The sequence below is a fragment of the Chenopodium album genome, chromosome 15, assembly GCF_948465745.1.
Source record: "Chenopodium album chromosome 15, dcCheAlbu1.1, whole genome shotgun sequence".
Lineage (NCBI taxonomy): Eukaryota > Viridiplantae > Streptophyta > Magnoliopsida > Caryophyllales > Amaranthaceae > Chenopodium > Chenopodium album.
The window spans coordinates 8,946,191-9,090,369 of NC_137848.1; the positions used below are offsets into that span (position 1 = coordinate 8,946,191).

At 33.5% G+C, this 144,179-nt stretch overlaps 9 protein-coding genes and 2 pseudogenes across 13 annotated transcripts; 5 read left to right on the plus strand and 6 right to left on the minus strand.

Annotated features, from left to right (window-relative positions):
• Positions 1-12,652: 12,652 nt before the first annotated feature.
• On the plus strand, positions 12,653-16,594 carry LOC145582892 (ornithine transcarbamylase, chloroplastic-like). The gene is made up of 5 exons (XM_081639936.1): positions 12,653-13,029; positions 14,256-14,590; positions 15,295-15,426; positions 15,617-15,892; positions 16,087-16,594. The coding sequence occupies exons 1-5, from the start codon at positions 12,834-12,836 to the stop codon at positions 16,267-16,269; spliced, it is 1,122 nt and encodes a 373-aa protein (XP_081496062.1). The 5' UTR covers positions 12,653-12,833; the 3' UTR covers positions 16,270-16,594.
• A 5,190-nt stretch (positions 16,595-21,784) lies between these two features.
• Positions 21,785-32,761, minus strand: LOC145582893 (ATPase family AAA domain-containing protein At1g05910-like). Of its 2 annotated transcripts, XM_081639937.1 has the most exons (10): positions 32,219-32,761; positions 29,842-29,940; positions 27,891-29,714; positions 27,616-27,804; positions 27,281-27,420; positions 26,709-26,954; positions 25,767-25,953; positions 24,093-24,158; positions 23,724-23,973; positions 21,785-22,677 (listed from the first exon to the last, which is right to left on the minus strand). In XM_081639937.1, exons 1-10 carry the CDS (start codon positions 32,507-32,509, stop codon positions 22,277-22,279), a joined length of 3,693 nt encoding a protein of 1,230 aa, XP_081496063.1. In that variant the 5' UTR covers positions 32,510-32,761; the 3' UTR covers positions 21,785-22,276. The 2 variants fall into 2 exon arrangements, with proteins under 2 accessions (XP_081496063.1, XP_081496064.1); XM_081639938.1 differs by lacking the exons at positions 21,785-22,677; positions 23,724-23,973; positions 24,093-24,158 and adding an exon at positions 24,564-24,782.
• Positions 32,762-36,619: 3,858 nt separating this feature from the next.
• On the minus strand, positions 36,620-48,733 carry LOC145581819 (protein SEMI-ROLLED LEAF 2-like). Its single transcript, XM_081638847.1, has 21 exons — positions 48,573-48,733; positions 48,366-48,427; positions 47,945-48,110; positions 47,271-47,345; positions 45,353-45,468; positions 44,776-44,890; positions 44,053-44,181; positions 43,788-43,835; positions 43,479-43,687; positions 43,180-43,376; positions 42,771-43,066; positions 42,201-42,350; positions 41,759-42,112; positions 41,518-41,667; positions 41,316-41,391; positions 40,336-40,463; positions 40,020-40,220; positions 38,619-38,759; positions 38,403-38,528; positions 37,487-37,693; positions 36,620-37,078 (listed from the first exon to the last, which is right to left on the minus strand). The coding sequence occupies exons 3-21, from the start codon at positions 48,077-48,079 to the stop codon at positions 36,923-36,925; spliced, it is 3,009 nt and encodes a 1,002-aa protein (XP_081494973.1). The 5' UTR covers positions 48,080-48,110; positions 48,366-48,427; positions 48,573-48,733; the 3' UTR covers positions 36,620-36,922.
• A 1,843-nt stretch (positions 48,734-50,576) lies between these two features.
• LOC145582894 (mediator of RNA polymerase II transcription subunit 25-like) lies at positions 50,577-69,844 on the minus strand. Of its 3 annotated transcripts, none has more exons than XM_081639940.1 (15): positions 69,641-69,844; positions 67,826-67,856; positions 66,720-66,795; positions 63,146-63,276; positions 61,812-62,021; positions 61,655-61,720; positions 60,027-60,207; positions 57,934-58,001; positions 57,008-57,823; positions 56,165-56,218; positions 56,003-56,031; positions 54,654-54,722; positions 54,390-54,474; positions 53,812-53,898; positions 50,577-51,369 (listed from the first exon to the last, which is right to left on the minus strand). In XM_081639940.1, exons 1-15 carry the CDS (start codon positions 69,736-69,738, stop codon positions 50,779-50,781), a joined length of 2,592 nt encoding a protein of 863 aa, XP_081496066.1. In that variant the 5' UTR covers positions 69,739-69,844; the 3' UTR covers positions 50,577-50,778. The 3 variants fall into 3 exon arrangements, with proteins under 3 accessions (XP_081496066.1, XP_081496065.1, XP_081496067.1); XM_081639939.1 differs by having other exon boundaries at positions 66,720-66,801; XM_081639941.1 differs by lacking the exon at positions 66,720-66,795 and having other exon boundaries at positions 69,641-69,699.
• A 3,720-nt stretch (positions 69,845-73,564) lies between these two features.
• Positions 73,565-79,108, plus strand: LOC145580745 (uncharacterized; annotated as a pseudogene).
• Positions 79,109-79,602: 494 nt separating this feature from the next.
• LOC145581820 (uncharacterized) lies at positions 79,603-86,655 on the plus strand. 2 transcript variants are annotated; one of them, XM_081638849.1, is made up of 12 exons: positions 79,603-79,790; positions 81,551-81,624; positions 82,527-82,602; positions 82,697-82,769; positions 82,853-82,904; positions 83,192-83,253; positions 83,662-83,725; positions 84,094-84,151; positions 84,249-84,335; positions 85,048-85,141; positions 86,085-86,204; positions 86,322-86,655. In XM_081638849.1, the coding sequence occupies exons 1-11, from the start codon at positions 79,711-79,713 to the stop codon at positions 86,175-86,177; spliced, it is 813 nt and encodes a 270-aa protein (XP_081494975.1). In that variant the 5' UTR covers positions 79,603-79,710; the 3' UTR covers positions 86,178-86,204; positions 86,322-86,655. The 2 variants fall into 2 exon arrangements, with proteins under 2 accessions (XP_081494975.1, XP_081494974.1); XM_081638848.1 differs by having other exon boundaries at positions 86,085-86,655.
• Positions 86,656-88,252: 1,597 nt separating this feature from the next.
• LOC145582895 (tetrapyrrole-binding protein, chloroplastic pseudogene) lies at positions 88,253-89,460 on the plus strand (annotated as a pseudogene).
• Positions 89,461-92,122: 2,662 nt separating this feature from the next.
• On the minus strand, positions 92,123-95,214 carry LOC145580746 (receptor-like protein EIX2). The gene is made up of 2 exons (XM_081637860.1): positions 92,904-95,214; positions 92,123-92,873 (listed from the first exon to the last, which is right to left on the minus strand). Exons 1-2 carry the CDS (start codon positions 95,212-95,214, stop codon positions 92,212-92,214), a joined length of 2,973 nt encoding a protein of 990 aa, XP_081493986.1. The 3' UTR covers positions 92,123-92,211.
• Positions 95,215-97,744: 2,530 nt separating this feature from the next.
• On the plus strand, positions 97,745-101,762 carry LOC145581821 (GDSL esterase/lipase At4g16230-like). The gene is made up of 5 exons (XM_081638850.1): positions 97,745-98,000; positions 98,419-98,549; positions 98,704-98,946; positions 101,092-101,347; positions 101,533-101,762. The coding sequence occupies exons 1-5, from the start codon at positions 97,745-97,747 to the stop codon at positions 101,760-101,762; spliced, it is 1,116 nt and encodes a 371-aa protein (XP_081494976.1).
• A 24,230-nt stretch (positions 101,763-125,992) lies between these two features.
• LOC145582896 (receptor-like protein EIX2) lies at positions 125,993-128,591 on the minus strand. Its single transcript, XM_081639942.1, has 2 exons — positions 126,542-128,591; positions 125,993-126,420 (listed from the first exon to the last, which is right to left on the minus strand). The coding sequence occupies exon 1, from the start codon at positions 128,221-128,223 to the stop codon at positions 126,547-126,549; it is 1,677 nt and encodes a 558-aa protein (XP_081496068.1). The 5' UTR covers positions 128,224-128,591; the 3' UTR covers positions 125,993-126,420; positions 126,542-126,546.
• A 12,570-nt stretch (positions 128,592-141,161) lies between these two features.
• LOC145580747 (uncharacterized) lies at positions 141,162-142,442 on the minus strand. The gene is made up of 2 exons (XM_081637861.1): positions 142,363-142,442; positions 141,162-142,170 (listed from the first exon to the last, which is right to left on the minus strand). The coding sequence occupies exons 1-2, from the start codon at positions 142,440-142,442 to the stop codon at positions 141,162-141,164; spliced, it is 1,089 nt and encodes a 362-aa protein (XP_081493987.1).
• Positions 142,443-144,179: the final 1,737 nt, after the last annotated feature.

The window sequence follows — 144,179 nt, forward strand, 5'->3', positions numbered from 1 at the left end:
TAAACAATCCTTTGTGCCACTTTTAATCAATTAAAAGTCTCATAGGGAATAATCACCTCCTAGAAAACAACCAATAATCATAAATTAATACCCAAACAAATTTTCAGCAATATAACTTTAATTAAAACTCCTTAAAACTTCATTTAAAACATGTTTTTATGCTTAATTAATCATTAGAAATTGAATAGGAACAAAACCCCCAAATTAATTGATTATTAGAACCCTAAAATCCCAATTTCAATAAATTAAAACCCTAGGTTTTAAAACTCATAAAATCTGAAAATTTAAAACCATTATGTAATCTGAAATTATAACTTTTAATCATCAAAACTTAGTTTTTCATACTAATTAAATTTATTTTAAACAATAAAACCAAAACCCAAAACAATTAAACAATTAAACAATTTTAGACAAAAATAAAAAGAAAACAAAGGAGGAGGAAGAAGGGGTAAGCTTTGTGGGCTGCTGGTGGGCCGGCGGTCTGGCGGCGGCGGCAGGTGGGTGCGCCGGAGGTGGTAGCGGGCAGCAGCAAGGAGGAATAAGGAGGAAGGAAAAAAAAAAGGAAAAGAAAGGAAAATAAAGAAAAATAAAAGAGAAAAGGAAAATAAAAATAATACTAACCTTTTGTGTGGGGAAATTTTGGGGATGTATGGGGTATTTATAGGAGAGAGAGTTGTAGGGTAAGTAGGAATATTGGGCCTCATAAAATAATGGGCCAATTAGATAAATGAAATAGACTAGACTTTGTTTGTATGACATAAATTGTAGAATGAAGTCTCATAAAATAATTTATACTAAAATAATTTTCAGCCCAAATTAATAATTTGAAACTTTTGAAATTAAATTCCGAAAAAAAAATACAAATACATATTATAAATAAAATAAAATTTCATTTATAAATTATTTAAAAATACGGGGGATTACAGTATTGCATACCTGTTTCGTGTCCGTACACAATCCCGTACCCGTTCTAGTGTAATCTAGTATTTCATTACCCATTGGTACTTTTAATGATTATCGTACCTGTATAGAACATGCAATACGCACCCATGTTCTAATGGGTATTAAGTACATTGATATATATATATATTTTTTTTTGGTGCACACGAGGGGTTAAGCCCCGGGAAATAAAAAACAAGAAATAAAAACTAAGCAGGAATTAAACGCGGCAAAGCCACACCAACAATATCATCGTGTAGAATGTGTCCTAGCTCGATAGGTGGGAATTGAATCAACTCGATATTGTTGTTCTGGGTGACCCCTTGATTAGCTAACCAGTCTCAGCTCGATTTGCTTCTCGGTAAATATGTACTATTTGCACTTGCCAATTGGTCTCTTCAATTAGTTGCTTACAATGGCGTATGATGTGATAACCTTGGCCTCGATGAGTCTCTTCATTGGTCATTGCTGCCACAACAAGTTGGCTATCCAGAACATGTTCTTATGGGTATTAAGTACATTGATATATAGTTTTATTATATTTTAAAATTATTTTTTTTAAGACTTTGCTTTAAATTTAATAAATTTGATGAATTTTTGAATGAATTTTTTGTCTTCTTAAAATGTACATTGTATAAAGAAAAATTCAAATTCTATTGAAGATTTTATAAAATATGTTTTTACATAATATATTATATCATCCTTAATTAGTCGTACCCGTATCCTTTATTTTCTAAGCGACCGTATTGTGTATCCGTTTTGTGTTCATACTCGATTCTGTACCCGTTCTGGTACAACCTATTATTTCATTTTTCATTTACATGCGTAATGAAAATACTGATCCAATTCTTGGTAAGGTAAGTATTTTCTCTTTGAAATTTCTTAGTATTGAAATGAGATTTAAAAATAAATATGTTATTGTTTTTTTCTTGTTTTTTTTTTCCCCTCAATCTATAATTATTATTAATAAATTTAAAATTAAATAATAAAGACATATTGTAGTACCACATATGTACTATATGTTATAGACTATTGATAGATTTTTGATTTTGGAATTATTAAAATTATACTGTCATATTCATATATATGACTATTTCATATAATAAATAATTCGCCTAGATGCAAAAAAAATTTAATATCCAATATATGACTTAATTTTCTATATTTTCTTCAAAAAATCATATTGACGTTATTGTGGAATTATTCTCCTAGATGCAAAATATTTAATATGCAATATATAGATGAGTTAGAAACTCATAATTTAATGGGTCAAAAATTTATGCTTGTGCTATAAGGAGTACTTTTAGTCAAACATCCTATGGTAAAATAATATCTTTCACATCTTGATTTTTTGTCAGGGATGTAGATCAACAGATGTTAGCATTAATAGTAAATTGTAGATATTGTGTGTACAAAAACTCCTATACTACTTTTTTTTTTGAATAGAAAAATCCTATACTACTTTGTATTGTTATAAATCGAAATATTGCATTTTGTAAGAAATATTGCTATCATATACCAAAGTATTTTCTTTACTCAGATATAATAGATTAATCATACTTACCGAAATAAGTCAAAACATGTGAAAGATATTATTTTAAGATAAAAAACAATAATAAAATGGAATAAATGGTGTCAAATATATTGCAATATATAGTTAAAAGATACAATAAAAATTTTCTTTATAAGGAGTTTGTAAATGAGCGGGAAAATATTAAATGACATAGTGCCACGTGTTAGTTTTGCATCTAGGCGCCCTTTGTTTTAGTATAGATATTAGATTAGCACTCGTGCGATGCACAAATTAGAAAAAAAAAACTTCAATACAATATAAAATATTTAATTCACAAAATGTGGGTTTTTGGAAAGAGAAATATCACTAATACGCTTTTATTGATGTTCACACTTTAATTTATTTATTAAAAATTATTTTCCTAATATTGAATTTGGAAGGAAAAAAATATGATAAAAATGATGTCATAAGCAATTTTGGAGGGAAAAATTTTCATGAGAAATTGGCATGTGTACAGTGGTGATATAAGCGGTTTTTATTTTAGTTATATAGTTATAGATAGATTTATAGCCATTATAGGTAACAGTAGAAAAAAAAAATCACTACTTTTTGTCTTATAGTTGCTATTTACTCGCCATGTAAATAACAACTATGTGCCAATTAGGGGTGTGCATAAACCGATCGGGACCGGACCGGGGGATTCCGGGTCGGTCTTCGGTCCTCACAAATTGGCGATTCCGGGTTTCCGATTCGGTCCGGGTAAAAACCGGAATGGACCAAAAAGTGTATTTTTGTAATATTTTGGGTAAAAATATTAAATTTAATGTTGATTTTTCTAAAAAATTTAGGTACAAAACTTGTAATTTATAAAATTTAGGTGCAAAATAGGAAAGAACGCAAACAAAAACAAGACATTAAAAATGTATGTATATATTAAGATACTAAAATGCAAAAAAAAAAAAAAGAATATAACCGGTCCAAAACAGAACCGGACCGGAATAAACAGGTCCGGACCGGAACCTGGACCGGTTGATTACGGTTCGATCCCGGTCCCAAAAAAAGTCGATTTCGAGTTCCGATCCCGGTCCGTCTCGGTTTTGGACCGGTGCACAGCTCTAGCGCCAATACTTAACCTGAATATAATGATATGCTAACTATATCCCTTAAAATGTCTATTTACATAAATACCCTCATTTATTTACTTTTGTTTTCTTCTTTTCAATTTATTTCCTTTTGTTTTTACCGGTGTAAATTTTTTTTTTTCAGTTTTTTTCTACCTTTTAAAAAGTTTAAAATAACTCTTGAAATTTGAGTGGTATTAAAGGCAGAGGAGGGATGGAGGAGTGGAGGGAGAGGAATTATGACAATTCCCACCCTACAGCAGCAGAAGATAATACCACGGGTTCCGACCCAAATACACTTTTTTTTGTGTTATCATTTACGATTAAACAAGAGAAACTACCGTTCAAAAAAAAAAAATAGAAACTACTGAATTTTCACGTATCCAGTTGTCCAAATCTTTCCATGCATTGTATAAAATCAAGAATGAAATCTGTAAAGGACTATGTAATCTGGAGAAGTTTATAATTACTATCTACACTTGATGAATGAAAAAATTGAATTTGCTATATCATGTTGTGCTGCTGCGCCTAAATTTGCTATAAATTTTTTTTTATATAATTTGTTAATATATAAATAATATAATTTGTTGCATGTTGAATTGTTGATTAAACCCATTAATAAAAAATGCTAGATCTGCCACTTATAATTTGTATAAAAAAATGCGCAGTTAGTTGCTTGTCGAAGAACCCAATTAAGTGAATCCTTTGATGCCACTTTTTCCCAATTTAAAACAAATCGGTGTATTTTTCAACAGAAGTAGCCTGTGCTATATGTAAGTATCACACACATTATGGTCGAACAATTTTTTTTGCATAATGACACCTTGGAAAAATTGATCTTGGTCATCAAATATGGTTTGTCGATTTCCATATCGATTGAAACGTTGTCCAATGAACTTTTACATGTTTTTCTCTTTGTCTTTTTCTTTGTCCGCGCTAATGTAAATCCATTCCTTCACAAGTTCTTGATATAACTCCTTGGGTAGTTTAGAAGCCTGTAGAATAACATATAAATGTGTTAGAAGAATTTAATGTAGTCAATTCATATTTTCAATCGAATTTGATGTAAATATGGTTACCGAAGAATAAAATATGAATTTTGAATACTATTTTGATTTGAAATTGCTTTTAGTTTGGTGACAGAGTCATATTTTTTTTTGCAAGCTGATTTCAGCTTTTCTTATTACAATGTAGACATTTGAGATTTTGTTAAGCATTGAAACACTTGTCGCCTGGATTTCAGAACTTGAAGAAGAGATGATTTTTCTCCATTAAAATTTTAGTCAAGAAAGGATGGAAAGGAAATGTTTTTATACTTTCCTGTGAAATGAAATCTACTGGTATATAATGAAATAGCTTAATTAAACTACAAATCTGATTTCAATAAATAAAATCCCAAGCTTAATTAATTTCACCCTCATTCCCGTTAATTTTCTCTTTCCTCCTTCATCCCCATTCTCATGGTGGCTTCGTGTTAAGAGCTGTGAGTCCGACGGTGGTAGGTTTCAGATCGTGGGTTCGTCGGTGGTTTCAGAACATGGGTTCGTTGGTGGTTTGATCGTGGGTTGTAGATTCACATCGTGGGGGTTGTTGGTGGTAGGTTGACGGGCTCACATCAATGGGTTCAGATCGGTGGGTTCGTGGTTGGTGGCTTGTGGATGGTTTATTCCAAAGCTGTGGGTTAGCTAGGGTCGGTGGTTTTGGTGGGTTGTTGCGACTCGTGGGTTCGTGGGTTGCTGCGACTCGTGGGTTCGGTGGATTGCTGTAGCTTGTGGGTTCGTGGGTGCGGTGGGTCAACACCTGTTTCGGTGATGCTGGGTGGTGATAGTTTCGGTGCTGCTGGGTGGTGTTAGTGGTGGTGAGTTATTTAGTTTAATTTTGGTTGAAATTGTTTTTTTTTTTTTTTTTTTTTATTTTGAGTTGGTGTTATAAAATTAGAGAGAAAGAGGAGAAAATAAGGAAGTGAATAAAATATATATTTTCATCCTGAATGATGTGGGAGTACATGTATATATACATGTGACGCAATTAGGGTTTTCTTGTAGAATAATAAACCTATGTATATCTAGAACATCCTAGAATTATCAGAAGGGTATAATGGGCATCCACCAAATACATATATTATATAACACTCCCCCTTGGATGACCATTATCGAATAGTGTGCCTCATTAAAACCTTACTAAGAAAAACCCGATGGGATAAAAACATAGTTAAGGAAAAAGAGTACAACACTTTTGTTATACGCCTTGATATGCTGCCTCGTTAAAAACCTTACCAGGAAAACCCAATGTGGGACAAAACCATGGTTAAGGGAAAAAGAGTGCAGCGCGTATTTTCTCCCCCTGATGAATATATAACTTGAGATCTTCCAATGTGATAATGAATTCAATGCTTTAGTAACTTCACACTTGTAGCTGAATAACATTCCTTGATAGTTGATCCTCCCAAATCAAACTTGAAACTTCAAATCTTCATTGTAAGACATCTTCATTTATCCATACTTGTGAGAACAATACCTATGTTGCGTTTACCACTATCTTGTATAACATTTTTGTTTTAAGTTGCCTTACCATCAAAATTATACCTACTTCTGGAGGTCGTAAAAGTAGCTATTGGTAATCAAATATTGATAATAATTTATGGCAACTCGTGATATCTTGATATCATTATCTAAGCTTATATGAATTAGTAATAACATAAGTAATTACTATTTTTTACTCATGGTTCTTCTGGACCATAAGAAGACTATTCTTACTGTTATATATCTCATCATTATTCTTGTTTAGACATTTTGCATTTTATACGAGAGTTCTCCAATGTGTACAATATCGATTAACTCTCACATGGTTAAACTTCAGGTTGGTATCTCAATAGCTTAGTCATCAAATTAAAACTCTTCATGAGTTTGATAACAATATCATCAACATTGTCATTTTTCAGAATATAGAATTTGAAGGGCTAGATATTTGAGTACATTGTATGTAAGTTCTTCAGGAACTTTTCATGCATGATTTATAACATGCTATTGGATCATCATCATCACATATATAAACTTTTATCACAATTATAAGCCCATCGAAGTATAAATTCCTTCTTGTAAGCCTTCATCATAATTATAAACTCGTCATACCACAAACATTTACATGTAACATAATTGTTGTATAGAACTAATGCATGCAATATGAGATATAAAAATATGATAACATAATTAACAAATTATACAGTGAGTAATGCATTTACCACTTCGAACATATGTAATGAATAATCCAATAACCTAAGACTCACACATGCATATGAATATAAATAAGACTCGAAATAATGCAAGACACTGTACAGTGTGGATTTTAAAAATCCATATTTCTTTGGACTTCTGGTCCATGATAAACTTTTATTATTATCATTATGTCGACATTAAAATGGACATATATTCTAGATCCCTTATTCACTTAGTCCATTATATCATGCACATGCATTATTTATCGGTTCCATCATATACCGGTATCATCATATTATTGCTCAAGGTACAATTTAATTTGCATGCTATTTTGATAATGATATCTGAATACATTTCTCATTGGTACCATCATAATTTTTTCTTACATCATAGGTCATCTATTATAATAATTCAGATATCTATACCACTTTTAGGGTATTTCATTCACTATGGTATTTATATACTATTACACCATTAGTGTTAACTGCACTATCTTGCCAAATATTATATCTATTAAGCATATCTTTATTTTGGAACCGATCATATACAACCTACACTTCAGGTGTAGTGATTCAAGTACAATTAGCAAGATTTTATCTCAATGTATACACATAATATGACCAAAATGTATTTTCAACGCTATGCAACATGAGTCATAACTGAATACAAATCAAATCATAAATGTGCAACATATCTTGATAATATATAGACAAAAGTTGGCACATAACTTTTCAAACTACCATTATAGGGATCATAAATATTCTTTATTTATTTAATTTTTCCAACTTTTGCTAATTCGTTCTTCTCCCCCTAAGTTGGTAAAATATCTCATTTATAGGGGCGTCTTATTATATACCAACTTAGTAGATAAATTTGCATTAATAAAATTCACTTGATTAAGAAAATCACAATCAAAATTTATTTATCAGAAGATTTGTATTAATTAAACAAGTTCTATCTCTTTTGAAGAACAATTTCAATAAAGAATCATATCTTCATTAACTTTACATTGCATATGTATCTATTATTACCCTTTTCATTATATCTTCTGGAAGAACAATGTCAATGGGGAGACATGTGTTTGTGCAGTTGTACGTTTTTCTTTTTCTTCTTTTCCAATTTCTTATGTGCTGACATATAATAGCCCCAATCAAAAGAATTGTTATACAAGCATAAATCACTTGCTTGTAATTCTACTAGGTGGTGATCTTCTGGATCTTTAAAGACTTAAATAGTGTATTTGATGAGTTTCTGGTCACCTAATATATAGTTGACAATAATATATATAAGTTATTTTGGTGAACTTCTGGTCACCCATTACTCTTTTATATAAGAAATCAAAACTTATTAACCCTTGAAATTTTCATATATACAAATTATTATGAATCATAATCCAAATGTAGCTCAATCTCAATGTTATGTCTTGCCATTCAATTCATTTCATATATTTAACATTGAGAGAGCGTCAGCACATTATCAAATGAAACTTCAGGTTTCCATGACGGGTAATTATTAAACTCGGATGGCCTAATTTAATTATCACATCCAATCACTTTTCCTTTAGTATTTAAATAATGGTCAGTTTTATAATATTGGTGATCACCTTATTAGAGATACTTTATGCAGGCCATGAATGCGATGTGATATAAGTACGCCAATGTGTTTCTTTCTACAATTGGCAAGACAATTAACTAATACTCATACTCTATTTGAGCGTTGATTGTAATCTTGATACATGCTAATCTTATTGGACAACATTTTATATACTTCTAGAGTACTTTATATAATCATATCACATTTAATGTATTAGGAAAGATCTCTTCAGGAGATACATAAAATGTGTCACTTTCTCAAATTTGTCATTGTCAATAATTGCTTCTTTCCTCTTCCAAGGATTCTTATCGTTGTAACTTTTTGCATTACCACACTTCAAGTGCGCTAGTTCAATAGCAACAGATCTTGTCCAACTAGGACATCAACTTAATATGTACCTTTATAGCTAGTATATAGGTAATGACATTTATTCATATCCATCTTCATGATGGTATCTTTCTAAATATTTGATTATCATGTGGCCACTTCTATTAAATAAATTATTGATATTTAGGCTAGTGTATGTACCAAACTGACCATAAGCATATTTAATTATTCATGTGCAAGGATTACATATATAATGGAATAAACACTATCTCCCCCTAATCCTTGCATATGGGTGTATAAAACTAGTCCAACAATCTTTAAAATCATTCTCTTCTCAAGCCATAATTTCTTTTAGCAATGCATGTATCAAACATAATAAAATTATTCTTATAAACTCTTACTCGTAACTCTTGCCCAATATTATTAATTTCTTGTATGTATGGGCATAATAATATATATATATTTTTTTTTTAAGTTAGTTGCTCACAATATCATGTCTAATTTCTTAGACTCATAAACATCATTTCTCAGCTAAATATATGGTATATAATCACGTTTGCAATCCTTATAAACTTTTTACACAAATTATAATAGTCATGTTAACAATTACCCTTTTAATCATACAGATTCCCATTCAGTACTGGGAATAATTAAATCGATATACCATATTAACACTCATATAGAGTTTAGTATCTTAAATATGCATCCAAAACATAATATATTAACTATTGAAAACTTTAAAATATTATTCATATGACGTACGGTTTATGGATTTCAGGTTCATATGTACAAATTCGGTTTACTATACATTCCAATAATCTAATTTCATACATTTAATGAAACAATAAGTATTCATGTAATAGTCATTGTCATTACATATATACTATAATTTATATATCAATCAACTTCATTCACATATAATATAAAATAAATAAATAAGAGTATCCTTAAAATCATCTTCATACAAAAACTAGCTAGCATAATTTGAGGTAAGTAATAGACATTTATGGTCATTAAAATAACTACATCATACATTTATAAGTAATCTCATTAATCTCTTAAGCAATGATATTATCAATTTTCATCATCAAAAAGTTAAGATGAAACACGAGTCTCCATGACACTGCCTAGGGTACTCTCTGGACCGAATCCCAGCTAGAACACTAATTAGTTACATATTATGATTAGTTCACAATATAACAACATCGTGTCAAAGTTCGTTAGACGACTTCTTGAATAACTCGACTCGTAACACATAGATATAAAGTATAATAGATATATCCATTGGAATAGAGTACTCCCACTAAGATCATGTATATACCAGCTTCAAAGGATTAGGTGCAATTACTAGGGTCATTAATGATTTTGATGATATTATTCAAATGAAATAGATATACTCATATACTGTAAGCACACATATGATGATCCAATTATCATCCAATATTCAAAAACTTATGTGAACCAAAGAAAGAAGTTATCCTTGACTGTTTGTCTTTTTAGCCTATAATTTCAATGAACCTAGTGGCTGGTACACTTTATAGACGAGTTATTTGGCTCACCCAACAAACTTATTGAAATATGCAAAATTAAAACATTAATTAGCAAACCTTTGCCAAGCGATAAAAATATAGTGTGTAATTTGTTTTCATTCTCAATGGAGGTCAAACCCCATCTTACATGGTATATTCTTATTAAAGATAAATTACATCATAATAGTCTGACAGTATGTATTACTATATAAGAAGTTATTATGGCAAAAATCTAGGAACGGTTACAATCACATTTAAAATATCATCTTAATATATAGTAAACAATAATAATAATTAAGAACCATTATCAATAATTTAATCAAGTAGGAAGCCGGCGATCATACATACTAAACTGATAAAATACGACTCTACAAGCATACTAGGCATCTTAGCAATCTATGTAATACTATAGACATGTTGATTTATAGACATAATATTGATAGTATAATGTTAAATAAATCACAAAGTATAAGTTTTTGTATTTTTTCATCATGAAAATCACGGCCACAATTTAAAGTTATATAGGCATAGAATACTTGGGGAGGTCAAGCCCTATTATTCTCTAATGATCCTAATTAACCACTTAAAAATACACCACAATCTTTCATAATAATATCTTTATAATATTTATTAATTTGATATTATCCTAATATATAACAACAAAGTCATATAATCCTAAACGTTTAGGGTCAAGGGAAAAAAAAATAATCAAGAATAATGAGACATAGTGGACGAAAATGGTTCAATGAGGATATAAAATATAACAGATGCCTAACTTTGGTATATAATAAGCAAATCAATCTGGTACATACTCATATCCAAGATAAATTATGGCAACAACAAAAGCGTAGTAGGCTCACTATTGGAATGAAAAGCAAATCAAAACAAACAATCACAACATACAAAACTTAAACTACTATACTATATTAAAGAATCTCCATAAGCCAACAGCAAATTCAAAGTTGATAGAAGTTTCATACTTTTTGCCTAGAAAATTGACAGATCTATAATTTTATTGTATGCGTACCTCTTGATCTTATGAATCGATAATACTACGTACCTTTTGATGATTTAGATCAAGTCTCCAAGAGACCAAGAGCAATGGTGCTGATAACGTGTTATAAAATTAGAGAGAAAGAGGAGAAAATAAGGAAGTGAATAAAATATATATTTTCATCCTGAATGATGTGGGAGTACATGTATATATACATGTGACGCAATTAGGGTTTTCTTGTAGAATAATAAACCTATGTATATCTAGAACATCCTAGAATTATCAGAAGGGTATAATGGGCATCCACCAAATACATATATTTAGGGCTGTACACCGGTCCAAAACCGGACCGGACCTGGACCGGACCTGTTAGGACCGGGACCTGAATTAGCCAATTTTGAGGACCGGGGACCGGACCTGATTCTACAGGTCTGGGTCAGGTCCAGACCTGAACAATCAGGTCCGGGTCAGGTCCAGACCTGAACAGACCTGTTTTGTGTTTTTTTTTTTTTTTTTTTTTTTTTTTTTTTTAGAAAATAAATAACGTGTTGGACGGCTTGGACTTGTTTACATAAAATCTGAAAATATCTCCGGTCCCGGTTTTAGACCTGATTTTTATTTTTTATTTTTTTTACTCTAAAAAAATCAAATTGAAAATTAAAAAAAGTACCTACTAACAAAATTCAACTAATAGTTACACAATTACATTGAATTAATTTCAGACTTCAGATTTCACATTGAAAAAAAAAAACCAACAGGAAGCACTAAAGCAGGCACCACAACGTCCCCACACCGTGAGCCCAGATCTGGTGGTTGCTGGGTCGCGGAATCACGCGATTTGGTGGGTTCTGGGTCGCGCGATCTGGGGGTCCCGATCTAGTGGTTGCGATCATTGGAGCCGCGGGACCTAGTGGTTGCGATTGCTGGATCGGAGCCACGCGAGAATGGTGGATAGCCGCAGCCCGTAGGTGTCTTCGTGGTGGACTGGTGGTTACCGATGACTTAGTGAGGCCGTGAGGACTTGAGGGAGATTGAGAATTTGAGGAGAGAAGGTCAGAAGGAGACCATGAGAGAGAAAGGAGAAGATTGAGAGTGAGATATATAATTGAAAGTTACTGCTAGGGTCTGCTACTATTGATAATTTACAAGAAAAAAAAAGCATCTTTTCGGTTTTCAGGTCCAGACCTGAAAACCACGGTTTTGGACCTGATCCGGACCGGGACCGGAAACCTTGAATTTTAAGGACCGGGACCGGACCTGAATCTACAGGTCCGGGTCAGGTCCGGTCCCAACAGGTCCGGATCAGGTCGGTTTTCAGGTCCGGTCCTGTTTATGTACACCCCTACATATATTATATAACAGTTGGATTAATATTAATACTTCATTATATGCCCTTATTTTTCACTCTGCTTAAAATCCTTTGCCTATAAGTCCGCAAAACTACTCAGTCCGCAAAACTACTCTTTAGAGGTAGTATACCCAAAAACTACTTTGTAGAATTCGTCATCAATCACCATAACAGAGAATCACTCTCTCATTTTCTCTGTTCTTTCTCTCTCCTCTCATTTCTGGGTTTTTCACAGCAAAACACAAATTCCTGAAATGGCAGCGATTTCTTCTCACTCTTCTTCACTCTGCTTCGACTCTTCTTCTCTCTCCTCCAAAACTTCCTCTTTCTCCGGCAACCCTCTTCGCCGTTTCTCTGCCACCTTCGCCTCGTCATCTCCGATTAGTCGCCGGAAAATCAGTTGCCAGACTTCTTCTCTTGCTGCATCCCCTGCATCTGTTGATGCTCAAGGTGATTTTTTTGTGCTTTTGCTGTGATTATTTTGTAATTTGTGAAATGGGATTGAAACCCTTTTTTTGTCTGTCTTTTTGGTGAAGCACATTTGTGGGGTTCTTTAGTTTTTTGCCCTGTTTAGGGATTCGTAAAGGGTAGTGAAGTAGACGGGATTTAATCGTTGTTTGGTTTTGGATATTGGGTATACGGCTAAGATTTTGATCAACTAAGCTATTTGTCATCCACATTTTGTGTCCATTTATCTTGGTTGAAGAAATTGTATTATACTATCTCCATTTTGAAATAGTTGCATCATTTTGTATTAATTATATACTTTGTATTGACTTTGAACCTTCTTTTCACTAATGAATTAAATAATAAATCTTATTATATTATAGAGTTTTAGTTTTTTCTCAATGTTTATTTTGTAAATTTCATAGTAATGTAATGTTAAATATATCAATGTACAAAGTTCTGTGTTGACAAACATGATAGTTAAAATGGCGCAACTATTTCCATACCAAGGAAGTGATGATTATAAGTGGAAATCATTTTGTTATTAGGTCTTTGAGCTAATCTGAGGATTTACTTAGCTACATTGATAAGTTTTTGACTATTTGTTTGTTAAGTGAAATTGTAAGTGATGATTGCTGAGTTATATTGCTAAAATTAAATGATGACTAGGATATTGTTGTTAAATGCAATTAGAAATGCTGGTTCGTGTCGCTAAACTGATTGAGTACCTGTTATGTAGTTGAGCTTAATGGTCTCTGTGTCCTTTGAAAATTTGCATTGAGTTTTTGTCTTGTTTATCTATAATTTATGATCCAAATGCAATTATGTTTTTTCTTCCTTTCTTTTCCTCAGGGGCATTTGTACCCTGTTTTGTGTTTGTACTTGGATACCATTTCTAACTATTGACGTTGAACTTCTTTCATCTCTATAACTTATCCGCTTTCTTGTGGTTTGGTAAGTCCTTAGTTGACTCAAAAGCTGTTATTTCTTGATGCAAGTCAAGGTGTTTCATTGAATATATACAAATTGTATGCACATCTGTAATATCTTTCAAATATATTATTTTGCTCGTTTCTGGGTTGTCAATTTATGACTTTCTATTGATTGTCCATCTCTTGCAAGTTACTTTTGTTACTATATTTGATTGGTTGTCTACTTCATTTTGAATTCTGTGGGTTTGACACCAACTGCTTTCGAGCCATAACTTATTCATTCTGTTTCATTTACAGCGAAAACAGCCAAAAAGGATTTTCTGCACATAACTGATTATGACAAGGCTACAATTTTGAAGATCTTAGACCGTGCAATTGAGGTTAAGGCTCTACTTAAATCAGGTGATAGGTCATATCAGCCATTCAAAGGGAAGAGTATGGCTATGATATTTGCAAAGCCATCCATGAGAACAAGAGTATCGTTTGAGACAGGTTTTTTCTTGTTGGGAGGTCATGCAATATACTTGGGACCAGATGACATTCAAATGGGGAAGCGAGAAGAAACTCGAGATGTTGCTCGTGTACTCTCCCGCTATAACGACATCATTATGGCCCGTGTTTTTGCACATCAGGTACGCTGGTGAGTTTCCGTGATGGTCTCATCAAGGTTGCTAAAATTAGCAAAATCTCCTTTCGTACCTTTTACCTGATGTTCAGTGTGCTCTGTGAATACATTTAATAATCTAAAATATTTTCGGGCAATTAATAATGCTGTAAAGATATTTGCATGGAAAGAACACTATTACAACAGTCAACAGCTACTTGTTCAAATAAGCTGTGTCAATTGTTTTAATCTTGTAAGAAAAGTTTGATTCATATTTTGCTATCATTGGAGAGTATTGTTCTTCTGCGACAATTGACTAACCTATCTTTGTATGTTAACTCTATGTTCCTAGAAAGAGAGTATTTTGATCTAGTTTTGATTCAGTGGTTGTGTTTGTTTATAAACCTGGAAAATTTAAAAGAAGATAAAGTTTGGTCTAAAAGCTAGAAACAAATAAGCACTATTACAGGTACAAGCCCCAGTGTAAAATAACTCTATTAGTGACAGAGGTTTGCATTTCTCATAACATATATATAATTTAACTCTTTCAAGTGCTGTTATGAGAAAAAGAAATTTAGAGTGTCCACATACAGCAGATTGAAACAATTTAAGTTGAACTTATCAGAAAGAAGAGTTGTCTTCCCTCCCTTTTTCTGTTTGATTGCTCTTTCCATCTAGACTTGCATTAAAGCTGCTATGTGATTGAAGTAATGATTATTTTTTTGGTCACAGGATATCATTGACCTAGCTAAGTATGCAACCGTACCTGTGGTCAATGGCTTGACAGATTACAACCACCCTTGTCAAATAATGGCCGATGCTCTGACTATGATTGAACACATTGGTAGCATAGAAGGAACAAAGGTGAGACTTCTGTTTGTGGCATCAAGAGTGCTATATCTGCCTTCTCACATTTCTAGATGGGTCCTACCTAGGCAGGCTGTTATATCTGTGTTATACACTAGTGACTAGCCTTATATTTCATATCTCGCAGCAATATTTTCTCCATATATTCTGATCAGCTGAGTTGTGGATAATTACTGTGTTTGACCAGGTCGTTTATGTTGGAGATGGGAACAATATTGTGCATTCTTGGTTGCTATTGGCAGAAATTATCCCTTTCCATTTTGTCTGTGCCTGCCCAAAGGGATTTGAACCTGATCAGAAGACGGTGCAAAAGGCTCAACAGGCTGGCATCAGCAAAATTGAAATAACAAATGATCCCAAAGAAGCTGTTATTGGAGCAGACGTAGTTTACTCGGATGTTTGGGCAAGTATGGGACAGAAGGAAGAAGCCGAACATCGTAGAAAAGTTTTCCAAGGATTTCAGGTGAATGCAGATGATATATTGTTGTCTATCTTTTTTATTGCTTGGTTGATTATGTTATATTGCATTGATTTACACATCTTGCCTTGCTACTTGCTTTTGGCATTGCTCTGTTCTTGTTCGGTTAATTCGATTCGATCTTGTAAAGTGGTAAAAAGACAATAAAATTTACATGATGCTTTTGTTATTTCCGCTAGGTGGACGAGGCTCTTATGAAATTAGCTGGACCAAAGGCTTACTTCATGCACTGTTTGCCAGCTGAGAGAGGAGTAGAAGTTACTGATGGGGTCATTGAGGCTCCCAACTCAATTGTTTTCCCTCAAGCTGAGAACCGCATGCATGCTCAAAATGCTATAATGCTACATGTGCTTGATGCCTGAAGTCTTTTAATATTTTTAGAGCTTTTGCTGCATTGGTAGTCTGATCATCTGATGTCTTTTAGCGGTGTAAGGTAGAACTTGTAGATTCAGATGTGTTCAGCATGTTACATATTTGCGAAGGAGGGATTAAAGATTTGCATAAAATAGCCGTACTCCCATCTTTCAGTTGTGAGAGACTTTTCAGGTGGAATTACATGAGAAGAGCAGAAACCATTTATTTCTTAAAACTGACATCTTTTCTCCACTATTTTTGATCATTTGTCTCATATACAAGTAGTCACTGTCTTGCTGGTCTACTGATCAGTAAGATTGCGTTCGGAGCTTCCCTATGTGCTCTTTTTTGGGTTAGCAGTATGGTGCTCCTGAGTGTTGTGTGACCGAAATTGATACGAATAGGAACTGCTTGTGTAAGACTTTTCTGCGAATGTGTTAGTTTATGCATTTTCTAAATAAACAATTCTGCAGATATTCAAACCTAATTGCAGCTAAAATTTAATGCACATACATCACACTCGAAATTCTATATGTGATAAATTACGACATAAAGAGGATGAAAGTCTCCCTAACTACTAAGATGCCTACTAGGAAGACTCAAGGTCCATATTCATCTCATTAGAGGCAATTTGAAGGAGCTTCCTTGGTTAGTTGATGTTTATACTTTCCATCTCCGGGCGCCATCAGTACATTGCAATCCTTTTCTGACTTTAACAATATAACTAGAAGTATAAATCTTGTGCGACTTTGCTTTAATTCCTACTCATCAGGAATACAGACACAACTTAGGAAAATGGACACAAGAATACTGTCAAAAACAAAACATATTTCTGTACTTATTTACATTAATGTTTTTTCCTTCTGAGTTTTCAATACAGGTACTTAAATTATTGCACCGAGTTGCTTTGCTTTGTTGATGCAAGAGCTCATCTGCAAGGAAGAATCCCATTCTTATCAATCATCATCGATACCTTTGAATGTTCTCTACAAGAAAAGGGAACAAAATGCTGTAGTAAAAGGGAGCTGCTTCAGTATTTTCTGGTGCAGGTGCTAACAACTAACAAGACAAAAATATTGCATCTCTTATTACTCCAAACAAAACTTAGCTTTTCTGTAAAGGAATAGAATATATGACAGTGATCACTGATGGAGACCATGTAATTCTAAAGAGAATGTATGCCAGTATAGTCGATTAGTCGGTTGCAATCTTTAATTTGATTCACTGTTCTTCGATTGGGAAACTTCAGTATCTTTAAGGAGAAGCTTAGTGGTTAGATTCCTCGAGTTATATTGGTTCTGCTTAAAGATGAAGGTATTAGCTTTCGTCACTCATCTACATCTTAAGGCTATGTTGTCACACTTACACACAATACATGAAGAATTAGCATCGTCGAAGAAATGCTAAAGAATATCCTAGTCTAGCTCTTGAGATTAGTCATCAGCATCTACAGTTGTGTGCATATGTTACTTCTTCCATAATCCATAATGCTATCATTGGTTTGGGCAGAACTACGTCGACATTGATAAGTGACAGAAAGGGCACCTTGTCTTGGAATTATGCTATGAAAGCACCTTTAATATGAATCTTCGCACAGACTGTACTAGTATATATAACAACAGATCTCCTTTCCAGCACCAAATATCACAGTACATGGCTTAAGAGTTAGGATTTGTTTCGGCATGCATGCTTCTTCCTCCACAGTTTTCTTCTGCACAACAAATTAGTATGGTTAGAAATGGATAATCTGCATCCTGAGGCTCAACTTTGTACGCGAAACTCGTATGTTGAGCCTAAAGATGCAGATGATCTGTTGCTAGCCCACAAAATCAGTAAAAGTAGTAATACCATCAGTCCATCACAATCTGTGGACGCTGGCTATTCTGATCTATAAGCAAGGTATTGTATCGACGTGTATGATTTATACTCCCTCTGTCACTATTTTTTGACTCATGATAAACATTATGTATACATCTTTGGCCAATATTGCATGTATGCATCTATTTTATTAAAGTTTAAAGTTTGTAGCTCATGCACTTTTCAAGCATATATATACAGCCATACAGGTAGTAAATTTTGGATCATGACAGTAAGTTGCTCCTTAAATTATGTTAACAATAAAATTATCTTACCATTATAATTCTCTGCATTTACACCGGACAAAACTCGTTATTATAATCTGAATGGAATTGGAACAAATAATATATTTATGTAAAGTGGAAATTAATAGAGAGTATGTTTTAGTTAACAAAATCATAAGTTGATATAAGAATTTTACAAGAAGTGGAGTAATATTATATGAAAATATTAGATTTTCCTTACAAATCAAAATGGTGTTACTAAACTACTACCCTACCTTAATTAATTAAGTAAAATTAGCTTCTCCCATTAATACAGTTGTCCAAGTATATATATAATAATAATGCTGAATTCAATATCGAAAATTGCTTGCTCAAATTAACAAACTCAAGAAGATACATGGGAAGTTTAATGATAATTAGGAAAAAAAGTATGTATGAGACATGGAGGCACTTGAAGCGCCATGCTAATACACTCCTTGTGCAATTTCCATCCATGGGAGACAACGACACGAGTAATGGGAGGCTAACTTAATATACCAGTAAAATCGATCAAGATGGAGAGGAATTATGTAAGTATGAATATCGATGCAAGTATTGTTATTTGGATAAAGAATTGGAGTTGAACTCTAGAGGTGTAACCATAAAAAATGCTTGGCTTTGGTTTTACTATTATGACAAATTCGGCAGAGATTTATTACATACTGATGATATAATCATGTTTTCCCTTGATGGAAGGTATTGGCCTTGTTTGGTAATTGGCTTTTAGTTGGCTTTTTGGTTGGCTTTTGGCTTTTGGCTTTTTCTTTTGGTCAAACAGCCAAAATACTTGTTTGGTAAATGGCTTTTCAGCTAGGTGAAAAAGCCGGCTTTTCCGCCAAAAACAAAAAGCTAGTGTTACTAGCTTTTTGGTTTTGGCTTTTGGCTTTTCATTAAACAAATTACTTTTTATCCTTAATTAATAATTAATAATTAATAATTAATAATTAATAATTAATAATTAATAATTAATAATTAATAATTAATAATTAATAATTAATAATTAATAATTAATAATTAATAATTAATAATTAATAATTAATAATTAATAATTAATAATTAATAATTAATAATTAATAATTAATAATTAATAATTAATAATTAATAATTAATAATTAATAATTAATAATTAATAATTAATAATTAATAATTAATAATTAATAATTAATAATTAATAATTAATAATTAATAATTAATAATTAATAATTAATAATTAATAATTAATAATTAATAATTAATAATTAATAATTAATAATTAATAATTAATAATTAATAATTAATAATTAATAATTAATAATTAATAATTAATAATTAATAATTAATAATTAATAATTAATAATTAATAATTAATAATTAATAATTAATAATTAATAATTAATAATTAATAATTAATAATTAATAATTAATAATTAGTAATTAATAATTAGTAATTAATAATTAGTAATTAATAATTAATAATTAGTAATTAATAATTAGTAATTAATAATTAATAATTAGTAATTAGTAATTAGTAATTAGTAATTAGTAATTAGTAATTAGTAATTAATAATTAGTAATTAATAATTAATAATTAATAATTAGTAATTAATAATTATCAACCAATAATTAGTAATTAATAATTGGTAATTAATTAATAATTTGTAATTAGTAATTGATAATTGATAATTAATAATCAGTAATTAATAATTAATAATTAATAATCTATAAGTAATAATTAATAATCAGTAATTAATAATTAATTATTAATAATTAATAATTAGTAATTAGTAATTAATAATAAGTAATCAGTAATTAATAATTAGTAATTAATAATTTATAAATAGTAATTAATAATCAATAATCAATAGTTAATAATTTATAATTAGTAATTCATAATCAATACTTATTAATTAATAATTTATAATTAGTAATTAGTAATAAAAAATTAGTAATTAATAATTTATAATTAGTAATTAATAATCTATTATTAGTAATTAATAATTAATAATTATTATTTAATAATTAGTAAATTAGTAGTTATAAGTACTTAAAAATTAATAGTTAGTACTCCGTAATTAGTAATTATTAGTACTTAATTATTAATAACTAGTAATTAACAATTGTTAGTAATATGTAATTAATATTAAGTGCTTAATAATTAGTAATTAGTACTTAATAACTAGTAGTTTATAATTAATAATAAGTAATTATAAATTAGTAGTTAATATTTTGTATTAGTAATTAATAATTAATAATACTGATAATAAATGTATAAGAATACATAATAATGCCCTTTAAGGTTGTTTTGCATAGTTACAGTCAATATCTAACAGCTGATTTTACCAAACATGTTTACATACAATAAATAGTCAAACAGCCACTACAAATAGCCAATACTAACAGCCAGTCAAACAAGCCAAGTTAAACAGCCAACAGCCAATTGCCAAACAAGGCCATTATCCAAGAAAAGAGCTTAAGGAAGATGTTACTAAAATACTGCAACATCCTAACACGCTTCACAAGTCGTGCCCTTTGGGGATCTTCCAATCAAACAAGACCAAAAAGAAGTTGTCACGAGTCTACTGAGTATTAATGTTTTTTTTTTTTTCAATTTTAATGTGTTTTTACCCATTCGAATATGTGAATAAAATATTAAAATATGGATTTTTTAATTTTTTAGAAGACGAAGTATTATTATTATTACTTACCTCTTTTTTTAGTTGACATACAATCCTTTTTAGTTTATTTTTAGTTAATATGTTTTCTTTTTGGATAACTTTATACCGTCTTTTTTTAGTGTACCCAACTTACTTTATCATTCTTTCTCATTCTCTCTCTTCTCCTTAATATGTGTGCCTAAATTGAACCTGTCAACTAAATAGAAACGAATGAAGTATTATTTTTCTGTACTAAAATTGATAAATATATAATAACCTCTATCAAATATCAATACATATGAAACTAGTGATAAGACGTGTTTTCTATACGATTGGTCATATCGTTTAACGTTTGTAAAACAACAAAATAACCCTCTAAAACTCTAGCTGAGTAACCCCTATAACATCATGATGGCTGACTACATGCTAGCCACATATAAAGAATTAAGTAATTAACACTAGCAAATAACAAACACGGCAACATCAAAAATCTAAACCACAAAACAAAGAACCAAAGCAACGAATGAGAATTGATGTATGATTGAATATCACATTGATCCAACAACCCAACAAGATAAAACTAGATTCATAACAATATTACATTTTGATACGATCATAAACTCTAACATGCAAGGTACACAACCCAAATAAAGCATTAAATGGGTACATGAAAGTTTACCCCTCTAAAAGCCTTAGTTGCAAAGGTTGCAGCGAGAAGAGGGATTTTCTGTACAAAATTCAAATTTGAAGGGAAGAAAAGAGGGAAAATATCAGAACTTGACACAAATATAATGGTTTTATGTTTTAAAGTACAAGTGAAAATTGGCACAAACAGTAAGAATAGTCCAACGTGAAGATAGACTCTATCCAGACAAGTTTGCCTCCTTGGAAGCTCATCCTCGACGGTCTCAGAAAAGGGAGGCTCAAAAATACATATATTCACTGTCCAGTGCCTTCTTTCGTAGTCATCAATTTTCAGTGATCATTTTACATCCAAACTTAATGTCTAATGCTCCATCAGGGCGTCAGAACCAGTAGTTCAAAAGAAAGGGTAATAGAGCCTGCATAGAGAGAGAGAGAGAGAGAGAGAGAGAGACCAATGGCCTGTAAGCTGGATTGTGCATTGAACGCTCTACCTGTGTAACTCTTATATTTTCCATGCAGAAAAAATTAAGATCCCGACTTTGTACAATATCTAGTTTAAATAACCTACCAATAGAACCAGAAAAAAGGGGGAGGGGAGGTAAAAAAAAAAGCCGAGATCAAAAGTTGGTCTCATCCTGAGAGAACTTTGACAAAAATTGGAGAACCTTGGCTTTGGGATTCTCAGAACCTGCAGTGGATTTTGTCTCAAAAACACCCTTTATAATACGGGTATACAGCCTTTCAAGCTGTGGAATACCATATGCTTCAGTGTGCTTCAAAAATTGTTGCTTGATCACTTCCACTTGGCTGCTGGAAGTATCTTCGTCTTCCATATTCACATCATCTTCAGGACATCTTCCACATCTAAGTTCCTCTAGTTCCATGGGAGTCTCAGATTCATTACAATTTGCAGTTGAGGTCTCTGGTCCTGTGCGGGTGGTAAACTTAGCTTGAGCCTCTTCGGATGATGGTGAAGGCAATGATTCTAGGTGTTCGGCTTTGTCTTCATCAGCTGCAACTGAAATTTTCCAAACACAAACCAAGATTTAGGGAAGGATTCTACAAATATCAGAGCTTTTCATGCTCAAACCTTGAGTGCATCACAAAGATAAACTAAAAGATATAGGAGTTTCAAGAACTCGGGAAAGAAAAGTCTAGCAAAAAATCCTTAACTGAAAGAAATTTGCTTTGATTTCTTTAGCTAAAAAGTATTAACACTACTGATGAAAATTCATCTTGCCCAGTGAATGCTATCCACATTTACAAAATCATCCAATTAATTTTTCATAACTTTATCATATCTTTAAACTAAAAATTCAAGCATAACCAGACAGGTCCAGAAGCAGTCGCTGGCACGAGGTCCGTAGAAGCATTTGAAATGGTTTTTTTTTTTTTTTTTTTTTTTTTTTTTGGTTTGTGCAATTGGTGCGTATGTTTGCAACAACACATGTATGGGCAGGGAACTCTTATATCATCACAACTTTCAAACATTTTAAGCACAATCCAAAATGTCCCTGGAAGTGTGTCCAGAATCACAGACCACCAGCAAACATATATACTAGCCAAATTTACAATATCATCAAAGTATTACTACTTCGTAATATATTTAAAAGATTTTAGAAGCATAGTATTGCCTTTCAAAGAGATTAAATAACAAGTAGACTCCAAAATTAAAAATCAGCTACAAGATGACAAATTTTTTTCAATACTGCAGTATATTTAGATGTCCACCAATAGCCCAAATTTAGTTGATACTATGACCTTTTCAAAAAGCAGGAATGAAGGATCATACCACAACATTGCCTTTCACAAAAGTAGACTCCAAACTAATAAATAGGCTACAAGATGACAAGTTGACAACGCCTAAAACGTACTTGCCAAGATCACATTTATTATTTTCAATATAAAAAGTCTGAATGGATTTGAGACTGCAGTTCTGCTTAAGTTTCATTTAGATATCCACCAATAGCCCAGATTCAGTTCATACTAAAACCTTATCAGAAAGCAGGGGTGAAGGATCATACCACAACATAAAACCCAAGCAAAGGGAATTAAGGCTTGTACCTGTAGAGATAGTGTCAACATTCTTCTTTGGTCTTTTTAATGCTTCGTAACTTTGATCTAAGTTAACCTCTGGCTGGACATGACGGAGCCGAGCACTCGCTCTAGTCACAGTTAATGTTTGAACAACGGGATTTTGCTGGAGAGCAGAGCCTCCATAACCATCAGGCATTTGACTAGGGCCTCCTTGAGCAGCAATCTTGTCACAGAATGCCACAAGTGCAGGGTCTATCTGAGAGAGCATTCCTTGCACCTAAAGAGCATACCAACAACAAACAACATATAATTAATCAACAAAATCCCAAATCAAAATTCAGGTACAAGGTAACCACATCAGAGAATCTAGTGACACAGATAAAAAAGTGAACATACAGCATCTCGAAGCTCATGTGCTCTGCTAACAATCCTAGCTCCATTATAATCGTCTCCGTTGTATGCCTGATGATAAGCATAATAAAAAATACAATCAATTAAAAAAAAAAAAAAAAAAAGCATAAAAGTTCCTTTTAAACCAAGAAATTAAGTGGTTAGCACAAACATGACATATGTAAATCAAAATTAATGAGTCAGTTGGAACTTGGAAGTACCAAAAAAAAAAACACTAATAACTAAACCTTCGATCCCCCCCTCCCTCCCCACCCAGGTCAAAGGGAAAAAAGGAAGGAAATGAAGATGAAAAAGACTTAACAATGCAGTGAGGATACATAAGTAAGAGATGTATCATTTGATATGAAGCCAGCTCACAACCTTACAATAATAGCAAGATTTATCAAGTTTAAAATTTTATAGAGATTTGAGGTTGAAATTAATTGGCGAGTACCTGAAATTACTAAATATATCATGGGCAAGGAGCAAAAATTTCCCTTATTTTGGTCTGCTTCCTAGTAATGTGACCCATTTCAAAACTGCATCCTTTTCTACTGTTAATAAAATAACTCTCACTATCCTTTTTTTCTTCTTTCCCATTCCCAATAACAGTACAAGTTGTCATGAACTCACTCACTGAAAGGTCTCACAACTGCCATCGCTGTGAATTTCACCACCATTACAACCTGCATAGATCTGAGAGAACAGATATAACAGCAATCATGGTTTCTGAAGAAAGAACGACAGTGAGAGAGATATGAGAGGAAGTTGGGGAAGGAAACTGTACACTACCACCAATAACAAATAAGATGGAGTGATGATAATGCTGGTTAATGCCACTCATCCTATGACAGTGGTCACAGTGCAGAACAACTCTAGTGGTAGTTGGCCAATGGATTGAGGTATGACCGTATGATAATGATGATGATGACTAAGAGAATGGCGGAGATGCGATGAACCAAGGAAATACAGTACCCACCGAGGAAACACAGTACCCTCCTATGCCCCAATCATCATTATCCTCAACGAGTCAATGGCCTCAATCCACCCTCTCAATTCCACCAGATATTTACTCCTATTATCCTCTCATTTACCCCCAATCCAGGTGTCCCTTCTTAACAAAAATTACACTTTCTGGCTGTTATCTCCATCTTGCTTCTCATTCAATAAATTCACCTAAAAATTGTGAAACGTCTTCTACAATTGCAATTTATGAAGAAGATAATAATCGATACCAAGTTATTGCTATGACTGTCTGGTAATCTGGTTGGCGGCTAGATAATGAGCTTTTAAATTATTAGTGGAAGAGAGTCCTCTTTTCAGACTAATAGCAGCCCTCAGCCCCAAAAGTTTCTTACTTCTAATGCCCAGACCATTTATAAAAGATATACAATTCAGTTCCAAAAGCAATCAATTTCAAGTATTATTCCGGATTAAGGTATTTCACTAGTAGGAAATATAAGATGGCTATGTCTCATTAGAATATCTCAAGTGAAATTAAGGAATGTAAAGATAATATTGCAATCAGCTCAGTATTATGAAGGCAATGTCCCATTGGCATATTTCAAACAATAATAGTAAGAGTTGAGAAACTTGTAATAGGCAATGACAATGGGTGGATCAGCATAGTATGCAAAATTAGGGGAAAAATATAGGATTTTAGCTGAATAAGCTACACACCTTTGCATTGTGTAATATCAGTTCAATATCCTGTAGAAAATCAAAACTTTTTATGTATCGACCAGAATCTACACGTTGAAGCAATGTAGCCATGTCCATAGGATTTTGGATGATGGAGCGATAATTTGGAGCATCCTCATCTGTAACTGGATAATGGAAGGCACTAAAACGTTTATCATATAAGATCCTGCACAAAATTGTAATCAATAACAATTTATCAGTGCCAGATTTAATACATTTAAATCCAAAACACAGACATAACAAGGTCTCCCTACTGTCTTTATCAAGACATACAAGATTTCTGGAAACAGAACATGCAGCATGGGCCAGCATGAGAACATTATACTGGAAATAAAAACATTTGTGTACATCGAATAGTTTGGAGAAAGAGGTTGAAGGTATAAACCAAAGAAATTGAGTTGTACATGAAATGGTACATAAATATATGCCCATGAAGGAGACAAGTCAAACCACTAGCCTAAGTACAGTTCCTTCAACCAATTGGCAACAGAAAAAATTATTCTTTAACTCATAAGGTGATTTCTTTATCTATTTACCTCCAACGTGGAACAACACACTTGAACAAATATATATATGGCGGTCACTAATTATCCTGACATATGAATCCTTCCGTTACTTCAGCATAATGGCAAAGTAAAACCCCTAGCATGATTAAAGAACCAAAACTAACAAAACAAGACAATCTAGATTTTGATACCACACATCAAAATCATGAAGATATAGTTCTATGCCATGCCCGTGATAGAGGAGAATTAGAGCCACTTACAAGACGAAATGATTTTCTACCTAAAACCTATGCCGATGAGTAGATTTACTCCCTAAGGATATAAGATGGGATTTTTACCCCTCTACTCCAATGAGGACAATTCACATCAGTAGTCATAGGCTTGCAAAGTTGGACTTGAGAAAAGGAAAACTCACCTATTGCACACATCTCTAAGACACATCCTCAGTCTACGAAGTGCATGCTGTTCTGCTTCTACCTTAGCTTTCAACTCAGAGATCTTTGGGCCACTAGCAACCTTAGGAGCTTTAGGGAGCTCAGGAAGTGACGTTGATGTCTTGGGTGTTTTTGTATTAGCTTCAGATGGTACCGACAAAGATGCTTCAATTAGTCGATCAAAGAACAAAGACAGATCTTCATTTGATGGTCCATCCACTTTGTAGCTGGAAAGAAAACCAAAGGAATTCAAAATCATTTGAATCTACAAATTTTGACAAACATACCAGGCTAAATACTATATTAGCAAAAAAAATACAAGAATCACATTATGACACTATTAAGGTTTTTGCAATTAGAGGTTCTGAAGTGATCATATTAATGATTGCCTTTTGAGAAACATCCAATTTCAAGCAAGTTCACAGCATGAGTATTGTAGCTCAAAAAAAAAAAAAAAAAAAAAAAAGCAGTTCAATTTGTCCAACAATTTTTTTAAAAAACCTTAGCATACTATCAAAGCTGAACTAGAAGGAGCACATAGTAGGAAGTATACATGCTACGTTCAGAAAATATTCGATGCCGTTCGTCCACATCAGGGGGTAGATCTGAGGTTGTTCCGAATAACAATATAGGTAGCTCAGATGGCAATTCTTCTAGCAGAGTGAGTAGGACCGCTCTTAGCTGATCATGTGCCTGAAAAACAATATGACTGAGTCAAAACTATGAATTTCAAACACCTATAATTAATGACCCATAAAACGAAGTAAATTAAGCATGCAGAGCTATAATATAATCTGCTTGCACGTGTGTGCAGCGCGTAACGGCGTAAAGGTACAAGATTATCTACACATGCAAACTGATAGAAAGACCTATAGATTGTGAATTTACATTTTCCCACCAAAGATCATAATGAGGCAAATATAGAATAGATGGTGTAGTCCTTCGTGCTTCACTAATTATATGTACCAAAGCCTCTTCAGGTGTCTTTGCACTAGGGTCTGACAGCAGAGATGGAAGCCCAAGAGAGTGAACAGGAAACTTCTCCATCTCATGTAATATAGCAGGTCCTAGATGATCCTGTACAACTAAAGAAGTGAGTGAACTCAGCTTTAATTCATACATTACTGATTATTAGATATTTCAAAATTGCTAAAGAGAATTACCATCCCAACACCCTCGTTTCCACATAGCAGAAACCGAGGCCTGTAAACCAGTGGAATAGCAGAACCGTAGGAGAGCATTGATAATTTTGTCAATTCAGATGAAATAGCGGAAGCAGGGAATATATCTGATATGTGTACCATGGCCTTTTGGAGGTGTCTTTGCAGGCATGGAGCGACAACAACTGATAAAGGCCTCGAATGAACTATGGAGCCTCTATGAGCAGCAGGGGTAATTGTTGACATAGCATCAAAAAAATGATATTTTTCTACCCTAACTGATTCAACATCTATCAGAAATTTGTCATCACTGGTGTACACCTGAGGATATTTTTCACGAAATGCACGAATGGCTGCTTCAGTGCAGAGTGCTTTTAAATCAGCCCCACAATAACCCACACAACTTGCTGCAAGTTCTGTCCTTAGTTCCCTGGTTGGAGGGTGCATCCACTTGCGTGTGTGAATATCTAAGATTTCAGCCCGGGCATCACAACCAGGCAAGGGAAAGTTAAACTCGCGATCAAATCGACCAGGTCGACGCAAGGCCCCATCAATAGCGTCAATTCTGTTTGTAGCTCCAATCAAGACAACTTGTCCACGAGAATCAAGGCCATCCATTAGAGCAAGCAAAGTTGAAACTATAGAATTGTGGATTTGCTCCTGTTTGCTTGACCTCACTGGAGCAAGCCCATCTATCTCATCAAAGAAAATGATAGATGGTTGATTCCTTTGGGCTTCTTCGAAAAGAAGTTTCAACTGTCGTTCGGCTTCTCCAACCCATTTGCTGAGAACATCAGCTCCCTTACGCATGTAAAAGCTCACTTTCTGGCCAGCTTTTGAAGCAGCACAAGCTAATGCTCGTGCAATTAGAGTTTTCCCAGTTCCTGGGGGTCCACACAATAGGACACCTCTAGGTGGGGTAATACTATAGCTTGCAAAGAAATCCGGGTAAAGCAAGGGAAAGAAGACCATTTCCTTTAACGCATCAATGTATTCTGAAAGCCCACCTATCTCATCAAAACTCACACTATCATCAACTTGCAAAGGCTGAATATCTGCTCCTCCCTTTGAACTCGGACCGGCAGTCTGAACTCCAGGTGTCAAAGAAGTAAAGGAATCAGCTTGGTGACCCCAACCAGATGCAGCAACATTCAACCCCCATGCAGTTGCCCCATGCATATCTAGCCCTCCCATGAGCCAAGGAGGTCCAGCTCTACTTCCACTCCGAGCCCAAGGAATTGCTGGTCCTTGGTCCAACTCATCCACAAGAAGAGAGTCATCAGAGTCATCAATCCTACTAAAACGATGACGCTTATGGACTCTAGTGCCACCCCTTCCCACAACCCTATTGACCTTGTTTCCCATCCCATGATGCAACACTCTCCGAGGAGATCTTGGTCTATGTTTACCCTCCTCCAAAGACATCCTGCAGACCTCTGCACGATTTCGAAGATCATAGCGCCTTCGCCCATCCTGCTCTTCTTCACCTTCATCATCATCACCATCTTCCTCTCTTTCATCCTCCTCTTCACCCTCCCCACCCTCTTCAGCTTCACCTTCACCTTCATCATCACCCTCAACTTCATCATCATTATCATCACCATCATTCCCATTCTCTATTTCATCTTGATCATCTTTTTCACCTGAGCTACCTTCTACATCATCAAATGCAATTCGCCTCCCATTTGATTTGGAATTACGAGGACGCAGACCTTCCCGTCGCGGTGTGGATTTAGTTTCAATAACTTTTCTGCGTTTAGGAGTTGATAATACATCCTGAGCAGCACTGTTATCAATCCGGCTTCTAGTACTGTATTTTCTAGGTTCCTGTAAAGAACGAACGGAAAAGATCATTAATTTGCGAGATAAATCATGTCCAATTGAGCATGAAAATGGAGCTGAAGCTCAAATTTTAAACTTAAAAATACGCTTACTAGTTAACTATAAGCTTTACCATTAAGTCTTCATCTGAACCAGAGCTATCTGTATAATCTCCCAAATTAACAGATACTCTCCTCTGTCTGGTTGAGCGCCGAAGGTTGGTTGCATCCAGCTGAAAAGAAAGGACCAGCATTAGGTCAAATTGACAAAAGGCATAATACATCATCAAGCTTCTTGATTATACATACATAGTCAGGTCACCTGATGGGGAAAAAAAATGTCTCAAATGCACCTCAAAAAAGCATTCATCATACATAACTCAGCATAACTTAATCACTTAAAATTACCACAATATTAAGTAGCATATCAAAGCACACAATAACAGTTAATAAAGATCACGGAGGGATGATATTCAGAGAGCACAAAGGCTGAAGCTACAGCAGCTGTACCTCTTATACTTCTATAATCAAGACTGAAAAATAACCAAGACTGATAAACATTATAAGCCCCCTCCCACAACAGCCATACATGTGATACATATACTTCTATTTTTACTCCTGCGAATATGAGACAGATGAAGAATGATATCAGCCCATTACTATATATAAAGTTAATCTCATAGCATACACCAGGGCTTAGGCTGTAATGAACCATTTCAGGAAGTTCCTTAACCCTTGCCTCTGTGGTAAAATTCCAGAATCATGTCATGACAGCACCCCCAACATACAAGAAACTTTGCAGGTTAACAAATTTTAGAGCACCAACACGGAAATTTCCCGATGCGTGTCAGGTAATACAGTAAGAGGCAGATTTATGTATTGTAAAGTGCTTCCTGTGTGTGTAACAGGCATCTAATCATTCTTCAACTCATTAATTTAGCCAATAAGACCTTGACTGTAAAGGCTAAACACACACGCATGATGCTTGGACAGTTCCCAAAGTCCCAGCTCATCATAAACTAACTACATCTCAACAATTTATATAGGTATTACTTCTAAATGTGCTTGAATAAGGAGTGGGAAGTGGCTCAGCTACACTAAAGAGATCAGCAGTAAGTATGATGATGGTGGGAAGTGTGAAAAGAAACATCTAGTTCAGAGGATACTGTTTTGAGTACTCTTTGATGTTTGGTGTCCTAAAAATGCTACAATTATTACCAGGTAGTTGGAGATTTTCTCATCTTCAATTTTGTGTTGCAATGTTTTCAATTGATATCTATAATGGATTTTCAATACAAAGGTATGATTAAGCACACTAATTGTTGCCCTTAGCATTAAAGAAATAGTTTCACTTTTCTTCCCTTTATCACTACAATCATATTATTAACTTTTTTTTTTCCCCAATTCTTTTGTCCTGTAAGATGAATTAGGGCCCAAACAGAGGAAGATTTAGATTAGAGTCCCAGATTTCACTAATGAGGGAGGAAATATTTATGATGTGTATGCGCCTACTTTAAGCTTAATATAATGCGCCTACTTGCATATTTTCAAACTCGAGCTAACAAAGAACTCTTAGAAAAAATTGAAAAGCCAGCTTAAAGTAGAAATACAGCCATTAGCTGAAAACCTGCTAGCTGATGAACAAGTGGATTGTTTGTATTAGATGTTGTCGGGTATTATTTGAAAGCCTAGCTGAAAAATGAGCACACTTTAAAGGAAATTGGATGTAATAAAATATCAAATTATCCCTCCATTAGTTATTGCTTACACCATTTTCCATCCCCAAAAGATTGTCCCATATCATAAAAATACTTTAGGTCCCACCAATTTCTCTCTCATCATTTCCACTCAATAAAGTAAGATATGGCTTTGGGGAGAAACAATAAGGGACGAAGGGAGTATATTCTCTCTGCATAAACTAAACAATTCTCTTATGCCTCATAGTTTGGTGTTTCTCCACTCTTACCTCTATCCCCTCTTCTCCTTAGTCTCGACGTTACTCCTATTCTCTACACCTGTTCTTACTTGAGAAAGTTCCTTACCTCAAACCTACACACTAACTACAATCAAAGATACTAAACTCATATTTACAAGAAAACATTCATTAGTAAGCTAAACCCAAATGATACCGATAAAAGAGCCTCCAAACCAAACCAACGATAACTGAAAACATTCCTCGAACCGCAACAGCCAATAAAAACACAAAATGTACCCTTTCCAAACAAAAACATCCAAATATCCACCCTCATCATAGTTCAACCTAACAACATAGGTCACTTCAGCAACGGAGATTCCACAATAACGAACCAATACCCGAACAACAAACATACATTAACCAAAAATCCAAACCTCCCCATTCCCTAACCCCAACTAATCACACCCACAAACAATTAACTGTATCTCATTCAACCTAAACATAACATACTAAGTTCCAAAACATCAAAACACATAAAAATCAAATATTAACCAAGAAAATCAAAATAACAGGGATAAAGTTAGATAAAGGCATACATTAGAGATAGACTTGGAAGAGTTATGAATTGGACGGCGACCGCCCGGCTTCAAATACTTGGCAATGTGAGCAGCAGCAGTCCTAGTTTTCACCTTCTTCCTGTTCTTCCGACGATACCCCGGCGAGTTCTTGAAGTAAAATGTATTTCTCATCACCGGCCTTCGAATCCGACTACTGGTTCGTTTCTCCATTCCATTGCTGTTATTGTTATCATTGTTATTGTTATTGTCATTGCTAACAGAAGCGACGACTCCATTTTCATCTCCATTGTTGGATCGCTTCGAATGCATAACTCAAAAAATGCAGCAATTTCAGAGTGTTCTGCTCGCCGGAATTCGGAGCGGAACGTTTTGGAAAGGATTAATCGACATGCATGTTTGAGATTGGGGAAGAAATTGGAAACCCTAGATCGAATTAGGGGAGATAGTTGGATTGTTGGTTGGAGATTTTGGGTTTGAAAATTGGGGGTTTTTGAAGAGAGAGAAAGTGGAGGAGAGAGAAAGAAGGGAGAGTGACAAATGTGAAGAAGAAAGTGGGGAAAAGAAATTAGTTTGGGTTTTTGAAGGCTTCTTCCGATGTTCTTATATTATAGGGAGGGAAGAGAAAGGGGGGAAACAGGGTGAGAGTTTTTTTTTTTCTCTTTTTTCTTTGTCTTTTGTCAGTTACGTACTTACGTTTCGTTCTCTTTACTTTATTTTTGTCGAATTAAAATTATTTTGACTGAAAATTAATTATTTTTACAGACTAAAATGTAATTACTTAACTTAAATAAATTTACTGATTTGTAAATTTTTTTTGGAGGAAGTTCACAAACTTTTTTTTTCTTAACTTAATTGAATTTATGGTAAACTTATTTATGATGAATTGAAGTGTGAACAAATTTTAAATTAATATTATTTGAATAAGGTGAAATGAACAGTGCCTTGATTGACTTATCTCATACTCTCACGTAAGACGGTTTGCTTTGATTACCTACAGTATTGTATGTTACAGAAAAAATCGAAGTGCATGAGCATAGTTTATTTTCAATGGTTATTTGTTACAAAATTTAGAATTCAAAATCAAGTTGGGGTCAGCAACATGGGAATTCCGATCGTATTTGTGTTTAGTTTTGTGTTAATTGTGAGTTGCTCTCTTAATACATCAAAATATACTTTTAAAGTGCAATGATTGCATTATATGCTTTAAGTACATAGAATTTGTTATATACATTCGGGTGTATCATATACCCGGGTTATTTGCTCATTAATTTTTTGCTCATTTAAGGGTGTACGGTCACCCGGGTATATAGAACAAGCTCTCATAAATATATATATATACAGGTTTATTCGAGCTTTTGTTTTTTTTTTAAAAAAAGGACTTATTTGTGTAATTAACAGACATGTCGGTATTAGGATGAATATTAGATTATTAGCGTAGAGCATGTGCACAATAACTACTCCATTATCTATACAAGCTAAGAGCAATGCGTGCATCTGCAATATAAGTAATTTATCAAGCTCGATTTTCTCTTTTTTTCCACAATATTATTTTCTTAATTCTAAATAAAACAATATTAATGGATTTAAAAATTGTTGATAAAATATAATTAAAAAATATGTTATTAAAAAAATATGTTGATGATATCACATAGGCTAAATAATAAAATTTGACTACCTTAAAAAAAATTAAAAAAGAAAAAGATGGAAGTTTTTTTTTTTTGAACCAAGATGGTAGTTTTTTTTTTTTTTAAAGGATGGTAGTTTTTTTTATTTAAAAAAAACACGAGAGGGATATTTTAGGAAAGTAAAATTTATCACCCAAAACCTCTTTCACTTTATATATCTTTTACCTAATTTAAAATTTTTATACTTATCTTTATATAATTTAAGAGTTGTTTTTTCAACGTTCAACCAAAACTCTCCAAAACATCAATGCTTCAATTTGGTGCAATCCTCTTTTTTTTTTGGAAAATAACTACCCTATCTCTAAATCAAAGAATCCATAACTTCTTTTTGTTTCAAAAAAAAAAAAAAAAAAAAAAAAAAAAAAAAACTTCTTTTTTTGAAAGAAACAATTATAACTTTCACTTATAATATGAGTAGTACGTATTTTCCCAAAACATACATACCAGTATATCCCATGCATTAGTACGAATATATTCTAGTAGGATTATAATTTAACAGTGCTTTTTTTTTTTTTTTTTTTTTTTACAACACTTCACCACCATCGTCCAAAACCCCAATACTCAAATCCTATGCATTTCAAATTAATTTTTAAAAAAGTTACAAATAACTACCTTGCCCACTAATAACCACCAACACTTCACTTTAATAACTACCAACATATATACCGTGCATTAACACAAATACACTCTAATACTATATAAATAAATATTGGCAAAAAGGATGAATTCTAAACTAATTTTGAGACTTAATTATTTTTTAGCTAATCTAATGTTGGGTATGTTATTTATGAACCTATCATACTAAATTTCACATGAGTTCTATTTGAAGCAGTTTTAATATCTATTCTATTTATCTATTTACTATTAATAAAACAAAACATTGCTGACATCATCAACCCTTAAATTATCTATTCCACCCATCCATCCTCAAATTATCTTACATGGCATATTTACATTAAAAAAATTCCCTCCAATTTTATGTGTGATGTTATCAATTATTATTAATAATTGTTTTATTTTATTTATAATCTACATTTTTTACATCAATGCATAAGTGTCTATATAAAATTCAATGAATCAAGTTTCTTTCCTAAATTACAATTTCACATAGCTAATTTGCTTAATGTTTGATCATGGTTTCAATTTTTTTTTCCTTTCCTTAATTGTAAATTTTTTTTATATTTAATTTTAATCTTCATATACAATATAGTGTAATACAACAAAATATAAATTACAAGAAAGGTAAATTCTAACCGTAATCATGCATCGCAAGGGGATAACCTAGTTTTCCTAATAAGCAAGTTATTTTTGTAGAATAAAAAATAAAGAAGATGTTGATTGAAGTATTCTTTACTTTTACCTCAAATTAAAACTAAATTAGGTTTCAAAACAATTAAAATTAAATCATTTATCATAAAAATTTCCAAACTTTATATTCAAATTCTTGCAACACAAGGTCGATCATTGAGGGACGTAAATATATCAACAATAATGTTTATTCAGAAGAATATCATTTCGAGTGGTAGGTTTTTACCTTTTAAATAGATAAAGTTGATGAGATTGTTTATAATTAGATTACAAAATTTATTTTTCCAACGAATATTGTCCTTAATTTTGGTCTTAAGAATGTCTTAAACTTCTCCATTCAAAATTAAGCCGATTTCTCTAAAACTTCTTTAGTTTAACATGGTATTAGAGGCCTCTAAAAATAAGAGATTTTTTTTCGATCCTTAGTTTATTTATCAAATTAATTTCAATTTTTCACAAAGTGTGATATTAGGGCTTTAATAATTTTTTATTCTCTGTTTTCGTGTGTCAACGGACTAGTTTAATATGAGAATCTTCTACCTTCTAATAATTATAATTGTGTCCTACGAGTAATTTGCAATCACTAATATTATGATTGGGTATAAGGTATTCATTCAACATAGACAGTCATAATATTTAGTTTTATGAACCTCCTATCATAGTTTAATGAACCTATAGGGTCGCACTCGAATACGAGTCATATTTAACATCCCTACAAGGATTTAAAAATCTTTATGCGATTAGGGCTGATTTCTTAAAGTTCTTGCTTATACATTGAAAGCTAGTCATGTTTGCTTTTCTCACACAATTGATCAGCTATTCTCAAATAATACATTCCGAGAGTAAGAGAGAGGCCCTAAGGTGAACAATATTAGGTGCTAGACTAGAACACGACCCATAATGTGGAAACAAGTAGATCTAGACACGAGTAACCAAGGAGCAATTTTCTTGTTAATGAAACTTCTAGATTCATGCTACAAGGTTATAATTCACCCAATTATAACTAGTTCAAGTTATTCTTCAAAAAAAAAAAAAAAGAAAAAAAGAAAAAAAACTAGTTCAAGTTAAATATAACATGGAATGTAGTTTTCCCTCAAAAAAAAAATAACATGGAATGTAGTTTGGTTTAAGTTAAGAAACAATTTGATTCTGAATGTTTGATGTTGCGTTAATATGTTTGATGTCGCGTTAATTTCCTAGACCGCCATCCTAGATTTTCACCCGAAACACAGCCCACCTCCCATTTGCACCCAATTTGAGTCTTCAACACCTTTCGACTAATTACTAAAACCTATTGCACATTTGCACCAACCCGGTGATGCACAACTCCTCAACCGCGGAGGTGGTTATTAGCATTTCCTCCTCTGATCCATGAACAACCAAGTCTGAAAAAAAAAAAAAAAAAAAAAAAAACCCAGCAAAGCAAACTATATACAAATCCTGAATTATTACATCAATATTTTTTTTTATAAATGATACATTCTGCTGATTACGGTTGCAAGTTGAAACACCAATTTAGGTGTCTCAACATGTTTCTATCACAACTCAACCAACAAAATTTTTTTATATTTCAACTTGTATACTATATAACATAACTTTCTATTACAAAGAATGAAAAAATTAACCACTTATGGAAAACTTACAAAGAAATGGAGATTATAAAAAGGGAAAAAAAAAATGGAATTATTATACTATTACATACATGAAATACAGAGTTAACCTGTTCAATTTAGCATCCAGCAGCTTTCAAAAACTTGTCATAGGGGCTTGCAGGTGGTAACCGAAAAGATTGATAACCATACTCCAATGAGCAAGGATACAACTGATCATGGCGTTGGATCATTTCTTTGCCTATCGAATCTGGAATAGGTTCCTCCTCCATAGGCTGATCAACAATAAAAGGAATAAGTCAAGTCCAAATGAAACGAGCTTGTCTGATGAATCATGGTAGTAGAATACTAGATAACTACAATGTATTAAGGTTCCAAATAATTATATGGTAGACTAAACCTGTCATGTCTTTTTTTTTTTTTTTTTTTCTTACCTTATTTTTTATTTTTATTTATTTGTTTATAATCTAAGGGGTGGAGCCGTGGAGGGGGGAAGACAACAATGGCATGGAACCCTACTCGGCTACCAGCAAAACCCGGATTTAAGACCCATGATCTCCCTTGACAAAGGGGTTTCCTTCCCAAGTTCCCAAATACTATTAAAGAGGGTTCTGACCCAATCAAAGGAAGGATGATCGATACTTGGCATTGTCAGAAAGAGAAAACACTACATGTTATCTTACCCTGACCATGATTGTGGGCCTCTTCATCTCAGTGTCATCAGCAAGAACAATAGCTTTGGTTTCCTGTTGCTGCTTGAAACTTTGGAGCACTGACATCTTCTGTTGCTTACCAGTCACAAGGGCCTCACATTGGTTTCTCACTTGGTCATACGATATGAGGGTGGTGGAGGAAGGCAAGTTAGCCACTTGTTGAGCTGTTTCCAACACCTGTTTTAGATACAGAAAGATGAGACCATGAAGGACTAAAGGTATCAAGAAACTGATAGCAAGTTGCTTTCTGGTAGCATTGCATAGGCGGAATTGAAATTTACTTTAAGATGAATCATTACATTCACCAGATTTATCAATGTTTTGCCTACCAGGAGCAGCAAATATTTGAAACGTACTCCCTCCGTTTTATTTTTATTTGCATCACTTTCCTTTTTGGGGTGTTTTTTTTTTTTTTAAATGCACCACTTCTATATTTGGTAACTTTATACTATATTTTATCATTTCTCTCTCTTACTTTAGACCTCACTCAACTTATTTTATCATTTCTCTCTCTTCTATGGTCCCCACTAAAATAATTAAAATATCTATCCTCTCTCACATACTTTCTCTTTCATGGTCCCCATCTTACTTTTACTATAATAATTTATTCAACCACTCACAATATTATATTACTCTCCTAAATCTTTGTGCCATCCAAAGTGATGCAAATAAAAAAAAATGGAGGGAGTAACAAATAAAGGAAAACTTTTCTCGATATATAAAATAACTTATGTTTAAAAAACCAAACACCAACAAAAAACAAAAGACTGTAAGGTTTCTTTAACCCCCTCCATCAGACTACGACCATATAGTTCTAGCACAAAACCTAGACATTTCTAAAATGAATCAACAGGTATAACATAGCATAGATGGAAACTGAACTCACCGACTCGAGAAGCTGATTCACATTTAGAATATCAAGTGCATTGGAGGAGCTGGATGTCTTACGACCAGATTGGCTTTGGCTTCCACTAGCATCAGGTAAGGCTTCGTCAAACAATGAAGTGCCCACCTGAGTACAAATTCAACATGGTTGAAAAAAGTTCTGATCTTCAGCCTAACAAAGAGAAGGTACACAAGACATAACACACAGAAATCTAACCTCGTCAAAAGATTGAAAGTCTAGCTGTGCAAGTGGGGAGCTTTGTTGTGGTGTCTCCATGAATAATGGAGCACCCAAAGGATATGACTCATCAGGTGAAAATCCCTGCAAAAGTTGTTTCTTTATGCTAGATAATTCATCCTGCATAAAACAAGCACGCAAAAGTAAGAAGAGTTGATTTAAATATTGTATGTAGAATTTGTCACATTCTCTCAACTTCATAATGTATCAAATATTTGGGAGCCTATACAATAAATTACTTGATTACACGGCCAAATATAGACTATATACAACATATATTTTCAAGCTCACCCAGCCAAACATAAAACCATTGTCGTATAAAGACTCCTCAAGAATAAAAGTTGGTCCTGATTCATTTAGATCAAGAAAATGGGAATTCTTAAATCTAAGAAGGGTCAAGGCCCTTCCTAAATAAACTTCCATGTGTACTCTTACCGGCCAATCAATCTGGTTAGCTAAATCGTTTTTGATAAATTCCAGTTCATCCATGCAACATTTTCCCAAACTACCTTTGATCATTTTTCTCATTATTACCTTCTACAGACCTTTATTCAACACAAAAATTTCCACATTAATAGATATATACAATTTAACTCATTCATCTCAACCTGTCAGACTAAAACATTTCAGTACATGAAGTTGCTAAAGGCATGTCACTTTCAAGTACTGGATATAATATTGTCACACATTCAAACAAAAACAATTAGCTGCTAAAACAATGTACCAGGCACCAAATGTGCAAGCTACGGAAGGCTTTGTAATAACCAGTAAAATGGAATATAGTAATTACTGATGAAGAGATGAGTGCAGGTAAATGATGCTGAAGTGAACGAAGGAATAGATCTAGTAAAGGTAGAAAGCTCTATCCTGGATGAAAAATTGAGGAAAATGAGTGTTGAAGAGTGTGGATTACTCATCAAACGAACATGGAAAGAAGATGCAGAAATCTCATGTTTCTTAAGCTCATGTTTTTGATTTGAAATGTACTGGGATCTGCCAATAGGATGAATGGAGCATTCCCCCCACCCACCACCCCCTCACTAAGTTATATATGTTGTTTTTTAGTTGACAGAGGAAAGAGATTGGGAAGGAAAGGTAGGCCATAAGGTTCACACTAGGGCAAGTTAAACATTTAGCTTGTTTCTTCTAGGCTTACACAGATGAGAGAAGTAAACATATATGCTAAGAGTCAAAACTATCTTAATTCATGTTGTTTAATTCTTCACTTTAAGAATCGAATCTTAAACGAGAAACATTCTTAAAATCTCTGTTACATGAATAGGGGCTCAAGTCTTTAAATACCATATAACTACAGGGTAACAGATCATTAGTGTGAAAAGCTAGGTTTCACTAGAAACTGATTGGATGCAGGCCAATTACCTCTGATAACTCCTTAAATTTGGACATCAAGTGAGATAAAACAGTTTCTTTCAACTGTTGTTCATCTGATTCTACAGCTGACAGAGATTTTAATGCAGCAAATTCATCTTCATCTGATCCATAGGTCCTTCCACCATCAACTAGTTTCTGGATGACTGCTTCGAGTCTGATATTGTCAACCAACTCCAGATAAGGATCAACCTGCCATGAAAAAAAAATTAGCCAACAATATTACCATTGGGACATATTATGAAGGCTAACATGTAACAGAGAATAAACAATCCTCTGCAGAGCAATCTTGAGTGGGGCATATTACAGTTATATCTGTCAAAGATGATTTAACAATAGGGATCAGCTCCGGAAGATTGCCTGCTCTGGCTGAAAATATAAGCATGCTCGATGCCATGGTGAAGAGAGATCTTCTTCGAGATGGTTGTAAACCTCCTTCAATAAGCAAACATACAATTAAAAGGGATGCACATATAATATCTCTAACATATAAGCAGAAAATCAGCAAAGCTCCAGAATTTGAAGACTTGAACTCTAAAAGACTCAACAGAACTGGACAACTATTCCTCTTGGACACTGATGTTCAGTATTATTCACCAATTACATCAATTCTCTAAAGATCCTGGTGAAGCAAAGATTAGTAATAATGAAAAAATAAACACCTATTATGAATTGACTTCCAAAAGTCAACTTTGTTGAATATCATCCCTATATCACTAATTGTATAAACAAACAAGTGCTTTATATAGTGGTCATATAAGTTTCAAAAGAGAAGTCATGGGATCCAAAAAGGCATTTATAGTAGTTATTAGAACCCACACGCTGAGGTAATATTTCTGTCATTTGACCATGTTTCCTTTTAAAAAGTGCAAGGCTGCCCATTAGGAAAGTCCAAAGGGCTCAGATATTCCGTTTTGTATGTTCATGGGATGCAGCATATGAGCAGAAGTAGTAGTGCTGGACACTGCAATATCCAACAACATTAAGCTTGATTATAATATGAGTTTTGAGCAGTGGTTTCTGCCTGATATAAAACTAATAAAGAACAAATGCAGCCCTATTTTTTTCTTCTGGGAGAGAAAGACCAAAGGTCCAATTATTTTTGTCAGGTTGGGGGCACCCTGATAGGCAAGAAGAAACTGCTTATAATAATCTCTGAACAAATTCTAAAAAGAAGGAAAAAGAGACAATCTTCAGACGTCAAGCGAATGTTTTTAAATGATTTCACACTGAAATATTTCTGTCAATAGCTGAGGAACAAAAGTGAAAGCAGATGAGAAAGAGTACCTTCTTGATCAAGGGATATGCTCCTCAGAGAAAATGCTAACTGGAAACACCTAACCAGAGCAACATGACTGGAAGTCTGTCATATTAAGTCAAGTTATGCAAGTGAAGAAGATAAACTCGGGTATGCGCGAGGCTTATGGAACATTTATGAAGCACAACGAAATAGTCAGTACTCAGTAGCAAAGCAGAAGAAAATTCAAACCTTGGTCCGGGTCAGTAGCAAAGCAATACTGTAAGTGTGAGCCATTGCTTCAAAATTGAAAGGAGTATTTTCTCTACAAGTTGCCTGAACCCAGATAGAGGAAAGCAAGAGACTGACTTGATGACTACTCAGTCTAAGTGAAGCAAGCTCCTGGAAACCACAAAAAATGGTTAAAATAAATTACATGCATTTAAGCAAGAGCGAAAACAGAAGAAAACTATGCATGACCTTTTATCCTCACCATATTTCCATTGGTCATAGCACTCTTAAAACTGTATGAGTTACTATGTGATCGACAAACTCGAGACTGATTTACATCATTCCATCTCTGGCTGTCTTCCAATGTGTCCATAGATTGTATTTTCTCTTCACTTTCCTCAGGAATGGAGTTACTTCCACCTTTTGCTTCCAATTTTGGAAGAATGAATGAAGGCCCAAAACCGTTTAGCAAAGCCAACTCTTTTAGGTCTGACCAAGGGCAAATCAAAGAGGGCATAAGCACAGAGGCCAATATGCGGTGTGCCCCGATTCGAGTTTCATTATCTGTATGGCCCATGGCTAAAAGCAGTTGGTGAAATAAAGCATCAGGAAAGGTCTGAAAATTAAGCAAATAGGCCAGATGTTAAATATGGTTCGAAATTATAGCCTGCCGTAAGTATTCAAAATAAAAAAACACATTTTACCTTTTTGTGATAAGATATATTGGGTAGGGAAGATACTATCCGAGCAGTGCGATAAACAGAGAAGATTGTTGTTCTGGCAACAATGTTGCTATTTGGAACATTCTCAACCACTACGGCCATCATATCAAGAATTGGCCCAACATCTCCAACCTGTTAATACCATTTCATACATTTCGAAGTTAGAACCTAAAAGAAAAAAAAAAAAAAAAAAAAAAAAAAAAAAGAAGAAGACATAGAACAGTAGTTATCTGAAAAATAAAATCCATTAAGTTCATGCTTAATCTCCCTACCTGTCCCCCTCGTTCTCCACCCCAGCCCATACGAAAAAATAGTAACAATAAAATAAAGAAAATATAACAAAGGGTATGGGGGAGAAAAGGAATATTAACATACTAAATTTTTTAATAGATTAGGCATGCTCTGAATAAAAAAATGCAAATCAACAAGTACACATTTCTTTATGTGATTTTTAGAGAAATTCACAGTGTAACAATTGTAGGATCCAAACTTAGTCAAATATTGCACCTTGCATGTTAAAGAAAAATGAGAAGGGAAGATTATATAACAAACCTTACTTGACAGCTGCGAGATACATTTTTCTAATGCTGACTGAAGATCTGCATTTAACTTCTCTGCGCCACTTCCAGAGCTAGATACGTCTACTGAATATTGCATGCATTTGCGTAGATGCTTTATTAGGTCAGTCAATGCACCTGTTAGTGAAACTGAAGCTTGTTGCTTAACATACTGTGCAAGTTGCCTGATGACATGAATGATACTGATCTGTTTAAGAGGCTGCTTGGCAACATTTTTGTGATCCAAGTGCTTCACCAAGATGGATAATAATAAATGAGAGTTTTCCGCAGCTGCAGAAAATTATTTAATAAAAATAAGAAAGACTAGCCAAATCCAGGATGGTAACACATCACTGGACTATGATAGTATTATGTATAATCAAGTGACAAGCATTAAAGTTAACCTGAATCTTCCAACACCACTTGCATATACATCAAGACAGAAAAGGCAAGCCCCCTCTCGGGACACCAGCAGTCTTCTGAATCAAAAATGTGGAAAAAGGGTTCAAGTACACGCCTGACAGTTGTAGCTTCCTTGGCTAAGCCAGCCATATTATACAGGCAGACCTTAGCCCAATAAGTAGGACTTTTTGAAGCATTCCTACAAAAAGAGACAAAACAGAATTTTTCTAAAAATCAAGACAAGCTCAATAAAATATACAAGAATGAGCTGAATGACACAAGCGTCGACGTGTCATCATACATTGGTAGTTTTAATTGTTGTTTAATGTTGTGAAGGTCCACTGAAGAAGTGGCATCTTTGCAAATGTTTACAGTTGACAGCCTATCATCATCTGTGTTTGTTGATACTCGGCTACATTGATCTGGGCTTTCACAAATTACTCCATCCAGCTTGCCATTCAAAAGCATAATTTGGGTATCCGCAAAATTATCTAAAGTTGCTGATATGATCTAACCATTTATCAAAATAAGATAAAGGAATCAGACTAAACAGAAAATTAAGCCCAAAGATTATTTATAATATATAATTATATCACAGATTCCTCCTTACTTTGTCAAATTCCATTGGAATGTGGGACTGTTCACCCATGAATTGCACCTATATACAGAACAGTTTCAGGAAATTAACAAAAAAAAAAAAGTCAGCAGATTATTGCACAAGTATATTTGCAATGACACCTAAGAATAGATTAGTTAATAAGAGAGCATCTTTAAGCTATTGCAACATCTCTGGACTGAATTATTCAGTAGAAGATGAGGCAGGAATAGATGAAGAAGATCAGATATGCTCTTGGAAAAGTCAAGGGAGACATTACCATTGAGGAAAGCGCTTGCAATCCAGCTGCCCGCAGGCAAAAAGATCTATCATCATTCCCTACTTCTTGAGCTAGTTGACAAAGTTTGGGAACAAGACCTTCTATGTTGAACATATATGTGCTCTCCACCTACGGAAACTTAAGAATGTCAACATCCTCATCCTGGGTAAGTCTTATCGAAAAAGATGATTACATTAAAAAAACATAATCAATATTAGGACTGTAGGTATCATTCCTTCATATTGCGTAGGATATAAACTCTTAAAACTTTACATCATTTGTCACTGATCACATCTATAACCATTCATCTGACTCTTCACTAGTGCATAAATGTCAATGTACACGTGTTAATGTTGATGCAGATATCACAAGAGGAATTATCGAGCACAACTACTAACATGATTATCACAAATTCAAAATACCATTGCTTTCTGGAAGCTGGATGAATTTATTAAAAAAAAAAAAAAAAAACTAAAAATTCTCAATATTGGACAGCTATGAACAAGATGAGAATTGAGAAGTGTCTTGCTGTCCTAATTAGTTGTGAAGTAGGTCAGTCAACTATCTTCTTGTTAGGGGCAAAATGCCACCTTGTGTTTACAGGATCAATGAATCAAATATGTACCCCATCCATCTGACTATCTTCCTCCACAAACGCAATCAGAAGGGTTGGTTTAATCACATGGTATGGTATGGTTTGGATAGTAAAAACTAGTTCCTTACCTGGACATTTAAGAAGTCGGCAAGGGCATTGCAAGCCAATATTTGCATTGCCTCTTGGCTCGTTTGATCTAGAAGAGTTCGAATAATTCCTAATAAACTGCTCGCAAACAATGGCCTGCAAGAAAATGAGGTGCCAACATAAGACGTATGTTCAAAAGGACTAACAATAGTGGATTTAAACATACTGATGACCTTGTGAACTTCATACTCAAGAAACAAAGCAGGCACAAGCAATAAAATTGTATTGAATGGAATCATCTCAAGACAACCAAAAAGTACTGAGATACTTTTTCGAACATATAGCAAGATAAAGTTGACAGCAACCATATATTATGAGGGATTACTATGAGAATTTTTTGACCGCCCTGAAAAACAATACAGGAATCACAACCCCCCCCCCCCCCCCCCTCCTTATCCTTGGAGGGTTTTTTTTTTTTTTAAGGCTCCTTTCTGGATCTATATATGACTTCAAACGGGCAGAGTAAATAATAAAATGAAAGGCCAAACTGTATCAGTTAAAAACTTATATTAATGTAAAATAAAATAAAATAAACAAACAAAGATAAGTCATACTCACATCTGCTCCTTACATGAAGATATAAATTTCCTGTACACGCACAGAACAACCTTTGCTGATCCAACAATCCCATTCCGTAAATCCTTGTAAAATCGTTGTTCTAGGTATTCAGTTATCTACAGATTAAAAAAAAGTGTATAGGATGAGATGAAAAGTTTCAGTAAGCCCGTAGGTCTAATTGTTCAATATTTCATCGAAGTCAAACGACAAATAGAATAAAGAGCATAATACAATTCCAACCCTTCGTGATCAGCAATTTGAAGACATTAGAAATTCATGTATAGATGACCATCATCATCATTATCATTATCATCATCATAAACAAGTAACATTTTTCAGATTAAAGTAAGAGATATTTTTATGAAGACAAAGAGGGACAGAAAACAAAGCCCCTGCCACCCAAGGTCAGAATGTAACTCAAATGTGCTTCTTTTATGAGCCTTATGTCATAATCATTGAACACTTGCTAACAAATATTGCAGTAAACTGAAGAGCAGATAAATGCTAAATCCAAGTAATTCTCATAAACATCTAAAGATTTTCATACCATTTCAAGAACATTTCAATCATATAAGTCATATCTCAATATACAGCTAGATGAAAAGGAGCAAAAATCATGAATCTTCATTAAAGCATTTGGTTTCCTACTTTTTATGTGTGTTCTATTAAACTTAATTTGATTTATCCGAACTTATATGAAATTTTCTAAGCTTGCATGTAAAAACTTATTGGAACTTCTTTTGTCTATTACATATTTTGCGGGGACTTATTACTCCCTCTGTGTTTTAGTAAGTGTTACAGTTTGACCGGCACATAGTTTTAGGCAATTTAATTGACTTAAATAAAATAAGAGATAAGTGGTGTAGTTGGAGTATTAAAAATTATAAAAGAAAGATAGCGGGGTTAATAGTTTATTGAAAAGTAATGAATGTGAGAGAAAAAATATAATAAAAAAAAAAAGTAGTAGTGGATTTAGAAGGGGACCATGAGAGGAGATAGAGATAATATTTAAATGTAGTTTTTTGCCAAAAAAGAAAGTGTAACACTTATTAAAATACGGCCGGTTTTAGTAAGTGTAACACTTATAAAAGCATGGAGGGAGTATGTCCAAATAAGTAAGTATAAGTTGATGAGACCACGCTGATCACTTACTCTTAAGCACCCTCTTCATTCTCCACTCTCTTTTCATCTCTTCTTCTATGTTATATTTACAAGCTAAGATAATATATTTTGGCTTCCCGGAGCAAAATATGACAATTCATTTTGGACAAATTTTAGGCACAATGCCCATGTCAACACTTGGACACAATCCCGTAACAACAACAACATCTCATAATAACAACAAGGGTTCGCTAACACGAATCATCATAAGGAACCGTCCGAAAAGTAAAAAGAGCATAGCAAGATAATCGATTGAATAAAAGTTGGAAAAAAAAAAGGCGAGTAAGCCACAATGTCCAATAAAGGGAAAAAAAATTGCCGAAGCCACAATGTGTTGAGGACCCCATTTTCTATAAAAGAAATTATTTATCACATCAATTTTGTTTCCTCACAATTCCTACACTTTCTCTTACCTATTTTCTCTAATGACTAATTAAACTAACTTACATTTCATAACTTTTGGCTCACCCCAATAACAGTTTCCTGAATGTATGTGCCAAATATTGTGTAAAAGATAAAACTAGAACATAGGGAGTATGTCATAAATGAACAACACACAAAGTAAGATTCATCTATTGGTAACCCATGTGGTGGAAACTTATTGCCTTATTGGTAAAGGTAGAACTGTGATATAGGGACTACAAGATATAATGCAAGTCAAAACGTATACTGTGTGTCCGAGATGATAAAAATATTCAATTAGCTGAGATACCTTGTCCCAAAAAAAGAAAAGAAAAGAAAAAAAAAGAAGATTCACCTTAGGAACTCTTAGCGGATTCTTTGATACATATTCACAAAGCTTCCCAATCTTTCTGTCATTTGGCTCAATATCCTGTGGAATGAAGCAATATGAAACTCATGATGTTTCAAGGCAACCAACAAAATCCACACAGGAAAAGTAGTCTATAGCTTTTCCCCTCATTTTCTAGCAAACCAGCTCTACTTTTATACACTGTTTAATTAAGCAAAAGATAACAAATTAAAAAACTGATAATTAAAATTGTGTGGATCTTAGCATGAAATTTTGCACCTGAAATTATAAAATTCATATCAATTGCCCAAAGCAATGTATCTCCAATTGCAAACATTGTCATGTTTCTTCAAAGTATCAATTGTACCCACATCTCTACATAGGCTTTTGCTTAGAGAGCGTGATTATCAAATTCATACATCACCTTATGGCTTATGCTACTTATGTTGATAGGACTCTCCAGCTAAAATGTCCATCAGCTTTCGCAGTATCCCATATTCCCATTGGCATATAAAAGCAAAAACATGAATTTATTTTTTATGATCATGGTAAAGTAGGAATTGCAGCTATGTCACTAATTAACACAACCAGCCAAACAGAAACTTAACAATATCCACTGAATCAATCACACAAACAACAGTGCTGAAGTCAGATGCTAAGAAAAAGCTGCAAACTTTCACCTGATTTTTAGGAAATATTTCTGCAAGGAGCTTCTTATATCTTTTCACTGGCTGTCTTGACCTTGCTCGCAGCGACGGACAGAAAATGCAGATGCTACCACAAACAGGAAGAACCCGTCTGGACATAACCCCCATTTTCAACTACCAGATTCAAACCCTCCTAGTTCTTCATAATTCAACATCAAAAAAATATTCATTTAGAGCATAATCAAGCAAAGACCCGCTTGATCAAATACTACAATTAACGACAAAAGCTACGCAATTCAGCATAATGCTGCAAGTTCATCAATTGGGTTCAATAAATAATCAACATCCCAGATAAAATTCATCAATTTGACCAATTGAGTACTCTCAAATTCTGCTAAAAACAAACAAAGTATACAAAATTCAGCAAAAACAACACGAATTAAACAAACCCCACCTAAAAATTTGCCTGAAATTTGACAAAGTTTCAACCTTTGATCGCCTCTGAACAGATTAAACCTATAGCAGAGTGAACAAATTAAAACAATTCCAACATTTTACCATATAATATAATCATTTAAACCATTAATTCATTCAAAATCAAAATCATTCAAAATAAAATACATCCAAATAAAATAAAAATTCGTAAAACTTTCAAAATTACCTGAAGTTGTAGCCAGTGGGGGAGGGAGGCTACAGATCCCCCAGGCACCTCTTTCTGTCTTATTCCGCTGTCTCTCTCTCTCTTACATGTAGAAATTAATTAAAAAATAATTAATATTTAACAGTTTGGCAAATTTTATTTAATTTATAAAAATGAAATAATTTGTCAAAATTAACAAAAATATTAATAATAATAATTCTAAAATGACGTGCTGTTGACGGAAACGGTCACAGCTCCAAATCAAATTAAATGCAAGATCTTTGAAGAAGAGTGGGACCCATTAAGAGTCATTTAATGTGGTTGGTTGATAATGTGGTGGGGTGACAAGATTAGAAAGGTGACAGACAGTGGAATTAGCAAAAGAACGTTATTAATTTTTTTGAACTTAATATTTTTTTTTTTTTTTTTTGGCTGAGTGAAGTTTGCATGGCGAAAAGGGAGATAAAATGATGGGAAAGTGGCCCAACTAACCCGGGAATTAAGGGGACTGAAATTTTTTTTGTAATTGGCGGAAAGACGAAATTGCCCCTTTTGTATAACTGTCTATTTTATTGACCTTTTTAATTAAAGTGATTAAGAAAAGTCAAAGTAAAAGACAATTGGATTAAGACACCCTCGATTGAGGGGAGTGTGGTGGGTAGTGCGGTGTATAATCCCTATATATATGCTATCATACTATAAGGAGTATGTATAATGATTTGTATCCCATGTGAATTAATTTGTTAGGTTGCTTGTTCCAACTTGATTATCGGTTTGTTTAACGAGTGCTCATCCATGACACACATGAAGATTTAATATTAAGATATTTTAGTAGTCGAATATGCAAGTTTGATTTTAGAAGATGTGTAATTTTGAATCGAAAATTCAAATAAAAGTGAATATATTAGGAGATTGTTGATAATTTAAATAGTTAGAAGCTGAGTATATATCAACTATATATCAGCTATTTACAGAATAAGTAACATTTACAACAAGGGACAATAAACCTAGAGGAAATGTCTAATACTTCCTTCATTTTTTTTTATTGCAATGTAAGAATTTTCACACTTTTCAATACATATTTTACATAAGAATTTACTTAGGGTCTATTAACATTTACTGAACTGAGCTGGACTGATTGGAACTAAACTGAACTGAACTGAACTAAACTGAAATGAATATTTTATGAGATAAGGAAATTAGGAACTAACTGAACTGATTGGAGCTGAACTGAACTGAAATGAATTGAAATGAAATTAAGCTGAAGTGAACAGACCTCGTAGTATGCAATTATAAAATATTGATATTTATTAACGTTCTTCTAAATTTGCTCCATACCATAAAAGAAATATGAGAGATCACTATTTTACTCTCACAAACTTTGATCTGGACCTTTTAGTCACATCAATTTTCTCTTATACGAGTACTAACTTACATTCTTCAACATTGCCTTAGCCTCCTCTAAATAAAGCGAGCTTGTGGTTGTGGGACAATATTATTACAACGTGTACAATCACAAACTTCCCAATTCATAATGTAATCACCTATATTATTACGAAAATATAAGATGAAACACTCACTAAGTCACCACAACTTTAATAAGACGGGTCACCCAACATAAAGACATACACAATCATTGAAGAACAACAATTTTTAAAACCAACTGCCATTATTAAAGAGTAACAGAGCTTGACGGATAGAGCAACTGATTATGTCTTAATACTATTTTTTATTAATTTACAATCTTCTATACAGTATTATAAAAGTTTCTAATCATAATTGACAAGGTTTGAAAAAAAAAAAAACTGTAGTAGCTAGAAAAAAAATTGCCGAACTTCATGAGAAGTTTAGGCATAGAAAACAATGATGTATAAACGAATAAAAGGAATTTGATGCTAAGTTTATGATCAAGTACCTGTGTCTGTGTACCACTATATTTGAGGAAACAAAAAGGTACTCAATATAGTATTCACAGGACAACAGTCATTTTCATAACGGAAATAACATTAGTTAACACTGAAAGACTTGCAACAAAATTCCTTCTTACCTCTGGCATTTCATAAGAATAGTTTAATAGGTTAGAATATAATTAAGATGTCATAAATTCATATCATAATCCCATTAATTAGACTATTCACTATATATTAATTAGCAGCGCCAACCCAAGTGACAAAGACAAGGGGACACTTAAAAATATTTTGGTTCAATTATAGAACACCTAAACAAACTAACCCATAAATCCACCTCCGGACATATTTGGCTGGGTCCCCTGCGACGGTACTTGTCCCTGGGGAACCAACTGAGGTCGACCGGGACCTTGCATATAACCTTGACCCATTCCAGCACCAACCATTTGCTGCGGTTGAGATTGTTGTTGTAGCTGCTGAAGTTGTTGCTGCTGTTGTAACTGAGGTATTTGTTGCTGTTGCTGAAGCTGTGGAATTTGTTGTTGTTGCTGAAGCTGTGGAATTTGCTGTTGTTGAAGTTGCGGGATTTGCTGTTGTTGCTGCAGATGTTGCATGTTTTGTTGCTGTGGTAAATGTTGAAGCTGTGATTGCTGCATCTGGGGAAGCTGCTGCTGTTGTTGTAGCTGTTGCATAGTTTGTTGCTGTTGCATATGTTGAAGTTGTTGAGGCTGCAGCTGAGAGTGTGGTTGCTGCTGCTGTTGTTGTTGAGATTGCTGCTGCTGCATCTGCTGATTTTGCTGTTGCATCTGCTGATTTTGCTGCTGCTGGTGCTGCAACTGCTGATTTTGTTGCTGCTGATGCTGCAACTGCTGCTGCTGACTTGGTATTTGAGGTTTAAAAATCACCATATCCTAATTTACACAGTGGTTTAAAAAAAAGAAAAAGAAAAAAGGCACAAAGCTTGTTAGGAAAATAATTTGAGGACTATTCAGTTCTGTTGCAAAGCTAACAACCAACCATACAAGGCAAAATTAAAAATAACCATGCAAGTTGCATAAGAAAACTCAGTATAATTGTCCCAAAACATTCAAATGTTTGTTTTTTTTTTTTTTTTTTTTTTTTTTTTTTGAAAGCCATATAAAAATGGGGTTATATTATTAGATCATTAGAAGCAACATTCATACTATTTTCCAGAATATCATTCACCCAAATTTGTTGACTGATTTTCTACGGTTACCCGTACATTTAACAAAGACCACTTTACATTAATACTTTGACCGGCACATGGTTTTGGGCAATTTAATTGACTTAAATAAAATAAGAGATAAGTGGGATAGTTGGAGTATTAAAAAATTGTAAAAGAAGATAGTGGGGTTAATAGTATATTGAAAAGCAATGAATGTGAGGAAAGAAATAATAACAATAAAAAAATAGTAGTGGGTTTGGGTGAAGGCCATGAAAGGATAACGATATAATATTAAAATAGCTTTTCGCCAAAAAAAAAAAAAAAAAAGAAAAAAGAAGTGTTAACACTAATTAAAACAAAGCCGCATTTGGTAAGTGTAACACTTATTAAAACATGGAGGGACCGAGGGAGTATAACATTAGAAAACCTGTTATAGTAAGCTGCTAAATCTAGAGACACTGAAGTTGGGCGCAAATTTTGCCTTTGATCGGATTGTGTTGAATGTGGAGTGTGGACGATTGAATGGATTGATACATATAGTGGAATCACAATTGGGGGTTCTAATCTCTAATTTTAAGCGAGAGAAGCAAAGTCACACAGGTATATCAACTTTTTTATAGATTAATATCTATTATGTACATGAGATCCTAAAAGTGTGTTTTGTAATTCCACTAAAAATAGAATTCATACAAAACCCAACACTAATCAAATAAGGGTTAGTTGAATTTCCTGAATTCTATGACATGAGAATCATCATCTACTGCCTTGTCATATATACTATTCAACAAGTTGTCGGTCAATATCCTCATGAGGCTGCCAGTTAATCTTCGTGATAAACAAGTTTAAGTTTTGTTTATCACGGAGTAAAACCGCCACCTCAGATAGTGTTATTAAGCAAAACTGCTGCTTCAAGTAGCGGTTTTAAGCAAAACCACCACCTCAAGTAGCAGTTTACCCATTTCACCGCAAAAATTACACTTTTGTCCCCATGAAACAAGTTTGTTTCACAGCGATAAACTTATATTTTCTCATATCCCTCATTTTGTATCTGAAGGCAACCAACCATGTCTCTCCATTCTGTGGTAAATTGGTAGCACTAAGAGGTTGAAACGCTAAATCAATTACTAGTTCTTCATCAATTCCCTAAAATTTTGAAGGTGCCAGAATTTTTTGGCTTTTTATGATAGATCACCAATTCACCCAGTTCGCTTCCCTGGGCAGCAAAGGGATTTTCCAACTACCTTACACCACTTATGAAGGACGTTGGGAAGCCTGGAATGATAAGTCTCTTTTCTATATTAGTTCTAATAAATGACGAATGTCTTAGATGAAAACATTTTTTTTTTTTTTTTTGTGTAAGCTGGAAAATACAAGATCATTTAATGTTGCTAATTTACAATTATGCCATTAGTGACATGAATTAATTACCTTTAGATGATTATCATCCAACAATCAAGATGTATTGTGAGATAAATATTTGCTCATATATAAGTGTGTGCACCTACACTTATGACATGACTTCACTAACACAAAAATCCTTATAAATTATAATAGTTGATCATCGTCACATTCACCTTATTTCCCAATTAAGAACATTTTGGTTAACACGACTACACAAGAATAAAACATAAGTATGGTAATAAAAGTTTCCTGGGACCCTTGTTTACATGATACCTTCTCCATCCTCTAATAGTAAACCTCATTTCTTTAGGGCACAATTAGGAAGGGTAATCTTATTGTAAAGAGAGGGAAAACAAGTGAATGCAGATAGTGGCTAATTTGATGTTGAGGAGGAAAAAAAAGAGGATGATAAATTAATGGGTAAATTTTTTTAGAGGGAAAAGGTAAATGGTATTAAAGATAATGGGTGAAGTTGAACTGAGAAGATTTGTGACTAAAAGTAGTGGAACCAGCCCCAAAAAAGAGATTAACTACGCTATTTGAGGGAATCCCCAATTCCCACTACACAAATTTTAAAAATGGGTACACTATTAAAGAATGGAGGGAGTATTTTGCAGATAGACGGAACAAAAAGGAACTAATGAAGCCAATCAATCTCTGCCGAACACACTTTGAATGATCATTCAAGCAAATTGCTGATATTAAACTTTTGAAATGAACTTATAAATAAGCAAATAAAGTACAGAGCAAAAATAAAATATCTTACCCCAGGAAAAAGCATTCCTATTAAGCGGCAGGCTTTATCAGAAACGGACAGCAGCAGCGTCTGTGTAGGCAGCTGGATAACTGCACACTGAAAGTTCATACACGAGCAAAAAAAATAAAAAAAGTAATCTTCAATCTAACTGTAGCAGCATAAACAAAAGCATCTAAAACATCAGAAGTTTATTGCTTCCCTTAGACGTACAGGAAGAGAACAACATGTGACTCACAAGAAGCATCCACATTCAAAAAGTTCAATAATAAACACATCAGTAAATTATGCACTTGCCTCAATGTTCACAAAATCACATCAATAAATAACACCTTCAGGAATGAAACTTCAACAAATCTAAAGACTCAATTTACTTCCAGATCAGCAGGCATCAATTATACAGTAAATTCAATTCCCCTTTATTCAACAGCATATTAAATCTTTTTTTTTCCATCTCCCCCCCCCCCCCCCCCTCCTCCTTTCTTCCCATCTTTTTCCTAATCAAGCTACAAATGTGCCAGAAACAAGAACTAAGATTAGGATACACAGGTATGACATCAGAAGTCACAAAGAACTATCCCACAACTCACAAGCTTCTTTTCTTGTAGCTGAGCAAGAAATCCATGCTGATTCATCGCCCTGAAAACAAGAAAATCTGCTTTGCCAACATATTGCCTGGAAGTGAAAAAGGACAAAACACAAGATATCAGATGACTAACATGAACATTCGTGCTGAACAGTTGAGCTCTCTAGTCCCTCAAAGAAACACATATGTGCATGTCAAGAGCATCAAAGATACAAGAAAAACAAACACCAATGTCAATATGGCAGTAAACCCGGAAGGAATGCGTTACTTGTTATTCATGTGATCTTGAGAAATAAGACGGACTATTTGCATAGTTGGCGGCCAGTTTGCTGCAAGTCTGTGCAAGAGTAACAAAAAGTTAGTAAGGCCAATAAATGGTATATTACCCACTTCCCATTTTTTTTTTGTGGATTTTGGTAGGAAGGAGACAAGGTGAGGTGTGAACAAAATGGATCCAACTAAGGTTTATTTGTGGGGAATGCAGATAGTGTCATTCATATTCCCCGCCAACTAGCGATAAAGACAAACAATACAAATAGAAATACATAAAATCTTAACAGAAAGTCAATAGCAACAGAACCTATAGTACTAAAGACAATGCCACCAGAGAGAAAAAAATAAAATAAAAAATAAAAAATAAAAAATAAAAATAAAAAAGGTACAGAAGAGGGCTTAAATATACAGCACCATATCTGCTCACTCATCCTCTTTCTCTTCCTCCACGTCTTTAACACATTACTCCTTTCCTGTTCTCTCATACATTTCTGGTTCTCAATTTCACTGATTCATTTATTTCACTCATTCTTTTTTCTGCTCTTTTATTCCTCCTATGTAATCCTGATTCTCTCTGCTCAATCTTCTTCCTGCCAAGATTTTCACTCACTTGTATGATATCTGTTCTTATAAATTCTGAACCAGTATTATAAGAATCCTTACATTTCAAACTTTCTCAGACAAGAATACAGTGCGGCTTCAATGTTTCCTAGTGACAGTAAAAAAAAAAATTATGTTCTCTGCGACTCTGCTGAAAATAATCAAACAATATACTCAGTAATTAAGAATACAGTAGTGCATTAAAGTAACTTTTAAGGTTCCTCATTACAATTCTCGCTGCTCATTGATTATTTGTTCCTATTAGGAGTCTAATTTAATGTTTTCCGCTATCATGATTAGCGTTTCCTGGCGTATTATTGCAACTTTAAGAGACTCCTCACTAAATTTTAGTTCAGAGACAAATCACTAATTAGATTGTGAGTAGTTGTTGAAGGTGTATGCCTCTATCCACATGCCACAACCTTACTGCTCCCTGCACTTTTGAGCAACAATCCACAAGCTTGTCAAGCATACATTCTAAATTTCTAGTGCACCACTTTTGCACAAAAAGAATCACCGTCAAAAAGAATAAAAACCCATCATAAAGCAGAGTGGCATAACTCAGCTAAGCATCAACATCTACTTACTAAATATCCAAGAATTTGAACTCAGAATAGCTGCAAAACACAGCTAAGCAGCTACATAAACTTTAATAATGTAGCAATATTCAAGGGAGCTTCAAGCACATAAATGAGCAGCCAAGACAAACAAAGATTATTAACACAAGGAAACAGATATACTTACGTCTCTGAGGCTGATGCATTCCTGTACCCCTGCATAAAGAATAACAATTATATTAAAAAAACTTCCAGGTGTTATTTATACTTTATCTAATAAATAAAGTAAACAACATTATTGATCTTAATTAAGAACTAATAAACTTAAAATACATATTTTAAAAAGTACCTCTAATCTAGTAATAAATACAGGTTGTCCCTGTCTCTGTCCGGACAAGTTTCCCTGTAATTGTCAGTAACAAAATTCAGAAATAATACTACCATGCACAGAGAGAGAGACAGAGAGGGCTCATCTCCTCAAAGACAGCAAGACACTGATTGAAATTTACACACAAATAATATTAAGAAATTGAACAAAGAAGCCTCTCAGTATGAATTCCACTGAGCTGCTGAGGTATCAAGGGGTTCATATGTACAAATATTTACACTTAACTACCCAGTGCCTATTGGATATTATCAAGCTTATGCTTAACTGGCCTAAAACTCTAAAAGAATATTTCAAGCACAAATGTCCAAGAATAAACTTGACCATAAGGCATAAGCCACTACAAATTCTTCTGTTTCCCTAAAGCAATACTAAACATGTTCTCATGGTCTTAAAAAACATTGACCTAAAAAGAAAAAAAAATAAAAAAATCAACTTTTAAAAGTGCTTCTGGCTTTCATATGGCTAAAAAGTAAAATTTTGAGAACCTCATTTCTCCATTGACACTGTGAATATGTTCAAACACCCCAGATATGTAATAATATGAAGATTTACGATAAATGAGAGGCCACCAAGAGATAATTCGTACAACAAACTAGAACCAATAAATCCATATATAGGTGCAACGTAGCATTGTAAGCTATAGTCTGAAGCCCTTCCTGCTAGAGCCCCCCTCACACACACACACACACACACACACACAAACACACACACACACACACACACAAATAAAAGAATATATAAAAAATAAATAAAAAACCAGCACTCATCTATATTCACAAAGAAAGTAAGCACACTGATATTTACCTCCCAAACTTTAACATATTTGGATTGTGAAGACTGTAAAGAAGCCGTAGCTTGTTGAGACATCGGCATATTAGCTGCTGAATTGTTAACTCCAATAGATTGCATTCCTGGCTGTACCTGCTGAGGCATTCCTGGAGTTGGCATCATAGAGCCAGTACCGGATGGTGCACCAGTTGAACCAAGATTCGACATCATATTTGGATTCATATTAGTCCCACTCTGTGTCATAGCTGAAACATTTCCCTGACCAATCCCAGATACAGGTTGACCCATCGTATTAGTTACATTCCCTTGGAGATTAGTCAATGGCTGAGAAATGCCTAGGTTAGAATTTCCTGAGACATTTGAAGTTGCAGTAGAAAATGAACCGAGGGCTGAGTTCTGTAAAGGCTGAGAAGCTCCTGCAATGCTTCCCGACCCAGTTACAGTAGAGATGCCGGACTGTCCAGAAGACAATACAGTTTGAGAAGGCGGCACATTCGATGTCATACCATTAGATATCATGTTTGACATGTGCATACCAATAGTATTCCCACCCATTGAAGGCAACCCTAGAGAAGTTCCTCCAGCAAGGGCTACTCGTGCTTGAGAGATATTGTTTAGTATGGCACCCACAGGACGCACGGGCTGAGAAATGCTACTGCTAATAATTGGCTTCAGATCTGGAACATTTTCATTGGTTGTAGTCGGCTCCTGTGACACAGAAGGAGGTGAAGATGCCTGTAAGCTAGGAACACTTTGTGCAGCAGCACGAGGAATGGAAGGCATATGAGGTATAGCACGTCCTGATGCCATGGATGTCACTGTACTTGGCTCCTGAAATAGCATTAATGATAACAAGTTCAGTAACAAAATTAAAAACAAATAAATAAATAAATAAAACAGTTGACAAGTCAGACACATAAGGCAGAATACAGAAGGCTTACGATTTTGACAGTTGCTTGCGGAACGTTTCCCGCAGACACGGATGGTCTATTCATGATATATCCATTCACTGAAATAAAATTAAATTTAATGTTTTAGTAAATGGATAACAGAAATGTAACAGCACAAGATCTATGATAACATTAGCATATCAAGTTATCAGCCATCAAGTCCCCACAATCACAATATTTCCCTAAATTTGCAATAATAAGATGAGTGACAAATTCCCCAAAATTTGCAATAGGAGGCATCCCAAGATCCTAATATTCCATTCGGTAAACAAATGCAGGATCTCGTTGATAACCTACTAGAATTGGTCAAGCAAGAAATGATGCATCACGTAGCTTGCAGTTGAAAAGAGAGGGCCTGCAAATTTTGAATATTATTTCTTATCTTCTTAATCAAAATCTTTTTCTCCAAGTGAAAGCAAATTGATAAAATTAGCCTCCAGTTATGTAATTAATGACTAAGTTTTACTTGGCGTGTAAAAACATAGCACGGCAGATATTGATTATAACATAAAAGCAAATCTGCCAAATCAATATTTGTAGATGCACAATTTCAATTTTCAAACAGAAACTTCATGTCAAGGACAATTAAGAAAACCCATATCAGATTATCAGCATCCGAGTTTGAATCATTACATCATCCTCAATCCCTCATGAGAGGATGGCTGTATCACCGTCAAACACTCAACCAGACTTAAAAGTATCCATAATTGCAACATCTACAAAGCACAATGGAACCATCCTCCAACCCTTAACTACCCAACAGTTCTTCATCCTGCTTTCCTCCTCTTCTTGGCATAAGCTAGAACAGCTTGCAAAATCGTACTTCCTTTCCTAAACGCATCCTTTGCTAGAATCTTCGCCTTATCTGATGCCTAACCCTCTAAAAATATTCCTTGCGAGGACTTTGTATTCTAATTTCTAAATCCAATCAGCTAGGAAAGCTAATGAAAATTCTATTAAAAAAGGCTAACAAAATATATAAATAAATAAATTCTAGGTATGGAGAAAAATCATTTCTTTTTTATGTCATCATCTAAAACTTTCTAGGTATTACATTGAAAAAAAAAAAACAAGTGAGTTCTAGGTAGCGCCTATTCATGTCATCATGTACCTAGAGCTTTAAATGAGTACCAAGAACAAAATTTAAGCGAGTTAAAGGAGTTGTGAAAACGCTTAGTTGACTGGAAAAAAAAAAAAAAAAAAAAAAACAAACAAACAAACAAATAATCTCCGAAAACCTCCTCTATCATTCATACATATCATAGAAATATACAGAAAAAAAATGGTGAGAAACAGAAGCAGTAAAAGTGGTTGGTGATGCCATGTGAAGGAACATTGGAAGTCTGAAGGGATGCTTTTCAGCGAAAGAGTGGTGATTATGCTTTTGGAAAGGAAGTGAAAAGTAATGAATTTCATGAAAAAATATTCTTTCCTTCCCAATATCAATATAAGCAAATAAGATGAACTTACATCAAAGATAAAATTGTAACTACATCTGCTTTCAATTTTTTTTCTACCATTTTCCATTTAAGGCTGCTTTTTTTTTCCTTCTACGCACTTAACTTTATTCCATTTTCGGTAAACTATCTTTACCATCATACCCCTCTTGCCCCAAATTAATTACACCTTTCCACACATTCTCTCTCTTACTCTTATCTTATACCCACCACCTTTCCACACACACAAACACACTCTTGGCTTATCTTATATTCACACTCATTTTTGCACCCTCAGTCTAACTTTTTCTTACACTCACTTGTTTTTTTTTTTTTTTTAAATATTTTCTTAAACTTCGTATATAAAGTAAAGTGAGGCAAACAAAAAAAAAACACAAAAGTAATACATTTAATCAAACACCAAGTTATTTTTCTAGAAAGAATTTTAGGGATTACGTTCAGGTTTCATTGCAAAAATCATACAAGTTTCGGGTGCCAATCTTTTCCAACTAAAAGTTAAAGGGCTCAATCGCACACTTGGTGAAAGTCTGGGGGGATCACCACTTTGTTGGATGCTATATCAATTAGTAATGGTTAGCAACTTAACAATTCAAGGACCTAGCCTGCCAACAAATTTCATTTAACCACCTGGTGGCACAGAAGGAGGGGCTGAGCCAGGAGGTGAGGTTGTGGCAGGATTTTGACTTTGAGCCAATCCCGACCGACTTAAAGCAGCAAGAGCCTCCATGAAGCTATCTGAAATCTGAACAGAGTAGTGAGGTTGTTTAACATCAACAGCTGGATCAGCTGCCATCTGGTTACGCTTACCCTACGACAACACATCAATTTTCATGTTAATTGAAAATGCAATTGTAAAGTTTTATTTTAACTGCACATTCAGCAGAAAAACTTAAATAAGAATAGGAAAACTACATTTAGGAGTTTAGGACCAAGCGGGAGAATTTAAACAATCTGATCAAAAAATGAGAAGCTACTGGTCTTTCTTATTCACACAAATTTATATAAATACCAATTTGCATACAAACAAAATAGGGGCTAATAGCCTAATACTAACAAAAACAAAATCTAGTATCTTGTTACTTTTCTCAAACGTTTCTGTTGTATCATGATTAGACAAAAGGCATGCCAAGCTGCAGCAATCTGCTTAGTTTGTGGAGCTTGACAGTGGTTCAGCTAAAAACATACTCACTTTCTTGTTTTTTTCAGTGGGCACGAGCGACATCAAAAGGATGAACAAGTTCAGTCCTGTGACAGATACACAGTGATGTTTGGCACAATTCCCCAGTTAGCCAGAATTTCTAGCAGCTAGATGGGAAAAATTAGTACGAAGGTACAAGAAGTCAGGGCGTGAAGGGAAAAAGTTGGTTTCCCAGCACCAAATTTAGATAGATGTGAAGCAATTTAAAAGAAAGCAAGGTGGTATTGAAGGGAAAGGCTTCTTTATAAAGTTCCATTTTGCTTTCATCAAACTGATGACATTTCTGAAGGCCCCTTTCCAGTCATGCTTGTTAGGCACTAAGGCATGTCAGTCAACAAAACCTAGAAATGGTTGCTTCCTTTCCAATCCTTTTCCCCAAAACCGAACTTTTAGAAGTTCTCTTTCTCCTTTAACCATCTCAGATCAACAAAACCTGACATGTCTTGCAGTCCTACGAAATAGTATCCTGTTTGTCAACATCACATGTTACCATTAGCTCTAAAAATTAAACCAAAGTCCCTGACATACTCAACCACTTTGAAATTTCAGGGTTTCTAATTTTCTGACGCAGTTGCAATCAACACCAATTTTGCAGGCAATGAGGATGGTTTGCAGCTGTCATAACCTAATACCATAATCTGATAAGCTCAAAAACCTTTACAAGTCTCAATACAATGAGTCAATGATACAATTGAGGTTTGATACACCGCTTCAACCTTTTGACAAGTTCTTACTTTCTGGACAAATTTAAAAAGTATCCCCCCCCCCCGGCGGCAATGCGGATGGTTAAGCCCTCCTTACAAATAATAGAAATGGCAAACATTAGTCAAGAAAAGTATAACAACGCAAGGCAGATTTTAAACAAAGGAAAAGTATCCACCCCCCCCCCCCCAACACACACACACACAAATATCTACGCACTAGAGCCCTCCTTACAAGTAAGAAAGTAACTGAAATGGCAAACATAAGTCATGAAAAGAATTATGCAAATGCAAAATCTAGACAAAGACAAAAGTATCCTTCACTGTAATTGAGCTACAGAAAAAGTGTTGCTTACTGCGTTATATAATGCTTTAAGCTTAGGTAGCGGTTTTGGACAAATCACAGACAACGAGACAGAACACTGCATGCAGAAACCAAGGTCAGGCTGCTACATGTAAAAAGAAAAACAAAAGTTTAAATTCATATAAAGAAATGCAGCTAAATCCCAGTACCAGACCAAACCATTTAGACACAGTCTCAGCATCATATAAAAGATTCTCGGCTTGAGCTTCACCACTTTCACCCTGCTCAGGATTTTCAATTGCTGGTCGATATACTGGTGTTGGCAAGGAATAAGGGTTACTAGCAGAAACAAGAACACAATGTCTTTTTCCATCCAAATTCTGTTCAGCCCGATATCCATTTTGAGGGATAGCAAACATCTAACAAGCAAACAAACAAGTCAGCATCTAGCAGGCCTCTCTCTAGAGATAAATGCCAATCAACAGAACATATCTTTGTATAAGACATAATTTGGCATTACTTTAATGAAAGGTACAAGGAAATGCAACAAATAAAGAAGGTTGTTTATGATTTCAATAGATAGAATAACAATTCCTCCATCAATCTCATAATTTAACAAGGTTAGTAAGGAAGAAGATTGACCTGTACATAAAGGGTAGGTTAGGGAGAAAGGGGAGGGGGGTAAACAGCTCAAGAAGGTAACCAGGTAATCTTTATGTAATTTATGCTAAGTATACAGACAAGGAAGAAAAAAAGCCTCAATAGTCAATAGGAGCACGTTCCAGCAAAAATCAACCTTTTGGATAATATTTCCTTCGTTTTCTTTTAAATTACTCACTTTCCTATTTTGGATTTTTTTTAATTTACTCACAACATACTATTTTATAATTGTCACTTTCATACCTTAATTTTTTCTCTCCTAAATTTAAATACAATCCTTGGTTTCCGTGAAAGGAGAAGTGTGTACATTTAAAAAAATAACAAATTAAAAAAAAAAAAAAAGGAGAGAGAGAGAGAGGGGGGGGGGGGTGCCAAAAAAAAAAAACATAGCAGGAGCCAGATCTTTATAAATTTAAATATGAATCTTAGATTTTAAGTAAGGCCACAAAATAGGCAAGGGACATTTACACAATACAAAATAGAAGCCAATGACTCCCAAACATAAGCAGGATCAGTACAAAATACTGTTTTCATTAGCTAGCTAACAAGTCACAGTATCTTACATAATTATTCTTTACAAGTTGCTTATCCACCTAAATTTTCCACAATGATATCAGCAAAGTATATTTCAGCAATTTTCAACCAAAGAAAGGTTGGGATGAATCAAATTATGGTAAGCAACATGCATCAGGCCTCCTTTATAACCCAAGAGCAGAAGAAAAAACTACCGAGGCAAAACATTGACTTGGATGTAGCAGCAAATAAAACAAAACCAGAACAAGAAGCATAAATACTAACTTAAGAGAAAGTAAAGATATAGCAATAGCAACAACTAAAATGCATGAAATTGAACCATGAGCACTTAGAAAATCAAAATCCAGACCATTAAAGCCTCGGCAAGGCCTTCAGCAGTTGCAACGTCGTTCCATCCGCCGCCACAAAATGTTATGGAAGACAACCAGCTTAAAAAATTAACCATGTCTCTTGTCCAACCACTTCTTTGGACCAAGGCACCTGTTGAAAATTTTCAAATACCAATTTCATCTTTGAATGAAAAAATCTAATTTAATTGAGACATCAAAATCAATCTGAAATATGTGACCACAAATAACTTTATACACTGCACCACAAGAGAGAAAATAAGGCCTGCATAGATTACAGGAGTTAATAACTAACACATCAACACCTTAAAAGCAACAAGATAATAGTAACCCTGGCCCCGTGAAGTAAAGTCATGTGAAACCTACATATTCAAGCATCAAATTTTTTTTAAGAGTGTCTTTAACTCTCTAAGTGTTTTTTCTTACTGTTTCTTTTTCTCTCTGCTCTCCTTTTTACACAATTGGTTTAAAATTATTTTATGTCACATAAATTGAGTTTTGTTGTGGGAAAGGGTGATTGAACAAAGGTTGAGGGCATGCACAAGCATTTCAGATAACCAATTTGGTTTTATGCCTGGGAGATCTACTATGGAGGCAATCCATTTGATAAGACAAATGATGGAGTTTTATAGGGTAAAGAAGAAAGATCTTCATATGGTCTTTATTGATTTAGAGAAGGCATATGACAAGGTGCCAAGAGAGATACTTTGGTGGGCAATGTTGAAGAAAGGTATCCCACGAAGGTATGTAGACCTAGTTAAGGATATGTATCGGGATGTGTCAACAAATGTGAGGACATGCGGAGGGTTGACAAAAGATTTCCCTATTACAATCGGATTGCATCAAGGGTCTGCATTAAGCCCTTTTCTTTTTGCAACGGTTCTAGATGAAGTAACTAGACCAATTCAAGATGAGGTTCCATGGTGTATGTTGTTCGCAGATGATATCGTTTTGGTGGATGAGACTAAGGATGGGGTTAATGTCAAGTTGGAGCAATGGAGGCAAAGGTTGGAATCTAGAGGGTTTAAGCTAAGTCGGAGTAAGACTGAATATTTGGTATGTCGTTTTGGCACTCAGAGGGGGACAAGCAATGAAGTGGTGAGTTTGGATGGAAAGGATTTGACCATGAGTGAATGTTTTAAGTACCTAGGGTCGATCATCCAGAAGAATGGTGACATTGATCAAGACGTGACCCACAGGATTAAGTCAGGGTGGCTTAAATGGAGAGCGGCCACGGGAGTGTTATGCGACCGCAGCATTCCCTTAAAGTTGAAGGGAAAATTCTACAGGACTGCCATAAGACCAGTGTTGCTCTATGGTACAGAATGTTGGGCTTCTAAGAAAGAGCATATTAAAAAGATGGAGGTTACGGAAATGCGCATGTTAAGGTGGATGTGTGGAAACACTTTAAGAGATAGAATCAGAAATGAGGTTATTCGCAAGAAAGTAGGTGTGGCGGGCATTGTAGATAAATTAAGGGAAAATCGTCTGCGTTGGTTTGGACATGTAAGACGGAGACCCGAGGGTGCACCGGTGCGAAGAGTGGAAGAGTGGGACCATGGAGGGATTAAACGAGGAAGAGGGAGACCAAAGATGACTTGGTTGGAAGGAGTGAGGAAGGATATGAAGTGCATGGATTTACGTGAGGATGAAGTTTTGGATCGTAAGGGATGGAGGAGAAAGATTTATGTTGATGACTACACGGAATAATCAAATTTGGTTCATGTTAGCCGACCCCACTTTTGGGATTAAGGCTTTGATTGATTGATTGATTGAAATTGAGTTTTGTTGGAGGATAATTATGAAGCAACTAACAGAAGACTCAAAAAGTCAAAAACGTAACAAGTGTCTTATGGGCTATACATTTTATTAGAAATACAGAATAATGATCCTCTTCCTAGCAAACAGAAGGCAGTGAGAAAAAGAAAAGACTAATATGACCAAAAAATAGCCCAAATGAAACAAAGCCAGACACTCAATTACCCATTACTGTAAGGCAACAGCAAGTGCACAATAAACTGACTACTCTTTAGAAATTGTGAACAAGTAATTAGTACAACATTGTCTGCCAAGATTTTTGTATGATTTGACCTGCTGTATAGCAATAGAGATATATATAAACATCAAAAAATTACAGCATACACCTATCTTGAAAAATAAAAGAATGATGGAGAAAATAACTTTCAACATCAATTATTTAACAATTTCATAAAATGCAAAAGACGGCAGGATTTTAGTGATAAGTGTGAAGATTTCTTTCTTAGCAAATGGGTCACAATACATCAAAAAGATATAAAATGAAGTTTGACATCGATTTATCTACCTTATGCTAGTGCATAGAAAAAGCTATTACTCCCAATGTCGCTGATTATCTATTACACTTTCCTTTTTCAACTATCTCAGATGAATTTTACACTTCGTATATCGGGAAAGGCCAAACTATTATTTTAATACATCTCTCTTTTCACCAGCAAGGTTAGGACCTTACTCTCTCTCACATTTAATGAGGAATACCAGCACATCTACTTTTTCAAGAAAATAATACCCACTATCTTCTTCAATCTATTTTCTAACACAAAAAGCGACTGATAGTCAAACAACAGCGTGCCAATACTAATTTGGCATGACCGCATGAGTATCAAAACTATTAAAGCAAATTTCAAAACTACAACCTAGCGGATACAGTAAATTCTCCTTAAGATTAAGATACTAATTTATTTAAAATTTGTTTCCTAAATGGTTAAATTTACCCTCTTCCTCTTTTCAATCACCAAACTCCCTAAGAATACTCCAAAATTGCTTTTGAGAAGTAAAGATTCACTTTGCATTAGCCAACAAAATTCTTGTATTTCTATACTTTCATTTGTGCATGTCACTTCCAAATTACATCAATAATTCAATCCCATTAATTTTGTGATTGATCTCTTTGAAAAAAAAAAAGTTGCACTCTCTTTGGTAGTTTGGTGTTACAACAACAATACTAAAGCCTTAATCCCAAAAAGATAAGAGTTACTAATTTACTACTGTAAGTCAGTAATACTTCCTTTTTTTTTCTTTTAGTTCTATGATTTATCTTTGGCGGTTTCGCCTCTTTATTTAAGGTAGTTCTAAAATTACAAATAAACCATGTGATTAGCCAAATAGTATGGGAGAGAAAATAGCTTATAACAAACCAATAAGGTGTTACAGCAATCAAAAAGGGTGCTGTTCTCATATACAACATTTTAACATAAACACTATACAAAAAATTTGGTATTACTTAATGTTGATGTTATACCGATATAACTGGATGGGATGGATGTACAGAGAAAAAAGGATTTTAATGAGGATTGGAAAATGCAAAATGATCCTTTCTTCACAAAGGCAAATATGGCGCAATTATAGAGAGAAGAAAAATAAAATAATAAGAAACGAGAGAGAATATACAGAATAGTAAAAAAAATAAATAAAAAAAACTCAAAATTTTAGGTAGGTTGTAGAAGTTAACATTTGTTATGGAGAAGCAAAAACATGAAGGCATAATCCAAGCATATGATTTATAGATAATGGACTTAAGTAAGATTCTTGAACACCTACTGGAATAAGGTCCGTGCGTATTAAACACAACCAGGGCAAGCTCAAAAGTCGAACCAGAGACAATTGAAGTAGGCTTCTGTATCTTGCAAAGAAACAAAAACATAGACCCTAAAATTAGGAAGATAAGATAATGGTACAAAAGTTGAACCTGATACAAATTTGAAAAAGTAGAATGTATCATAATCAAAACTCCCAAAAAAAAAGTCGAAAAGGCACTATAACAGACTAGTTAGGTTAGTAAAAGAAGAGGCACAACAAATGTCAAATTTATTTCGTCGGTTTCGTCAACACAAAAAGTAAATGTACTACATCTCATTATATAATTTCATCAAAAAAAAGCTTAACCATCACTTCTAACTCCAACAGTCTGTCTACTACTGTCAGTCTTGAAAGTCAATATTATCTTTGTTTCTTTGAGAGAATGAATCAAAGATTTAATTATTACCCAAAAAAATAATAAATAAATAGAATAAGTTGAAAGGTAACTTTCAATGTATATTTGGAAATTTACAGTATCTACAATCTTCAAAAAAACACTTTCCTTGTTTCCTTAAGAATTTTAAGTACCTTAATAATAATAATAATAATAATAACAGCGCATCTTAGAATATTTAATCATCAATGGGAAAGCAAATTCAGGTTCAATTTTAGAATAAAACTGTTTTCTAGATCTCCAAGATATTGTTTTAGTCCACAAATTACACCCTGTACACTAAGCTGTGATTATCAATGAATTTCCTAAAAGAAGAAATTCTCCGTCATCAATAATCACTGGTGTAACAACACATCCAGCAAGCCGGACGAGGCCAACTATCAAAAACTAAAGCCCATTTGACATCAAAATACTTTAAAGAAACCAACTTCCCAAACCTTTTTATTCCACCAGACCTCAAGGAAACAAAAGGGAAGCATGCAACTCAGAAGTCAGCTAAAATTACAAAGTGCAATCAGAAAACCCCTCCTAAATGATTGACAAAATAAAAATTTGGCACATGCTTGAATGAAGAAGATAACAAAGGCCAAAATTAGAGTAATTTAAAAAAAATAATAATAAGTGTGAGAATGAGACAAATAATCAGAAAGCATAAGAAGGAAAAATAACAAACCTGAGTTGTCATATCATTTGAACAAAAAGACCTGCATATGAACCAAAATATATTACATTTTTTTCTAGCAATAACACACGCGAAATAATATAAGAAGAAAGAAGCTGGTTCACTGCAGTATTAGTGGGACAGTGAAGCTACACAATAACTCATGATTTCAAGCATAGCAAGGCAGCAAGCTACGCATTATCAATGCATGGTTTGTTGATTTAAGTCCGGCTACTTTCCAGATATAGGCTATAAAAACCCACAATACATATACATTCAATAGAGCACAAGCAAACAAAACCAGCTCAAGTTGAGAAGAGCAAAAGCTTGCACTAAATTAAAGAGTAGTTTCATCTCAGATAAAGCAACAGAATATACAGCCCAATATTGTAAGGGAGTAAATCTAATAACCCTCATCAACCTATCTACATCAAGCAGGGTGAAAACTGCAAATAGGTTGTTCAGGGGTGAGTAAAGTGGCCATTGTTTTGTTCTGTTATAGTAAAATTCAGCAGAGTTCTCTACTGCGATCATGTTCGTACTTAGATATCATGAGGGACCAAACCATGCTAATTATTGTATACAATCAGCAATTCAATTCACAAACTTTTCAAACACCAAAAATTAGATATTTCAAAATCAAGCACAAAACACCCATTCCTCATACAAGCTAAACAACATTATTTCATTCAATTAGGCTAAAAATACCATCAAAAATAGCCTTACTGCATAATCTAGTCTTCTTAATATCACTCAGTATCCACACAATTAACAATTTAGTAAAAATAACACAAAGTCACAAATCAAACCGTCCCAAAATCGCAATTCATCCAATTAGACATCATTAAATCAACCAATAATTACCATAAAATATCATCAAGATCATATTCAACAAATCGAAACCCAAATTACACAAAACAAAAAACGAATAAGAAAAATTCATTCATTCACAACAAAATTGCATTCAATTTGACCAGAAAATTAATCAAAAACAGCATTACTGCATAACTAACAAGAAAGGCAAGCCCTCTTCCCTCTTGTGAAAAACCCTTACCTTAGAGATGTATAAAATAACACAAATCAAACCGTTTCAAAAATTGCAACTCCTCCAATTCCATCATTTACTCAACCAATAATCACCATAGATATCAACATGATCATTTTTCAAAAAACCAAAAACCTAAATTACACTCAAACAGAAATAAAAATGATTTTAAAAAAAATTAATAAAAACAAGAAATTCCATTCAATTTGACCAAAAATAAAAAATCATCAAAAATAGCATAACTGCATGAACTAGTCTTCATAATTTCACTCGAAATCCAAACACAGTAAATAATTTAGTAAAACAACACAAATCAAACAGTTTAAAAATCCCGATACATCCAATTAATCATCATTTAATCAACTAATAATTACCACAAACGTCATCATGATCATTTTTTAAAAAATCAAAAACCTAATTTACACTCAAACAAAACTAAAAACGAATTTTTTTTTTTTTAAAAAAAAAAATCAATTAAACACAACAAAATTCCATTCAATTTGACAAAAAAATGATCAATAACAGCATAATCTGATTTCACTCAAAATCCAAACACAGTCAACAATTTAGTAAAACAACAAAAATCAAACAGTTTCAAAATCGCAATTCATCCAATTAACATAATTTAATCAACCAACAATTACCACAAACATCATCACGATCATTTTCAACAAAACAAAAACCTAATTACACTCAAACAAAACAAAAAAAAAAAAAAAAAACAGAAAAATTCAATCGAGCAACAACAAAGTGAAATAAAAAGCCCTAATTTAGCTAAAAACCTGATGATCTTATCAAGGTAATCGGAAACAATGGTTTTCCAATAAGGACCCATAGCCGCAGTCCCTTCAACAACGAGTATAAGCTGCTTGTCCGCCATTGAAATTCAGCTTAGAGCATGAAGATTTTGGCGGGGTTGAATTGAGGAGAGAGAAAATGATTCAATTGTTTTTTGGTTTGTTTAATTTGAGATGTTTCGTACAAGACCCAGGTTGGTTTCGCTTTATAACTTGCAACTTCAGTGGGATGTAGCTTAATACGAAGTTTCTAGTACTCGTAGACTCGTAGTATCTTGTTTTCATCATTGTGAAAGGTTGCGTGCGTTATGTCTGGGTGAGGCAGACTCAACCCAACACACCATGGACATGGTCCGTGCTCGGGGTATATTTGTCAATTAACCGGACTTATTCCCTCAAAAAAAAAAAAAAAAAAAAAAAATTAACCGGACTTAAACAATACATAGTATATTGGTAAACTATTACTAGAGAAGTCTCGGAAGCCTTATCAGATGTTATATTATCTTGTTTTGTTATCGAACCTAATCAGATGTTATTTTGTGTTAGACAGAATTCTTAGTTTCTTACTATATTTTTTTTTAACCCAATTTAGTCAAGTTTCAAGACTTATCAATCCTTATTTTATTTTATTTAAATTCATTAAACTAAGTGAATATAAGTTAAGGACAAAATGTTTATATAAATGCAATTTGATCCGACATCTTATGTACCGCACCTCCACTTTATTTGAATGTACAAATTTTTTTCCAAAATAAAATTTTAGTGTTTTTAGAATGTACAAATTTCTTTTCAAAATAAAATTTGAGTATTAGGGTGCGTTCTATTAACATGGGTAACCTTGATTAACCCTTATCACAATTTATCTGAACTTATTTTTCCTGAACTTATTTTATCAAAACTTATTAACCCTTATCTGAACTTATTAACCCTGAAATAAGTGGAAATAAGGTGAACATAATAGAGCCTTAGTTGAGTCGTGAGTGTATACACAATTAAGTTTTTATCACACTAAAAATTATTTGTTGAATACAAAAATCAAAATACCAACAATGAGCATATAAATTGTCTCGAACGTAAAAAGAAAAGTATGCTTAAAAAAAAAAAAAAAAGAATTCTCCTAAGAATCGAACCTTGAACCACTAGCAACAATGACAAGCACGTAACCATTGAGCTAAACAACAATGGAAGTATTGTAATGCACTGCAAAGTATATAACCATTTATACTAATTTGGGCCTCATTAGATTTTGGGCCTTATTAGATTTTGGTCCATGTGCAGCCGCTCGAGCTGCACTGCTTGTACATGATAAGGAGCGCCCCTGCTGACTGTGGATAGTATTGTGATTTGTGAGAAATAGTTTTTGAACCAATGTATACTCCGCATAAAGAGATAGTTTATGTTAATCCATGTTTATGTTGGGGAATTTGTGGTTAACAAGGGTGACAAAGAAAGCAAACAAAGTACAACGGAAAAATCTTCGAGGCGTGAACGGAATTACTTTCCCAAAAGTATAATTCCGACCCTATACTACAACCGAGTATCACGGAAATTTACTCAGGAGATACAATGAAGAACAATTGCAATCACAAGTAGGATGATTACAATACAATGCAAATAAGTGTATGTGATTTGTGATAATGCTAATTAGAGAACCTTTGCAAAACTAAGAAAATGGAGTCATATAAAAGTCACGAAGAAACTGACTTCTCCATTCTCTGCTCCTTTTATCATATGCTAACATTACATATATATAGAAGCAATTTAATCAAGCCAAAAGTCACAAAGTGACTGGCCAAAAGTTACAAAGTAACTGACCAAACACCCAAAACCCAGCAAATAGCTTATTAAGAAAATACGAAGTAACTGCCGCAAAACTGGCAGCAAGCCTTCGCAATTCTTCTCCGTTCTCGCGCCCGGTCGGGCGGTGGTGGCCCTGACCGGGCGGCAGACCTTTGTCCCAGATCTACCCTCGCGCCCGGTCGGGCGAGCACCACCCAGACCGGGCGGCAAATCGGGCAGCAGTACAGAGTACCGAGTTTTGTTTTCTCTTCACCGAGAGTACTTGCTTCTAATTACTTTGCTATACTTAATCAAAACACCTCACCTATATTAGCACCTTCACCTATTTTAACATTGATTAAGCAAAGCAAACATGAATAATTGTCTCATACTCTAAATTACTCAACAATTTATTATTTGGATGATTTACATAAACGTGGCTTTTAAAAACTTTTTTTTTTTTTACAATTTTGCATTGGAATAAAACTTATTTGCAAAAATGCAGTCCACGTAGGGTTGGAATTACGTTTGGTATAATTTACCACCTGTAAAAAACGAAAATTTTGCTTTTACTACCTCCATAGAAAAAGTTTTATTTTACCACCACATAAAAAATTAAAAGTTGGCTTTTACCACAAATCACCGCCAACTAACGGATTCAGTCCATGAATCCGTTAGTGGGGCCTAGCTTCCATGTCCACGTGTCACTGTATTATTGGGTATTTTTTTTAAAAAAAAAAACCAAAACAAAACCCAATAATATGGTGACACGTGGATATGATAGGCCCCACTAACGGATTCATGGAAGGAATCCGTTAGTTGGCGGTAATTGGTGGTAAAAGCCAACTTTCATGTTTTTATGTGGTGGTAAAATACAACTTTTTTTATGGAGGTGGTAAAAGCAAATTTTTCGTTTTTTGCAGGTGGTAAAAGTCAAAATTTCCTTAATTTTTTTTAAAAGCAAATTGCTGACTTATTTATGAAAAAAATAAACTTATTCGAGCCTACATGGACAATACTTCCGTATATACTGTAAGTTTTATTTAGGGCGTATTCGGCACTAGCGTTTAGGTAGCTTTTAGCTTTTTGACTTGGTCAAAACGCTACTTGATAAAAATTAGGCATGTTCGGCAAGGTAGTGGTGAAAGTAGCTTTTAGTGTTTTAAGTAGCTTTTGCCAAAAGTTTAAAGTTTTAACGTTGGATTAGCTGTGAGAATTTTTTTTATTTTTTTATTTTTATTTTTTTTAAAAAATAGGTATAGAATTTTTATCCAAAATTTTAGAAAATAAAATCCAATTTGTTTTTTTTATCCTTCAAATTTGAAATACTGTTTTAATACTTATCAAAATTTTAACGTTGAAATTTGTTTTCAAATATTATATAGCTCTATATATGACTTGGTCTGACATTCTATTTTGCATTCTTCATTTCAAATCATATTAAAAAAAATTGTTATTCCTTTACAAAAGACGTAGCTCTGCATTGCTTTGTCCGGGTAAATTTTGTCTTCCTATATGTCTTCTTAAATTATTGGTTTCTAATATTATGAATTAAGCTTTATTGTATATTTTTCCTATTATAGATATTAACATCGGGTCGAATTGTGGTTCTCATCCTCCCAGTGCTTTTCTTGGATTAAGGTATGAATTCTTATTCTATTTTTTCTACAAAAAAACTCTTGTGGTTCTATTTAGGTTTTTTTTTAATTATTAATATTATGGGGATTAATGGTATACTGTGTTTATATAACAAGATAAAATTATATTTATGTCAATAGATAATGTAAGTTAGCAAATGTCACGTGTAAACTCTTAAAATTAGCATATTGTGATTTTGAGATAATTTTGGCAATGTATATAAAATTGTGATGATGTCATGATTAATTTCTCATATGTAACAACTAATTTGTTTAGGTATCAAATAATAAATTAATTTTAATCGGATTAACGAATTGGAATTTCGAAATCCTAAATGATACAATTCAAGCAAAAACAACAAATAAATAAAAACTTTATATAATGGTAAAAACAATGTTGCGACCGTCAGAAAATGGTACTCTCTGATAACATGTATATCTTCATATACTATACAAATTTAATATACATTAATTAATTTGGGTTTCATACTAGATGGCTTCATCTAATAAACAGGAGGCAACTAAAGAGATTTTCAAATGGAATGATGAAAACATGATGATATTGTGTGATGTATGCCTTCAATTTATTAAAGACAATGGTCGTTCACAATTTTTTAAGTGGAAGGAAATTCAAACGGATTTGAAAATAGAATTGGATGGGTGTTTATAAATACAAATAGCTGCAAGCATAAGTATGATACAATGAGAAAAGATTGACGTCATTGGAAGGCTTTGAAATCAAAAGAAACTGGTTTAGGATGGAATTCGGAATCTGGTAGAATTGATGCCACGAATGAATGGTGGGCTCAAAAAATTAAGGTGTGTACACATTAAATTTTAAATAGGATTCTCTTATTCATTAAAATAGAATTATATGACATTTAAATTTGATTTTTTTAATGAATTTGTAGGAGAATTCAGATTTCAAAAAATTTAGTCATAAGAGTATTAGTGCAAAGCTTGAAAACAAATGGGATAGTTTATTTGGAGATTCATACGCTACGGGGGTTAATGTGTATGCACCTTCAACAGACCCTGGTATTAATATTGAAGAGCAAAACATAGAATATGAGAATTATGATAAAGCGTATGAAGAAAATCCGGAAAATGGGAGTGACTTTTTTCAAAGTGACCAATTTACATCTGATTTAATGAATGATAATTTTTTCCAAAAGTTTATGGAACAAGCTAAAAATTCAGTGTTACCAAATCCGGGTGGTGCTTTACAAGTGACTAATGAAGGTGCAAATGCTAGTACACATGCTTCTAAGAAGGCCCAAAAGCAACCTATAACAAAGAATAATGTTGTCCAAATGAAGCATAAGAGAAGACAATCAGCAGGATCAACAATGTTGTCTCATAAAATTGGTGAAATGACAGAGTGTGTTAAGCTTATGACTCAAAGTAGCACACCTAATGCAAATACCCAACCATCCTCATCCACAATTACTACAGCCATGCAAGTTCTCAATCTTATGGTACAAAACCATATTTTAGAGAAATATTGTGATGTTTGGTTTTATGCTATTTTTGTGATTGAAGATCAAACTAAGAGAGAAGTGTTTTTGGATATGGATGATGATGAGAGTAGGCTTAGATGGTTGCAACACTTGTGTTTGAATAAAGATAATTAGATAAGATCTTTTAGGTAGTTTTGATTTTTATCATTCAATATGTTTTAAATAAGCAGCTTAATTAGTTATTTGTTACTAAATTTTATTTCGAGTTATTTGCTCCTAAAATAGTAGTGTTGGTACATGTAATTCGTTTAATTTTTTAATATTAATAAATTTAGTTTAACATAATTTATTTTATTTTATTTTATTTTTATTTATATATATATATATGTGTGTGTGTGTGTTTTGTTTCATCACTTGTTATTGAAATGTAAATTACAGATATGGACATTGATGACGATAGAAAGCGCAAATTTTGGATTGCTATAGCATATGCTATATCTTTAATATATACTTAATATTGTAAGTATATATATAAGGAACCGTGTATGACTTCAAATTTTACGGGAGAAAAGTGGATAAGGGAAGTGCTAAATGGTCATCCTATTCGACGTGTCAATGCATTTAGAATGGAGCCAAGATTATTATTGAGACTATGTAACGACTTCTTCAAAATATGGATTGAAAGCTAGTGGTAACATGTCTATTGTAGAGAAAGTTTGCATTTTATTATATGCACTGGCTCAAGGGGTATCAAACAGAGTTTTGTGTGAGCGTTTTCAACGATCCGACAATATAATAAGTAGAGTTATTCATGAAGTTCTCTACTCAATCTCTAGTAGAAAGGTAAAGGGCTTGCGCATGATATTATAAGACCCTATAATCCTAGTTTTAAAGGCGTGCCAGTGAAAATTACCACGGATAATAGATATATGCCTTTTTTTAAGGTAATGATTTATCAAATTATATATATGTATATATATATATATTATTTTTATATTTATTTATTTATTTATAATTATGCATATATTTATGAATTTTTAAATGATATATATCATCATTATACATTTTTAATAGGATGCTATTGGATGTATTGATGGCACACATATAGAGGCATGTATACCTGAGGCCCAACAAATGCCTTATAGAGGGCAAAAAGGAATTCCTACATTTAATGTTTTGGTTGCATATGATTTTGATACGTGCTTTACATTTGTATCGGCGGGGTGGGAAAGTTCAGCACATGATACTCGTGTTTTTCTTCGTGCAATTGAAACCCCAGAGATGAAATTTCCTAGTCCTCCTCAAGGTGTGCTTATAGTTTATATATTCTTTTAAGAAGTAATTAGAATAAAGTTTATGTAACACCCCAATAATTCTCCCTTTTTCCAAACCACTTAATTTAAATAAAATAGTGGAGAACCATTGGCATGTTACCGCCACGTGTTAAAACGTTAAGGCTTTATCAAAGTATTGCAGCGGAAATCCAACTTAAATCTTAAAATAATATAATTTAGAAAACCAATAAGTCAAAGCTTACAAATTGGAACCATAAAGGCCCTTATTAAACCAAACTAATATTTAAATTCCCAAAACATAATTGAAATAGTAAAACATAGATAAGTTCAACACAAAGAACGAATACTCTCAATCACACCAATCCCTTGACAATGCATATGTCAAATCCCCGAACCTCACATCATCAAGCTAACCTGTGCAATACTGCTCCCCAGTAATACAAGTGTAATAATTGGATCATCACAGGGTCATTGAAAGGCGAAGGTCATGACCAAAAGAAAACACACACAAAAGCACACAATCAGCAAAGCTGAGTACATACAAGCTACAACGTACAAAACCTAACATGATCAATTAATTAAAGTAAATAAACATACAAAACAAATTCATTAATCAAGACTCCACACTTAAACAATTCAATTGACTCAACATACTTAGTAACCAGTTCCAAACACTTGACTCTTAATTTTTAGTTTGATTAATTTAATTTGGAGTAAGCAATAGACGAGGTTGTCCAACCCACCAAATCATTTTGGTCCCAAATGACCATTTAAAATAAAAGTTTAGCGCAATGCAAGAATGGGCGCGACTCCATTCTCACAAAGTTAGTCTAGGATCCCATCTAACTTTCATTATAAAATAAAAATGTAAATACCAAAAGAGAAGAGGACATGTTGATCAAACAAGCCTCGAAAATCCACGGGCTACCACCGTGTACCCCAACCCATAATTGTCAATACTCTAGAAGTGCACACTTTCCAGAGTTTTATTGCTCATCCTTGTTTCACTTTCCGTGATTACAATTTTAATTAATAGCCGACTCATTCAAGTAGACCATACATAACAATCATATATCAATTCACTTTTAATCTTATTTAGGACAATAGTGATCACATCACAAATTGACCTTTAATTCCTTTAAACTTCCAAATTATCCAAAATTGTTGAACATAGTCAACCCACCTAGCCATTTCGGCTTAATCCACTTTTACTCAACATACTAACAAGTCATGCTTGAGTAATAAATAAAATAATAATAACCTTGTGGAATAATTAATAAATTTATTCCACTTAAACCATTCAACTCCAATCCTTCAATAATCCAAATGTAGTTAATAAACCAATCCGATAAAAATATGCTTGTATCAATATTCCATACAAACAATTAATCCAATATAATTCAACGTGCTTGCGTCCATAATTCCATACAAACATAATCAATTCACCAAAACATGTCTCATAAACATAAGCACATGAATTAATTAAATGTATAACTAAACAATTTCCATCCAAGTGTTCTCTAAACATGAAACTAAGTTCTTTCTTTTTGGTACCTAAACATGATACTACTTACAACGAAGTAGACATGTACATACCTCGTATAAACAATCCTTTGTGCCACTTTTAATCACTTAAAAGTCTCCTAGGGAATAATCACTTCCTAGAAAACAACCAATAACAATAAATTAATACTCAACCAAATTTCCAGCAACTTAAATTTACTTTAGACTACTTAAAAAAAATCTGAAAATTATTTAAAAACCCCTAATTAAACTCCTTTTTAATGGGTTATCACACCCTTTCATTAAAATCACAATTATACTACTTTAAATAAAATTCCAGCATTTTAAACTAATCAAAAACCCTTTAAAACTCAAGGATGAAAGTTAAAGCATAAAAAAAACTTCGTTAAGAATCAAAAACTGCCCCAAAATCATATTTAGAGGCTGAATTTGGCCACGAGAGGGTGTTGCTCATTACCTTTGGTAGTGAGCGCTTTCTTAAAACATTGTTTCCACATGGAAAACACTACTTTTTTTTATCAAAATCGGATGAGTTCAAAACCTAATCGGGATTAATATTAACGAATGGAAATCTAAGAATTAAAACACGAATTTACGTGTTCAAAATGTTCTTGGATTAAGTTAAACTAATCAGTATTTATAATCACCAAAATTTCAAACATCATTACTATAAAATCCCTAAATCAATTGTTCGTAAAAACCCTAAAATCGTGATTTTCAATAATTAAAAACCCTAGGTTATAAAATTTACAAAATCTGAAAATTATGACATTTATAAAATCTGAAATTATAAAGTTTAATCATAAAAATACAATTTGATACTAATTAAATTAATTTCAAACAATAAAATCAAAACCCATTAATTAATAATTATAATTACACAAATTAGTAAAACAAAGGAGAAAATAAGACTAACCTTTTGTGTGGGAAAAATTTTGGGGATGTATGGGGTATTTATAGGGGAGAGAGTTGTAGGATAAGTAGGAGTATTGAGCCTCATAAAATTAATGGGCCAATTAGGTAAATGAAATGGACTAGGCTTTGTTTGTATGACATAAATTGTCGAATGAAAGCTCATAAAATAATTTGTACTAAAATAATTTTCGACCCAAATTAATAATTTGAAACTTTTTAAAATAAAATCCGGAAAAATACAAATAAATATTATAAATAAAATAAATTTTCATTTATAAAATATTTAAAAATACGGGGGATTACAGTTTATTTTAAAAAATTCTTATAATATATATAGATATATATTTAACATTGTTTGATTTGATGCAATTAGGTAAGTATTACTTGGCTGATAAAGGATATCCAGATCATAGAGGATATTTAGTACCGTATCCTAAGTTGAAGTATCATAAGTCACAATTTGAGAATGTACCTCCGCAAAATAAACAAGAAACTTTTAATCGTTGGCACTCATCCCTTCGAAGTTGTATCGAAAGATCTTTTGGAGTTTTGAAGCAGAGATGGAAGATACTTATCAAAATGTCAAAATACAGTGTTGAGACACAAATACAAATCGTGGTTGCTACATTTGCCAACTATATTAGAATTAATTCACCAACTGATCCCCTTTTTCGAGTGTTGGAGGATTACCCAAATTTTATTCCATCATTCGAGCTGCCAGATATTAATCAAGCTGGATCAAATTGTGACAATAGAGAAGGTGATGGTACTGAAATGAAGGCTATTCGTGACCATATAGCTGATAGTTTATGGAAAGCTAGACGCCGTAATTATTTATTGTAATAAAACGATTTGCGTATTTTTTCATTAGAATAACTTTTAGCTTATTAAGCAAATAAATATTCTTACTAAAAGGTTTGAATACACTTTTTTATTTTTATTTATTTATTATTTTGATAGATTGCACACTGTCCTTTCAAATGTATTTGATCAAGAAAATGTGTACTTTATTTTATAAACCACACCTTAATTTTTGTTATAAAAATTTGACTAATAATATAATTATAATTTATGCAATAATAAAATAATAATTTTTTATTATTATTTAAAATTATATAGACTCAACAGCTAGTTTACCGAACACTACTATTAAAAAATTTAAACATTCACAACTAACAGCTAGTTGACAGCTAACAACTAGGTATACAGCTGACAACTACTATTACTAACAGCTACCCACACAGCTACTTTTGCCGAACACGCCCTTAGTTTAGACGTAAAAGTGTAAATAAGTTTTCAAACAACCACACTTTTGTAAACGACATTATTTAGGAAAATCGCTGAAAAAAAAAATCACCTAATCGCGTGGGACAACTTGCTAAAAGAAAAAAAATGCAAGCGTGGATGCAATAAAAACCTGGAGAAAGATCTCCGGCGACGGGAGGATGCCGGAGTTGAATATTTTGAAGTGGTTCTTCTTTAACTTTTTCTTGCTTCATATATCACCCACTGCATCAGCAATCAGGTTTACTTTTTACCCTTAATTTACAATTTTGCAAATTTATGGTTTTTAAATTGTTGGGTTTTTTTCGAAACCCATTTCATCAATTGGGTTTTGCTTTGAATGTTAAATTTGTAGTTTTTGGAATTTGAGGCTAAGAATTGGTTGGTTGTTACAATAATTAGAGTAAATAAATTGATCATATCTTATCGAATAACGATGATATGATAATTTGTTTAGTATTTTGAGTATTAGATGAGAGTTATTTATGTAGTTGAATTTGTATGTGTAAAGATCATGTCTTGAAGCTTATGCTTCTCCCAAGCTTCATTACAGGGATACAAAGGGTTGTGATGTTGACGGGATTTGATCTGATGCCTTGGCCACCACCCCCAAAATTTTAAGTTAGCATAAACAATCTTCACTACTCTTTAGGTTAATGTAATGCATTTATCATGTGACTCTAAAAATGAGTTCTTTTTCTGCTGATTATAGTGTAAATTTAGGAAACTTAATTATTTTTGTGATTAAGGCTTTAATTGTTGTTGTAAGGAAGACTTCTCTTCAAAAACAGAAAATTAAAAGAATATCATTTTTTCAAAATGTTAACTATTATTATGCTCTCTGATATTTTATTTTGTGTGGGAGAATTGTGACTGGGGTTCATCAATTAAGCAAATTACCTAACACTCATCTGTCATTATGAAAATGAGTAGCTTAATTGAAACCAAAGAGGTTTCTTTCGCAGTGGGATTCATTAGCTATTGTTTTTGTGAGAAATTTGGTGGCTTGAGAAATGAGAACTTGTGTAATACCAGGAGAGATGTTCTGTCTTTGCGTGTATAGTAAGTGTTGTCTCCTCATGACATAGTAGTATGATAGAGTGTAGAGCCATTCATAATTGACAGATGTAGAATGCAGATTAAAGATACATGCAGGAAGAGGCAATTCTGCAAGGGAACAGTGTGGTAAAGTATAGAGCCACTCAGTGCCCATATGTTCCTGTCCATGAACTAATTGATGGTTGCTTTAAGGTAGGCTTCAGGGTTGTGAGGAACTGGAAAACTTAATAGAAGTTTGGCTGTACATATTATTCTCGTAGTTTGTAAATGGCTGGAATGCTATGTTTAGTTGAAACTAACTAAGAGTTGAAGAGGCGTAGTTGGTTGATTTGATTGTCTTGATTTGGGAATTTAGACTCTTTAGAGGCAGTAAAATGTCAGAAGCTATCTGCTGCCCATGTTTTGGGGCTATCAAACAAGGATGCAGTAGCCCTTTCTTTTCTTTATTCTAAATGAGGGATTTCAAGCATGCCAATAGTTTCATAATTTCATGCAGTGTCAGAACTCCAATTATCCCTTCCTAAAGCTCTAGAAATTAAGATATGATCAAGGTTTGGGTTAGATGAGGCATTTGCTGTCTTTATCTGTTAGTTTTGAAGTACATCACTTGATTAATGCTTAATTAGACGTAAGAGCTAGGACATTTAGTCTAATGATGTAACATCTTTTGACTATATTATATACATATTATTAGGGCTTGTGTAGTAACGACTAACGAGCATTAATTCTGATGAAATATGCTTGACTAAAAGGTCAGAGTCAAAATTTAGGAATAACTTAATATTCCTTTTGGTACTCATGGTATTGGTCTTGTTGTTGACTGGTCATATACATATTTGTGGATGTACCTGTAGACAAGGATAAGATGATTTAATATACTTATTCTGTTAGCCTACGTTGATGTATAACTTACTCAATTTTTGTGGTATACTTTCCCTGTAGGAGGGATGTAGGTCTTCAACTTCATGCATGCAGAAATACAGTTCAAGGAAGATATTTATTAGCGGATGACAATGGTATGTGACTGTCCCCCAAAAGTAATGAAATTAAACATACTTCTACTTGTAATCATTAATATGCAAGTTTATTGGACTAGACTAAGAAGGAAACTATGTAAGCACACCTGTTCTGCTGAACATAAAATATATGCTAGATGTAGGAAGATTGATGTAAAATGGGATGGGCTATATTGCTCTATTGACCTTGGTGCCATTTGAAAATTATAATGTTCTGATGTCCAGCCATATTCTATCAAATTCTTCATCTAAAAAGAAGTTATGCTTACATATGAGAGGCATTGGTTGAGGAAAGGATGCTGATATGAGATATGAGTCAGACTGCTAGTAGTGATTCGAAAGGCGCAATCTATGTTTCTAGGTTTATGTGGTGATGGCATTTATGTTAGTGGGAGTAATTAGGACCTGTGTCTTTGACCTAATTTGCTGGAGCCTTTTAGTACTTCGCTGCAGATTGATTATGCGAAATTGATTTTCTCTGTCAGAACTATTGTATGTTATTAACAGAAGTGATATGTTTAATTATCTTATACGAAGTCATTTTTGTTAATTGTTGCTCTTTGGAGGTTATCTGGCTTGTCACTGTTTTTTTAGGGGATAGCAAGTTCCTTTTTCTATATTTGATTTTTTAAATTTAAGCTTGTAGTCTAACTTAAGGAGATTTCATATGAGATTAGGTGACTAACCCATAAGGAAATTTTTACCACTCACCTAGAAAAGAATAATAATATTTCTTTAGGAAATCTCTTATTCTCACATATGACTTAAAGTAATTTTATCAGTTTTCTTTGTTTTTTGTTTCTTGTACACCTTCAATATTGTGTTTCTCTCCTGTTATAAAAAACTAAAATATCGTGTTTATCTTTTCTGGAAACCTGCTAATTATTTTTACTGCATTATAGGCTATGTCTGTGATGCTCTATCAGTGGATCCCGAGTCACGCTGTTGCCCCCAGAAAACAGGACAATACTCTTGTCAGTGAGTTATATTCTTACCGATTTATGAATTTATGACAAGTGGTGATTGGTGTTTATTTGAAAAAAATAGCTTGCTCTTGACCTTTTTTGTACAGAGGATGCAACCTGATTTCACAATGCTGCAACTCGTATGAATTTTGTGTTTCATGCTGCCTGAATCCGTTGCAGGTATTATCTTTTCCCCTTTTTATCTTTAGTGGAACCTTGGACAATTTACTGGTAATGCTCATCTGTTCTTTTTGTATCATCAGACTCAAAAAGAGCTGGCAGTAAAGGTGAAAATAGCCAAGGCAGCAAATGCAGGTAGACAATCTAAAATTTAAAGCTCCCCTGTTACTTCTTAGCCATCAAATCCTGTAGTGCTTGCTGTAAGCATGTTTATACATGGGTGTTGCCTCCATCTTGTGGTATCTTATTAATATAGAAGTAAAGTCTGTTACATATGAACCCAAGAAAATAGACAAAACAATTGCTCTATGCCTCTATGAGGCCAAGATTATTTTGTACTTTCAACTTGCCAAATTGCATCTTTGTGCTACCTGTTAGGATGATAATTGTATGTTACGTGCGGCAATGTGCCACTTCTGCAGGTACTTACAATTCCGTTTTTGATTTCTGTGCTGGGAGGTGCCGTCACAATTCTGAGAGTGTGGTATGTATTGTTTCCCTTTTTAATTCCCTATTTATCAATTGGAACATTAACCGGGTTCCGTGCTAATCTTAAACTTGCTTTTTGTGGAGTATGTTTGTGTTGATTCAGTTGTTCATGTAGGTAGCTGCATTGCCATGATTCTTTCTCCTTGTCATAGGGGAAATTACTATAATAAAAATTACTGTATCATACCATAAATTACTATTATATGCGCTGTCAAGGTTTGACTTAGGTTTTTTCTCCCCAATAGAATCCAGCAAAAAAACGGTTCTAGACTCTAGAGATCTTAGGAAAAATGCAAGCTGAAGCTAAATTCAGTGTCGTTTTATGTTTGATAGTTGGAACTTATATTGAGTTTGATTTCATGCCTTGATTAATTATATAACTTGACTGGTCACTGATTTTCAGGTACACGAAAATGCTTACCTGAGTGATTTCCACCACTGCTTTTCTTTGCCATCAAATACCTCAGGTCAGCTGCAGCATTTTGACAAACACTCTTTCACATTGGCTTAAATTTATTGGAAAGGCTTGTTGAATTCTTCATTGGCTTCTGACCTGTAATTAACTGTACTTTTTGCTAATTTATCCAACGTATTAACTTCACATTATCACTTACCTATGTGTCTGTGTTGAACTGTTGATACTTTAAGTGCTATTTTGGAGGATGAGAAACCTTTAGTTGCCTCTGAAGTTCTTTTACATTATTTGAATCCTGTAAAGAACTCTGCGGATTATTTGCCTTCTTATTCAATTTTGTGTCCTTTCCACATGATCCTCTGCAATTAAGTATTTGTCCATAGTTTTCTGACTATATCACCACATTTTTCTGTGAAACAGGATCCTTTGATACACAGATGGAATCAAGACTAGCTGGCATTAACATTGTTGTTGGAAGGTGTGAAACTTATGATCTGATTATACATTTTTTTTTTAAATTTACTTCTATTGGTTTATCAATGGAAGTTGATTTTGTGTAATTTGCGGTGGGACAGGCAGGGTGAATCATGTAACTCTGTTTGCAAGTCGAGTGGGAAGTCGTGTGTTCCTAGCAGGCTTTTGGTGCTCAACCAATGTGAAATGTAAGCTATAACATTAAATTTTTGCTTCTTAATGCAAGACTGCAACATTTGCAAGACACTTATTGTTTCTCTGTCTACCAAATGCTTTGTTTCACTGATCAAGTAGCTCATTGTTTCCTTTTAGTCTTTTACCTTTGCTAAATAGGAGAATCCTGCCTTTTTTTCTTAAAAAATTATTAATTTACTGTATTTATTTATTTATGTTTGCATTTCTTTCACTCACCAGCAAACATGCCTAGTACTCCATATAACATGCCATTTAAAGGGAAAATAAACTTTAATGGGGAAAACCTCCTTTTGCTTATTAAAGATAGTTTATTTCTGAGTGCTGGACACTGGTAGTAGGAAAGCTCAAAATTCTTTTTTTTTTTTAAAATTTTTTTTTTCAATTTTTTTTTTATTTTTATTTTTTTTTAAAATTTTTAAATTTTTTTTTATTTTTAAATTTTTTTTTTATTTTTTATAATAAGTTCAAATAAGGTGTTTATAAGTTCTATTAAGGCCTACCTAAATTCAATTAACAACCAAAATAAGTTAAGATAATTTCCAGTAAGCACAGATAAACTCCAAAATGTTCAGAGCAGTACAGTTTAGTTTAATTAAATTTAGTTAATGTGAATATGTGATGGTCATCATGTGCTGCACAGCTTATATTTAATGCTTTATACCTCTTTCAATAATTGTATATATATATTGTGCTGTCTGATGGTAGTATGCAGAAATACATGAACTGCAAAGGAGGGTGTTTAGCAAGCATGGGGCCAGATCAGCCAGCAGAAGTTAGCGACGGTGCACCTAAGCAACTGGTATATACTATATACACCCTATTCTCTCTTTATTGAATTGCTGATCAGGGGTAAAAAAAATTGACTTTTTTCTGGATTTTGGAATTAAGTGTGGCATTTTGTTTTCTTGTCATTTCTCTGTAGTAATTGAGTATAATAATTTTCAATTGGAGTGAAATAATCCTTCAGCATTGGTAGATACATACAGCTCAGCAACCAGTTCAATTGGTCCTCTATCCACTGTCAACCTCAAATGCATGAGTAAATGATTTTTTTTTTTTTTTGAAGGAGAGTAGAGTAATTACACTGAAATGGAAATAGAAAAGTAAAAATAAGAAAAAATGCAATGATAGGAAGAAACATAATAATCGACAGAATTGCCTGTTGGTTAATGTTTTTGGTAAACACACTAAACAGGGCTGCCATATTGCTGATACACATGTCCACTTGAGAAATTGAATATTAGGCAAAATTTAGAAACACTATTGTAGACTGAAAGCCTGGACTTATGTAGGTTTTGCTCTAAAGATAAATAGATAATTGAAAGATGGATATAAGAGGATTGAATATAGTTGGGCTCTTTGATTGTGTGTGTTCATGTGCTTTAGTCTTTAAACATCTATATCGTAGAGAAATCCTGATGTGTGCTTCATTCTAATCCTTCCCGTCCTTGCTGGCATACATGATGTATCGATGTTATTTTCTCAATTAATAATTAGTGGATTTTTCACGAGTCATTGTTCTATTAGAAGCAAGCATGCTATGGTTGATTTTTTAGACTGCAATTTGGGTTATAATGGTAGTAGCATGAAGATGATTGCATTTCCATAGTGACATATTGAAACTGGATGATTTATTTCTGAAGTTCAGGGTTGCGAATTTTCCCTTTTAATGGACCTGTAGTGAAAGATTACCTGAAACTAAAGCAAGGTTATGAATATGATTACTTTTTTCCTTTACCCAGTACCCGGGAGCATGCTTATACACAAAATCACAGACGATGTTCACTTGTGATGGTTTGCATCAGCATACAAGAAGGCTTTGCCCCTGTGCCTAGTGATGACTTGTTTAATTCCATGTTCTGGTAAGTCTTTCATTTATGGATCTTCATGGGCCGACTGATCTGTGCCTCTTTATATGCGAAGTAATTGGATTCTCTTGGGTTACACATTAATGGGGTTATTTGGGGTCCTCTGGTCAGTGTTTTCATGGCTTTTGATTTCCACCAGTGGCTTATTGAACCTGTGGCATTAGGAGGGTTTTGCTTACTTAGTCTTGGTTAGCTGGTTTTATCATTTTTTCTGTAATTATCTGCGGAGTATGTTGCTTCATAAATTGGATGCGTGCAAGTAACATGGTTTGAGTTATTACACCATTGTAGTTAGAGGTGGGTTTTGAATTGTATATAACTCCAGAAATTAGCTGTGGAAAGATTGCTACATAATATAGTGATATTCAAGGATTTTCAGTTTTCAGTATGTGTAAGTTCATTTTCTCTCATACTTTCCTTGTATTCATCTGCATATTTGATTTTACCAGTTTGTGACCATAATTAGAGAGCGCAGTGAATTCATTCTTGGGCTTGCTTGGTTGACAGGAAAACTGGACCTTAGTTAGAGTGTGTCCTACATGGACATTGGACCTTAATGCCATGAAGCACAAGTTAGTAACTCAGTTTGCTTATGAGTTGTGTTATTCTTGCGTTCACTCATAGTCCAGTGGTAAAAACTAACAGTGCACTAGTAGAGTTGCACAAGTCGATGAGTCTGGCAAGCTTGAGTAGACTTGCTACTTCAAGATCATATCCTAGGATGAGTCGTATTAACACTGATATGGTCATGAAGCACAGAAGTAAAAGGTTTAATGTTAAGGCTCATATTGAGTAATGACACGCATACACTTGAGGGTGGCTGGTGCGTTTCTGGTTCAGAACTCTCTAGGGATGTTCGTTCTTGATTTAAGCGAGGTAGATTGTGAAGAAAAGCTTGTCTTCTATCTATGCTGGACTGTTCTTTCACTATTTCAAAATATAGGGTATTAAATCCCTTTGTTAGGTTTATATTTCACAAATCCAATGCATAACACGATGTTATATTCTCTATTTTATGCAGTGCAACTACATACTACAGTAATAGTTAATTAGCTATCAATTAAGCACTTTTATAATAATAATAAAAAAAGAAAAAGAACCGTTAAATCTTTCTTAACCATTAGATTAATTGTCCTACATTTTGAGATTGATTGTACTGGTTTAATATAAGAGCTACTTGCTTTCGAATCTCATTTTGGTTTCTTACACGTTAGTTTCAGTCTCATTGTGTGGCCTATTTTTCGATGGGGCATTTGGCGTCAAGTATCATACTATACACTAAATTACTAAGGACAAGGTGTCTTGCTTAGCCTTCAACTATGTACTATAAATCGAACACAATTAACTCGTGGGTTTAACTGTTTAAGGGACGGACGCACAGTCCAAATCCATTACGCCAGCAAAGCTAGTTTTGCTTCTAAACCAAGCCTAATCATCAGATTATACTTTAATTTGCACGATTAAAAGACCATCAATGGCCTCAAACACTTGTTCATAGTTCAAATTAAAACAAACTACACATAATAAGTTAATAGAGTACACTTTCCATTTTCCATTTTAAAAAATTATTTAAAAGTTGTTATATCCAAACCATAATTATGAAGTTTTTCATCATATACAAATATATGTAAGCAGATTGAAATGTATATAATTCGTACAATTTTTCTTCCTAATATTTGCACAAATCTCTCTTTCCTCAGCATTTGTTATCAGCCAAAGTTGCATGTTTTACACTTTTCACACCCCCAATTCTCTAAATTTAACCCATCACTTGTCACCATCCCTCATTATTGCATTTCATATCACCCACAAATTTTCCTCTTTTTTTTTCTAAAAAAAATATTTAAAGTTTTAACAATTAAATTTTCCCAAAAAACACCAAAATCTCCAGCATATGATAGCATAATAAAAGAATAAGAAAATGATAAAGTAAAGAGAAAATCCCACCCTCACCCTTTTCTAACCAATCAAAATCATTCTTTCTATCCTCTTGGATCAACCTCCCCTTATTTCCTACTTGTCCTAACCTTATATCTCTATTTCCCTCCCTCCTTTCTTTTTTCATACTTGTCATTTTTCTCACCACCACCACCCCTTCTTCATTCACTACTACCACTCAATCTCTTCTTATGGCCTCTATCCACCACCACCAATCTTACCACTACTCGGGGCCGAGCACGACGACACGTCGTGCTCGGCGCCACTCCTTAGACTACTCCTCCCTCCCATCCTCTTCCACCACTTCCTTCAAACACCCCCACCTCACTACTATCTCCCTACACTCCCACATGATCACATTACCATTCATTACCTCTACCGCCGCCACTACCACTAACACCCCGACCACTTCACCCGATACCGCCTTTTCTTTAGACACCCTCCAACGCCATCTCGCCTCAGGTGACTTCCGTCAAGCTGATGATGAGACTCGCCGTCTCATCATCGTACTTGCCGGTGAAGCTGCAGTTAAACGTGGATATGTTTTCTTTTCAGAAGTTCAGTTCATACCGAAAGATGACCTTCAGGCTATTGATGAGCTTTGGAAGAAGTTTAGCAATAACCGGTTCGGGTATAGTGTTCAGAGGAAGATATGGTTGAAGGTTGATAAGGATTTTACTAGGTTTTTTATTAAGGTTGGGTGGATGAAGAAGCTTGATACCGAAATCGAGCAGTTTAATTATAGGGCGTTTCCTAATGAGTTTTTATGGGAGCTTAATGTTGATAATAAGGCCGAGTCTAACAATGTAGACTCGGCTAATGATAGTAATAGTAATAATAGTAATAATAACGATGTTGCTGTTCCTCCAGAAGGGCATTTGCCGTTGACAAATGCCCTAAGAGGAACACAACTATTGAGTTGTATTTTGAGTCACCCTGCTTTTGATGATGGAGAAAGTGATGGAAATGATAAGGTAGAGGATGAGCAAGGTGTGGTTGATGAAAGTGATAAGAAGAAATCAAGGTTTGCTGCTTTAAGGGATAAATTGTTTAAGCCTAATTATAGTTTTTAATTATTGATTAGGAGGTAATTATGAATTAAAGGAAAAAAAAAGAATAAATGTTGATTTTTGTATTTATATTTATATAGTAGTAGTAGTTTTTATTTTTATTATTGATGATTCTCCATCTTTTGGCTTATTGATGGGTTTTGTTTAGTAATAATTAATGTATAATTTGAACTATATTTGATTGAGGTTGTTTGTAAAATTTGAGCTATTATATAATATGAGATGATAAAGTATTAGCATGCTGTTTTTTTCTTGTCCGTTTTCTTGTTCTTTTTCGTGGGTTTCAACGGCTTTGAATATGGGGAATCGGGCAAACATGTACTCCTAGTCTCCTACTCGATCTAGTATACTAAAGTAGTACAACTAGTCACTTGGCAAGTTCTACCGTCTATGTTTTGTAAAACCGGGTAGAAGAGATGTATGAATAGACGGGTTGTTCGGATTGAGTTCGATTTTTGACAATGATTATAGTTCAATATATCTTTCTTTAATTAGTAATGTGGTTTGGTTTAGGGTTAATTCAGCTTTTGTCATAGTCCATCAGTCCATGCTAATGATCGGAGCATAAATGCTATCATATTTGAGACGGGTTTGATTCAAGTCATTTTTGGTTATCTAGTTACGAGTACACTTATATTGTATTTGAACCTCTACTTTGTATACCTCTTTGAATGAGCAACTCTTCTTGAAAATAAGTTTATTATATCAGGAATAGTTTTCATTACAACAAAGTGTTGTAAGGTACATGATGTTATTAGTAAACATTAAGCTGAAACTCAACTCTAGGAGCTGTGGTATTCTCATCAATCTAGTACTGAAAGCTACGGCTCAACTCGAATCCACGGGCCAGACGGAACATACCCGACCCACCAACAATAGGTAGCTCCTGGACTTGAAACGCCGGGAAGCCCAAGCCCACCATAGTTAGAGTGCTCCCTTTGTAAGGCCCATTGGTGAACACATGGTTAAGTACAATTACAAGTTTACAATTATATGCCCAAGGTTTGACTGGCTAGCGGACGTAAGCGTGCCCAACATTGGGCCCACTATAGTTGAGTTAGGGTCTGGACCATCATAGATTGGGCCGTCCAACACTACTAAGTTAGGTTCCCAACGGAGAAGTTTCCGTTACCGTTTGGGCTTGTTGCCGTAACGACGTCCGGATCCGGGTACGTTATTTGGTTATGGACTTATTATGGTAGTAGATTTGGATTTGAGCTTTCTTTGTTAGTCCATTTTCTTGGGCTTGTGCTGGTTTCATAGTAGCCCAACTTATGCTAAGGAGCAAGCAACAAAGTGCAATAATCCATGCCATGTGTTGGTGCTTTCTTTTTGTATTTTGATTATAATAAATTGAAAATTAATGAAAGTATGAAGAAAGTAGATGGTAAGATGGAGAAGGAATGCATGTAAATTATAGATATATGGTACGTATATTTATATTGTATGGTTGTAGTATGACTAATGAGATTAGGATTATATCACCTCAAAAAACAGAGTTAGATCTTGACTTAAGTAGGTAAGATCTCTAACAAGGGACATACAGTATGTTTTAATTGGCTTTCAAAACCATAACGTTGGTGTACCTCCCTTTGTACCGAAAAGGATAGTTGCACATCACAATGGTTTAACCCCTATTAATTAAGGTAATTAGGGACGTTACATTTGGTTACTCGAATTTCCTTGTTGGATCATTCTTATAATCTCCCCATAGGTGTTTGGTAAAAAGATAAAAGTCAAATTATTACAAATATTACATTTAGACAAGGAACAACTAATATTGAACTCCTATGACTAGTGACATATGATGATATCTACTGGGCGAGGGAGTGATATACAAGGACTAATGATTTTACGCTCATTTTTTAGCTTTAGGTGTTTTTAGAAAATTAGATTGTAATGACTTTATATACTTTGGAAGTCTTGTTTTTTGTCCTTCCCCTTATCATGATTTCCAAGAATTATCGTTTAAATTGTAGATACATTTATTTCTTGTCTTAAGATTTAAATTAATTAGTAGATAGATCTGTTGGCAAGTTTGGCCATTATCCCTACCTTATAAAAAGTATAACATTGCTCTTATGAATAGCGTTATGCCAATTATACCCTTCAAAATGTGTGTTTGTCAATTATACCCTCATTAATATGTACAATTTTTTTTAATGAATAACATTTGACGATTATACCCTCAAAAATGTTTATTTACTTATTTTTCACTCATTAATGTTAGTTGCCACGGATATTTATACTTCTAAACATAGTTGCTTATATATCAATAATTTTATTTGTGATTTAAGACCAAATCAAAAAAAGGCTAGATATGGCGTGCGCATCGCGCGCGTTAGCTTCCCTAGTCTTAAGATAGTTATAAGTATAACCTAACATTAAATGCTATTTTTTCTTGATGATGTTTTGGCCTACTAAATACGAAGTATATGATTAGCCACTTAGCTAGATACATAATTGGCTAAACAGATTAATTACTGAGAGTGTAGCTCTTTTCATAGGCCTATATAGTTTTTGATAGAATCATCTGACTTATATACATAATATTGTTTTCTATGTAATTGTATGAATTTAATTAATTACTAGATTAACCGTAGCTTAACCCTGATGTACATTGTACGAAGTATGTATTGTTCATTGAAGAAATGAAACGATCACAAAGTATACATTCAACTTAAAACAACAACAATACTACATTGAGCACATACGAATACAACACACATTATGAACTTGCTGCAAGATAAGGATAGGAAAAACATAAAAATTTATTTTGTGACTTTAACAATGGCATTTTAGGCTTTAAGCAGTCAACTTGTAGTGGCCAAATTGAAGATCTCTGATTTGAGTCTCGATCTAGCAGTACATTGTCTAAGCAACAACCTGTAGCAAATAATTTAATGTTCTTAGAAAACCAGTAGATTTTTGTACACATGTTTATGCAGTTAACAAGTAGCTAAAAAAAGTTTATTAGGATATACTGACCTGCTTCACTGCCTCCTTCGAATCCTGGCTATGTTGACGGAAACCATGACATAGAGCTTGTCTTTCACATCATCAAAGAATCGGAAAAAGGCATGTCTCCAAGATCGTTTTAGCATCAATGTTCCACAAACTCCCCAAAATCCAATTATAAATCCAAGCACCAAGCTAACATACAACCCAAGGAAAAAGTCATCGAATTCACTTTTATCTTGGTGATCGTCATCATCTTCATTTACTCGATAGTTGTCAGGTTGCTGATCCCATGGACATTGTGGAAGTGGCATTCCACAAAGTTCAGGATTCCCCGTGAATGATGAAGCATCAAAGGTTTCAAGATGAGGCCCATTTGGAATTTTTCCGGAAAAGTGGTTGTTGGACAAATCCAAAGTACCAAGAGAATTCAAATCAGCGAGGCTAGTAGGGATCTCACCAGAAAGATGGTTGTTTGACAAATCAAGTGCATTTAAAGATGTTAAATGTCCAATCGCTGTAATATTTCCGTGCAAATGATTTCTTGATAAGTTTAAGGTGACAAGCCCCTCCAATAATGAAATTTCGAAGGGAATTTCTCCTTGTAGCCTATTTTGTGACATGTCTATTGCTTTCAGAAGTCCCAAATTATTCGTGTTAAAATCCCACTCTTTTCTTTTCCACATTATTGTTTCTACTTCAGAGTACACACTAACGACACTGTAACCGGTTTTCTTATCAACGAATTCATCGTAAATAAAGGGTGGCATTAAATCTGTCCCATTTTGCATTGCCGTAAGATTATGTATGCATTTTGGAATGACACCGGTAATGTGGTTGATTGACAAATCCAAAATTTGGAGAGAGGAGAGTTTACAAATACTTAGTGGTATCTCTCCAATAAAAGTGTTATTTTTTAGGATAAGAGAGCTAAGATTTCTTAAATTGTACCCAATTTCTATCGGTATATGCCCACTCAATGAATTATGACCAAGATTGAGGTTAACTAGAGAAGTACAATTCATCAATGATCTCGGGATATCTTTTGAGAACCTATTTTTTCCTAGGTGTAATAATTGAAGTTTTTCCAAGTAGCCTAAGGCAGTTGGAATACTACCAGAAAAGCTATTGTTATCTACGTTTAGGAACATTAACTGATCAAAATGAATCCAGCAATTTGGAAGTTCACCGGACAACGAGTTGTTTGAAAGGTCAATACTGTGAAGCTTTGTTTTGAATTTAGGACACAAGAAAGGAATAGGATCAATAAACATGTTGCTACTCAAGTAAATAGAGGTAACATTTTTTGGAAATGTTGGTATTGCCCCTTCAATATTATTATAGCTCATATCTATATTAAGTGTTTCAGTATATATATTTGGGACTATTTTTTGTAAATCTGGGAGTGTTCCATAAATATTATTGTGAGACATGTTGAGATATCTCAAATTTTGTGGCAATGACTTCCAGAAAGACATTGGAATACTATCTGATATTCCGGTTTCTGGGATATCAAGCACAGAATAATTGGTTTGTCTAAGAAGCCATTTTGGAAACATTGGTCCCAATCTACAAGATCCTAATCTTATTACATCTAATTGGAATGGTGGAACCCAATCAACATTGAAATCGAGCACCAATCCTGAATTATCATACAATTCCAAGTTCTTTAATCTTGAAAGATTTGAGAAATGGTTGATGGATAGAGTCCCTTTAAGGAAATTAGACGAAAGATGAAGGGTCTCCAACATAGACAAGGTTCGCAATCTTTGACTGATGGTTCCATTCAAGTGGTTATTGAAAAGGAATAATTCTCTCAATGAAGGAAGTGTGTCAATCGTGTCCGGTATTGAACCCCAAATTTGGTTGTAAGATAGATCTAATGACAATAATGACTTTTTGGTACATCCATCTAGTGTTTGTATTATATTAGCAAGTTCATAGGTGAGATTATTTAATGACAAATGGAGTTCTTGTAAGCTACACATGTTACCAAGTGTTATCGGCAAGAAGTTGAAATTATTGGATGAGAGATCGAGGTGTGTGAGATTCTTTATGTTTAAGATTGTGTCTAGACTCGGACCTTCTAATTGATTTTCCGAGAGAAATAGATATGTTAGAGCTTGCATATTTTCAAATGCAGCGGGAATAGGACCTTTAAGTTGATTACCTGACAGATCAAGGTACTTAAGGTGAGTTGTGATTCCGCTCAAATTGAACAACCATTGGAACACAAAAGAATCATGTAATCGATTAAATTTAAGACTAAGAATAGAAAGAGTATGTGTAGAGTTTTTGTATGAAAGTGGCCATGAAATTTGTTGAGGAAGTAGGCAACCATCCAAGTGAAGGACCCTTAGATGTGGGAGGTTGTTCATGATTTGGAGCCAATTTGTGGCTTTACTAAGATCTATGTAATTCAAATCAATGTATCTCAAAAAAGTGAGGCGCGAAAGCCATGACAAGTTTTTGATATAAAGATTACCGTTATTCATAGAAAGATCGAGAGAAGTCAAACGGGAAAGATTTCCTAGTTGATTAGGAACTTTTCCTTGGAATCCGGAGTAGGAAAGATTAAGGTGGCTTAGATTCACAAAGGAACCAATAAAATTGGGAATGGGTTGGCTTTGAAAGTTATTCAAGCTGAGGTCCAAGTAAGTTAAATGCTTTAAATCAACAAGGGAAGAGCTCACATTACCTTGCAATAGACAATAGCCCTTATAAAAAGTGTCAACACCGTGAAGGTCGAGCATAGTGACATGACCAGTGAGGTTGTTGCAATGGATGCCATGCCATAGACAACAATTATTATGTTCAGCATGATCTACCCAAGATGACAGCAGCCCGCAATGATCGACTTGGATGCCCTCTTTGAATTTCAACAGAGCTTCCCTCTCACAATCGAAGCACATGACATTGTTGCTGCTAGTGGTGATCCCATTAGCAAGACAACTCAAGTAATAGGATACAAAAATTAAAGAAAGGAAAAGGTAAAGTTGATTGGATCTTTTCATCGTACAATAATGCAAATTCATCATTGTGATACTACTTTTGGCTGGGGTTTATGAATCAAAGTGTTAAACATATACATACTATATATAAATAGGTTTAAGATTGTGTTACTATTTTTAGTCATGTCGTTCATATCTACTAAAGGTCTCGTCGCCCAAACACATGTTTCTTTTGTTTCATACACCATTTTTTTTTAATTTTATTATTATAGTACCGCGTTTAGGTGTTATGAACTTGATCACAAAAAGGAATAATCCTAGATCGACTTTTAGAAGGTGCAAGGAAAATGAACGTAAATTACTATTTTAATTTCTCGGCTTTGAATTAGTTGACACTTTTATTTTATTATTACTTATGGGCCAATGCATAAATTTAATCCGTACATAACTATTTATCAATAAGCAACCATTATATAAAGTTATTGATAGTTTCCTTTAACATTTATACTTTTTTTTTTATTGTTGATTTGACGTCAATCTATTTTAGTTCAATGTTATTTGCTTTATTTAACTTCAATTTAGTGTGAATACACTACTAAGGAAGGTAAATGAGTATACACATACACTCCATGTTAAAAGAACCTTAAAAAGGTTATTTAAAGTTTTGGACTAACATATACGAGTAATAGCTTTTTAAAAATTAGCCAACATTCATGCCCAAATTTTTCATTAAATTTTACATAGTGGGAATGTGGAGCACCACCACTATATGTCTATATACACCACCATCTGACCATTCATTGGAAACTAAAATTCATCTGCCATTAAAGGAAGGAAAGGAAAAAAAAAGGGAATTTGTTAATCTTTAAATAAACAAAAACCGTGTATCTAAATATATTAGCAAAATATCACAGTCAGCATAGTATTTTTGTAAATAAATCAATATTTGTGGGACTTATATTTAATAAAAGTTATTGATTTATTTACAAAAATGCCATTAGATAAACATTTTTTTTTATTTGTCACGAAGATAAACTTTCTCCATCAACAAGATATATTTAGATAACTTAATGTTGATGTCATTGAGTTCCAAAAGGACTTCGGATCGAAAAAACTATCTGCAATTCTAACAACAGGTAGTTTGCACGAACTTATGTGATCAATTCTAATTGAAATGGAGGAATCCAACCGACATCAAGATCAAGATTATGTTTGGATGTTCATCAATGATATGCGAGTGAACATGATGGAGTTCATCGATCAAGATCAAGGTTATGTTTGGATTATGTTTATGCAAATAGATGGAGTTCTTGAACGCTACACAAATTAACAAGTGTATTCCGAAACTAGGACCGGATATTCGATGACAGATCATCAAGATGTATGTATGTCTAGAAGCTTTATGTTTGAAATTGTATTAGGTATCAGACTTTTGAATTGATTTTGCCCTAGAGAAAGATATGCTAGAGATTTCATGTTCCCAAAAGAATTTGCAATGATACCTTAGCTTGCAAGTAATAATTGGAGAGGTCAAGATATGAAAGAGCATTCAAATTTTCAAATTTCCCTCAAATTTCTTTATTTTAATTTGTGTCATTTGGGGATTAGAAGAGAGAGAATGAGGAATGGAGGGGAATCGTGAAAAAAAAAGGGGGATCATTTTTTAAAGTCATGTTAGAGGTAAACCTCGGAGAAAAAAGTCAATTATTACAGGATTCCAACCTCAAAGTCCCCTAAACAACATAATAAACTTATAAGGTCTTTTAGACCACTTTAAACATATAAGGTCCTTCCAAACAAAATAATGAACATATATGTCCCTTCCAAACAAATTTTCCAATATAATACATTCGGAAGTTTAACTTCAAGTTTATTATGAGTACTATGAACATCAAGATGTGGAGACATATCGTTATATACACGCAGGTAGTGCACAGTGCATTTAAAGGTATTTTTTTCTCATTTAGATGATCAGTGTTTATTTAATCATCAAATAAAGAGAAAAACTAACATTGAGTTAGTTGGCGTGAGTGTGGATTCCACTCAAATTGAGCATCCATCGAAACAATATTGATGATAATGATGAATAATTCATCAAACTATTTCCATAAAGCCTAAGAATAGAAGGGTGGTCAACGAATACCTTATATTTATTGTTGTAATATAGCTGGAAATTCTGGTTTTTCTAGTTTGGGAAATTCAGTAACCAAACTAAGACTGTAAGAAGAATGTTTGGAATGTTTATACAATTTTTTTATTACAAAAAAAAAACAAAAAAAATTAACTAAAGATTATTATAGTAGGACTAAGTCTATCCTAGGACATTACAAGTTTACAATATATATATACAACAATATATATACTAATTTATGACATAAATATACAAGTATTAATTATAGGATATTTTAGCTAATCAAAATAATCTGTTAATGACTAAATGGCAGCTTAGGAGTGGATGTTTAACGCTTTATCTCTTCCTAATTTTTCTGTATATAATTGTCTGAAAATTTTCTTCTCATTATTTATTCAATTCTAAAACTTAAATATTTCATCTTACAAAAACTTTTTTTTCTTCCAATAATATTCAATTTAGCTCATTCTTTAAGGTTTAAAAAAAATGGGTATTTTTCAAAATAAAAAAAGAACACACATTTTCTCAATGCTTATTATTTCCTTAAGTATACTTGGCAATTTCAGAAGTTATGGAGCAGAAGAAGAAATAGCAAATTTCGTGTTTGGAGATTCAGACGTGGATGTAGGAAACAACAACTATATTGTGTCCCTTGCTAAGGCGGATAAAGCGCCTTATGGTATCGATTATGGAGGGCCGACCGGAAGATTTAGCAATGGACGAACCATTGTTGACATTCTAGGTAAGTTTTACATTGTAACATTTCCTCTGTTCTTCCTATATTGTGTTGTTACTCTGATTTTAAGACTTTCTTATTTTCCAAGAACCCCTTGTCTTCGCGAGTTTATAGGACAAATGAGTAGGCTAACGCTTAATCTCGACATATATCAATAAATCATTAATCATTGAATTGACATGTTAAAATAGAAGTACATACTACATTACATGATTATTGTCCTAGCATACATATATTTGCTCGTTAGCCTACATAAATGTTGTCGTCTTACTTATCCTATGTAATTAAATTAAAGTAAGAATATATATAGCTGGTAAAATATTTAACTTATGTTAATAAAATAGAAAATCTTGTACATTTTTCTTACTAATTATGTGTTTATTTTTGAAATAATTTTTGAAATTTTATTTTTTGCTGGATTTAGCCCAAACACTTGGTAAATTTGGACAAAGCCCACCATACTTGGCACCAACAACAAAAGCGAGTGTGATTTTGAAAGGGGTCAATTATGCTTCTGGTGGTGCTGGAATTCTCAACAAGACTGGCTCCAATTTTGTAAGACCACCCCTCTTTCCTTTATTTGACAACTATTTTAGAAAATGCGACAACTTCTTTTCATACATTGTAACATAATGAACGTGTCAATTATATAATTTTGGATTAGAAGGCCATGGTATGTACTAATTTGTAATCATGTCACATATGCTAGATTGGGAGGATAAGTTTTGACGCACAACTAGATAATTTTGCAAATACAAAGCAAGATATCATCGCTCAAATAGGAGAAGCAGCAACAGAGGAGCTTATGAATAAAGCCTTTTTTTCAGTAGTAATTGGTGCCAATGATTTCATTGTTAATTACTTACTTCCAGTTATTGTCAAAGGCCGTCTTACGATGCAGCCTGAAGCTTTCATAGATACCATGATATCTAAATTTAGACTACAACTTACGGTGAGACATGTGCAATAACCTTACCTATTATTATTAAGGACTCACTAAGTAAAGTTTAAAATAGTAAAGTAGTCTTAGAACGAGTAATTAAAAACCCTCTTCAACGACGATGGTTCTCTTTTAAAAAAAAAATTACCGACTTAATTTCATTATGACAAGGTGAGATGATTCTACGGTTGTAATTTGAAAAATGACCTTGCAATTTTATTTTATTTTTTTGAAAAATGACCTTGCAATTTTAAAAAATAGATGGTTTAGATTTGTTGGTTTTTGAAATATTTTTAAATGCTAAAACTAATTGAAAAATCAATTTTGTTATTTTAAAACTTCATATTACATTTCCAAAAATTAATTATCAATTTAGTTGTTATTTTCCTAATTAATTTATGATTTTTTTATATAATTTTTTTTTTTAGTATTTAAAAATAATATTTAAGCAATCACTATTGTTCATTTTTAAAAATTATGGTTGTCACTTCAGACAATGTGATAGTGTAGGAACACTAGGCCTTTTGGCAGATAAAGTGTTTTTTCTAATTACATTGATTTTACTTCAAATGTCACATAATTCACGTGAAATTTTTGGTAAATTGACCGAATGAAAACTAAACAACATCATTAATATATTAGTCATTTCATTTTTTTTTTTGAGGAAAATACTAGTCATTTCATATGATATAACTAAACCAAATTTTATAGAAAAAATTATCAAAAATAATACGAACTTTCACTCGTCTGCTAAAAACAAGTCAAACTTTTGATTATACTACCTGCAACCTAAACGACTGGTAAACCTTTTTTTTTTTTATAAATTCATTAAATAATTTAATTAACTCATAATTAACATTTAAACTTAACAATTAAAAAATAAAAATCACCCCCCTTCCTCACCACCAGCCACTGCTCCCTAACCACCCCCCTTCCTTGGCGTCGACTGGCCCTTCGGCGATCCTCTGCAGGTGTCTGGTCCTCCCCCTCCCTCAACCTCATCTCAAAATCAACAACACTCACAAAACTCAAACAAATCCATGCTCAAATCATTGTCAATGCTTTATCACAAAAATCAAAAACTCTGCGACATTTTATCAAATCCACAAATATTCTGGCATGCTAATCTTCTTGTTTCTTCAACTCCAACCCCATATCTTTTCCTCTACAATGTCCTCATTTGTGGGTTTTCTCTCAATCATTTTCCATCTACTTCTGTTTCTGTTTATACCCAATTGCATGGAAACTTTACCTACGCTTTTGCAGTTTCGGCTTCTTGGTCACTTGGGGATCAAAGGGTTGGTATGTTGTTTCATGCTCATTCGATCATTGATGGGTTTGGCGCTACTTTGTTTGTTGGGTCTGTTGTTGTTGGATTGTATCTTAATTTTTTCCAAGATTGTGTATGCATATAAGGTGTTTGATAAAATGTCTAACAGAGATACGGTTTTGTGGAATACTATGATTTTTGGGTTGGTTAAGAATTGTTGATATATTGATTCTTTTTGGGTTTTTTGTGATATGGTTGGTAGTAGTGCTGGTCTGCTGGATTTGATTCCACTACTTTGTGGAAATTTGGGGTTTTTCGTAGGGCGGGACTACTGGAGGGGGGTTTCGTGGGTCCGTTTTTGTGGTGGGTAGGAGTCGAGAAAGGGATGAGGAGAGATGGGGATGACGGAAATGGGGTCGCTAGCGCAGGGGAGGGGTTGAGGTGCCTGGAAATGATCGCCGGAGGGCCGGGAGACACTGGGGAAGGGGAGGGGAAGCTAAGGGGCGGGTGGTACCATGGTGGGGAAGTTTTTTTTTTTTTTTTAATAAAAACATTAAATTAAAAAAATCAAATTAAATTATCAAACCAATTAAAAAATGACAAGTGTCTCATGTACCTATTAATCAAGTCACTAACCGGTCATAACTTGTTTAAAGCGGATACCATTCAAAATTTGTATTATTTAGAAAAAATTGAAAGTTCGACTTGTTTTTGGCGAATAGGTGAAAGTTTGTATTATTTTTAACAATTTTTCCAATTTCATATTATTAGTTTAAATTGCACATTTATATTGCAACTGAGTACAAATGTACAATGTTTACATAGATCATTATCACTAAAAAATTATTTTTGTATGAGCTAATGTTGGTTCATGTGATATTGAACAGAGACTTTATAATATGGGTGCTAGGAAATTATTAGTGGCAAATGTTGGACAAATTGGTTGCATACCATTCGAGAGAGAAATAAATCTATGTTCAGGAAATCAATGTGCTGCGTACCCTAATCAACTAGCTCAATTATATAATGTCCGATTAAAGAGCCTTCTTACAGAGCTAAACAACAATCTTAAGGGATCCAAGTTCCTTTATGGAGATACTTACGGCATTTTTAACGACATCGACTATCATTACCAATCTTATGGTACGTTTTTAGATTTAAATGTATGTCATTCGCCCACAACCCGCCAATATCTTACTTGTTCCAACTCGTAGCAACATCCTTTAATAACATATCTACATGTCATTCTTACTTTATTTTAAACACGTTATCATATGAAATTGGTGATATTGCTAATTGTGGATTGTTCTGGAATGAAAATATGACAGGTTTTGAGGTTATAAATTCAGCATGTTGCTATAACAATCCTTGGGATAAAACTGGAGGTTTACTTCCCTGTTCTTCAACAGCTAGTATTTGCAGTGATAGATCAAAGTATACATTTTGGGATCCATATCATCCATCTGAAGCCACTAATATGATAATTGCCAAAGGTCTGCTTGATGGGAATAATAGTTATATTTCACCTATCAATGTTCGCCAATTACTTAACTCTTGACATTCGTTGCACTTGTTCGATCCATACAATTAATACCATGCATACGTACACTTGAAGGGTAGTTTTGTAACTAAATAGGGCAATTCAAATGTAAATTTCTTATACAATTATGTATTTGTGTAATTCATTTGTTATGTTAATCCATTAATATTATTGAATTACAAGTACTCTTTCCTCTTGGTGAGTGGTGACTTGGTTGATGCATGCATGTTTATCGATCTTGCTATATACTACTTCGTAAATGCCAGTTACAAAAGCATACAAAATCATTTCACATTTGATCGCTCAACACATTCTTAGATCCTTCTAGAAACACTAGAAAAAAGGTAATAAACATAGAAAATTTCCAGTGACTTACAATGCCATGCCCATATACTACCTCCACAACTCCGTTTCATATTATTTACAACGATTAGACATAAGTAGAAAATGTCTAATCGTTGTAAATAATATGAAACAAAGTTAGTATATATGTTTGCTTATTTTAGTCCACTTAGAGTCTAATGATATTCCTTGAGGACAAATAAAGATTCATGACTTGAGACTCACATGTTCCACTCTTCCATTTAATTACGAAATTGGTTATTAACACAACCAAAAAAGAAATATTTTAAAACCACCAATTTTTTTTTTTAAAAATGGTTTTTATCGTTTTTATCACCACTTAACTGATTGCTAGATGGAATCCGTTAGTAGGGCCCAATGTACCAAGTGTAGGCATATAATTGGTTTAAAAAAAAGGAAACCAAAACCCTAAAACTAACCACAGCCACCCCACCCCACCGTCAGCCGCCCTTGCCCTACCTCCGGCACCTCCTTTCTCAGCCTTAGCTACCGGAAAATTCCGCGTCCTCCCTTTCCCCCTCCTCAAAACTGGCAGCCTCCCCCAAACGACCACCACAATCGGCCGGCGTATAACAAACGCCCCCGAAAAGAAATGGTGGAGGGAAGGGCTGTCCTAAAGAAGAAAGTGGTGGAAGACTTATTACTTGAGTTTTGATTCCAATGTCAAAATCTAATACTACGTCTAACATTGTCAAAATCTGATATTAGACTATTAAATAAGATGTAACTGAGTCAAAATTTGATAAAAAAAAAAATGTCAAATATGATATTAGACTATCAAAATCAGACGTAAATGAGTCAAAATCTGATATAAATAGGTAAAATATATTTCTAAAATGTGAAAAATAAATGTCAAAAAAAAAAACGAAGTCTAGTACGTCAACATATGATATTATAATGTCAAAAATCCAATTTAAAAGAGTCAAAATTTGATACTCGCTCCCTCTGTTCCTAAAATAATTGACACAATTAAATTTGGCACACATACCAATCTTTTGATTTGATCTTTAAAATACATATGATATGATTAAATATTAGTAAAAAAAATATTTAAAAAGTTAATATCATGAAACTTTATATTAATACCTACGTAATATTTAACCATATATATATTTCATGATAAAATGTGTTTTTTTTTATACCTAACTAAAAAATGATGGTCAGACTGACTATATAAATAATGGAAAAAAGTTAAATGTGTCAATTATTTAGAAAAGAAGGGAGTATAAAAGTGTCAAAATCTAATTGGGTAAATAGTAAACTCATTATGACTCATAATATCACATAGTACTTGAATAAATTAATGGAACAATGGCTGACTTGCCTCTACAATTAAACCCAAAAGTCTCCTCCAATCATATGCATTCCCTTAAAACAATGACAATGTTGCCCAACTAATATCAGAGGGTCCTTCTTAACAGTCACCGCCACTAATATCACAATTAGGACCAAAAAAAATATCCAAATAATCATACTCAACTACTCCTCATTCTCGAGACTCTGCCAATAACTTCGATTCTTTTGTCTAAGGGTGCTCGAATTTTTCAATTGAACAGGAAAATCTTTCTTTTGTAATATGTGAGCAGTCGAAAATTTGTCATAAAGAGATGAATATAGCAGGAATATGATCGACAATGGTTGTAATCTTGGTCCCTGTCATCCCAACTGAGTAGCTTCGAAGTGACGGGAGTTCTTGGAGTCTTATGTAAGTCTTTTGTTCTCTATCTCCTTCCGACATTTATTCGCTTTTCTTTCTTTTAATACTTTGCAAACTCTGTGCCGCGGTGTGGCTGCGGTGTAACGTCCTAGGCCGCAACTAGGCTGTGGAAGGAACGAGTTTGCCGCAACTTGCTTGCGGACTACACTGTATAATTGTACTAGATTAGTGCCCGTACGATGCACAAATTTGACCAAAAAATTTAATTTGCATAAATTAAAGTTGTATATTATTGAAAAAGTTTGAAAATCAATGTGTGACTTACTACAACAATAATAATAACGTTTGATACTCTAGTCCTTAATTCAATAATACATACGAAATGAAAAAGAAAAACAAATAAAATAGGGATGTGATATGGTAAAATGGGATTAAATAGAGGAAATAGAGTTTAGCTGATAGTCAAAGTGATCTTGCAATTTTTTGGAGAAAAGAATATAGTCACATTAATTTATTTTTCCCGACACAATATAAAATGCATCTCATTATATAAAAAAGTATGATTTCCCAAAAAAATAACCAAATAGAAAATCGATTATATTATACAAATATTATTTTAAAAGATTTTGGCAAGAAAAGATACGAATTATAATACTTCGTATTTAGAATAAAATTTTAGTTAATTGTGTATACATAGAAGATATAAGAAAACCAATAACAAATCATATTATCATATTATATAAATATTCTCTAAAGCATTTTTGGCAAGAGAAGATGAAAGATGGCTTTGGAGGGAAAATAACAGTCATTTCTTAATTTCTATTTTAGTATTATGTTATTGATTGATATGCTACTTGCTTTCTTGGTGATCATGGAGCAACTCCTTCTTCCACCTGCAATTCTGCAATTACACATTACTAAATCATGAAAAGGCTAAAAAAAAAAAAGCTACCTAACACACTAATAAAACACAAGACCAAAACTACCCCACTAATCTACTGCACAAAACGTAAAAAAAAAAAAAAAAGGAAAGCTAAAAAACAGAACTACCTAACCTAATAAAAACAAGAAAAAAAAAATCCCAAAACACTACTAAACTATTTGCTACACTAAACGTCAAACAGGAAAAAAAAAATCATAATATAAAACCTTAAATTCTAAAATTCTAGTAAAATTTATAGACCAATGCAGAACAATATAGTGCTCTGAGAAGCTTATCATATGTTCCGGCAAACATCTCAGAAAATATTAGATAGAAAAACATTAGAGAAAGAATATATAAAACACTAAAGGCTCTGCTAAAAATACAAAAAGAAAATCAAGACTCAAAAGAAAAAGAAAAATTATTTACAACCTTATTAGACTCACTTGGGAAACACAAAAGAAATATTCACATTAATTACATCCAAATGAGAATCCTTGTTCACAAAATTATCATGGATTGACGGAGGTGAAAGGACGAAAGAAGGGAGATGTAAAGGGGGAGAACAAGGGAAAAGACCAAGCTTTCTAGAAAAAGGAATATGAGGCTCAACAGACAACATCTTGAATAAAGACGCACTAATCTCTACTCTCTCAACCTTATAATCCCCAAAATTAACCTCTTCATTATCAAATTCACAAATTTCATCCCTAACTTCCTTCAAATTCTCACAATTTTCATCATTACTCTCCTCTACATGGATTTCATTCTCATCATACCTTAAGCCATCATCATCATACATCAATTGACAGTCAAGAGACTGGTGAATAGAATTGAACTGAGCTTGTAAATTCTTTGATTGGTCAGTTAGTTGCACTAAACTAGAATTAACCTCGTCAATGAAATTTGCAAAAATAAACTTTAATCTTGATTCAGATGTTTGAATTTCAATGTCCTTGTATATTTTAGCACTTTCTTCAATAAGAAGCTCTAATTTTGATTTAAATGGTTGGGGTTCATAAGAAAATTGAAAATCAAATGGAGCATACGAGTTATCACATTGATAATCATAATGAGGAGAAGGGTCATAATAATTCTCATAAGTTTGACTATCACGGAAAAATCATAGGAGTTCCTGCAAAAGTTTTGGGAATTTTGATAATAGGTATCATAATAAGAAACATGATAATCCCAGGCATTATAACCATTATCTTGATGATAATTATAAGAATACTGACCATTGTATTGATTCCAATAATCCATGATCAAACGACAATATGTGAACAAGGGATCAAAAAATTTTTTTTTTTAAAAAATACTAATTAATTCTAAGCAAACCAAATCAATCCGTCACCTTCCTCGGCAACGGCGCCAAATTTTGATAGGCGGTCGCAAACCTAACAAAAATAATACCCAACTAAACCCCCTAATTATGTAGTAGGGTAAGTTAGGGTCGATCTCACAGAGAAGGTAGTATTAATATTGAATTCTATAAATTATAATTAAATAGTCGAGTCAAATAAAAATAGGGTTGGATTTATTATACTACTAAAGCAAGAAAAAGAAATAATAAAAGATCTAGAATTAAGTATCACCACTAGCATAATCTATACAAGACAAACTCTTACCCCAATTAATTAATCATATGTTCATAAGGAAAAGTAATACTTAGATAATACCAAGGGTCTCTCTCGAGTTATCTATGGCTTTCCTAATCACAGTCAAGCCTATTCTCATGAAATCATGCAAATTAGAGACATTAAGCACATTACTCTAACTTCCTAATCATCCATTCAACTATTTTCATGATGAACTTCAAACCCTTTATTGATCTATTCAAATCCGTTAAAACCCAACTCTCATTGCGATTAAAACAAAGGAATAATAACAATACTAATTATCTCTAATCTAGTATTGGCATAAGCACAATCAATTAAGCATGAACTATATAAATAATTAATTGAGAATTTAAAAGAACAAATCAAGTATCAATCATGGCTAGGGTTCAACCTAACCCTGGAATAATAGTTTACACTAACATAATAAAAGAATTAAACATAAAAGAAAGAGAAAAAGAAAATATAATACTTGAATAAAATAAATCTAGAGAGAAACTAGGGTTCTAAACTAATGGGGGTTTTGGGATAATAAAGCTAAGGAGTAATTATAACAAAGCTAAGAATTATGATAGAATTAGGAAAATAATCCGCTAATAAGATGATTTACTCGCCCTTGCACGGACGTGCTAGCATGAGGCACGTCCGTGTCTCGCTGCTGCACGCATAGCTCTTCTTAAAATGGACATAACTTGAGTTTTAGAGCTTTGTTTGAGGCGTGTAATATATCGTTGGAAAGCTCTTAAAGTCTACTTTTTAATGCAATTTGAATAACTCCAAAATAATTTGTAGATCAAAAGTTATGATCAAAATAGTGGACAGGACTCATATTTGTCAAGTCTTTCATCAACGCCTTTGCTTCTTTCTATCCTTATTTCCTCTCGAAGACATGATTTTAGATCCTTGAGTGAGATAGCTTCATACTCCATTATTATTATTCTCAAAATTAGCCAACCATAATCCATTTGCATCAAAATCACCTGAAAATCATCAAAACACACAAACGAAGAATACTAGAGCATAACCTAAGCAAATAATGTAAAAATACACCTTAGACCTCTAAATCCATAAGCAATGGAGAGTAGATAAGCACATAATATGTGTACAAATTAGGACCTATCACTTTAGCATAGACATATCACCCAATCTTTGAGTAAATTGTTCCATTCAATTGATTATTATAAAGATATAATGATTGTAATGAAGAAAAGATATTGATCATGTCTGGAATTGGACCCCAAATTTGGTTATATTCCAACCATAAAGTTAATAATTATGCTTTTGTACATCCATTTAGTGTTTGGATTATGTCGCCGAGCTCTTGGGTGAGATTATTAAAAGATAAATTAAGTTCTTCTAAGCTACACAGATTACCAAGTGTTTTTGACAAGAGCTTGAAATTATTGGATGAGAGAATAAGATGTTTGAGATGTTTTATGTTTGGAATTGAACTTTCTAATTGATTGAGGCCGAGGTTGAGATATGAAAGGGACTTCATGTTTCCAAAAGAAGCTGGGATTGTACCTTGCAATTTATTATTAGAAAGGTCGAGATATGAAAGAGCATGCATATTCCCAAAAGAACTTGGAATTGCACCTTGCAACTTATTGGTAGAGAGGTCGAGATATGAAAGAGATTGTATATCTTCAAATGCATTTGGAATTGATCCTTCGAGTTAGATTAGAATTGAGATTGATATGTACAAGGTGAGGGTTAATATCATTCAAATGGAACAACCATTGGAATATTGATGAATCCAAGTTGTTCATCGCAAGACTAATAGTTGAAAGAGTTGTTGAGGAATTTTTGTATGAAAGTGGCCATGGAACTCTAGGATAAAGTTTACAGGAATCCAAGTAAAGAACTTCTAATGATGGAAAGTTGTTCATGATTTGGAACCAGTTTATGACCATACTAAGATCTATACCACTCAAGTTAATGTATCTCAAAAATGTTAAGCGCGAAAGCCATGTCAAGTTTTTTACATAATGGTTGTACTGTCTGTCCTCAATCCAATATATAGAAATAGTTTCAAATGAAGAATATAAACTGAGATCAAGATACATTAAGCGCGAAAGATTTCCGAGCTGGTTAGGAATCTCTCCAACAAATCCAGCAAAAGAAAGATTGAGATATTTTAAATTGGATAGGGAACTAATATAGGTGGGAATCTGTTGGTTTTGGAAGTAACTGAAACTAAGGTCCAAGTAAGTCAAATGCTTCAAATCAACGAGGGAAGAACTCACTTTACCTTGCAAACAACGATCCTTATAATAAGAAGTGTAAGCCCCACGAAGGTCGAGCTTAATGACATTACCAGTTCGGTTGCTGCATCGAACGCCATGCCATTGACAACAATTTTTATTATCATCATCATCCACCCAAGACGACAACATCCCACAACGATCAACTTGGATCCCTTCTTTGAATTTCAGCAAAGCTTCCCTTTCATGGTCGAAGCACATGACATTGTTGCCGCTAGTGGAAATCCCATCAGCAAGACAACTCAAGTAATAGGATGCAAAAATTAAAGAAAGGAAAAGGTAAAGTTGATTGAATCTTTTCATGGTACAATAATACAAATTCATCATTGTGACACTACTTTTGGCTGGGGTTTATGAATCAAAGTGTTAAACATATACTACTATATATTTATATAAATAGGTTTAAGATTATGTTACTATTTTTAGTCATGTCATTCATATCTACTAAAGGTCATCTCTTCGTCCAAACACGTTTTTCTTTTGTTTGATACACAATTTTTTTCTTGTAGTACCGCGTTTAGGTGTTATGAACTCAATCACAATTCAATAACGTCAGGTTAAGTTGCAGGAAATATGAAGAAAGTACGGAGTAAATTACTACTTTCTCGATTCTAAAGTAGTTGAAATATTTCTTTTATCATCACTTGTATCAATCCATAACAACATAAGTTCAAGTGAAAATATCTCAAACTCACTAACAATTAATTACTAGATAGTACCTTCAAAAAAAAAAAAAAAAATACTAGCTAGTATATATGAAAAGTTAATATTATTAAAATACACATTGAGAGATATTTAACAGAATTCCACTCGACTACATATTTCATTATCTAATATTTTTACTTTTTTGTCAATATCAATAGGAATAAGCTACATTATTGCCTCTTTGTCCACATCTATCTATTTTATACGGAGAAATTCAAATGTTATTTGCTTAATTAAACTTAAATTCAATGTGAATACACTACTAGGATGGTAACTAATGAGTATACACACTCCATGTTAAAAGAACCTAAAAAAGGTCATTATGAAGTTTTGGACATTTTATAAGAATCTTAAAAAGGACATTATGAAGTTTTGGACTTTTTATATACGAATGCCCATTTTTTTCATTCATATAGTAGGAATGTGGAGCACCACCATTTTCATATATAGTTCATACATCAAATTCCTCGTATACTTTGATTATTATGACTTTCATATAGTAGGAATGTGGACCTAAAAATCCATCGGAAAAATCAATATTTCCGACATATTTTCGATGAATTCGAAAATTCCGTCGAAAATTTAATTTTCCGACGGAATTTATATCCGTCAGAATTTTCCGACGGAAAATTCCGTCGGAAACTAATTTTAAAAAAAAAAGAAAAAAATTCGGAACCCTAAACAACTAACCCCCCTTCATTTCAACATTCCGCCACTTCTCTTCCCCTTTCCCCTTCACTTTCTCTCTCCTCTCCTCTTCTCTTCTTTTCTGTCTTCTCTTTCATCCTCTCCTCTTCTCTTCTTCTCGGTCTTCTTCTCCTTCTACATCTTATTTCTTTTGTTTATTTCTCCTTTCTCTCTCTCTCTCTCTCTCTCTTCGTTCTCACCTTTCCCCATTAACATCAAGCACTAATTACGGAATAATAAATACAACGCTACAACAACAGAGCCTACGACGACCACCGATGTCAATCACCACCAACAACAGCGCAACAACCACAAAGCCTACGACGACCACCGTCCTGATCTTCTCACTCCCAAGGTTTTTGTTTTGTAGATCTAGTTTTAATTTAGGTAGATTGTAGATCTAGTTTATTGTTTTGTAATTGTTATGTTAATTTATGAATTTTATTAGATAATTGTATATTTATATATATATCTTGTAATAAAATTATCGTTTTTTAAACAAAATTACGTTTAAATATGTAGATCTAGAGGTTTTGATTATATATTGTGTGGTATTTTTTTTCGATTTTGTTGTTAATTTTAAGATTTTTAAGCTATTTTTCGATTTTTAGTGTTAATTTTCGATTTTTTGGGGGGATTTCTATTTTGTTGGGGTTGATTTTCGAGTTTTTGGATTTAATTTTCCTTTTTTAGTGTTTAATTTACTGAATTTAATTTTTCGTTTTTTGGTGTTTCGTATTTTTGGGATTCATTTTCGTGTTTTGGGGTTCATTTTTGGTGTGGTAGTGTCGATGGTGGTGGGGGCCGGTGGTTGTAGGGTGGGGGCTGGTGGTTGTAGAGTGGTGGTGCAGTTTTTTTTTTGTTTTTTTAGTTGAATTTTCCAACGGAATTTCCGTCGGAATTTTCTGGCGGAATAATATCTGTCGGAAATTTCCGACGGACTTCCCCTGGGTCAAAATTTGTCGTCCGACAGAAAATTTCCGTCAGAAATTCCGTCGGAAAACCGGTTCCGACGGAAAACACAATTTTCCTACAACACCTTTTCCGACAACCGCTTCCGACGGAATTTCCGTCGGAAACGGGTTTTTTGACGGAAAACGGGATGTTTTCGACGGAATTTTTCCGTCGGAATTTAGATATTTTCTATTAGTGTTTTTAGTTAATTGCGTCACATATTAACTACTCTATACTTACTGACGCAATTAACTTGAACTTTTTTTTTAGGAACTTGAACCTAATTTAATCATAAGAAACGAGAAGAATAAGTTCCTGAAAAACAAACAACCCAAAAACCCCAGAAAATTCAACCTCCCAGAAACCCCATTAAAATCGGCTTAAAACCCTGTACAATTCGACCAAAATCCCAGAAATTTCGACCCCCATACTCCATAAAATTCAAGGAAAAATCCCAGAAAAATCGACTAGAAAATGATGAAACTCGACAAAAAACCCCCAAAATCCAGAAAATTTGTTTTGGTTCTTTGAAATTTAGGGTTTATACTCGATTCTATGGAATTTTGGCTCTATATTTACTGAAGTTGTGAACTCGATTTCAACTAGGTAAGATCTCTTCTTTTTTTCTTACTATTTTCATTCTACATAGATTTTTGGAGTTCAATTGTAAATGAACTTTGTTTCATTTTACTTTTTTATTGCTGTTTTTTGCACGATTTTTAGAATTACAAGCAGAATTTTTTAGTAATAAGGGTTTTTTGCCTTTTTGGGGTTCATCTTCGAATTTCGGCTTCGTCAATTGCAATTTGCAATATGTATTTCGCACATGCCAAAGCAATATTTTTGGCTTGGTAAATCTGTGTACGGATAGTTGATTTTGCTTTTGCATTACTTAATTTTTGTGCATCTTGCTAATGTACTGTATAGGGAAATTCCCTTTTTCTCATGGCATAGAATAAAATCTCGGCTGATTCGTATCATGTTTAATGGTTTTTTTTTCACATTATGTTTTTAGTATGTTATCACCATGAAATTATGACCACTTTTGCTAGGATTGTTTTAGAAAATGACACCTCAAAATTCTCACAATTTTGATTATAACACTATAAAAAAACTTTTATTATAACACCATAAAAAAACCAAAAATTTGGATTTCACCACCACTTAACGGATCCTTAGATGGAATCCGTTTGGCGGGGTCCTCCATAAACACGTGTCAGTTGTTTATTGGTTTAAAAACAATTATATAAAAAAGAAAAATCCTAAACCCTAACCCAGCCACCAACACCATCGTCGACTTCCCTACACACCACCGCTGACCAGCCCCACTGCCGCAAACCCAACCAAGTCGTCGGTAAACTCCATCACCCCACTAGCCTTATCCCTCGATAACTCCATCGCCGAACCAAAGCAGCGCAAAATCATGCCACCACCATCTAACCAAGTAGCATCACCACCACCGTTGTCGAATCGCCAAAACTCCAACCCGCACCCATACCCAAACCTACAAATCGTCCTACTCTTCTCACCCTCACCTTAACGGCTAAACCCAAACCCATTACTGGGCATTCGATTTCTAGGCGGCGAATTTCGCTGTCGATTTCGTTATTGCGGCGGCCAGCGGTTAAAAGGGCTGGAGTGGTTGTCGACGGGTTTGAGGGTGATGGTTGGGCTGGTTTTGGTGGTTTTGGTGGGAGATCAGAGAGGGTGCCGACAGCTTAGGATTGGTGCCCAGCGGCTAGGATTGGGCTGCCGGTGGTGGTTAGTGTGTGGCTGGGTTAGGGTTGATTTCTTTTTATTTTTAAAATTTTTAAATTTTTTTTAAATCGGTGCCTAATTAAAATGTGTCCATAGTGGTCCTATCCCAAAATCCGTTAGTGGGTGGTAAAATCCAATTTATGGGTTTTTTTTGGTGATGTTATAATAAAAGTTTTAAAATTTGTGGTGTTATAATCAAAATTCTGTGATTTTTGTGGTGTTATTTTCTAAAAAATCTCTTTTGCTAAGATAGTAACATTTAGTCATTTACCTTTCAACCTTACTTTGATTTTCTTTTTACAAATTGCCTCACTTTCCTCTATCAAAACCAATTAGTTTAAAGCATCACCCACCTTAATTAAAAGCGCAAAGCAGAATAATTATAAAAGTAATTAGTCTTGGATAAGAGATATATTATTATAATAATACGCGTACTTAATTAGCTTGCTTTTGGTTAATGAACACAGACTAATGGTACTTAAGTGCTAACATTCCTAACAAATAATTTTGTCCATCTTTTTATTTTTTGAAATTACGTGCACTTTATTTTTCGTATTTGAATATATAATGATCATTATTTTACAAAACTAATGATGTGATTAGACACGTTAAAAACTATTCTATCTGAAAATTTGACATGAAGCAACAATGAATTGTACTCGAAAAATGGGTGAACTTATTGATCGTAACTAGACATGGTTATTGGGCGGGTCGGGTCAGGGTCAAAGAGGGTCACATTTCATATGGTCAATATAGGGTCGAGACTATGCGGGCCGCGGGCCGATAATGGACGGGCCTACAAAATATCAATCAAAATAAATATTGGACAAAGCCATATTAAATACATATGAATAAAAATTCATCTATATAATTATTTTTACATTATGTATTTTCTTTATCAACTAAATTGGAAAAAGCATATTGGCCCTATATTGACCCTATCCAAGGGCCCTCCCTGTCCATTAAAAACCCTATAAGCTTGGCCCTGACTCTATTATCATTGGGTTACTCTGTCCAATAACCACCTCTAATCGTAACCAATTGCACTGACCCTGATATTTCATATAAATTCCATTAGGAAAATAAAATACAATTAGTACAACAAGTCAACAACATATGCATGTATAGAAACTGAAGTTGTGAAACCCATTGCATGCATGTTTTAAAAAAAATACCTTACAACTTTATACTAGTATTATCAGACATATTCGAGATTCATTTAGTTATGTTACATAAAACATCTGTTGTATTATCCCTGTTGTAGTGGTATATTTTTCTATCATGCATGTCTAGTTTTCTATATATATATATATATATAAAGAAAAAAGGATTGAACTACAGATCTGTTTCACAGCCTCCTTCGAACCTTGGCAATGTTGACGAAAACCATGACATAGAGCTTGTCTTTCACATCATAAAAGATTCGAAAAAGGCATGTCTCCAACATCTTTTTAGCACCAATGTTCCGCAAACTCCCCAAAATCCTATAATAAATCCGAGCACTATGCTGATGTACAACCTTAGAAAAAAGTCATTGCTTTCACTTTCATCTTGGTGGTCAGAATTATCTTTAATAGTTGGAGTATCATCGGGTAGTTGATCCCAAGGACATATGGGGAGTGGCATTCCACAAAGTCCAGAATTCCCCGTGTATTACGAAGCTTCAAAGGTTTGAAGTTGAGGCCCCTTTGGAATTTTTCCGGAAAAGTGGTTGTTGGACAAATCCAAAGTACCAAGAGAATTCAAATCAGCGAGGCTCATAGGGATCTCACCAGAAAGATGGTTGTTTGGTAAATCAAGTGCCTCCAATTCTCCAAAGATGTTAAATGTCCAATCTGTTGAAGCATAAAGGTTTTGATGATGAGGAACTTAAAATAAAAAGCAAACTCATCTAATAAAGATTCTCTAGTGTGTGATTAGTCAAGGTGCAGAATAATCTTGGTGATTGAAGAACTGTCTGAATCTAAGAAGACATGAAGAAGATCTTTATTGAAGAAGTTAAACGAATCAGAGGAAGAGTTCTCTAACAAGAACTAAGTTCCCTAACAGGAACTCGAAGTCTAGCAGTTAAGTTCTTTGGTGGAACTTAATATGCTTGAAACCCAAGTAATTCATCCGATCAGAATGCGGCGCATCAATAATTGTTAAAGTTTATTCTTAGAAATTATTGTAAATATGGTAAGTAGGTTAGTGCACGAGATTTATTAGAAACGTGATAAGTTTGCTTGATAAATGAAATAAATATGGAAGATAATAAAAGATAGACTTTAGGAAAAGATTTTGTAACAAAAAGATTATCTTTTATCTAAAGTAGGTTTATTAAGAAAGATAAGTTTTCTTCATAAAAATCTTTAATTCTTATTTTCAGAAAAGATTTTATTCCACTTGATTTACCAAAACCGTGTTTAATAAAAGATAAGTCAAGTTAACATATTTATCTTTTTAGAAAACCTACTTTCTATACAAGTGTTACTTGTATAAATAGTAGAGAGCAAAAATGTTTTAGGTTTTTGTGAATTTATGCGTGGAGAAATCTAAGTGGTTTAAACGAGTAAGTTTACCAAGCTTTTAACTTATCATATTAGTTTCGGATTTCGTGCATTGCTTACCTATCATAATAGGCATCGTGTATTTGTATTGGTTGGGTTATTTGGGTGATTTTATAGTTTGATTATTATACAGTTTTGTTTAAGCTTCTTGGTGAGGCTGAGAGTATTGTGTACTTTGGTAGTACTTTGGTGGTACGAGTGAGTCTAAGTGTGGTACTTAGGTTGGGTAGGATAGGGTCCTATCAAGTAGCAAGTCCAGTGAGGAACTTGTGAAATAAAGGTCTGTGTCTAATAGGTTGTAACTTGGTATTTGCCCTATTATAGTGAAGTGATTTGTGTTTGAAATCCCTAAGGTAGGGTCGAGGTTTTACTTCCAGTTGGGCCCTGGAAGGTTTCCTCGTAAAAACTGTGTGTTTGCTTAAGTTCCTATACGCATTGTTTATTTATCCGCAAAAAGTAGTCACTAGGAACTCTATACAATTCACCCCCTCTCTTGTATTAATCGTCTCAACTAACACAATCGATGTAATAATATTCCCATGCATATGATTTCTTGATAAATTTAAGGCAACGAGGCCAACCAAAGATGAAATTTCCAAGGGAATTTCTCCTTCTAGATTATTGTTTGATAAATCTATTACTCTAGCTAGTTTCATTGCATATTTTGTTAGACTTTGCTCTCTTCTTTTCCACATTAGCTTTTCAACATCGGAGTATTCTCTTAAATAATACGCCTAAGCAGATCCAGAATATTTGAATATGATGATATCACATTCAAATTCAGGTAGTAAATTTATCTTGTTTTGCATTACTGTAAGATTGTATATGCATTTTGGAATGGTGCTAGTAAAGTGGTTGTTTGAAAGATCCAGTAATTAGAGTAAGGACATTTGACGAAGGCTTAAAGGCATACCTCCAACAAATTTGTTGCTTCTTAGGCTAAGAACGCGAAGATGTCTCAAACTGTTTCCAAATCCTATTGGTATATGTCCACTCAATGAATTATAACCAAGATCCAAAAAAACCAAAGAGGTACAGTTCATCAATGATTTCGGAAGTTCTTTTGAAAAGTTATTATCACTTTGGTTTAGTTACTCAAGCTTGTTCAAATAATCGAAGGAGGCTGGTATAATACCAGGAAAAGCTATTGTTTTCCAAGTTTAGAAACAATAATTGATCAAAATTCGTCCGACAATCTGGGAGTTCTCCAAACAAGAAATTGTTTGAGAGGTCAAGATTTTCAAGCTTTGTTTTTTGTTTAGGACACAAGAAAGAAATAAGATCAGTAAGCTTGTTATTATTCAGAAAAATAGAAGTAACGTTTAATAGAAATGCTGGAATTTTCCCTTCAATATTATTAAAGCTTATGTCCATCTCAATATCCCATTTATTATAGGGAAAATCCCTGTTTCTCATGGTGAGAAACGAAATTTGTTTCTCATGGAGGCATTTTCGTGAATAAATCAACAACTTTTTCATTATTGTGGGCTTCACAATTGAATAAAGTTGTTGATTTATTTATGAAAATGACATGTGAGAAACAAAATTTCGTAATTAAGATCGAATTAAAATAAGAATCATAATAGACAAAGTGTATAACTGTATAAGAAATATTTTGTAATAAAATGAGAAATAGTAGAAAAATGCTATTTATAACTGGCGAAATTGAATTTTTGTAACTGGCATTGTTGGTTGCGAATGCCACCGTTACAATTAGTGAAAATTATTCGTAACTGGCTAATGTTGGTTACTAATAATGTACTATTCGCAACTGGCTTAACCTAACGCCAGTTACAAATAGCCTATTTTCCAAGTTAGAAAGCATACTATTCGTAACTGGCGTTGAGTTACGCCGGTTACAATAAGGGTATTATTTGTAATTGGCATAGCCTAACGCCAGTTACGAATAGTTTTTTTTTGTTAAAAAAAATAATCTATTAGTAACTAGCATTAGATTACGCCAGTTACTAATAAATATATAATTTTTATTTTGATCAATATTTGATTTGAATACATGCTTGGTAGTAATTTCTACCGAACGACCCATTGTCAAATGGATTAAAACCTGTTACAAATCAACCAACAAAACACATATTCCAAATGGTTCCACATAACTTGAATTCACCCACAAAATACAATACAATTAACACTCCAAATAATTTCACACAACTTGATTCATCCACAACAAACAACAAAATAAACTATATTTTCCACAAAACAATTAAAACTTGAATAAAAAATTATTGATTTATAATTTAGGAATATATGTAATAACAATAACTATTAAGCTAAATAAAAGTAGTCATATATATATAGAAATGTGTTATATTGTTTTATTAAGCTAAATGCGATTAATCATAACATTGATCAATAAAATAACTAGGGGTCTTTCAACAAAAAATTAAGTCTAAAAGAATTAGCCCTTTGTTCTCGAGTCTCGTCCAATTCTATATAGTTGTACGCTGTAAATCTTGCCAAACTTAGCCCATTGTTCTCGAAACTCATCTAATTCTAGTAGTTGCTGTATTTTTTTTCCTGCTACTAAGTTCCTATTCCTCTAGCACAAGCAACTTTCAATTGATAAAAAATTTGAAAAAAGAGAAAAATAAATAAATAAATAAATAAATAAAATAAAATAAAAATAAAAAGAACTATTACCTAGAGTGTTAGGGGTAGATGGTGCAAGATTCATCTAAATGTTCTTCAGCATTAGCTTCTGAATGCTTCTCCAAATTATCAATACTTTGATTTGATGTCCCAAGATATCTTACAGACATAGCCCACTTGTAGATGCACATCATTTAGAAACAAATGAAAAGGTCCGAAGATTAGATGATACACAATATTGTCAACATCAAAAGAAAGAGGATTTGTACAAGACATGAAGGACGTCAGTAGATCTTAGCAACAAGCAATAAAACTGCAGGACATCACTAGACTTTCACCTCAAATTAGTATAAGATAATTGGATAACTAGTCATAATCATAGTACTCGACAAAATGAAGGAAAGATTAACTTATGAGCAATGACGAGAAAATTAGTCAATTTTTAAGCAATTAAATACACATAGCATATAGAATTCAGATAGAAAATGAAAAAAAAAAATCAGGTTTGTAATCCATTGAAATGACAGAATCAATAACTAATCTAGATTCACACAAAAAAAAATTCCCCTTTCTTTTTGATTGGTCAAACAATGTCTTATCCAACAAAGAAGGAATACCATGAGCATACAACCAAGATGTTAGAAATGCACTAAACGTAGTATGTGTGTTAGACCCTTATAATTTAGGATGCCAAAACTCAAGCCATAGACAAGAACAATTTTACATAGTTTTATGGTCAGTTCCTGATTTATACAAATTATACCTTCCCCTGTTATACAAATTATGTAGAATCTAAACAAGCAACCCAATAAGAATTCCTAACTATATAGAAAATAGGAACCATATTACAAGTGACATTACCTCTAACCAAGACAAAACTTCTACCTCCGGTCCACATACTCCACGACACCGACCAAACAATGCATTTATTAATCAAAAATTAAATCTTTTCTAACAATTTAAACAATCAACACTATCCAATCTCAAATACCAAACTCTTTCAAAACAAATCAATAATTACAAGGGATACATTGAACAATATATACCTTATTCATCTTCTCAAAGGAAAGTAGGAAACAACCCACCACGAAACCAACCTTTTGATAGCCTCCCCTGCAACTGCAGCAAACCAATTAGGGCACCTAACATCAACCTTTTCTCCTTCTACAGACACCGGTATCAAATCGTCCCACTCGATAATGACGGAATACAAGCAATAAAATAAGGGTACCTCTCAAAAGTAGATGTTCTTAATCCTGGTTCACTATGAAACCCGAGTTTGCACTAGCAAATAATTAAAATCAAACTTCCATTAAATCGAATATAATGAGTAGTCTATTCATGAATTGAATATAGCCTCGTCTGCCATGATTTATACACACAATATGCGCACAAAACAAAGCAAAAATCGCAGCACAACTTGGAACAAAATCGCACACAAACAGCAATAACTATTAACTCGGACTAAAACTGACACAGTTGCGGAAAACAGTCCAGTTTAATAGCAAAATTAAAGAACTCGAAAATTTCTGAAATTTTGCAGGAAGAAAGTAAACAAAATTTCACCCAAATTCAAAAAAAAAAATCACCTAAAAATACCTTGTAACGAAGGAGAACGAGCTTTCTGAAGTTAATCGAGCAAACTGATCCTCCGAGAACAAGTACGACTGATCAATAACTTTAAGGGGTTATGCACGCAATAAAATATCAAAATCTGGAAGTGTTGGCTATTGTTATTTAAAAGATACTTCTAGGTGCACACTGCATTGTGAGTTATCAAGCATTTTTTTCCCCTTCTTTTTTAGTTCGAAAATTTGGTTCTGATTTTCATTTCTAAATTCAGTTCTGAAATTCAGCTTATGTTAATCTTCATGTCAATCTATCAATATAAAAGTTAAAAACTATAGGAAGATATTGAGATTCTAACGTATTCACCCTAAACAAACTTCATGAATTAAGGTTGAGCATCATTTACTTGCAATTCATAGCCACACCGCCGGTGAGTTGAAAATGCTACAATATGCTATTGGACTAGCAAGAGTTTCACGTGAAAACTTAAAAGAAACTTCAACAACCAAGAAAAGGAGAGGCCACAACATATGTTACCTCAAATTTACTTCGAATTTTCTAGAATAAAACGCTGCAACATTAACATCAATATCGGCATCATCATTAACCCAATATTCGAAGAGGCTCCTGCCTAATGCAACCTAAGAATGTAAGAGGGACGTAGACAAACTATACACACAGGATTACACTTGTGATCAGGAAGCCATTTCCAAGCAATTCTAGCTTCAGTTGATTAGTCCAATTTACTAGTGATTACTCACATTTACAGAATAGTAGGGACTACAACATTTTGTAACTAGCATAACATACGCCAGTTACTAATATGGCGTTACAAATAGCATTTTTTCTACTAGTGAATCGTGGGAATAATATTCCAAACTTCCACAAAAAAATGATATTCTCTCCTTCCTTACACTGTATAACTCTTTGAATGAAAAGGAGATGTGGTAATATAAAAAGTTAACATTATAAAAATATTATGATTTCCTCTTCTTGAAATTAAGTTTGTTACATTTGGAAGTTTTTTTTGTAACAACCCTGATTTACTAACTAATACGAAGTACTAAACAAGAATTAAAGGAAAAATAAACAACCTTTGAATAAAATTGTAGAAGCATACACCTAAATCAGATGTATTACCGCCACACTCGACAACCTGTCAAGTGTTAAGGCTTACAAAATTCCAATAATTACAACCCAATAAACTAAGTGAGCTATTTATACAACTTTATTATAAACTCGTTATAACAAACTAATCGAAACACTTGAGCTCCTTTAGCTACGACCACTTGATCAACCTTTTTAGACAAACTTAACTGCTCACCATTAAAGACAAATTCCAAAATAGATCGTCACAGGGCCACTATAAGAAAAAGACATAGCCGTAAACACAAGTAGCACAACAAAACAACACACACGTCAGCAAAAGCAGAGTAATCACCACATATCAGAAGATAGAGTATAATTGAATAATTGACAATGCTAGCTCAATTAAACAATGTAGTTCGAAACTACATTACACATTGTACTCTGAAAAAATATTTTTTATCAACTCAACCTCGAATAATAATTCGATCCTTCACTCAATTAACTCATAACCAATAAGTGTGTCATGCTCTTTGTTCTATACCTAGCCTTGGACAGTAATTCGAATAACAAACCAACAAGTATAAAAACTTAAATACTCTCAATAACCAGAAAACACCTTGAACCAGACCACATACGGGTCAAATCCCATTGTAGGGGACCATAGAAAAATAAGTAATAAAGATTGTACCTCATTCTTAACTCATGATTATCATTCGCTTACCAACATGCCAAGGACCAAGGTATATAACTCCGAGCCTCAATCGAAGAACAAAATAATAATACTCAACCTTTTAATCTCATACGTCAATCAAAATCAAATAATCATTCACAAATTAATAGATTATATCTCAACAATGGCACAGATTCCCAAATAACATGATAATTCAATTCATAAGTATCTCAACTCTTAGGGCAATAATACTAGCACCCAAAATAATCAAATCTCAACCAAAAAATAATACCCACATTAGCAACCCTAAAACCTCGATAAAACAATACTCCCTATAGGAACAACATTAAAACCCTAGAAGTAACACAATCAATCAATGCGATAATTAAATCATATAATACCACACACTAATCATGTACATATAAATCATGATCATATATAATTCGCAAATTTTTAAATTTACACATAATAATACGAAGTACAATTAATACTAACAATTTATAATCAAACAAATCACAAAATTAATTAAGATCGTGTGATTACATATAATAAGCAAACATCTCCAAAAATACATGTGTGATTACCTTTGCAACACCAAATCATGAGTAATGCTGATCATTGAATTTAGGAAAAGGTTAAAAGAATTTAAACAAAATTCATCATTATCAACAATGAAGAATGACGATCATCTCGCTGTCGAAACTCACACAGTCACACATGTGCCGCAAGCTTCAAATAGAGGAACATGAGCATAATGGAAATTATCACACTCCCTTTGCTTTGTACGTTATATATATAATTTTTTTTGTAAAGGGGTTTAAATAATTTATGTACTCTTTAAACTGTACAATGCTATTGAAACAAAATAGAGTTTTATAACTTTCCGAACACTAAAATAAAAATATGAGATAAGGAAATATATTTAATAATTAAAAGTAAATTATTTTTTTAATAAAATATATTATATAAAATCATAAAATATTCGGGTATTACAATCTATCCTCCTTAAAACAAGTTTCGTCCCCGAAACTTAAAATAGAAAATTTGAGGGTATTATAATCTACCCTCCTTAAAACAAGTTTCATCCTGAAACTTATAGTAGAAAAATAACTTACTTGTAATTTTGAAAGAAAGTAAAAACTAAATCAAAATTTTCTTTAAAAAAAAAATGATAGAGTACTAAAATATTAGGGGTATTACATTTTTACTAGAACCAAGTGATGCAAGGTACATGATGTTATTAGTAAACATTAAGCTGAAACTCAACTCTAGGAGCTGTGGTATTCTTATCTATCTGGTACTGAAAGTTACGACTCAATACGAATCCACGGGCCAGGCAAAACACACTCGACCCGCCAACAATCGGTACCTCCCGGACTTGAAATGTCAATTAGTCTAATTAAGGTGCACCCTTGTGCACCTTAAATAGGTGTAACAACGTAGCCCAAAAGTCTAATTACACACAACACAATTAAAAAAAAGCCCTAAAACTAAAAAACATGAAAACTGCAATACACCCACCCACACCCAATAAGTGTTACATCATTTCCAAACTCAAAAATCTTCTTCTTCTATATGATTTTCTCTCTCCTCTTTTTCACTTTCTCTCTCCTCTATTTCATTCTTTCACTAAAAAACTGCAAAATCTTCAATGGACATTAGGAAAGAGATGCAAAATCAAAAAGATCCTCCCCCAAAAAGGCAATTTTATGTAAATTTCACTTAATTTTAAAATTATCACTTAATTTTGTTTGAATTTATATGATTATCCCTTAATTTTAAAATTTCACTTAACAAATTTGTTTGAATTTATATGATTATCACTTAATTTTATTTGAATAATGTTCGAAATTTATTATTGGAATTGTAAAAAAAAAAAAAATTAGTGAAATCAAACGGATATTTTATGTTCACATTCGAAATGCATATGTTTATATTTTAAATACTTATTTTAATATTTTGAATCCGTTTGTAAACTTTCTGAAATGCTTATTTTCACTTTCTAAATTCATATGTTCATATTTTTTATGTATATGTTCACCTTCTGAAATGCTTAATTATGTTCATACGCATTAAAAAATGAACCAATATAATGCATATGTTCATATTTTTAATACTTATGAATTATGATGCATATGTTTCATAATCATATTATTATTATGTCTTCAATTTTTTTATGTTCATAATAAAATGCCTTATATTCATAATAATATTTTATATGTTCATAATGTAAATATTTGTTGTTTTCATTAAGTCTGTTTATGCATATCTTCTCTCTTTTAAATGCATATGATCATATTTTTTACGCATATGTTCACCTTTTAAATGGTTATATTCACTTTAAGGAAACCAATGCTTACGTTCATATTTTGAATTGTTATGTTTACTTTATGAAATGCATATGTTCATATGTTTTATGCTTATGTTCACTTTTTGAAATACTAATGTTCACATTTAAGGGAACCTATGCATATGTTTATATTTTGCATGATTATATTCATTGATAAAAAAAAATGCAGAAAATCAAATGAAATTCATACACAAATGAATGAAATTGATCGAAGCTAAAAAAAATTCAATTCATATGAATTCAAAAAATCAAATAAACAACCAATTCCATATTGTAAGTAACGTATTCAATCGTTAAATCAAAAAAATGTGAAAAATGAAAAAAAAAAAAAAAAAACAGAGGAAAAAGGAATTAAAGAAGGAAGGAGAAAAAATAGAGTATAATTTGTGAATTCAAAGATTCATACAAACCTTAATCAATCGAAATTAAAGCACAAAATCGAAATTCACACAAAAATTCATACTTAATAACAACTTTCATGTTGTAAGAAACAAATTCAATCAAAAAAGTGTAAAAAAAAGGGGAAAATTAAAAACAAAAAAACAGAGGAGAGAGAAAATAAAAAATGAAGGAGAAAAATAAAGGAGAAGAAACCTAATGTTCACTTTCTGAAAAGCTAATGTTCATATTATATTGTTGTTACACCTATTTCTAGGTGCATGAGTGTGCACCTAAGAATATGTGCAATTACTAGCCCAAGGTTTGACTGGCTAGCGAACATAAATGTGCCCAACATTCGGCCCACCATAGTTGAGTTGGGCTCTGAACCATCTTAGATTAGGCTGTCCAACACCACTAGGTTCCCAACCAATTAGTATTAAGTGGATCATGGTGCACCTATTTCAACACCACGTTTATACTTTTAACATATAGTAAAAAAATTGAACATTTTACAAAAAAAAATGAACATTTAGTAAAAAAAATATGAACACGTTACAAAAATTGAACATAAACATGCAATACTTAAGTTCATTTTTTTCAAAGAAATGTTCATTTTGTATATAGTTTATGTTCAATTTATTTTCCTATTGAATTATTACGAGTCAGACAAACTTCTTTCAAAATTTGTCTGACACGTAATAATTCAAAATTTGCAGTTGTTTAGATTTTTAACTAAATGTTCAAAATTTGTTATTGTTCAAATTATTTTTACTAAATGTTCAAAAGTATAGGCGTGGTGAATTGCAATTGTTCAGATTTTTTTACTAAATGTTCAAAATTTGAGATGTTCATATTTGTTTTTTACTAAATGTTAAAAATTCGCGATAGTTCAGATTTTTTTACTAAAAGTTCAAAAGTATAGGCATGATGCATTGCGACTGTTCAGATCTTTTAACTAAATGTTCAAAATTTACAATGTTCAGATGTTTTTATTACATGTTCAAAATTTGCAATTATTCAAATTTTTTTACTAAAGATTGAAAAGTATAGGCGTGGTGTACCTATTTCTAGGTGCATAAATAGGTGCACCATGGTGCATCTTAAAATTTGCGGTTCCCAATTGAGAAGTTTCAGCCATTACCATTTGGGCTTGCCACCGTAACGAGGTCCGAATCTGGGTACGTTATTTGGTTATGGTAGAAGATTTGGATTTGGGCTTTCTTTGTTAGTCTATTTTCTTGGGCTTGTGCTAGTTTCATAGTAGCCCAACTTATGCTAAGGAGCAAGCAGCAAAGTACAATTATCCTTGCCATGTGTTGGTGCTTTCTTCTTTTATTTTGATTATATTGAAAATTAATGAAAGTATGAAGAAAGTAGATGGTAAGATGGAGAAGGAATGCATGAAAAAATAGATATATGGTACGTATATTTATATTGTATGGTTGATTGGTTGTAGTATGACTAATGAGATTAGGATTATATCACCTCAAAAAACAGAGTTAGATCTTGATTTGAGTAGGTAAGAACTCTAAGAAGAGACATGACAGTATGGTTTAATTGGCTTTCAAAAACATAACATTGTTGTACCTCCCTTTGTACCTAAAAGGATAGTTGCACATCACAATGGTTTAACCCCTATTAATTAAGGTAATTAGGGACGTTACATTTGGTTACTCAAATTTCCTTGTTGGATCATTGCTATAATATCCCCATGGGTCTTTAATAAAAAGATAAAAGCCAAAATATTACAAATATTACTTTTAGACAAGGAACAACTAATATTGAACTCCTATGACTAGTGATATATGACGATATCTACTGGGCGAGAGAGTGATATCTAAGGACTAATGATTTTACGCTCTTTATAAGCTTTGGGCGTTTTTAGAAAATTTGATAGTAATGACTTTATATACTTCGAAAGTCCTGTTTTTCGTCCTTCCTGTATCATGATTTCCAAGAATTATCGTTTAAATCGTAGATACGTACATTTTCTTATCTTAAGATTTAAATTACTTTGTAGATAGATCTATTGGCAAGTTTGGCCACTGTCTTAAGATAATTATAAGTATAACCTAACATTATATGAAGTATATGACTAGCCACTTAGCTAGAAACATAAATTGGCTAAACAACTTAATTATTGAGAGTCTAGCTCTTTTCATAGGCCTATATAATTTTTGCTAGAATCATCTGACTTATAGACATAATATTGTTTTCTATGTAATTGAATGAATTTAATTAATTACTAGATTAACCATAGCTTAACCCTGATGTACATTGTACGAAGTATATATTGTTCATTGAAGAAATGAAACGATCACAAAGCATACATTCAACTTAAAACAACAACAATACTACATTGAGCACATACAAATACAACACACATTATGAACTTGCTGCAAGATAAGGATAGGAAAAACATAAAAAATTATTTTGTGACTTTAACAATGCCATTTAAGCAGTCGACTTGTAGTGACCAAATTGAAGATCTCTGATTCAAGTCTCGATCTAGCAGTATATCGTCTAAGCAACAACCTGTAGCAAATAATTTGATTTTCTTAGAAAACCTATAGATTTTTGTACACTTGTTTATGCAGTTAACAAGTAGCTAAAAAAAGTTTAGTAGGACATATCAAGAAAGGGTAGAATTACTGACCTGCTTCACTGCCTCCTTCGAATCCTGGCTATGTTGATGGAAACCATGACATAGAGCTTGTCTTTCACCTCACCAAAGAACCGGAAAAAGGCATGTCTCCAAGATCTTTTCAGCACTAAGCTTCCACAAACTCCCCAAAATCCGATAATGAATCCAAGCACCACGCTGATGTATAACCCCAGATGAAAGTCGTCGATTCCACTCTTATCTTGACGATTGATATTATCGTTATTTCCTGGATTATTGTCGGGTACTTGATCCCAAGGACATTTTGGCAGTGGCATTCCACAAAGTCCTGGGTTTCCCTTGTACGACGAAGCGTTAAAGGTTTGGAGTTGAGGACCAGTTGGAATTTTTCCGGAAAAGTGGTTGTTGGACAAATCCAAGACGCCCAGAGAATTCAAATCAGCAAGGCTCGTAGGAATTTCACCAGAAAAACGGTTGTTTGACAAATCAAGTGCATTCAGAGATGTCAATTTTCCAATCGCTGTAACATTTCCATGCAAATGATTTCTTGATAAGTTTAAGGTGACAAGCCCCGTCAATAATGAAATTTCGAAGGGGATTTCTCCTTCAAGCTTATTGCTAGACAAATCTATTGCTCTAACTAACAACAAAACGGATTTTATAAGACTTTGATCTTCCTTCTTCCACATAAGTTTTTCGTCATCAGGGATCCTGTTGCCCAGAATGTCATATTCAATTTTTGGTCCTAAATATGTCCCATTTCGCATTGCAGTAAGATTATATATGCATTTAGGAATGGTACCAGTAATGTGGTTGGTAGACAGATCCAAAATTTGGAGAGAAGATGATTGACAGAGACTATAAGGTATCCCTCCATCAAAATTATTACTTCTAAGGCTCAGAAAAGCAAGACCTCTTAAATATTTCCCAATTCCAGTCGGTATATGCCCACTCAATGAATTACGAGCAAGATCGAGATTAACTAAAGACGTACAATTTGTCAATGATCTCACATCTAAAAAGCTATTGTCACTTAAATGTAATGACTGAAGCTTTTTCAAGTAACCAAAGGAAGCCGGTATACTTCCAGAAAAACTGTTATTTTCCAAGCGTAGCAACAATAATTGATCAAAATTCATCCAACAGTCTGGAAGTTCCCTAGTGAAGGAGTTGTTTGAGAGGATTAAATATTGAAGTTTCAATTTTTCTTTAGGACATAATAAAGGGATAGGGTCAGAAAAGTTGTTGTCATTCAAAACTAATGAAGTGACATTTCTTGAAAATAATGGTATTGTCCCTTCTAAATTGTTAAAGCTCATATCTATATCAAGGACTTCAATATCAGTGGCTAATATTTGTAAATCCGGAAGTGTCCCATAAAGCTTGTTGTGAGACATGTCAAGATAATTAAGTTTTGACGAAATTGTCATCCAAAAAGACTTCGGAATCCTATCTGATATTCCACCAGCAGAAATTTCAAGCCAAGAATAGTTTTTTTGGCTCAAAAGCCATTTTGGAAACATTGGCCCCAAGCCACATGAACTTAATTTGATTGAGTCCAATTGAAATGGAGGAACCCAATCAGTATCGATATTGAGCAACAACGCTGAATTGTTGGACAAATCCATATGTTTTAATCTTGAAAGATTAGAGAAATGGTTGCTAGAGAGAGTGCCTTCTAACGAGTTAGAAGAAAGATCCAAACTCTCCAACATTGACAAATTCCCCAAACTCTGACTGATTGTTCCATTTAATAGGTTATCTCTAAGACTTAAATCTCTGAGTGAAGAAAAGGTGTGGATTGTGTCAGGGACTGGACCCCAGATTTTGTTATCATCAAGATTTAGAGACAACAATGAATGACTTGCACATCCATTCAGTTTTTGGATTATGCTTTGGAGCTCTTCGGTAAGATTATTTAATCCCAAATAAAGCTCTTGTAAGCTACATAGTTTACCAAGTGTTTTCGGCAAGAATTGGAAATTATTGTTATCAAGAAGGAGATGTGTGAGAGGCTTTATGTTAGAAATTGTATCTGGAATTGGACTTGAAGGGATTACGAATGTGCTAGCTAAGTTTGCGATTAACGACAATTAACAACAACGAAGACGGAAAACAAGCAATAAACGAGACAAGGAGAATTTACCGTGGGAAACCCGAGAACCGGGAGAAAAACCCACTAATCCACTATGGAGTAGCAATTTGATGAAGAACAATGTAGATTACAACCATTAAAGCTCCCACCCCAACTCACCCTCTCAAACACTCAAACCCTAAGTGTTTGGGTTTACATGAGGCTCTCTCTCTCTCTACATCTTTCCCCTCATCTTCTTATTTTTTTCTCTACAATGACAATACAAGAGTATATATAGTGCTAAATATAATCCAAGGGCTAAGATTATAAGTAACTAGCAAAGGAGAAATCAAGACCGTAAAACCGAGGCTCAAACGCAAAAAACAGAGCCCCGAGAAACCCAGTGGAGCGGGCGCTCCAATGGACAGGAGCGGCCGCACCATTAAACTGGAAGAAAAGGCAAAACGAGCGGGCGCTCCCACAAGAGGAGCGGCCGCTCCGCTTTCCCCTGCAAAACAGCTTCTCGTAAAACAGCCATATCTTCCTCGTTTCTTGGCCAAATTAAGCTTATGACCAGTCGTTGGAAAGCTCTTGAGACGAGCTATCACCTCCAACTTGAATCATCTCAATATCACTTCTAGATCTTGAGATATGGTCAATTTAAGTCAACCCTTTGTCATCCACCATTGCTTAACACCAAGCAATAGCCCATAGCTTAAACTCCTAAGCTATGCACCCCCCTTTGCCTTCTTGAACCGTTCTCCACACTCTCAAACCCAACAGGACTTTTGTTAGAGATAATATCGGAAAATATATGTGTGATATATTTTCCGTATTGATCTTATTAGGAGAATAATATATTTAGGTTTATTATATGTTAAGATATTATTTAAGTATATCTTTTAGGAAGATTGTTTCCTATCTTATGTTCTTAGGTTTTGTATAAATACTCAACCTATTGATGAATAATAAACAAGCAATACAAAAGCCATTATATTCTATTTCTCTCTAATTTGTCATGGTATCAGAGCAGGTTAAATCTTGGGGCCATTCACAAAAATTTCCCCCCTGCCGGTGGGTTAGAAAATTAAACTCACCGGCGGGATTCATAAATTTTACCCAAAAATTCTGCTGTGCAATTTTTTTTTCTTTTTTGTGAGTTCATTTGAGCATGATTTTGCTCCTTTGGATATTTTGCTCCTTTGGATATGAGTTTGGTTTTACTCTAAAAAACCAATAAGAGATTTGAGTGTGGTTTACTCTGAAAGACCAATAAGAAATTTGAGTGTGGTTTACTCTGAAAAACCAATAAGAGATTTGAGTGTGGTTTACTCTAAAAGACCAATAAGAAATTTGAGTGTGGTTTACTTTGAAAAACCAATATTTGATTGGAGCTCGGTTTTGCTCTGGAAAAACCAAAAATTGTTATATTTGCAGGTTCGAAAAGAATGACGTTCCTGTTTGATTGATGACAGATGAGTTCGAAAAGATGAACGTTCTCATCATTGAAAAAAAAAAAAATTGAAGGCGACATCACAAGAGTGTGCATCACGGCTTCAACAATTTGAAGAATTTCCAATCGCAACGTTCGTGTTACTGCCGTTACGATTGCGGGAGGGTGTTAGAGATAATATCGGAAAATATATGTGTGATATATTTTCCGTATTGATCTTATTAGGAGAATAATATATTTAGGTTTATTATATGTTAAGATATTATTTAAGTATATCTTTTAGGAAGATTGTTTCCTATCTTATGTTCTTAGGTTTTGTATAAATACTCAACCTATTGATGAATAATAAACAAGCAATACAAAAGCCATTATATTCTATTTCTCTCTAATTTGTCAACTTTCTAATTGATTCCTCCAGAGATCAAGATATGAAAGGGACTTCATGTTACCAAAAGAACTTGGAATTGTACCTTGCAAATTATTATAGCTAAGGTCAAGATATGAAAGAGCATGCAAGTTTTCAAATGCAGTGGGAATATGACCTTTCAATTGATTACCCTCGAGATCAAGATATGGAAGGTGAACATTTACTCCACTCAAATTGAACAGCCACTTGAATATTGAATCATCAATTACACCTTCACAAAGGCTAATGACAGAAAAAGTAGTTGATGAGTTTTGGTATGAGGGTATTTGTGGAGGCAACGCAGGAAGTTCGCAAGCATCCAAGTGGAGGACCCTTAAATATGGGAGGTTGTTCATGATTTGGAACCAATTTGTGGCGTTACTAAGATCGATGCCACCCAAATCAATGTATCTCAATAAAGTTAGGCGTGAAAGCCATGACAAGTTTCTCACATAAAGATTGGAAATATATTATCGTCATACTCTATGGCAAATTCACCCACGGAATAAGCACTGAGATCAAGAGAAATCAAGCGAGAGAGGTTCCCGAGATGGTTGGGAACTTCTCCCTGGAATCCAGAGAAAGAAAGATTAAGGTGTTTCAAATTCACAAGGGAACCAATGAAAGTGGGGATGGGTTGGTTTTGGAAGTTATTAAAGCTGAGGTCTAAGTAACTCAAATGTGTCAAATTTAAAAGAGATGAGCTCACTTTACCTCGGAGACACCGATCCTTCAAGTAAAAAGCGTAAATCCCTGAAAGATCGAGCTTAATGACATTACCAGTGCGGTTGCTGCATTGAATGCCATGCCATTGACAGCAATTTATGTTATCATCATCATCTTCCCAAGTCGACAGGAGGCCGCAACGGTCGACTTGGATGCCCTCTTTGAACTTCAACAAAGCTTCTCTCTCTTTCTCAGGACACATGATGTGGTGGTGGCTGTCAATGGGATTAATGACATAATCATTAATCCCATGATCATCAGCAAAACAGCAAGAGCCAAGAAAGCAGGAGAAGATAAGATGTATTATTCATTGTACGTGATTGAATTATGATTATAGATGAGTGTGTTTGATGCTAAATATGCTTAAAGTTTTAAGGTATATATAGAAACATAATCATTGTTCTTTATTTTTTTTTGGGTTGAATAGTAAAATCAATTCTCATTGCTCATTTGTCCCTACTTGATGAGCTGACGGTGACTAATGCAAAAGCTACAAATTTCGTTGTAATACAAATATTACTCCATATTTTTATTATTATGTACTCCATTTTAACCAATACGTTTGCATTATTATAGTCGGTTGTATTTGTTAAACTCGTCCCCAATGTATACTTTAATTTATACATATTGATAAATGATAACAAAAGATTATATTGGTTAAATTTTAGCATAGATTAAAAAAATATTAAAATCTACCCGTATCTCATATAATTATGAATACTTGAAGTCTTTAAAAAAAATAATAATAAAAAAAAAATAAACTTGAAGTCTTTGAAAATAAATAACTGGGTCTTCACGTGAAGTCTTTACAATTAACCATTCAACTTGTATGAGCATATTGATTAACATGACTCAAATCCGAACTAGACTAAAATTGACTAGACTTTATTAAACCGACCCAATTCCTAGAGTTGACCACCTCTACCTATATGTGGCTTTTGTTTTTTTATTTCTTTTTCTTTTTTGTTTTTTCTTTTGTTTTATCCAAAAATTAGGTAATAAGTAGACTTTTCTAGATTGAAAAGTCTTGTAATCCTACTAAATTGTACCGTCACAACCTCACATTTGTATTACAAGACTTTATGTGTACTACTATGGTCCTATAGAAAATTCTTTATTATTGTGCATATTATTGAATTGAACCCCTACCTTTATCTTTTAAAAAGTGTGAGTATCTTTTAAAAAGTGTGAGTAAACTTTTATTAATAGTGTTGAGACTATTATGATGTCCCTACAAATATTATTTACGTATTTATCCCTTTTAAAAAATAAGTACTCCGAATGACCACACTATAAATAGTGTTAAGACACTTATGTCCCTAAACTATTTATTTACACCATATTTGCCTTCAATTCTTCATCAATGTTAATTGTATTTTTTTTAACATTCAAGAATAGCGGGCGTATATTTATATCGCTAAAAATATTTATTTACATATTTCTCTAATTAACGTTACTAACAAATACTACTCCATATTTTTATTCGGAAAATTTGTGAATAAGGTCCTTTTAAATAGACCTTTTTGTGACAAAGGTCCTTTTATAAAAAAAAGGTGGCACAAAAGGTTCTTAAATTATGTTTGGGTTGTAAGGAGGGTCCTTTGGCCATTTTCGGCGTTGACTTTTTTATTTTCCGGCCAAAAAAAGCCACGTGTAAAGCACGTAACTTATGAAGTTCCCTTTTTTCCCTGTTTTCTCTCATTGTGGGGAGAATTAACCTTGAATTACTTTGAATAGTCTTCAATTTTAATTTATGGGATTACAATTGAAGTTTTAGTGTTGATTGTTTTAAGAAATTAGGGTTTAATAGGGGAAAAAAGGGGAAAACGAGGGAAAAGAGAAGGGAGAAAAAAGGGAACTTAAATGTAATTTTTTTGGCCGGAATATAAAAAAGTCAACGCTGGAAAATTGTCAAAGGGCCCTCCTCACAACCTAAACATGATTTAAGGACCTTTTGTGCCACATTTTTTTTTAATAAAAAGGCCTTTGTCACAAAAAGGTCTACTTAAAAGGACCTTCCTCACAAATTTTCCTTTTTATTCTTATGTACTCCATTTTGACCAATACGTTTGCATTATTATAGTCAATTGTACTTGTTAAACTCGTCCCCAATGTATGCTTTAATTTATACATATTGATAAATGATAATAAATTAAAAGATTATATTGGTTAAATTTTAGCATAGATTTAAAAAAAAAAAAAAATTAAAACAACCGTAATAGTAGCATTTTATCTCTTATACTGAATACTTTAAGTATTTGAAAATAGGTAATGGGTCTTCACGTTAAGTCTTTACAATTAGTCATTCAACTTGTATGAGAATATGAACATATCTATTAACTATTACTAAAACAGAAGTTGCAGAAGTCATTTATGCCCACATGTCGCTTTCTCAATGTTTATCTATTAACTATTACTAAAAATGTTTATTTATGTATTTATGCCTATTAAAAAAAGTACTCAGTATGACCACACTATAAATAGTGTTGAGACGACGATTATGTACTATCCCTAAACTGTTTATTTACACCATATTTGCCCTCATTAATGTTATTAATTGTATTTTTTTAACTTTCAAGAATAGCGTGTGTACATTTATACCCTTAAAAATATTTTTTTTACATATATCTCTAATTAACGTTACTAACGATGTCTAACTAAAAGATTTTCCAGACATGACTAGCTATAACGCGCCTATTGGACACGTTAGCTTTATACAATATCATAAATAAAAGTCTTGTTGGTTTATTGACTCCGAGTCTTCTTGTCTTGTTTTATACACTAGGCTACTTTACTTTTCAAATTGAGAGAGTGGAAATGGGTGTCTGTGTATTTATTTTACCATAAATTTTACAAGTAGTTATTATATGATTATTTGATTGAGATTATTTGTTTTTAGTGTGAAATGAGTTTTCAAGAATTTGATAAAATAGGGTATTTTTTTTTAATAGCAAAATTAATTCATTATTAAAAAAACCATACGATGTTAAAAAAATAAAAAAAAAGTTAACAAATACATACTACGTAACATATTGAAGTAAATAAAAGTTTCCTTCACAAAAATTACATTCAATTCGACGAGACAATCTTACAAAGTTGTGTAATTGTGATATTTTTCGACTACGTCATTTAATTGTATTTAAAAACTTGAGTACTTGTATAAGAAATTTCCTCAATCCCAAATCTAGGTCTATTACCATGACCAATTATAAGCTTATCACATGCAATTCCTTGTTTACTGTGCATATCATTGAATTGATTATAGAGAAAAATTATACAAGTCAATAACTAATTAAAGTCTTGTTGGTTCATTGACTGTAAGTCTTGTTGTCGTGTTTTATACACTGGGCTCCTCTCCTTTTTAATTGGGGGTGACCATTTTTACAAAACTCTAAAATAATGTTTTGAATTAACTTCTGCGTAGAGAAAATATAGATTGGAGTATTATAAAATCTGAATTTTCCAATTTGAAAAAGTGTAAGGCACCCTATTATTATTAAACGCGTTAAGATGACTTGAAGTCAATTTTTATTGTTGTTAATAGGAAGCCTTGAAGTCAACTTTTAGTTAGTGGGCTTGGTAGAATGTTTTAAAAAGCCGGTCAATCGGTCATAGAGGTTTCAAAACCACATCCTCATAACAATAGGTTTCATTGCCCTCTCTTACAATAATACAATTAACTACAAAAATAACTCATTCAAGTATCGTCTTTTAACTCTGAAGAGAATGAACCTATGATACAATACATGACGACGTTATACGTGATCACGTACATGTCGTACAAGACATGTAGTTCATTACGGCTAGGGGTGAGCAAAAATTCAGGGTACCCTGATATGGAACCGGAACCTGTTCGGAACCGCAGGTTCCAAACCCGGAACCTGTTGATCAGGTTTCGGTTCCGGGTAATAAAATTAGGAACTTGTTGCAACAGGTTCCGGTTCCGGGTAATAAAATTTTGGATCTAGAACCTGTAAGGTACCCTGTTAGTACAGGTTCCCTATAAGGTACATAAAACCGGTACCTATATGGTATTAAAAATTCTAGACAATTAGTGTTGGTTTGTTATATTTGAAGTATTATACTAAAGTTGTAAGCTTTTATTGTGATCATCATCTATTTTTAAAAAAAATAAATTTGTCACAATTTATCAAGTAACTATTAAACTTACTTTGACAGACAGGGTACCCTGTTTAGAAACCGGAACCTGCAGGTTCCGGTTCCGGTTCTCAATTCTTAGGAACCTGTTGCAACAGGTTCCGGTTCCTATTTTTAGGAACCTGTTGCAACAGGTTCCGGTTCCGGGTCCTGATATTTTTACAGGGTACCCTGCTACGCTCACCCCTAATTACGGCAGCGGAAATCCTCATACTACATTGTTGTACATACAATTGTGCATTTTATGACTTTGAAGGTTCCAATTAAGTACTTATCGAAGACACAATTCCTTCACAACTCACCCAAAAGGTTAAGCTGATGGTTGAGGCTTAGAAATATGTTTTATATTCTATCAATCCTATCTGTATTGTACCGAATCACCTTCTTCGTAGGTATCAGCTCAATTATCGCTTATCCGTCGACATCAATCTATTCTAGTTCATATGTGATTTGCTTTATTCAACTTAAATTCAGTGTATTACTAAGGACGATAATAAATTCAGAGGTGTCTAAAACACACCCGACCCGACCCGACCCGATCCGATCCGAAACCGATCCAAAAAAACTCGATTCAGATTTGGATTCGTCTGGACATAACAATTTAGTATGACTTTACTTTATAAATTTACCCAATCCGACCCAACCATATCAGACTCGATCCGATCATCCGAATTGACACCCTATTAATAATTGAGTACATACACTTTGTGTCAAATTAAAAGAACCTAAAAAAGATCATTATAAAGTTTTGGACTTGATATATACGAGTAATAACTTGTCAAAAAGTAGCCAACACTCTTGCTCATTTTTTTCATTAATATAGTGGGAAGGTGGAGCACCACCACTTCATACATCAAATTTCACGCTTACTTTGACTGTTATAGCTTGTAAATTACTCGTTTATGTTGTTGTTACATACACACAATTAAAAATTTGACACATCAACAGAAAATGGGAGAAAGTTAAGAGTCAAATATAAATTAAATTTAATGGAACTTGTGCCTATTATTTTAGCCAATAGAAACATGACAAATGAGAGTTGTATGTAGGGACCACATAGAACAATTGTATGTGTAGCCTTTCACCGTTTATTGACAATTGTAAATTACATCAAATTGCACATTAAATTTTTGGGAGTACTTGCATCAATTGTTAAGTGCTATGTTTATTAACAAAAGCATAATTAACAACTTTCACGAAAACACTTAAAGATGGAGTAGAAACTAGTCTTATGTCCCATACAATGCACAAGGTGTTTACAGGTGTAAAATATAACTATCATTTTATGATATTTTTACATGGAAAATGAATAGACATTATAAAGAAGAAGAAGGGGTGGAAATTCAATGTAATTGTAGAAGATATTAAGTTAGGAAAAAATAAATCTAATAATATTCATACATGTTTTGAGTTAAAAAAAAATAAGAAAGGAATTAATTAATCGTGGGATGTGGCATTGGTGAAAAATAAAGTTTACATGTGACATGATGGGGATGATGATTTATGTTTTTAAATACTAATAAAGTATAGAGTATAAATATAGATAGATATAAAAGTATAGATAACCTAGCATGTTTTACGTTCTTCAATATCGCTTTGCATAAGATCATTTTTGTTAAAGTTATATTAAACATATTATAAAATCAGTTAGATGAATTATTTAGCATGAAGCTTTATAAATTTTTAGTTTTAAAATTGTTATTGTAAATTAGATATTGTTAATAAGTACTCCCTCCGTTATGATTTACTCGCAACAAATACCATTTATGGGTGTTACACATTACTCGCAACAAATATTTTTTTTCCTTATTTAGTAAGTTTTTGTGGACAAAAAGACAGATTTACCCTTACCTTTATTTTTATAAATGTTTAAGTGTGTGTTTAACACATTGCTTAACTTTGTAATCTAATTTACTGATTTCTAATCTACACTAACAATTCCCACCAAAATTAACTCCTCTTCTTAAATCATCAACAACTTTTCTGATTCCAACCACCCAATTCAATGTTCTTCATTGAATTCTCCTCGATGATGCAGCCCAGTCTTTTCATCTTCTGGAGAATTCTCCAGATGAAATTCATAAACCCTAGATCTATTTCTCACGCACATTCTCTCTCTCCTCTATCTTCTCTGTTCTCTCTCTTCCCTTTCTACTGTGAAACCCTAAGAAAATTTGTTCTTCAAATTCTGGAAAAATGAGTTCCAAAAAAAGAGAACTAGAGTCCCTTAAATCTGATGAGAAGGACGATGTGAGCACTCTTTATGCTGCTAGACGTGGAGATGGAGTGATGAGGCCTGTGCGAAGGTGCACTCCGATCTTTGCGAGGTACAGGGCTGGAAAAATTGGAGCGAAGATTGATTGGCACTCCAGCGAAGACGAGGATGATGTTGTGGTTGTAGATCCACCCACAAAGGTGGTTGCTGAGGTGATAATTGTTCCAGATCTGCCTGAATCCGCTGTTGTTGCTGTTCCAAAGCCACTGGGGGAGAAGGAGTCCCCAAAAAAAGGTGATCTGGAGAAGGAGGAGAGTCCGGCAAGGGAAGAAGGCGACGCTTCCTCTCCTAGGGGACAGAAACGCTCCAGATCTGTCTTCAAGGAAGACTACAGCGACTGGCAACCAGACTACTTGGCGTATATCAGGGAAAAACACCCTAATGACTTCCCCCAAGATCTTTGAACAGCAGCGTAACTATGACTAAACCCTAATTCCATTATTTTGTTGTTAATTTGGTGATGTTGTTTCCTGTTTGCTATGATTCCCTGATTCTTTGATATGTTGCTATAATATCTGTTGGTTGTTTGATCTGAGTCCCTGATGTAGGCTGAGTACGTGGGTGTGTGTTTGTGTTTCATTTTTGTTGTTCATTGATTTCCTATTGATTATGATGATTCTGTGAATGGGGATGTTGTACTGTATGGATGATGATCATGGTTTTGGTGGTGTTGCTTCTGGATAATACTCATGTTGTTGGTGTTTAATTGTTGTTGTACTTGGTTCTCAAAGGTTGTGTGTCTGGCTTGTGGTTTGAGACAGTTGAATTTGAGTCCCATTGTATAAATGTGTGTGTGAATGAACCTATGGTGAATTGGAACCCATTGATGTTTGTGTGGCTTATGCACTGACTGATTTGAGATTGAGTCTCATTAGATTGATGTTTGAATGAGGCACTGAGTCCCTGATGTTGCTTGTATGCATGACTAATTGAGTCCCCCTCTTGTGTTGTGCCTTATTGTCCTTTGTTGATCCAAATGATGAAGGGACTCACATGATTGTACCCCCTAATAAAGGATGCTCCAACAATTTCATTTTGAAGTTGTTGTTGAGGTGCCTTGTTAGTTTGGGGTATATGTAGAAAAACACACCCATCTGATGGATTATTGTCATACTTTAGAGGTGGCTTTTAAATGGTTTCATTTCATTTCTCAAAAAGTTTTGATCTTTACAAATGTAGTAGTGTAGGGAATAATTTCAAGCCTTTAAATCCCACTAGTTTGAACCCCACCGTGATCATACACTAAAGTACGGTGGCGTCCAAAAGGGAAGAAGATAGAGCAAAAGAGTCGCCAACAAGTTTTTAAGGAACTTGTAAACCGTTCACGAGGTGAAGGTTACACCCCTTAACGATCCAAGAGATCGTCAACTCCATAAGGTCATGAACCAAATAAGGGTTCGGGGATGATGGTACAAATCCAACCTAAAAGAGATTGAACCTGCCCTAATAATAGGCCTCTACTTTATTCTGCTCGTATTCATGTGCGCTTTCTGACTAACATGCAATCAATAGGATTAACCCTAAACCTGTTTAATCTATGTTGGTTGAATATTAATGCACAAATAAACTATTATTGGCGATCACTTGAATTATAATCACAATTAACCCAACAAGATTATTAATTATCTTATTAAGCGTGATTACAAGTACAAATTCCCTTTAAACATGCAATAAAGGTGATCAGGCAATAACAATATAAAATATAATGCATATCAAGCAACATAATAAATAATCAACATCATTAATAATAATAAATAATAATAATCATAATCATAATCATGTTAAAGCATAGCAAGATCCTAGGCATGATACTATCAAGATTAATAACAAACCCTAGCATGTCACTAAGCAATAAAAATCAAATCTTTAACCCTAACATGATACTAACAATCATAAATATTAGGAAGAATATAGGAAGCATCGTACTTTTAATCATACTTGATATTAAAGTTACCCTAGACATGATACTAGGAATTTATTGTTGTCACCCTAAACATCAAATTAAGGAAAACATCCTAACATGATACTAGGAATCAAAATAACAATCTAAGCATGATTTCTACATCATAATATCAATTAAACCATTAAAGTACTTACTTGGATGCCTCGTACCTCTTTCTAATAACAAAATACACACGTTAGTAACTTCAAGGAAAATAATAATCAAAGCAATTAAATTAAATAATTGAAAAAGAGATTTGGGACCAAACCCTCAGAAATCAAAACCTTTCACGTCTAGGGCGAAGGCAACTTCGAATATGGCTAGGTGTTTCTAGATCTAATGAATGCGGAATTTTGTATTTGAAAAAAGGCTAGTTTAGAAAAAAAGAGAGAGAGAATAATCAAGAAAATCTTGATGAGAGTTGGTGATTGAAAAAGGGGAGATATGACCTCTATTTATAGGAAAAAAAGAGAGGGTCGAAGAATTAAGAAAAGAATCAAAATTCGAATCGAAATAAAACTCGTAGACAGCAGTTTTTGCGGATTTTGTTTTTATCATATCTTTTGATCCAGGAATCAGAATAAGATGAATAAGATGGAATTGGAAAGATATTGAAGTCTACTTTCTAACCCAATTAGAATCAGATTAAAATATGTTGTAGAATAAAAGAAATGAACGAAATAGTGAGACGGTGTCAGTTTTGGATAGAGTTTGATATCTTATTCATATCTTTTCCGTTATAGCTCAGAATTATTATTATAATATATCATTGGAAAGATAATTTCAAGATCTATCCAACCATATAAAATTTGGATAAAAAATATGAGGCACTAAAATAATACCTGACTGTCTTTGAACATGTTTAAATCCGAATAGAATTAGGAATTTAAAAAAGGAAAGTTTTATAAAAAAGGAAAGTTTATATTTAAATCAAATTCCTTAATCTTATCTTTTCAAAAAAAGGATAATTAAGATATTTTAAAAACTTATAGAAGATTCTAATCAATCCTAATTAGTTTAGGAATAGGATTAAACCTTTGGACCCTCCTCATGATCATTGGGTCGTAGGTAAAATCCGGTTTGGGCCCAGTTTAGTATTTTGGTCATAACTTCCTCATTATCCATCGGAATTGGGCTTATAATATATCGTTGGAAAGGTCTTTTCAAGACCCATCCAACTACACCGTTATTGGACCCTTATCATGGATCAAACTAAACTGGAATGGACGTTTTCATAAAATAGAGTGGGTTTTCGAAACACAGAAAGAAAGAATTTTAACAAAAACTAACCGCAACACTAGACTTTTCACACTTTCACCTCATTCGATTATGGTTCGACGTGAAAGGTATTCATCACTGGGTTTGGTTTTGGGGAGACAGAAATGGGTGTCTACAAGTAGCCCTATACACTTGTATGTCATGAATGCCTAACTAAACTACCTAAGTTACTTCACAAAATACACCTAATCATTACTAAAACAAACAAAAAACAAGTTTTACTATTAATGGTTATGTGTGGCAGTCCATGAACTTGCAAATCATCTTGCTGTCAGTCTTCAATCTTCAAAAAATTGTCTCTTGCATCTTCATCCTCAAAAAGTTGTATGTCTGCATCATTCTTAATCAGCATCTACTTCCATATCTTCTGTCTCTGGTTGAGTCCCTGTAGTAGGAACAAAAAGGGTGTTGAGGTAGTTCACAGTGTCAGCAATGAGTTCCCTGCTTACCTTTAGTATGTCATCCAAAGTCCCTTCCCTTGCCTGTTTTGCCTTTGACATGTGTGGTGGGTTAAAGTTATTACCTCCTTGCTTCTCAAGCACTTTTATCATGCATGATTGGAGAGTAATCCATGTGTATCTGTTGAGGGTGGGATCAAAGACCTCAAATGCTTCTGCCACCTTCTCAATAAGTTCATCCAAGTTTTTAGGGAAGGACTGATATTGGATAGATTGTATGACCCTAAATAAACCAAGGTCTAAGACATTCAAATCAGGGGATTGGGCAGGCTGGAAAACAAATTGAATGTTGAAACCATTAGCTTTTGTTGCTGCCACAAATTCTTCATCATTAGGCACTTGATGTGGCCTTGCATTGTCCCACTGTATTACAATGTTCTTGCTTAGTTGTTGTGGCCATTCAGCATGAATAGTAGGAATAATTTTGTTTAAAATCATCTCTCTAATAGCATCTCTGTTCACACTTTGAATTGCTTTGGTTTCCATAGTCCCTGCCTCTCTGTTCTTGCTCTTTTTCTTTGCCATTTGTTTCTTGACAAAAGGGAAAAGCCCATACTTCCCTGAGTGCAGTAGAGTCCCATCCTGTGCATATAGTGGCTTCCCTATCATTCCCATAAACATTGCCTTCAACTTGAACCTTTTTGATTGCTGTGCTCTGTATGGTACCTCTTCATTAGGTGTTAGATAAAAGGTCCTTGTCTCTGGGTTTAGATAGAACCACTTCTCATCAATATGGATGTAATGTTGCAAATCACTAAATGACGGGTCTCCCTCTGTTGGAACAGGTTCTATATGCTGCAACACCCATTTTAGCCTTGCTATTTTATGATTGTCAGATAATGCTGGGTGATTGGTTGCTGTGACAGCCCTTAGTCTTCCCTTTTTCTTTAACCTGTGTATGAGTACATGATTTACATTCAGAGCTGCTCCATAACTTCTGTTTGTGGTTCTCTTATACAGAGGCACAGACATAAGCCATTCATCTGAGTATTCTTTTGGCTCTTTCCCTGTTGTTCCTAATTTTTTGCTCCTGACATCTACTACATCCCCCTGTTGAATGTGTTTTTTAATTTCTTGAAACCACCTTGTTGTTGTTGATCTGTGAACACCATGTTTTCTTGCCAATGCTGAAAGAACTCCTCTAGGAAGTGAGTCCCCTTCCATATTCAGCATTATATCATCAACTATACTCCTCTTTTCATGGATGTTTAACTCTCTGCTCTGCTACCATGGTTTGGTCCTTGTTGTTGGTCATTTGCTTCTGCCTCTGTGTCTGAGTCCTCTGACTCTGCTGATTCTGTTTGTTGCTGATTTAATGACTCAGCTGAGTCTGACAGTGAAGTAGTGCTGCTTGCTTGTTGTTGCATGTTTGTATGATGTAGCTCATCTTGGTTCTGCTCCATAAGCAGTTGATTGATGTTAAAAAATTCATCAAACTCCTGTTCCATGAGTCCCTTTTTTTTCCAGATGAAGAGGTAGGTGATGAAGTGGAGGTGTCTTGCTTTTTTTTGGGAGCTTTCAATGGAGCCTGATTCTGTACAGAGCTAATGCTGCAACTAACACAACAATTAGGAATTAGGACTAATTTCAGTTTAGGATGGTTTTTGTGTAATTTGCAAACAATGGCACCTTTGATTTTGGTCTGTAAGTTAACAATGGATGATGATTTCCCTTCCCCCCCCCCACCCTTACAAGATTCAACAATGGCGATGTATGAAATAGGTTTGGTCTTTTTATAAGGCCTTTTGGTTTGAAAAATGGGTGAAGTGGGAAAATTTTAAATGTTGTTTGAATTGATTTCAAATTTTGGTGAAATGTTTGGAGGGAAAAAAGAAAGAGGCAAAAAAATTGCCTCCCAAAAACTGTCAGGAACGAAAAAAAGAGGGAAGAGAGAGAAAACAAAAAAAATTGTAACATGGGTCACCAACTTGTTTGGGACCACCTATTTTCCCTCCCATTTTATTTCCCCTAATTACATACCCCTACACTCTAATCTCTCCCCTTAAAAATTTTGCCTAGGAGTCCGCAATTCACCCCTTTGTTGCGAGTAAATCGTAACGGAGGGAGTATTTCATTTTAAAAAAAGTATTCGTATTCGTTTGATTTAACACAAGTTAGTGCCAGTGAAGATCGATCTACGTCTTCCCGACTTCCCATGAAGTTTTAGATTTTTTTAAAAATAAAAATTTAGTGAAGCTTTCCTAGTAATATATATACATGCATGTATTTGTGGATGTCAACTACATCAATTGGTTAATATTTTGGATAATATCCCATAATTGGTGAACTAATAAGATAGAGTTGAGAAGGAACAATTTTTTACTATTTCAATACTCTCATGAAATATATCCAATACAAGCTGAATATATAAATGGCAAACCAAATAACTAGAATAGCCTAAGCCTATCTTAGGAACATGATGTCACTAAGCTATCTCGATGATCATATCTTAGCAACTAATTTACTCCTTAACAAGGTTAACTGACAATACGCTACTATTACTAACTTTTGAATCAATCCATGATCAAATCTCTTCTACATCACTGTCCTAATCGCTCTCTTTATACTCATTAAAAAAATGGTCATGATCACAAGATCAACCTGTTGACACCGAAATTTTGTTAAGTATTAGGTGTCAGATATATGTAAATAAGGAGATAAATATCAAAAATTATAAGATATTTATTATCTTCTTAATCTCATAGATTATTATCTTTTACTCTACGACTCTCTATATAATGAGGTTCGAATCTAGGGTTTAATTAGGCTTAGATGGAATAAGTCACAAAGACCCCATCTCCCCCCTACTACCAAACATTGTAGGTACATAGTATGGATTTAAGCCGACAAGGCCCCGTACTATAAACAAATATCAAACCCTAGCCCTTTGGAGAGAGGAAT

Coding starts and splice junctions, on each gene's coding strand:
- LOC145582892 (XM_081639936.1), top strand. CDS start 12,834: ATGGCAGCGATTTCTTCTCACTCTTCTTCACTCTGCTTCGACTCTTCT. Junction 13,030..14,255: donor TGCATCTGTTGATGCTCAAG/GTGATTTTTTTG, acceptor TTTCATTTACAG/CGAAAACAGCCAAAAAGGAT. Junction 15,427..15,616: donor GTAGCATAGAAGGAACAAAG/GTGAGACTTCTG, acceptor GTGTTTGACCAG/GTCGTTTATGTTGGAGATGG.
- LOC145582893 (XM_081639937.1), bottom strand. CDS start 32,509: ATGCATTCGAAGCGATCCAACAATGGAGATGAAAATGGAGTCGTCGCT. Junction 27,421..27,615: donor ATGATCTTTGGTGGGAAAAT/GTAAATTCACAA, acceptor ATTGTTTTTCAG/GCACATGATCAGCTAAGAGC. Junction 26,955..27,280: donor ATATTTTCTGAACGTAGCAT/GTATACTTCCTA, acceptor TTTTCTTTCCAG/CTACAAAGTGGATGGACCAT.
- LOC145581819 (XM_081638847.1), bottom strand. CDS start 48,079: ATGGGGGTTATGTCCAGACGGGTTCTTCCTGTTTGTGGTAGCATCTGC. Junction 43,377..43,478: donor CAACAATTAAAACTACCAAT/GTATGATGACAC, acceptor CTCTTTTTGTAG/GAATGCTTCAAAAAGTCCTA. Junction 40,464..41,315: donor CATATCCCTTGATCAAGAAG/GTACTCTTTCTC, acceptor TGCTTATTGAAG/GAGGTTTACAACCATCTCGA.
- LOC145582894 (XM_081639939.1), bottom strand. CDS start 69,738: ATGGCGGACAAGCAGCTTATACTCGTTGTTGAAGGGACTGCGGCTATG. Junction 63,277..66,719: donor TACGCACGGACCTTATTCCA/GTAGGTGTTCAA, acceptor AATTTTCAACAG/GTGCCTTGGTCCAAAGAAGT. Junction 56,219..57,007: donor AATATGTTAAAGTTTGGGAG/GTAAATATCAGT, acceptor TGACAATTACAG/GGAAACTTGTCCGGACAGAG.
- LOC145581820 (XM_081638848.1), top strand. CDS start 79,711: ATGCCGGAGTTGAATATTTTGAAGTGGTTCTTCTTTAACTTTTTCTTG. Junction 82,603..82,696: donor ACAGGACAATACTCTTGTCA/GTGAGTTATATT, acceptor TTTTTTGTACAG/AGGATGCAACCTGATTTCAC. Junction 84,152..84,248: donor ATTAACATTGTTGTTGGAAG/GTGTGAAACTTA, acceptor GCGGTGGGACAG/GCAGGGTGAATCATGTAACT.
- LOC145580746 (XM_081637860.1), bottom strand. CDS start 95,214: ATGATGAATTTGCATTATTGTACGATGAAAAGATCCAATCAACTTTAC. Junction 92,874..92,903: donor ATTCGTTGATAAGAAAACCG/GTTACAGTGTCG, acceptor TGTACTCTGAAG/TAGAAACAATAATGTGGAAA.
- LOC145581821 (XM_081638850.1), top strand. CDS start 97,745: ATGGGTATTTTTCAAAATAAAAAAAGAACACACATTTTCTCAATGCTT. Junction 98,001..98,418: donor AACCATTGTTGACATTCTAG/GTAAGTTTTACA, acceptor TGCTGGATTTAG/CCCAAACACTTGGTAAATTT. Junction 98,947..101,091: donor AATTTAGACTACAACTTACG/GTGAGACATGTG, acceptor GATATTGAACAG/AGACTTTATAATATGGGTGC.
- LOC145582896 (XM_081639942.1), bottom strand. CDS start 128,223: ATGTTGGAGAGTTTGGATCTTTCTTCTAACTCGTTAGAAGGCACTCTC.
- LOC145580747 (XM_081637861.1), bottom strand. CDS start 142,442: ATGGAAGGGGACTCACTTCCTAGAGGAGTTCTTTCAGCATTGGCAAGA. Junction 142,171..142,362: donor CACAGATCAACAACAACAAG/GTGGTTTCAAGA, acceptor ACTCATACACAG/GTTAAAGAAAAAGGGAAGAC.